This window comes from Lutra lutra, chromosome 4, assembly GCF_902655055.1.
Source record: "Lutra lutra chromosome 4, mLutLut1.2, whole genome shotgun sequence".
Lineage (NCBI taxonomy): Eukaryota > Metazoa > Chordata > Mammalia > Carnivora > Mustelidae > Lutra > Lutra lutra.
In genome coordinates, this window is record NC_062281.1 from 112,837,321 (window position 1) to 112,981,499 (window position 144,179).

The following is a 144,179-nucleotide window of genomic DNA, read 5'->3' on the forward strand; positions in this document are numbered from 1 at the left end:
ATGATGATGACTTTCACCCAAATACAACCTCATTTCCTGTAAACACAGGAAATAAGTTTCTTTCTCCCTACAATTTCAGGTCAAAATGATAGATGCCGCATTGATGCTTCTGCTCTGAAGAGCCAGTTGAGGTAAGAAGACTTTTAATTTCCCCCTAGGTAACTGGAATAAAACGGGTAGAGGGAGTGGAATCCTTAGAGGGGGAAGAAAAAAAAACAGTAATACCTGGTCACAAGCAATATTATAAGATGGACTTAAACTATTTTCAAGACATACTAAGTCTATCACCAATGCTATATAACAGCTACGGCACATCCACTTAAAATCCTTCTTTGTCTTTTTTTGAAAGATTATATGACTCAGAGAAAATTAACTGAAAGCAGGAAATCTGTGTTTTGGGAAGCAGTTATTGAAAGAGGGCATGTGTTGAGTGAAAAATGTATGTAAACTTCAGGGGAAACCCTTCTTTTAAGTAAAAATCAAATGAGTTATTTTGTTGTTGTTAAGAAGCTTTTTATGATGAGGTATCCAATAGTCATATTTCCATATTAATAACAACCATCATAGCACACATCACAACAACCAACTCAAAAGCTATACCAGGTGTCCCACCTCTAGGATGACAACATAAAGAGTTCCAGGGACTTGTTCTCCAGTCGGAAAACTGTAAGACAGCCTCTTTAGCAAGTAGTGTTGGGACAACTGTATAGCCTCATGTAAAAGGATGAAATTGGGCCTTTCCTTCACATTATATGCAAAAAATAACTCAAAATGAATCAAAGACCTAAATCTAAAATTAAAACTCTTAGATGAAAACATAGGGGTGAATCTGCATAACCTCAGATTTGAAAATGGATTCTTAAAAATGACACCGAAAGCATAAGCAACAGAAGAAAAAAACAGAAATAATGAAGTTCATCAAAATTGAAAACTTCTTTGCTTCAAAGTGCATTATCAAGAAGTGAAAAGAAGTATCTGCAAATCATAATCTGATAAAGGACTTTTATCTAGAATATATAAATAACTATTTAACTCTATAATAAAAAGACAACCTCACTTTAAAAATTGGCAAAAGACCCGAATGGTCATATCTACAAAGAATACATGCAGATAGCCAAAAAGCACATGAAAAGATGCAAAAGGAAATACAAATCAGAGGTACAATGAGATATCACTTCTCCCAATAGGGTGGTTACAATACAACAAAAACAAGCAAACAAATAAAACCAGAAACCAATAAGCATTCATGAGGATATGGAGACATCAGAACCCTCATCCACTGCTGGATGAAATGTAAAATGGTGTAGCCAGTTTGGAAAACAATCTGGGAACTCCTTATATGGTTAAGTACAGTTGTGATATGACCCAGAAATCTTACTCCTATGTAAAGGCCCAAGAGAAATGAAAATGTATGTTCTCACAAAAAATGTATACACCAATCTTATAGCATCATTATTCATAATAGTCAAAATTGAAAATAACCTAAATGTCTATCAATGAAGAATAAACAAATATAATGGATAAACAAAATGTGGTATATCCATACAATGGAATATCTTTGGCTGTTTTAAAAAAAGAATAAAATACTGACAAATGCTACAATATTTGTTGAATACATGTTAAGTGAAATAAGCCAATCATTAAGGATCACATATTATAGGATTCCACTTTTTTTTTTAAGAGTTATTAATTTATTTATTTGACAGAGAGAGAGAGAGAGATCACAAGTAGGCAGAGAGGCAGGCAGAGAGGTGGGGGAAGCAGGCTCCCCGCTGAGCAGAAAGCCTGATGTGGGGCTGGATCCCAGGATCCCGAGATCATGATCTGAGCCAAAGGCAGAGGCTCGACCCACTGAGCCACCCAGGCGCCCCTAGGATTCCACTCTTATGAAATAATGAGAATAGGCAAATTTCTAGAGACAGAAAATAGATTAGTGGCTCCTTAGGCCTGGAGATTCAGGAGGGGGTGGTGGTTAGAGTGATAGCCAAAATGTATAGGGTTTATTTATTATCTAGATGATAATCTAGAAGCAAAAGTAAATAAGTATAAACAAGAAATGTCTGCATAAATTACTACATATTCACATCATGGTATATTGTAGACCCATTTAAGAAATGTATTAGAGCTATTCTTGACTTTGAACATTTCCACAAGGTATTGTTGAGTGACGAAATGAGAGGCAAATAGCATGTATAATAGGACTTCATTTTTATAAAACAAATTTTAAAACTGTGGGAGTGTGTGTGTGTGTGTGTGTGTGTCTGTATCAAATACTGTAAGAAGATATAAGGAAAGATACATACTACTTAACAAAAGTTAACTGTGTGGGTATGCATAGTATATGTGTGGGATGGCAGTCATATGGACAGAAAGGAGGAGAGGGGGGAGGCAAGACATGTAAAACAAAAGAGGAAAAAGAGAGGTACTGTACCTAAATATAAAGCATTATTTTTAAAAAATATAAAGCATTTTATGTGATTCCCACTTAAATAATTAATGGTCTTAGTGGTGACCATTTATCTGGTAGGTATTCTTTCTTTCCCATTTTATTGAGATATAATTGAAATTTAACATTTCTAAGTTTAAGTTCTAAAATAATGATTTGATACATGTATTTACTACAGAATGATTATAACAGGAAGATTAGTTAACATTCATCACATAAACAACTTTTTTCCTTTGTGATGAGAACTTTTAAGATCTATTCCCTTAGTAACTGACAAGTATATAATACAGTATTGTTAACACACAGTCATCATGTGGCACACTACATCCCTAGGACTTAAGTTATAACTAGAAGTTTGTAGCTTTTGACCACTGCACCTAATTCCCTCACCCTCTACTTCTGTGGGCAGGTGTTCTATGTTTACTGTATCATTTTAACAACCTGTGAGTTAGAGATTATTATCTCCATTGTCTCCAGATAGGGAAAACACAGCTTGGAGTAGTAAAATAGGTTGCATAACAATATGGTTGGGGCCATCCTAATAAAAAGGAAGGATTCTCACCCCAAATTTGTGTTAGATGCCAAGTGTAGTGATGCCAAAAACACCCTGAGAGGGTATGAAAAGGTTTATTGCTACATAATGAGGCTTTCTGGGGAGAGCTGGGCCGACCTCTCAGGCTGTTCTGAAAACAGATTGAGAGAACTGAAGAAGAATGGCTTGGGGTTCTTATGGTGGGTCAGGGGGTGGGTTCCTGCAGGCAGAGAGGGGTCAGATGGTTTGAACCTCGTGTCAATGCCAAAGGAGGGAGCATTTGGGCTTTCTTACAGCTTGACCAGATGTGGTAGGAGAGGAAGAGAGAACGTGTGCTTAAAAGCTACCAGCAGCCTAACATCAAAAAATGGAGTCAGATTCTTTATCACAAATGGTTTAAAAACTATACATGCCAATATTTATGAAAAACATTTAGCTTTACATCTGCATTTGTGTATCTGTTTGTTTTGATTAAAACAAATGTCTAGGGGCGCCTGGGTGGCTCAGTGGGTTAAGCTGCTGCCTTCGGCTCAGGTCATGATCTCAGGGTCCTGGGATGGAGCCCCGCGTCGGGCTCTCTGCTCAGCAGGGAGCCTGCTTCCTCCTCTCTCTGCCTGCCTCTCTGCCTGCTTGTGATTTCTCTCTGTCAGATAAATAAATAAAATCTTTAATAAAAAAAAAAAACAAAAAAAACAAATGTCTACGTTGTTTTTGTGACACTTATTTAAGGCTAATACCCAAATGATACTTAATGTCCTGCATGTAATATAACGTGCATGGCCAAATACCTCAAACTTTAAAGTCTTAAGAAAGATCTATTTCAAAAAATTAGCAAATATTAAATAACCAACATATGTAGTTTCTAAATATAGCCATAAGATAAATATGAAATTACTTTGTATGGCCACTATTTCTTGATTACTAGGTTGCATAGGATTACTAATAACTCAAAGAATAATGTCAATGTATCTTGGTAATTTTTTTTCAATTGTGAAAAACAATTACTTTACTCTTACCAAACCAACTTGTGAACAGTTATCATTAATGTTTAATAATAGTAAATTACTTTTTATATATTTACTTCAAGATCCTAATGTCAAAGTGAATAGTATTTTAGAGAAAATTGTGATGAAATAAAGGTGAATTCATAGTATGCTTGGTAACATGCTGAATTCTTATCAGAATCTGCTTCAGAGGCTGGAGCTACTGGTACAAAAAGAACACACCACAGCCAGTCATTTCATATTAAACTTTTTATTAAAAGTTTATGAGTCTTCATAATATATTTAAAATGACATGTTCCACAAACAAACATTTGGGCAAAAAATTTCTATATGTACTTATTGGCACACAAATTTAAAATAAAAACTAAGCTAAATATATAGATAGATAGATACAGATGTCTATCTATTTATCTATCTATCTATCTATATATCTCCAAATTCATATCAATTATCTGGAATACCTGAGTTTCAAGCCGTTGGTTTTCCAGATAGTGTGAAACATTTTTCATCCAATTCATAAAGGACAAAGCCCATCCAGAAAGAGTAACTTTGGTTAATAGATGCTGTCTCCCAAAGATCACACGGAAGTCCTCAGTGGGATTCAGGTTTATCTTCAGAGGTTTCTTCCATGTGGAGGTCAGTCTGTGATGCAAGGAAGGATTCCCATGTGGCAAGGCACTGAATAATGGAAATACACCATGAGGAGATCAACAGTAGTTAACTTTCAGCGGTGAAAGGATTAATAAATCCTTATGTATTTGTTCCTAGAGCAGTCCGCCCTGCTCCTCTCTCCCACCAACAAATCAGAATGCTTGTTGTTTTCTACATATTTTAATTTATAATGAGGGATACTATTGATAATAAGAGGAAAACAAAAGGTTAAAAAAATGAGTATGAATTAGTTTGCTAAAATAATCCCGTATTACCCCACTGTCAGGAAAGGAAACTGCTCAATTATGGAGGAAAAGATGAACCATTTGGATCTGAGGAGGCAGGCGTTAAGCATCTAGACAGGGGAGTGGGGATATAAGCATGCATCTATCAGATTTGAATCCTACTACAAGTTTGAGTTTGGGCAAGCTGATGAATCTTTATTATAGTTTCTCCAGCTATAAATTACATTAATGACAATACTTAACCACTAGGGCATCTGTAAAAAATCAAAGTTCCGTAATCTGTATAAATCTCTATGCAGAATGCTTAGCACAAAGTAAGTGCTCAAAAAATTAGCAGTTACTGTATTACGATGGTCTCTTGGGACTAGGTGGTGAAACTTGGTCATTCATGTGCCACAGGAGATGAAAAAGGATCAGACGAGACTGAAGGTGGTGGGGACACGCCAACAGGAATGTGGCCACCTTTGTGATATTGCCTAGTACTGACCTGCCTAGGCCTAGTCTCAGTTATCTGTATGAAGTTTATCCACAGCATAATTTTAATAGTTTGCACAAATTTAGGGTTCTTCTAAAACCTACTCTAATATATATTCAGCATGAGCTAATATTGATTAGGAAAGAAATCATGGTTTTTTTTTTTGCAAATGTGGATAGATTGCTATATACAAATACATACATATCTTTTTTTATATAATACACTGAAGTTGGACTGATTAACACTGGTTTACTTGTCTAAACTACTTTCATATCACTTCTTTATCCTCTAATCCTTTTATAGCTTTAATATGTCCATATCTAACAAGTACTAAGTGACAACCAGCAATTTCCCAAACACAGCACAAACTCAAAATTTTAAACCTCCCAGGGGCGCCTGGGTGGCTTAGTGGGTTAAGCCGCTGCCTTCAGCTCAGGTCATGATCTCAGGGTCCTGGGATTGAGTCCCGCATCGGGCTCTCTGCTCAGCAGGAAGCCTGCTTCCCTCTCTCTCTGCCTGCCTCTCTGCCTACTTGTGATCTCTCTCTGTCAAATAAATAAATAAAATCTTAAAAAAAATTTTTTTGAAACCTCCCAAATTAAAAATGCGCTGTGTTCCAGAAAGTATGTACGTATGGACTTATGTGTGTGTGCATGCATGTATGTGTATGCACACATATATACATACATGTACACACATATGCATATAATTGTGCATATACAACAGTGTTTCAAACTGAAGATTTAGAATATGGGAAACATTTTGCCAAACAAGGTTTTTATAAAGGGTATATGCAGTGATTTGATTCTGAGATAGTTTGAAGAGGAAATGAATAATAAGGCTAGAAAATTATATATTTGCATGAGAACAGTAGAAAATACTGTTGAAGACTTAATTGCCAAATTTAAAAAAAACGGAGTAAATTACTGGGTAAAATGTTGAGTATTTATTTTGTGATATATGTATTTTGAAAGTCAGGCTTGGGATAATATAGGTCTCATAAGAATAATTAAGTCTATCAAGACTTTAAGGGATATTTTTGATTTAAAAATTTTAGTGTACTGGAAGCCAAGTATAAGCCATGAAGCATAATATCAGCTACTGTGATGAATCAGTTCTGGGATTTACCTTTATTCTTGAGTAGGTTATTAACTCTCTGATTTTCTACTTTGCATGTACAATAATAATATCTACCTCATTGGGATGAAGAAATAACAACATAAAATAGGGGTAAGGAAGGAGAGGTCAGGGAATAGAGAGAAAGCCAGGTAGCTATGACAGGGACCACCTGGCAGGCAGAGGGGCCTCCTCTGGCATGGTATCCCAGAAGAAGGAGATGTCTTTACATCTAAATGCTTATACCCATGAGAAGGCATTAAAGATAAATACCTCACATTTGATCTCTCTTTCAACTTTTAGATCTATGTCTTTTATAAACGCCCAAACTATACATAATTTGAGAGATAGGGGTTGACATAAAATATCTATTCACTCAACAAATATTTTTGAGTTCTTACTAATATCAGGCACTACAGTAGGTTCTGGGGCACAATCCTTGATCTCATGGAAATTGTGATTTAGCAAAGGGACATAAGTAAGCAAATATAATCAACTTCAGGGTCTGCGAAGTTGCAGGGTATGATGAAAATAAATATCAGTGGGATCTAAATTAGACTAGAATGAGTTAATGCATGTTTCCTAGTAGGAGTAAGCCCATAAACCTCTGTTCATGTCTGTAGAAGGGCAATGTAAGAAGTCCACTGGTTAAGTGCTTGGGCTTAGGACTTCTGTTGCTAGCCAAAATGGTGTAATAAGGCCTAGATTTACTCTTCTGCTAAAAAAATATAGATGATAGATAGGTAAAGAAAAAATATATGAAATGACAGTTTTTAAGACCCTGAACATCAGGCAACAAAGGACAGCGATCCCTGAGAGACATGATAAAAACAATCTGAGCTCTATGATTACCCTACTGTTATGGGCAGAACTGTGTCCCCAAAATTCATTTGTTGAAGCACATTTCCAAGATACTTCAAAATTCATCTGTCGAAAACAGAGGATCATAGGGGAAGAGAGAAAAAATAAAACAAGATGAAACAAGAGAGGGAGACAAAGCACAAGAGACCTTTAATCACAGGAAACAAACTGCAGGTTACTGGAGAGGAGGGGAGTGGAGGGATGGGGTAACTGGGTGATGGACCTTAAGGAGGGCATGGGATTTAATGAACACTGGGTGTTACATAAGACTGATGAATCACTGACCTCTACCTCTGAAACCAGTAATACATTGTATGTTAAAAACTGAAGTTAAATTAAAAAAAAAAATAAAATGCAATAAAAATTCATTTGTTGAAGTACTTATAGAATGTGAAAGTATTTGGATATAAGGCCTTTGAAGAGGTGATCCAGTTGAAATGAGGCTGTTAAGACAGGCCCTAATCCAATCTGAGTAGTATTCTTATAAGAGGAAACTGGTTATACAAGAAGACTACAGCAACGACAGCAGAGAGAAAAGACAATGTGGGGACACTGGGAGAGAAGGCTGCCATCTGCAAAGTCAAGACGAAAAGCCTCAGAAGAAACCAAGTCTGCCAACATCTTGATCTTGCACATTTAAATTCCAGAACTGCAAGAAAATAATTTTTTGTTGTTTAAGCCACTTAGTATTTTAAGCCACTGAGTATTGGTATTTTGTTATGGCAGTCTTCGCACACCAATACACCTATTTATTGCCTTAAGAGAATTTCCAGATCATGGTGGAAGAAGCTGAACTTAGATGTAACCAGGCAGACTGCCTGAGTTGAAGAGATGGAGCTAAGAGTCTACGGAAAAGTAATGCTGGAGAGTTCGGAAAGCAGAGTACCAGGGAAGGAGAGCAGAGAGAGCATTCTGGAGATGTGTGGTGGGTTTCCCGTGGGTATTCAGTGGAGTCCTGATCAGTACAAAATACTTGAGGCCTGGAAAAAAAGCCACCAGTGAGGAGTAGAGTGAACAGTGTCCATGTTCTCCCAAGGCCTGGAATAGTACAGGATCCCACTAAAACAGACTGGAAAATCCCATAATTCATGAGATATTGGGTAGAATATAAAGAAGGGTCTTGCCTCAATATTGGGAAATAATTTGCCCTATACTAAAAGATGCTCAAGTACCACCTAACAAATCTTAAAAGTAAGACCCTAAAGGATCAAATTCTGTCCAAGCAACTTAAAATTAAGTGCTATAGGAATAGAAAAATATTCAACATGCAACAAAATTCATATCTGGCATCTAACTAAAATTACTAGGATAAAAAGAAGGAAGGAAACATAACCCATAATGAGGAGAAAAATCAATTAAAATTTATATACAATGGAATATTACTCAGCCATAAAAAGAGTGAAATCCTGCCATTTGCAACAATGTGGATATAGCTGGACTGTATAATGTTAAGTGAAATAAGTCAATCAGAGAAAGACAAATATCATGTGATTTCACTCATATGTTGAATTTAAGGAACAAAACAAATGAACATTGAGGGGAAAGGGAAAAGACACAAACTAGAAAACAGACTCTTAACTATAGAGAATAAACTGAAGGTTACTAGCGTGGGAAGGTGGAGAGGGGATGGGAGAGATGGGTGATGGGGTTTCAGGAGGACACTTGTCATGAGTACTGGGTGTTGTCTGTTAGTGATGAATTACTAAATTCTACACCAGAAACCAATATTACACTGCATGTCAACTAACTGAAATTTAAATAAAAATTTGGGGGAAAAAAAAAAAACTGACCCAGAATTGACAAAGATGTTAGATTTAGCAGACAAGGACATTAAATGAGTTATTATAAAAGTATCCTAGCTGTTCAAAGAGTTAAGTAGAGGTATGGAATAAATGAAGAATAGACACAAACTAGCCTTCCAGAGATGAAAATTACTATGTGTGAGATGAGAAAATATAATGAATGGAATTAATAACGTGTAAGACCAATGCAGAAGACAAAACTTAAGTGTAGGTGAAGGCAGACGAATGGAAAGCATCTGAAAGCAGACACACAAAGAAAAAAGATCAATGAGAAGAAAGGAAAAGAGCATCAGTGAGCCAGAGGACAGCTTGCAGTAGGATAATATATATGTAATTAGCATTACTGAGAAGGTGGGATGCACAAACACTTTTGAAAATATAAATGGCAATTTTTTCCAAATTTGATAAATTACACACCCACAAATCCAAGTAACACAATAAACTCTAAACATGAGAAACATGAGGAAGAATGCATCAAGCTACTTTCTAACCAAATTGCTCAAAACCAGTGATAAAGACAATCTTTAAAGACAGAGAAAAATGATGTTACATACAAAAGAAGGAAAAATAGGGATAAGTATTTCTCATCTGAGATAATGTAAGTAAGAAGAGAGCAGAGTAATATTTTGAGCGTACTGGAAGAAAATATATTAAAAAAGATATAGGATTCTATGCCTAGCAAAAATATCCTTCAAAACAAAGATGGAATAAAGATATTTTCTGACATATAAAAGCTAAGAATTTGTCACCAAGAGACCATACTACAAGAAATGTTTAAAAAAAAAATTATCAGGCAAAAAGAAAATGAGACCAGATAGAAATATGAATCCATTCAAAGGAATGAAGAATACAGAAAATGACAATTATAGGGAATAAGAAAAATATATTTCTTAAATTTATTTAAAATATAATTGACTACTTGATTATAAATAATAATAGTAACAAGACCTTATGAGGCTTATAATACATGTACAAATAAAATATATGACAAAAAGAGCATAAAGGCCAGGAGAAAGAAAATGAGATATATGATTATAGGTTCTTAAATGATAGGTGAAGTGGTATAATATTACTTGAATATACTTGATGATAAGATTAAGCTATAAACAATAAACCTGAAAATAAGCACTAAAAAATAAAAAGCATATCTAAAACACCAACAAAAGAGCTAAAATGAAATCATACAAAATTGTCTACTATCCAAAAGGAGGCATAGAGAAGAATATGGGAGCAAAGAGATGGAGCAAATAAAAAACAAAGAGCACAATAATGGACTCAGATCTGGCCATATCAATAATCAATTTCAGTGTCAATAAGCTAAAATATTCCAGTAAGACACAGATTGTCCTACTAAATAAAAAACAAGACCCACCAATATTCCACTTAGAAGAAAAACATACAAATACATTTAAATTAAGAGGGCAAAAAATATATATATATACTATGAAACACATGTCAAAAGAAAGCTAGAGTGGCTATATTAGATAAAATAGATTTTAGAACAAAGACTATTATCAGAGATAAAGGTTATTTCACAAATGATAAACATCAATTTATCTAGGCATAGTTTAAATATTTATATATATATAATGGCAGAGTTTTAAAATACATGAAACAAAAACTGATAGAAATGTAGGGAGAAAGACAAATCCACAATTATAATTGATTTTGATACACCTCTCTCACAAGAACTGATAGAACATGTGGACTGAAAATCAACAGTGATACAGAAAACTGGAACACTATTATCAATCAAGCTGACCTAACCGATACCTATAGAAAGGAAAATATGTGTTTATTCTTGTGCACATACGACATTTACCAAAACAGACCATATTCTAGGCTACAAAAGAAGTCTCAGTAAATTTAAAGAATCAAGTCACATGAAGTTTGTTCCCTGGACATAATGGAATTAAATTAGAAATCAGCAATAGAGAGGGATCTGAAACATATCCAAGTATCTGAAATCTAAACAGGAAACTTACATATATAATAACCCTCTGTCAAAGAAGAATTCAGAAGGAAATATAGACAGAAAGTATTTTGAACTGAATGAAAATAAAAACACAGCATATAAAAAATTCTGTATGTCACTAAAGCAGTACATAGAAATTTATAGCACTAAATATCTATTAGAAAAGAAGAAAGGTTCACAATGAGCACTAGGTGATGCAGGGAAGGGTTGAATCACTATATTGTACACCAGAAACTAGTATTACACTGTATTTTAACCAACTGGAATTAAAATAGAAGCTAAAAAAAAAATAAATAAAAGAAGAAAGGTCTTAAGTAAATGATTTGCTTCCACACTAAAAACTAATCAATAAACAAACGAACAAGTAAAACAAATTAAACCCAAACTAGGGAGAACTAGGGAGAAAGAAGAATGAAAGAAAAAGAAAGAGAGAAAGAGAGAAGATCAGAGTGTGATTTAATGAAAAAGTAAAAATATAGAAATATCAATGAAACCAAATGTTGGCTCTTAGAGAAGATTAATAAAAGTGATAATAATTAACCAGACCTAAAAGAAGAGAGATGACATAAATTTCCAGCTGTTAGGAATGAGAAAGGTGACATCACTCCAGATTCTATTTTAGAAAATAAAAGAATATTATGAAAAACTTTATACCTATACACTAACAACTTAAATGGAATGGACCAATTCCCTGAAAGACACAAACTACACAAACTCACATCAGAAAAATAGATAACCCAATGAATTTGAATTTGTTGTTAAATATCTTCCCACAAAGAAAACTCTAGGCCCAATGGGCATCATTGGTGAATTTTATCAAACATTTAAGGAAGGAATCATTAATTCTACACAAACTCTACCAGAAAATTGAATACATAAAATGCTTTCCAATTTATTAAAACCAAAGATAGTGTAAGAGAAGAAAATTACAATATCTCTCATAAACATAGAAAAATTCTAAACAAAATTTTGGCAAATACAGCAATCTATAGAAAAGAAAATCTATGGAAAATAGATTACTTTCTATAGAAAATCTAAAGAAAGAACTATACATCAGACTGTATGGTGACTAACATAATGAAAGAAAGAAAGAATGAAAGGAAGAAAGAGAAAAAGAGAGAGAAAGAAAGAAAGGAAGAAAGAAAAAGAAAAGGAAGAATTATACATCAGGACCAAAAGGAGTTTATCCCAGGATTGCAGGACTGGATTAACATTCAAATATTGATCAATATAATTAACTGTATTAAATGTAATATCATCTCAATAGACACAGAAAAGGCACTTGTCAAATTATAATGTCCATTTCTGATTTTAAAAAATCTGTCAGCAAATTAGGAATTGAGAAGAATGTCCACAACCTGAGGAAGAACACCTACAAAAACCTTAAAGTTAACATCATAGGCAGACATGCATTAATATTAGTTGTCATTAGTATTTCATTTCTTTTCAATCACAAGGGAAAAAGGAAAGTAAAACTCAGCTTTACATTTACTCAAAAATCTCCTTCACCAAATTCTATGTCCCAAAGCAGGAAACAGAAAAATACCAAAATACAAATCACTTTAAGTCTCTAGCTACAATATATATGTAAAACAAAGGAAGGTATTAATGGGGACCGGTGGCACAATAGAGGGCAGACCATATCCTGCCTCTGGGAAAATCCCTGTTTCCCTTGTGAACGTCATTTCTACTAGAGCCCTCTGGCCTCCTCTGCAAATCCATACACAATTCTACTATCTGGTAACCCTGTGGGGCAGCCCAAAGCAATTACTGCTTTCAGGAGATATCACATCTTTCTGATAACTCCTGCCAAACTATCATTTGAATAAACTTCTCAAGTCCTCAAGGTAAAATTCAAAATGTAATTCTGAGCAGTCTGCTCTATTTAGAATTTCTGTCAAATAAGTGATCCAAATTACACCAAAGACGGCATTAATTCTCCCGTGAAGAAACTTCTATTGTCCTATTCTGCTTCAACTATCCCAGTTTAATAAATGTCTAAGGAAGATATTCAGTAGATATCCACACTGATTAGTGTTGTGAATTAACATTTTCATTTCTCAACTAAGTCCTAAATGGGACAGGGAAACTTAGTAAAAAAGACAAGTTAGCTATGGAACTCTCTCTTTACCATCTACCGTACCATAGGAAGAAAAACAATTTATGTATTTTGAAATATGAGTTCTAGAATGTTACCACATGTAGAAATAACATGACACAGTAATATGTATCAATATGAATCCTTGCTCAGGCATTGCAGTGGCTTCTTTATTGCACATTACTTTCATATTACCACCTTACAATGATTGCTACATATCTTGTTTCATAGATGAGAAAGCTGAGGCACAAAAGGTTAAGTACATCTGTGATATTACAAATCTGGTAAGTAGTACAGCCAATATTTATTCATCAACAAATGGAAAGTAACTAATCTCCTGAATGACCACCAGGATACATTCAACACATCACTGGGCCATCAAGATGAGATACCTTTCTTTTACCTAGTGGAAAAAGGGCAATTCTGGAAGGAGAGATGATTAAGAAAATACATGAATGCAGGGGGCATTAAGCCAAAAAAATTTTAGGAAAGTGTGTATATGCAGGTGGATTGTGTAGAAATTGATTCCCTACATACCTCTTGGAAATTCTTTACGTATTTCTAGGAGCACACAAACGCTTTGAAGAGGACCTAGTTAATACATGATAGGGATACATTAAGTGCTCAGTAAATGCAGATGATTAGAGAGAACGAATGTATTGAACTACATATACAAATACGCTGGTTGTCACAAAAACTGAAGTTTTCAACCTGAATGTTAATTAATTGACATCCTGGCTTCTATTGCTCTCTAAACCTGAACTAGGTAGGTTCTGATGTTACCAGACCTCTTTTGGAATTTTGATAGATTTTTTTTTTCCCTAAGTAAATATGTCAACTGTCCCCTCTGCCAATATTTAATATTACCCTGTTACCTGATATTTGTACATTTATCCAATTAATGTATGTTAATCTATTTTAAAATAATAAAAGATAATCCCTAAAACTCTAAAAAATCTCTTTTCTCTTTCTTGTTTTAAGTGTGAAAAACCAAGCAAAGTCTCAAGAAATGGATTGTTTGTATCATGTAGTTAACCACTTTAGTTCAGCATCTACTGTGTCCAGGACTGTGATCATTGGAGAAGATTAAGAGTCATCAAAACAACAGTAACATAGTATTCCATTTTATACACACACACACACACACACACATACCCTGATATGAGGAATTTGAGAGTCACAGTAGGGGGTTTGGGGGATAGAGAAGGAAAAAATGAAACAAGATGGGATCGGGAGGGAGACAAACCATAAGAGACCCTTAATTTCACAAAACAAACCGAGGGTTGCTGCGAGGAGGGGGGTAGGGAGAGGGTGGTTGGGTTATAGACATTGGGGGGGATATGCAATAAAAGTGAGTAAGCCTGATGATGATTCACAGACCTGTACCTCTTGGGCAAATAATACATTATATGTTAATGAAAATAACTTAAAAAAATACTAAAGTTCTACTGCAACAAAACAAAACAAAACAACAGCAACATAATCTCAAAACCTAGCGTGAGACTTGCTTATAATTGTAAATAGTGTTTTCTTAAAAGATATTTCTGCTATTTGGCTTCTTATTGCTTTCTAGCAAGGAATTGATTTTTTCCACTTTTAAATCATTACAATTAGTGAAGCAAGGTAATATCTATCAAAATTGGAGTAACAATCGAAAATACCCAGCATCACTGTCGGCCTGACCTTTTAGCAGGACCCAGCAGCTCATTGTAGTTTTAGATTCTCATATTATCGTCAGAGAATCAACGATAGGAATTCCACTGTCAGTTGAGTAGTGTGTCCTAATCTTCCACACATTATCATTTTATTTGATACAACAATACTTTGACAAAATAAAGGAATTGCTTCTTACAGTTAAGAAAACTGTGCCTATGGATTTCAGTACTTTTCTTCTCACTGCCTCTTATGCCTCGCTGCAGAAAAAGTGAGCCAATAAATATGCTGTACAGGCTACTGGGCAGGATGGTGGGTGACCAAAAAGTAAATGTATCACAAATCCTCATTAACTGAGCATGTCTTCCCGAAGTGGCCCCAGTTTGTAGCCACAGGCCAAAAACTGTAGCTTCTCTTTGAAGGGCAGGACTGGAAAATGAAGCTGTACAGTGAGGAAGGTAAGCCAGAGCTGGGGGAACAGACCCAATAGGTAAACAAAAGCCTTTTTGTTCCTATACACATGCTTAAAAACTTCTCAAACACATGGACAGAAATAAGGAAATAGGAAATAAGTTTTAATTTCCAACACTGGGGTGAAAGTAAATCTGTATGCTACTTCAGCAAAGGTGTTGATGAGAATCCGCCATTAGAAAAGAGAAATGTGGGGCACCTGGGTGGCTCAGTGGGTTAAAGCCTCTGCCTTCAGCTCAGGTCATGATCGCAGGGTCCTGGGATCGAGCCCCGCATCGGACTCTCTGCTCAGTGAGGAGCCTGCTTCCCCCCTCTCTCTGCCTGCCTCTCTGCCTACTTGTGATCTCTGCCTATCAAATAAATTAATAAAATCTTTAAAAAAAGAAAAAGAAAAAGAAAAATGTCTCTTCAGTTCTTGTAAATGTGTAATCATCCTACAAGTAGATGTGACCAAGTGTTCTAGAGAATGAATGATGACAAGAATGGTGTTTCTATAGATACAAGGTAGCTTCCAACGAAAGCTGGCACATTTAAGAATCCGTATTTTCTCAGGCTCGTGGGGTATGAAGGGGTTCTGTCCTGCAGTGTGACTTCAAACAAGTATCTTCATTGCTCTGGGCTTGTTTACTCCTTCATAAAATAAGGAGCCTGGACTGTATAAGTCCATTAATTGTGAGCCCAGAACTGAAAGTGAATGTTTCCAGGGGCTAACTGGAAGAAGTTGGGAAACGATATTACACACAATTCATAAAACTGTCTTGCTCTCCTTGGCTTTGACACAGTGTGGAAATGCATCGAACATAAAATTTTACCTCTTTCCTCAGTATCTGATATTTACAAGATGATTTTCATTATGTTATATATATTATTTGTATATTAGTTTTATATATTTATATTATTTATATATTATTTCATAATATTCATTATGAATAATTTCAAAAGAGATGATTCATAAACTAATGAGAAATATTTTCAATGACTACTACTGCCGCTCTATTGGTAATCTACATTTATTGAAATCTTTTTTCAATATGGCCAAGCCAAGGATATTACGTATGTTTTTATCTATCTATCTATCTATCTATCTATCATAATCTATCAGCTTTGAAACATTTCCTATATGACAATTTCAGGCTCAAGTAGAGTAAGTTTTGGCTTAAGGAATAAGCTGCAGGAGACTCCTAGAAGGATGTTTATGACTTATAAAAGCTTTAAAATTATTCCTAGTGACTTACAGGGAATACTAAATTTTGCTTCTAGGAATTTTCTTTCATTTTTCCTATTCCATTCCATACATGCATGCACACATACATACAGATATATTTTAATACCCAAACAAATCTGTGATGGATGTACTATTATTTTTAGCATTTTATAGAGAAGGACACTGATGCTCACTAAGATAAAGTCTTTGAGCTCTCTCAGCTCAAAGTTACAAGTTGTGCCTGTCCAGAGCCATGCTCTTGACCAACATGCAATGTCAATATAAAATTTGATGTCTCCACCAGTAATGCTACCACCTTGTTTGTGGAACAGCTAATAAAAAATTTAGTTTCATCCAAATTATCACATAAGTCAAAATAATAAAATACTACTTATATATCTCTATGATAATAAAGTAACTGTAAATCTGCCTAAAACAGTAACAATGAAAACTCTCATTATGAAATGTGATAAAAGCCAAACTTTAACCACTGAAGTTTCCACATTAAGCCAAAAGTTGTTGTGCTTCTAGTTTTTTCCCACTAATCTAAAAATATCTTTTAGGCAGTACCCTGATAATTGCATGTCTTTTAATAAATTAACAATGAAAAATATGACTGAAAGTCCTCTAAGTATTTTAATGCTATCTCAAATAATCTGGGGCACAAATAACATCACCTACATTTGAGGAAACATTAAAGCTCAAATCGGTAAACATCTCTGTACCAGGCCAATTTCACTGCAAAATAAATTACATTATAAAAATTGTAGATCATGCCTAAAATGAGGGTAATGGGATGTGTAACATTTCAGTAATTGGTTTTTACCAGCTAAACCTAAGATTCAGAACAGTATTGAAAACTTACAGGAACTGCATATTTTAAATTATGAATGTAATCAATCCAGAAGAAATTAGAGATGATGTTGCTAGAGGAAAGCAACTTCTATTATTTTGTAATAGCTTAAAGTTGCTCATTATATTTCATTTTTGGAAAAGTCTAAATTCAGCTTCTAAGAATCATCTGCCAATTTATAATTTTAGAACTATCAACAAGTTTGAAATAACAGAATTAGTAATTTTTAGAAAAAATATGCATTTATATATCTCTCAAGAATATAAGTAATAAGCTTGATTTATAAATCTGCAAATGGACTCATATAAAAATGCAAAAGGACTCATTAGCTACAAACGCCATCTTGTGGTCCAAGTTTTTATTATTTTGTCCTATTAGTCTGGCCTCTCTAACTCAAGATCTGGTAAAGAAAGAAAGAGCCTAACATAACATTAAAAAAAAAAAAAATTATGCTGAAAAAAAATAAATGAAAGAAGCTTGGATATAATTTATTCCCTTTCTCTCATTTTTACACATGGGAAAACTGGAGCTACAAAAGGTCTAATACATCAGAAATCTTTAGCAAAAGAATTAATACAAGAGCCAAAATTTGAAATTTAAATATTTTCAATTCATACTTTCCTATTCTTTATCATCAGTTTTTGACCAATAATATGCATGATGTCCAGTTTAGTTCCAGACGTTTCAAACACCAAGCTTATCTGCATTTGTTTAACCATACCTTGAAAGTACAGCAAACTAAAAAAGAGCACATTTACCTTTGAATTACTGAAAAATTATCAAGGCATAGCTATGATGTTTCAGTGCATTGTTTTAAAGCATTTCACACATGTGTTCTAATTTTATTCTCCTAAAGATTTATGAGTTCAGTGTGTGGATAGTGGTGGGGAAGGGGAGGATTATCAACACCTCTACTGACAGATTAGAAAACTCGGTTTAGATAAGACACAATTAAGATTTTACAATCAGCTAGTGGCAACCATCCTGATACCCAACTTTAATTTTTTTCAATCACCTTCTTTCTTCAAGATGTTATATCATGCAGTGTGTACCTGTACATGTGTGTGTGTCTTAAATCCCCTCCTTTTCTTTACAGGAATTACATATTATTGGTCTGTAGACTAGAGTCTATCATTTACAAAGCACAATAAGATGAAAGTCCTTGATTCAGAAACTAGATGTTTTTAGAAATTATAAATATGTAATCTTCTATTCAAATCCTTGATTAGCTTAACAAGAGAAAAACTCGTCTAATCCAAAGGATGGGAAAGAGGCACAGACGGTCTATGTTCCAGCATAAATGTCCATTTCACACCTAAACTTAACTTCATTTGTATATATAATTGAGAAATAATATCACAGAATATAAGAGATTAATGAGAATATTTTTTAAAATAAGTTTTTAAGAAAGCAGAAGCTTGAAATACACAAAAATCTTCAAAACTTACAGAAACCTAACAAAAGATGTCTATGGTTAGGTGAAAACCTGAGCTGTAGCTATGGCTTTTGAATGTACAATTCAGAACAGAAATTCTCACTTAACAAAACAACAGAATACAGCTGATTCTTGAACAGTACAGGTTTTAACTACATGAGTCTACTTATCTGCAGATTTTTTACAGGACAGTACTGTAAATGTATTTTCTCTTCCTCATGATTTTAATAGCATTTTTTTCTTTAGCTTACTTTAGCGTAAGAATACAGAATATAATATATATGACTTACGTAACGTGTGTTAATTAACTATTTTACTGGTAAGGCTTCTGGCCAACAGTGGGCTATTAGCAATTAAGTTTTTGGGGAGACAAAAGTTGTACACAGATTTTTAGCTGCATGAAGGATTGGCACCCCTCACCTCCTGTGTTGTTCAAGGATCAACAATAGTTACATAATTACTTTAGAATTCTAAAAATGACAACTGATTTTAAGGTTTCTTTAGAAGTAAATAAAAATTACACCCTGTTGCATTTAAACTTAATTCTATAATTGACTATTTTTAATTGACTGTTTTATATACTTTATATAATACTTGAATATTAAATAGAGTATAAACTTTTATTTATTTATTTATTTTTAAAATTTTTTAAAAAAATATTTTATTTATTTATTTGACAGAGATCACAAGTAGGCAGAGAGGCAGGCAGAGAGAGAGGAGGAAGCAGGCTCCCCGCCGAGTAGGGAGCCCGATGCGGGGCTAGATCCCAGGACCCTGGGATCAGGACCTGAGCCGAAGGCAGAGGCTTTAACCCACTGAGCCACCCAGGCGCCCCTAGAGTATAAACTTTTAAATGAGAAAGGGCACTATGCTAAGCCTAAGAAATGAGCGGACTCTAAGAAAATAGATGGAACTTCAGAGCAGTGCTTCTCAGACTATCAATGGTGAAGAACACAACTCTTTCTTTCAATCCCCAAGTTCCATTGAGCGATCCTACTAAGCATGACTAGTCTGCAGTGCATGCCACGTGAGTCACCGTATAAGCCAAATGATACTGGCCAATACTTAATTGGCCAGTACTTAATCAACATAACAAGTCTACTAATCAACTACCTGGATGTCAGGGTGATGTCTAAATGCTGTAGAAGCTTTTAATTGATTAGTTTCAACTTCTGATTGATTTTGTTATGAGTCTTTTAAATAAACAACTTATGGACTGTGCATCAGTCCACACATTAAGTAGCGTTACTTTAGAGATCAACATAATTATCCCAGGTTTCCCAGACTGTGTTCCATGACATGCTAATCCCTCAAAAAGAAATGTTGTTCTAGTCAAGGAAATTGTATCTTCAGATTCACAAACCATGTAAGCATATAAGGTATGCTAAGAACTTCTTTAGGAAATAAACCTGTTTAACTTCATTTAATCCAAATTTCTTTGATTACAGAACTTTTTCTTTCAAAAGTATCACTCATTGGGGCACCTGGCTGGCTCAGTGGGTTAAAACCTCTGCCTTCTGCTCAGGTCATGGTCCCTGGGTCGTGGGATGGAGCCCCACACCGGGCTCTCTGCTCGGCGGGGACCCTGCTTCCCCCTCTCTCTCTCTCTGCCTGCCTCTCTGCCTACTTGTGATCTCTGTCTGTCAAATAAATAAATTAAATCTTTAAAAAAAAAAGTATCACTCATTAACATTACAAAACACTAATTTTTTATAAAATGCATTGAGAGACTTGAGTATACACAGAATTACTGATTTACATTACTCAACAATTGCTTAAAAACTCCCAGTGGCAAGGAATTTATTTCTTTACAATGCAATTTAATATAATTTAGAAAATTGTAACACATAGGAAATAGGTTTGTGTGTGAGTTCAAATTATACAATTTCTAAGAGTTGGTTTTAGATATATTATCTGAAGCAACAATAAAACATGTAATCCTTCTTCCATGAGTGCCATCCAAATACCTTTTTTCTTTTCTATTTTTTTTGAATGAAGATGCACTTCTAAGACCATTATCACCATAACCTTATTCTGATTACATCTTAGTTTGTCAATGTTACTTTCAAAATGCATCATTAGGACTGAATTCAGTATTTTGAATAGCTAGTGAAAGATGTAGATAGTTTGCTCTATTTTTTTAAGTCAGAAGTGTCTTCTAGCATAACAAGACCTTAATATGGTTCTCATAAAACTTAAATTTGGAAGAGAGCAAATTTCAGTGTGAACACCAAGATGAAGACTTAGTGAATTAAATGAGTTGTCCTCCACAAAATATACTATTATTTCACATGCTGAAGATGATTTTACTACAAAATAATTTTGGCTTGAGTATAAAGACTTCTTTGGAAAAAAACTAGTTAGAGGTAGATTTACAACTTGGAATATGAAAACAGGACCCTGTCATCAACATAGGGGATAATATTTTGCAATAGTGGGGGAACATTCACCTGTATCACCAAAAACCTTTATCAAATTATTGAGGTATAAGTTCAAAAGGTAGTTGGCTACAATAGAGCAGTCTTTTAAGCCAAATAGAATTGACATTTACTCTAAGAGCTTACGGTTCAGACGGTTTTACCAGTAAAAGTTCTAATGAGCGTTAAAAGTTTCACATTTCTGTTAGTTCCCTAAGTATTTTCTAAAGAATATTTGTTTATTCCATAAATGCTTCTGTGAGCAAATAATCCGAGACATTCAACAAAGGTGAACAGGTTTTTTTCCCAAAGAGTTTCTTGGAAATGTAAATGTGCTAGGGGTGCAGTGCCAACCTCTCCAATAAAGTGACACTGTATAACCTAGATGGAAGGCACTCTGCTATTGAACTGTCATACTCAAAGATAGCCAAAGTAAAATCAATGGAAATAAATGACTGTTGATCAATTATCCCCCAAATATACAACAGTTAGAGACCCAAAGAACTATACACAGGGACTTCCTCTATTGGCAACAGTTGATTTTAAAAAGTTATTTATACACCGTCTTTAATGTAGTTTTCCCTCCGTTCAGATTCTCACCTCTTCACTTACCCAAGAATCCCAGTATAAACTGAGAAGGCAGCTTCCTGGTATCTGTGGAAGCTCATCTCCAGATACCCTTCCCCACAGACAACTAACAGACAACTGTAATAGCCTTCCATGAACATTCTAAGGTTTTCACGGATGATTTTAGTTCTGTAATCAGTGGTGAAGCCTCTCATCAAACAGTGAGAATACAAAGTTTTAAAATCTTAGGATAACATAGTTAATCATTTCTGTTCTCCTTGCTCTGATCCTTTTTACTGTACACCTTTAGATTCCATTTAAAATAGGAACCGAGTGCTCATGAAAAAAATTTTTTTCCAAGGCCTAGAGAGTAAAGATGAGGACAAGATGACTCATTAAATAATTAGTAGTGTTGGTCTCTACACTAAAAACACAAAGGGAGAGCTCCTAGGTATTCAATGGGTTGCCATTTAATGGCAGTAAGATGAAAACTTGGTGTTTTCTTTTTGATGAAGATGACCACCCCTAAATGAATTGGATGGCCCATAGAAAAGTGGTGTGATGTAGCCTGAATTAGCTAATCCAGACATTCAGGCCCCCAGTGAGTGACTTCCGGTAAGTAAGAAAGTAGTTAATGTGGACACAAGAATGTAATGTATTGAAAATTTTAACTGGTATAAAAATGGTTAGGCTAATTAAAAATCTAAGCATCTTAGCCTCTCAAGCTGGTGTATTTGCTTCCCAGGACAGCTAGTCTACACACAGTGGGAATCTACTTAATCCTGGGGTCTATATAATGTAATTCTGAAACATTCTTCAAAGAGTTTCAAAGATGTAGACTCCTCTGAAGGGCTGTTTTAGCACCATCAAGAAATCTGTCTTCTTGAGTCCTAGGGATCAGGTCAGGTACCAACTTTAGTAAATGGTATGAGGCATGAATATGTTTTTTTAAAAAAATCCCCTGACGTGGATTAAAAAAATCCCTGAGATAACTGAATTATTCCCAGCTGTAGCCACCTTCTTTGTTCTTATGATTAGGGAGCTGAGATGAGACACATTAACTTTATTATTATTATTTTTTAAAGATTTTATGTTTATTTATTTGTCAGAGAGAGAGAGAGTGAGCATGCACAGGCAGGCAGAGTGGCAGGCAGAGGCAGAGGGAGAAGCAGGCTCCCTGACAATCAAGAAGCCCAATGCGGGACTCAATCCCAGGACACTGGGATCATGACCTGAGCCGAAGGCAGCTGCTTAACTGACTGTGCCACTCAGGCATCCCGAGACACAATTTTAAAGAAAGTATCTGTTTACTTGGTTTCATCCTAAGAGACTGCCAGTATAAAAAATAATTTTTAAATGGTTCAATATAGACCATTTATTATGCCTCTGTCCCAACATGTCAAAGGAAAGCTCAAAAACTACCTGTCATTCCTTGGGGTCAAAATGATATTAAATAACTCTCTGGGAAGAGTCTCTGGCACTCCTACACTTCTCTCTACAAGAAAGGCGGTTCACAAAGACTTGAGCAGTTATTATGTGATTCTATATGGTATGTATCAGAAATTACAGAGGTTAACTACCTTGGAAAGAGGTGTCATTGTTCCAGTATTCCCCAAAACTTACTCTGAAACTAATTTTAGTATTTACCTAGGAAAGAAAAGCAGTCTGCATTTCTCTTGGGTGAGCAGAAGTCTGTTATCTTCCTGACTTGTCAGTTTAGAATTATAGGGGGTACAACTAAGGCTTGGTAAGCACTGCTTTTGGGGCTGGTAAAGGAAGGGCTTTTGCATCTCTCACTGGAAAAGAGAATATACCCAGACTTCTCTTTTTGTGGAAATACAGAGTTGTTGTTTATTATCTCTTCAAATATACTGGATTTTTGTTAGCTTTTATTTATATTTGCTTTATAAATCTTTCAATTTATACTTTCACCCTCCTTGATGGAGAAAACAGGAATGAAATAGAATAGAAGTAGTTCTGTTTTTTCAGCTTCCATAACATGGTTTCCATTAAAGATTCACTTTACTAATTTTATTACAGCTCACTAATTCCTAACTTTCTTGCACCCTCAACACCCACTTCCACGTGACTTTGATACTCTTTGGAAGTCATTCATTTTTTTTCCCCAAAGCTCACTTCTTCCTGAAATGTGCCTCCCGACACTGTTTCCTCTGTCTTCATCTTTGACTGCATTCTTTTGCGTCTTTGTCTTTCATAGTCCATGGTCCATGGTATAATCATATCTGATCCTTTAACTGCTTCACTTTTACTTTTTAGAATTGTTCATTCCTCTTATACTCTCTTTTCCAGTCTGTGACTTCATAATTACAACTAAACTTTCTGTAACTTTTTAAAACCACCTTACTAAATCCTAGGGAATAGCCTGGGTTTCTTTCCTCTGCTCTTGCCTCCCAGAATTTGAAAAGGGTAATTTTTCCCCAGGTTTCTGTCCTGTTATAGAACAATTCCTCTTTGCTGGATGAAATTAAGTCTAGGGAAGCTATACCCCTTCAGGCTTCTTTTAATTCATATAAATGAGCACAGAGGCCATCACTTACCTGATTCCCAGTTTTTAAAAGAAGAATGAAATTTTGGACAAAAATCTAAATGCCACACAGAATCCTGCTTATCTGGCAGTTTTATAATTATTATCAAGACTAACCTCCTTGAGTCACAATGCTTGGGAGCTCTCTTTACCTAGGCCAAGGTGTTTTAAATTTATAAAACTTACAACACATTCCAAGCTATGTAGTACACCCCTGAATTTAAAACAAAAAACTCTTTTACTAGAATTTATTTTACCATTCCCCAACATAACAAGGAATACATTTTTAAATAAATACAACTATACTTGAACTTCTAGGACGTTCCATGCTCATTCATTACTTACTTTGTAGGACTACTATAACATAAGTGTGTGTGTGTGTGTGTGTGTGTGTGTGTGCGCGCGCACGCACATGCGCCTTTTAAAAATTTCTCTAATTTTTAAGTGGCCCATAAATAACTGGACTTGGATTTTAGGAAAACATTAGTTGTATTATTCATTGGGCTAGATGGTATACTCTTGCAATGATGTTTTTCTTTCTTCATTTATTTTCCAGAAAATGTCTTATGCTATAATCATTTTTATTTCTAACACTTCCATGTTGACACATACATTTACATTATTCCATAGTGATAGAACCCTTTGATTAAATCTGTTCATTACAATTCAAGTAAATAAAACTAATTTAAATACTCTTCCATTAAAACAAAGTCATAGTAATCAAGTGAAAAATACATATACTTATTATTCTTCCCCAGTAAACTCTAAGGTCCTTATGGCAAGATTTAAAGTTTGAATCTGGATGCTCTGGAGTGCTTAGTACAGGATTTTGATGTTAACAGAATCTTAAATGAATGATTTCACATGAGACACCTGACACTCTTAAATAAAACTGATAGGATTTGAAATGAAATGTCCTTTGACCTGGTTATTTCTTGAAATTCTCATCCAGAGAGTTTTTAAAGTCTAATGTTCATAATTATTTGTAATAGTATTATCTGTGAGAGCAAAAATATAACCTAAAGTTTCAACTATTAGTTGTTACCTTTGCTAACGGAAGTATATAAATGTGATTGTATTATGTTAAGATTATATGTTATATAGAAAAGTAAATAAGAAATATGAATCTTAAAATAACACATATCCACTGTAATCATCATGACATAAAATAAGTAAGTCATCATGGTTTTTTTGTTTGTTTGTTTTTTGTTTTTTTTTTAAAGATTTTATTTATTTATTTGACAGAGAGAGATCACAAGTAGACAGAGAGGCAGGCAGAGAGAGAGAGAGGGAAGCAGGCTCCCCGCTGAGCAGAGAGCCCAATGCGGGCCTCGATCCCAGGACCCTGAGATCATGACCTGAGCCAAAGGCAGCGGCTTAACCCACTGAGCCACCCAGGCGCCCAGTCATCATGTTTTTATGCTGACACATTCAGAAAGAGTCATGTTGAAATCTTAAAATATTTTGACCTGAACACAGCAAATTATTTTTCTATGTATTTAGACATGCCACTCTCTCTAGGAGAAAAGGTTACAGGTAGTCTTTATTTTTAATTTATATATCAGTGTACCTAGTTTCATTGTTTTTTTGTTTGTTTTTAGTGTGCATATATATTAATTTTATGACCTCAAAAATAAGACTATGAAACAAGGACTTCCATACATTAATATTATAAAGTAAACTGTGCAAAGGAGTAAGTTGTATTACATTCACTTAAGTTTTATATTCACTTAACCATAAACTGTTTTATCTGGCAAATGTATGATCTTTTCATTATGATATTAAACTTGAACTTTCAAAGAGTGTAATCTTTCAGTTTGCAATACCTACCAAGGACCACCTCCTTTCAAATCTCTCCACCATCATCATCATCATCATCATTACCATCAGCATAAACAACCACAGAAACAGACACTTCTGTGCCTACCAGAGAACAATTAGAAAATGTCCATGCACTTAATCCAGCAGGTCATGTTTTATGGTTTTAGCATCCCTCCGTATTTTATCAGGAAGTAACTTTCCTTGTTTTTTTTGGTAACAATATACTTTGAAATTACCCATGTTCGACTGAATTTTTTTTCTTCATTTTTTGTAATTATGTTCAGTTGGCCAACATAGAGTACATCATTAGTTTTTGATGTAGTGTTCAACTGGAATTTTGTTATAAGGCTTTGTTAATTCTTGTTTTTAGAAAAAAGAAATTTATTCTTAATTATTGTCCATATAGGACAAAATGGGATGTCATTTTACTTAGTTAGAGTTCACTTGGAGATACCTGTTTTATATTTGCTGTCAACCATCTCCAAGTAAATTCACACATCTAAGTACTACATTTCAATATGTCAATAGCTGGCTTCTGATACAGACCCATGCCTCACATCTATAAGCTGATTTTCCTCTGTCACTTTGATATTTAAATTTTAAGTTAGAAACAAGCCGTGACCATTTCACTTCATAAAACAAGTCCAAAGGCAAATGTTTATATCCCAATTCATCTATCATATGAGAAACAAACCCCTTTGGGGAGTTATATTTGCAAACGTTGATGGGAAAAAAAAAAAGTGTTTCCATGAGAATGTGATTAAATTAAAAGAGGAAATGGAAAGATTCTGTAACAGTTCACTTCTCTGTATATCTAAGATATTCTGAAGTTAACAGATAACAGCAGACGGTTACTGTTTCAGGCCACACAGTCTGTGTGCTAATTAGGAAGCTTTGATTATTTAAGGGCTCCAACTTCCTGATTATGCTTGGACTGATATAGCAAATCAGTTAAAAGTTATTCACTCAGAGGAAAAAAAAACAAATAATTGAAACTGTAGGGTTCTTTTAAATTTAAAGAAAAACAATGATTCCTTCAAAGTTACATGTGTAAGATGCAGTGCACTTAATACATTTTAGTAACAAGAAGAAATACAATTCATTTGGGGGAAAGAGTTAAAAACATACTGATATAAACTGTGAAGAACAAGAATGGCAATATGGCACAATGATGCTAATTTAACTGTTTCTAAGAAAACAGTATTTTATATAAACTGAATTCAGTCTATGAGAATGACAAAAATATGAATTTATATGACAGGTATAGTCAAAACCCAAATATTTCAGTTGGAGTTCAGCAGAATTGCTATGATCATTTTCCCTTAAAAAAATAAAGTCCAAACTTAGAAAAAAACTTTTGCAGATTCTATCATTTAAAGGCAAATACAGTCTGTACATTTGTCATGTGAGCTTTATAACCTAATATGCTTACGTTTTATAATCATAATCACTTAGCGTATATTGCATTATTTTAATTTTCAAGGCATTTTCTTATAAATTATTTTGGTTGGTTGTCATAACAATTCTGTAACATCAGAATGGACAGTTCTAATGTAAAGAAGAGAGAAGGTTATTTTTGTGGATTTAAATAGTTAAGTGGTAAGAAAGTCTATGGTGGTCAATGTGCTTTATTCAACAAAATATTTTAAACCATTTCAAAATCTAAGACTTATGTGAAATCCCTTTGAGATACTTGAATTTACTTAAAGTTGTTAAAGTAGAATAAAAAGAAATTAAGGAGAAAGAGAAAATAGTCTTTTCAATCACTTGAGGCTCTAGGCCTCTGCCATGAAATCCCCGTGTCAGGTCCCATCTCTGTCTGGTGTGGCAACAGTTCCCTAACAATTAGGTCTCATCACGTCCAGTTGTGTTGCACTCTGACCCATAAAAGCCAGAGTAACCTTTCTAAAAGGCAAGTCTGATAGATACTGTCATTTCCCCGCTGAAAAGTCTTCAGTGGCCTTCCCTATTTTCCTCAGGATGAAAAATAAAAGACTTATATCATAAGGCCCTCTTCAGCCCAGTGGGGTTCAGGGCACATGGTTCAGGACACATGACACAAAATATCGCACCTGGCTGTACTGAGTCCTTTAAGCTGAAGGAGCTGGAGAACTATAGCAGAGGCAGGAAAGTCACTTGGACCTTTCTCAACCCTCACCCCCCCGATGCAGATGATAAAACACTCACATGAAAGGTGCTTTCCTTATATCCAGAGGAAAGAAAGGTCCTTATCAAAGGGAAGGAACACAAAGAAGACACCTAACAAACAGGCCTTGTTAAGTTTTCTCCGGTTTATTATACATACCTCATACTCCTTAATCTACCATATTTTTACACGACTATCCACCTTTCAACAAACCTCACATAAAATACTCAGGTCTGTTTCTTCCAGACTCTGTGTCCTTAGGAAGGCTTCTGTGTCTCAGAGAACTTACATTCAATCAATTTGTATTCTTTTCTCCTGTAAATTTATCTTTCTCCTTATAATTTTCAGACCTAGTCAGGGACCCTATGAGGGTTCAGGAAAACTTTTTCCTTCCCTACAAAAACCTCTTTCTTCAACTGAACATGAAGCCTGCACTTCACCAACCTCCAAAAAAAAGAACCTCAGTTATCTGAACATGTTCTAGGATTTTCTGCATGTATTTTCTCTGACTGGAACTCTTTCTCACATCTTTGTCTGCCTACCTTATTCATCATTCAGGTCTCAGCTTAAAAACGTCCTCTGCAGAACCTCCCCCATTCCTTCTAGATCAGGTTAGATGCCTTCACAATGCCTTTTTATGCTAGAATGTCTCATACTTTATTATAATCTTTTGTAGTAATTGTCTGTTCCCTTGGTGATTGTGCCTCCATGAGAAAGGCACTGTGTCTGTCTTGCATACTGTGGTCCCTCGAGGGCCCAGCACACTGTCTACTGGAAGTAGGGGCTTAAGAAACTTGTGTTAAATGAAAATATCATTATCAGTTAGTTCATCTTTCAAAATATACAATATTTTATGGTATTAAACTGACACACACTATAGACTCTAAAGCATAAAATATTCTTAATGTACCAATTTCATATAGTTATTAATCCAGCCAGAGATAAGGTTAAAGATGTATGTTCAAAATGAACCTTCTGGGAAGAGTATGTTTAGAATATGCTAGATTTTTTTTTTAAAAAGTGATAGTATAAAATTCATTTAAAATAAAACTACCTTAGAGAACTGTTAGTTGTAAAAAAATAATAAAAAAATAATCATTTGAAAAGCAAAATGGTGCCTAGGTTCTATCTTGAACTAAAAAAAAGACAGAGGGAGGGAGGGAGGGAGGGAGGGAGAGAGAGAGAGAGAAAAGCTGAACTAAACTGAACTGAACAACAAAAAAAATAGAAGCGCATGCTCTTTTGTAGAGGTGTTAAACAGCTACAGAAGGTGAGATGGTATCAGCAGGGACACAAGATTTGATTTTCTGCTCCTTCAAACCTCTGGTCCTTTTCTCATGCTGCAAACCCTTCCTACCATAAGAGAGGGAGAGGAAGAGGAAATAAGATAGGAGAATCAGAAGGAAGCATCACAAAGTGGTTTTGAAAAATTCAAATCTTTCCCAAACAAGCAACTGTGGAGAAAACAAATAAAGCAAAAGGGTATCCTATTTCTTTCTCACATCAGGGTTCAAATTAGGCACTCGGGGCATGCCGTGTAAGAAGACTTTCATCCTTCCTCCACATACACACATTTGTTTCAGTGGGTGGGTTCAGCATTACTCTATTGGCACCAAGCCACCAACGAGGCTTTTGAATGTGACCCTTGGTCCCTTAATAGACTCTTTCAACAAAGGACAGATAGAGAGTTAAAGAGAGGGTAACTTTCATAAAATGAAGCAGTATCACATATCACTAATTACCTGTTCATAATAGTGGATATTCTCCTCAGCCATATCTGTAAACGCTGACTTGATATCGTTTTGCATATTGTGTTTCCATCTTTCCCAGTCTGCTTTCAGGGCATTATTAGCGCATTCCACTTTATCTTCAAGTTTTCCAATCTCTTCTGTAAGCTGAATTAGATCACAACGAGAGATGCATCAATCTACGGATTCTCGTTACTGAAATGAATTCATCAGATCCAAGCCAATCATTCTATCAAAACAGCTTAAGAATAATTCTTTGTTTGGGAAGTCACCGGCATTCACCCTCTGTACTAACCAGTTACAGAAGAAGAAGACTGGGTTCAGCCAGAGATGCTGGGTAGAGTTCTAAGGTCTGCCACCAATTAGCATTTGACCTTGGCTAAGTCCCTCAAGCCTTGGGCTTGGGTTTCACTATCTATAAAACAGAGAAAATTGAACTACAAGTTATCTCGAAATTCTTTTGTATTAAGTCTCATCACCACTACTGTGTGTGGTGATAATATTTATGTTAAGAGGTACGGTGTCATTCGCCAGCTTCCCATTCCTGGTCCTCATCCTTCAGTTGTTTTTAGAAGGCTCAATTAACTGACATGGTATAACATCCACGAGGATTATGCAGTCCCACCTGGAGGCCCAGGGGATTAACCTGCCAAATATCACAGAGCTGGTAATAGAAGCAGGTTTGTATTTCAAGACGCCTGCTAGTCCATGTACCATCAGACAGGCTTAGTGTGAGATTTACCTCCCACCCACCAACTTCTGGGCATGTAATCTATCAAGTTATTATTTTATATTTGGTGTATTTACATATTAATACATATACTTATACATACTTTATTTATGTACCATATTTATTCATATATTCAGCACATGTTTATTAAGTGCCTTCTCTGTACCAGGCATTCTTCTAGGACTTGGAGGTTCAGCAGTGAGGACAACAGACAAAAATCCCTGCTTGTACCAGAGCTTATACTCAACCGCAGAGACAAACCAAAAGCAAGATAAATGAAACAGGAACTATCAATTGAGAATTAATGCTAAAGAGAAAAAAGGAAGCAGAAAGGTAGATATGGAATGGAGGATGATGCCAGCTCACATAAGATGACAGGGGCAAGCCTCAGTGGGGGTGTATCATTTGATTAAATATCTGGGCTCAGCGTGATGGTGAACCATGAGACTCTCAGGAGGAAAATCACTCCTGGCAGAGGAGACCCCAGGGCAACGGACTGGAAGTGGAAGCATGCCTGGATGGTTCAAGAACACAGAGACTAGCATGGCTGTGGCATGTAGTGGAGTGAACAACAAAGGGAAGGTTCTAGCAGATGAAGTCACAGAAGGAATGGGTGACCAGATCCTACTGAGCCACGCAGTTGGTGGTAAAGTCAATGGATTTTATGCGGCTTGATCCAAGGCCAGGAAACTTCAAGCAGAACTGATACCATCTCTCTCATATTTTCAAAGGGGCATCATACCTTACCACTGTGGCGTACTGAAAAGAATTTGAAAGGGGCCATTACTTAAGAAGATCCCCATTTCGGAGACGTTAAAATGTGAAAATGTCTTAGAATCGAAATATATTATTTTGCTTCAAATGCTCATGTGAGTTATTACTTTTATTCTTTTCATTATCATCATTATTATTTTTGCTATGGAATTTCACTTTTCTGTCCTTGTTTCATTGCAGCTATATTTGCTTTTATTTCCTAAGAATAGACATTTGGTATTATATAAATTCTTCCATTAGCAATGGGAGATCTATGTTAATAGTAAGGTTAATGTACCTGTTTTTCACGGGGGCAGGAGAAGGAGTTATTTTTTCACTCGTTTTGCTTGTGAACTCTCTTGGTGAGGCCACTTATTACTTTAGAGTATGTGTCTTCTTTGGGGTGATTATTCTATTAAATCTCAGAGAATCTGTCTAAAGAGGTGTTAATGGGCTATATTAAAAGGATGTTTGATGGTGGGCTGTGGATGCTAGGGGATAAGATAAGAGTAAAATTGCTGAAAGTCCAAATATTTCAAACAGGATCTGGGTCTGCTGGAAAAAACTCAGGGGCAGGTTAGAGAACTTCACTCCTCTGGGTTGTTGGGTGAAATTGTGCTATTTTTCATAACCAGATGGAAATTACCAGCAAAATGCCTCTCCTATGTAGAACCAGGAGGTACCTACACCAGCGGTAAGCTCACTATTATTCTCCTCTGCATAGCTTCTGCAGGCTAAAATTGCTATGCACTGGAGTGAGATCACTGGCAGACCCTCTCCTAAAATAGGCTTTAGGAAATAGAGTATCTATGTCATATATATTTTATCTTTCTCCCCTTCCTGACAGTTTAACATGATGTCCCTGCCACAAGGGGTCTACAGGAGTTTTCCCTTCATCAATCCACAACTCCCCCTCACAGAAGCCCTTGGAACTGGTGGTCTGGCTGGTTGGCGCTTCTGCTCCAGCTGAGTTACAGGAGAAGTCCTGTCCTGTTCTCTGACCTCACTCTCTCCTACAGAAAGAAGGGGTATAGACTTATCACCACGGCACTGTGATTAAGGAGACTGGTGCCGGGTTAGACAGACTTCAGTTTAAGTCCCACTTCTGTCTTTATCAACTATGTGGCATTGGGTAAGACTAGATGTTGAAGCCCTAGTTTCTTCAACTGTAAAATGGATATAAAAATAACAATACCTACACATATGGATTTTATTTTATATTTTTTAAAGATTTTATTTATTTATTTGACAGAGAGAGATCACAAGTAGGCAGAGAGGCAGGCAGAGAGAGAGAGAGGGAAGCAGGCTCCCTGCCGAACAGAGAGCCGGATGTGGGGCTCGATCCCAGGACCCTGAGATCATGACCTGAGCCGAAGGCAGAGGCTTAACCCACTGAGCCACCAGGTGACCCGGGATTTTAAATGCATAAAATAATAAGCACTAATTCTTTCACAGTGCCTGGCAATTTGCCTATTAAATGTTATGTATTACCAGGACCACCTCCACCACTATGACCACTACCATTACCATCATCATCATCATAATCGTCATCAACATCATCAACAGTGGGTGAAACTGAAATCGATTCCCTCTCCTTTTCCAGAATTTTGCTCTCTGGGAGTATTGCATTCCTGTGCCAGGGTCTTGGTCTTAAGTCAATTTCTAGTGCTATTTCTTAATCTGTTCTCACCAGGGTGGAAGGTGATGCCTATGCTTTAAATATATATGATCAACTCTTGTCATTTTTTTGTAGCTCTACATGAGTAATTTTTCTTTCTTTGATGATTTCATCATTATTTCAGTTGGAAAAGGAGAAAAGAGATATTAGGTATTTCCCCACACTACATCATCTTCCCATCATTTCAATTCTAGGAATCTCAAATTGATAATAAGCACAAAGCATCCAGTTCAAATGAAGAATGAGCTGGACTCTATGTTTCCTAATAATTAACAAAATCATAGTATGTCCTTTCCCTTAATTGACTTCAATTTTGGCAAGTTCTTTGGTATAAGGAACTGTGCATTTGGATGGTGCCATCGGGCTTAGAACATATACACTCAATAAAAGATAACCAAAGTGGGAGAGTAAGATGTGCCAGAACCTGGCAGGCCAAGGAAGCCCTTCCAGCCACACAGCAGGTTTCAATAATTCTAAAAGCAGGAAATTCAATTCATATTCAGTACTATATAATAGCACAGAAAAGACTGAATTAAAAAGGATTAAAGCTTGAATAATTGTTTTCACAAATCCTGGAAGTGATCTGGCCCTCTGTTAGTAGAAAAACAGAGGAAGCAAGCAACCCTTTTTGCCAGGAAAATGTTATCATACCAGAATAAATAGTACAAGATTGTAAGATAGTGGAAAAAAATAAGATTTATATTTAACAGCAAGGCTAATGGGTAATTTCTAGCTTCAGTTATATTCAGCTAGAAATTAGCCACACAATTAAATGAAAACCATTAATAGCAGAGCTCAGGCAAACAAAACAAAGTCTTTGTCCAATAGTGACTCCCTACTATAGTACCAGTAATAGCAACTAGAATAATAACCATTTATTGCATTTCTGCCATAGGCCATTGCATTAAGCTATATACTTTACATATATTATTTCATTTAATCTGCATAATAATGTTGCAAATTTGGTATTATTATCTTCTTTTTACACGTTAGGAAACTGGGAGAAAAAAGTGAAAGAGATCGTACAGTTTTTTATAGCATTATAGATTCAAACCACAGTCTGCCTAAGTCAAAGCCCATGTTTTTTTCATATTAACAGCACCAAGCTAGCTTGCCTGTGGCTTTCAAGGTTGAAATGATTCAGCTTTAACTCACGGAGCTTGTAATCTATTAGAATATATGAAGGCAAAAATGCAATAAAAACCAAAGACTACAATGCAAAGCAGAATGTGATATATATACCACAATTGAGGAAAAAATTAAGAGTGATATAGGACGACACAGAATGGAGGATTGATTCTGATTGGAGCAGGGGAAGTTTTAACTGTCAATTCAGTAGGCAGAGACTGGGGAAGAAACACCTGGATGAAGGTAAGGTATCAACAAAACCACAAAGATGGCATGCTCCCGTGATAACAGAATGGATAAGAGGTAGGTTTGGAGTCTGGAGGTAGACAAGAAGAAACCAGAAACGCTGCTGGATAGGCTGATTAAAGTTTCACTGCTTGAGGGTATAAATTATATTGGGCATGAAATGGATTCTTCGGGAAATGGCAAATCACTAAAAGTTTTTGACCAGCACAGAGCTGTATTTCCTAAGTCAGTGATGTACAGGGATGGTTAAAGAAAAAGGGAGGAGAGGAAAAAGGAAAACAATTAACTGCATTGGCATCATGAAGAAACAATGGTAAGGAGGACCGGCTTCATCCCACACACTCACTCATCCAGCAGTACTCACTCAGCATCCATCTAGTCTGTACTAGGAACTAAGATAAAGGGCATCCCAGACTGCAGTGTAGGAAGACCCGGAGCTCACCTCCTCCATGGGCACACCAAATCTGTATACATATATACAGAGCAATTTTTCCTGGAGAACTGAGGGCTGATTGAACAGCTAGACAAAAATGCTACAAAAATAGAAAATTAGAGGCTAATATCCCTGATGAATATAGATGTAAAAAATCTCAACAAAGTGTAAAACAAATTCAAAAGTGCATTAAAAGGATCATATACCATGATAAAGTGGGATTTATTCCAGGGATGCAAGAATGGTTCAATATCTACAAATCAATGTGGTACACCACATTAGAGACAAAAGATAAAAATCATATGATGATCTCAGTAGATGCAGAAAAAGCATTTGATAAAAGTAGGCATCCATTTATAATAAAAACTCTCAACAAAGTATATATAGAAGTAGTGTACCTCAACATAATAAAGGCCATATGTGACAAACCCACAGTTAATATAGTTAACACTATATTCAATGATTAAAAGCTGAAAGTTTTTACTTTAAGATCAGGAATAAGATAAAGCTTCCCACTATACCATTTTTATTCAAAATAGTAGTGGAAGTCTTAGCCACAGTAATTAGGCAAGAAAAAGTAATAAAAACTATCCAAATTGGACATAAGTAAAACTGTCACTATTTGTAGATGACATGATACAATATATAGAAAATTCTAAAGAATCCACCAAAAAACTATTAGAACTAATAAATAAATTCAGGAAAGTGTTAGGATACAAAATTAATATACAGAAATCAACTGTGTTTCTATATGCTAATAAAAAACTGTCAGAAAGGGAAATTTAAAAAATAATCCCATTTATAATTGCATCAAAAGAATAAAATACCTAGGAATAAATTTAACTAAGGAGGTGAAAGACCTGGACACTGAAAACTGTAAGACACTTATGAAAGAAATAAACAAATAAATATAGGGATATTCCATGCTCATGGACTGGAAGAATTAATATTATTAAAATGTCCATATCACCCAAGTCCACAATATCCCCATCAAAATACCAATGGCATTTTTCAAAGAATTAGAACAAATAGTCCTAAAATTTGTATTGAACCAGATAAGTCCCCAAATAGAGCAATCTTGAAAGAAAACAAACAAAAACAAAGCCAGAGGTGTCATGCTCCCTAATTTCAAACTATTCTACAAAGCTAGAGCAATCAAAACAGTATGATACTGGCAAAAAAAGAGACATAGATCAATGGAATAGAATAAAGAGCCCAGAAATAAACCTACACCGTAGATGGCCAATTAATATACAACAAAGGAGGCAAGAATATACAATGTAATTATATACAATATACAAGAATATACAATACTTCAATAAACAGTATTGAGGAAACTGGACAGCCACATGCAAAAGAATTACACTGGATGAGTATCTTACACCACATACAAAAATAAATTCAAAATAGATTAAAGACTTGAATGTAAACTTGAAAGTATAAAAAACTCCTAGAATAAAATAATAGGCAGTAAACTCTTTAACACTGGTCTTAAAGATATTTTTTTGGACCCGTTTCTTCAGACAAGAGCAACAAATGCTAAAATGAACACATGGGACTGCATCAGACCAGAAGCTTCTGTACAGTGAAGGAAACAATCAACGAAACAAAAAGGCAACCTACTGAATGGGAGAAGATATATAAAAATCATATACCTATCAAGGGGTTAATATACCCAAAATATATAAAGAGCATACACAATTTATATTAAAAAAGAAACCTGATTAAAAAATGGACAGAGGACTTGGATAGGTATTTTCCAAAAGAAGACATATAGATGGCAACAGGCACATGAGAAGATGCTCAACATTAGTAGTCACCAGGGAAATTCAAATTAAAACAAGAGGTATGACCTCTCTCATCTGTCAGAATAGTTATCACCAAAAAGATAAGAAATAACAAGTGCTGGCCAGGATGTAGAGGAAAGGGAACCCTTGAACACTGTTGGTGGGAATGTAAATTAGTGCACCCACTACGGATCCCTCAAAAAATTTTTAATTCCTCAAAAAATTAAGAATAGAACTATTGTATAATTCAGCAACTCCACCTCTGGGTATTTATCTGAAGAAAATGAAAATAATTCAAAGATATATATGCACCCCTATGTTCAGTGCAACAATTTTTTACAGTAGCCAAGATATGGATGCAACCCAAGTGTCCATATATAGATGAATGGATAGAGAAGATGTGGTGTAGATATACAATGGACTATTATACAGCCACAAAAAAGAATGAAATCATGACATCTGTGACAAAATAGATGGACCTAGAAAGTGTTATGCTAAGTGAGATAAGTCAGAGAATGACAAATACTGATATGTGGAATCTATAAAACAAGACAAACAGAAACAGATTGACAGAAATAGGAAGCAAACGGTTGGTTGCCATGGGTGGAGGGGTGGAGGAAATGAGGGTTGGGTGAAATAGTGAAGATGAGTAGAATGTACAAACTTGCAGCTATAAAATAAATCATAAGGAATATTGTCAATAATATTGTGATAACTCTGTGTGGTAACAGATGGTAAGTAACTAGATTTATCATGGGGCTTGCTTTGTGGTATATAAAAATACTGAATCACTATGATATACACCTGAAATAAAGAGGATATTGTATGAAGAGTGAAGAAACTGACCTTGCCCTGAGGGACTCATACCCAAAGGGAGGGATTAAACAATCAACCAGATGAAGAAATGCCAGATAAAGGCATTTCACATAAAGCAAATAGCTGTTTACAGCCCTGGAAGCGTGTTTACTTGGGAACATCTGAAAAATTATAGGTGGTTTGTGAAAGCTGGTACCTAGAGCGTGAGGAGGGGAATTTAAAAAGATGAGGAAAAGAAAGGCTGGCAGTTTTCAGGTCCCGATGGGTTTCCTTAATAGAAGACAAGTAAAATCACTGAAGGAGGCTGAGGAACCGAAAGGACCCAGGGACAGTAGTAACGACCAGATTCCTGATGCAGGGTCACTGAGAGGAGAAAACTTAAATGCTGGGAGACAGAATCAGTAGGGTTTGTCAACTGACAATATGTGGGCATTGGGAGAAAAGTCCGTTTTGCTGTGAAGATTAACTGGAAGAACAGGTGGGATGGGGGAAATAGGAAATGAAGGCCTGAACGTGACAGGTACAGTCTTGTATAAAGAGAGGGATGTACGCTTCTATGTAAACATTGAAAACCACTCAGTCGTATGTAGGGCGACAAACAAATTTTGGAGGTCAAGATCACACTTAAGCTCTGAAACTCCGAAAGTGACTTTGCTGTAGTAATTTGGGTGGTTTGGGCAACCAAGGAGGTGATAGGGAAATACTAATTATATGCAAACACAGATGAATATTTTAAATAACAAAAAATGAGAGCTGTATGTTTCTGGAAAAACACCCAGACAAGTGCTCTGCATCTCAGTGCAGCTGATGCACATTGCCTAGCTTTTGGACAAGACCAGACTTCTCTTTATTACCAAGGTCTTTAGTGTGATATGTTAATGATGCTTAATTTGCCTTAGAATTCTTCTAGAACAGAAAACAGTGATGCGGTTCATTTGAAAACTATTAAAACACTTGTTCCAATAAAATGAGTGCCTAATCCTCATCATTAAAATATATGAATATATAAGTCTGGTTCCATTCTTTGGCCATATCTCTTGATTCGATCAATTATTTTGTAGCACTATGCTTTCAAGGTCCTCAGAAAACTGTAAAACATTTTACAAGTAATTCAAATGTCATTTACACTGAAGATCCTCATTTCCAGAACATTTCTGTATGTCCAGGGATCTGCTGCAAGTGGGAAGCAGGACATGTTCCTGGAGTGTGCCTGCCTCGGTGACAAGTTCCCCACATCCTAATGACAAGATGCTTTTGTGACCCAGATTCCACATGTCCCGTCCACTGAGGCAGCTCCACTCTGCAGAAGTAACATTTACTTTTCTTCGTTGCCTTAGGGCATTAATATGTTGTTTTGGGCTCCTCCTCTTTTCCCGAGTTTTAAAAATTTCACAATCACACACATGTAGAATAGTCTCCTTAACAGTCACGTTTCCTCCTCTGTAATATGAGGAGAAAGTCCCTACTTAATAGGATTCTTTGATTAATATGTTGGTAAAAACCCTGGGACTAAGCACTTAGTGCACGTTAGGGTTAGAGCGGCACCCCAAAGTGACCATGGAAGGACTGGTGTGTCAGAAATGTCCTGAGTCTGCCCGCTCACTCATCTGTACTATCTTAGAGAATCCTTACTGAGAACCTGCATAAAAAAGGGAACAGCAGTCATAAGGGAAACAAAGAGACACTCTCTCAGTAGCTCAGAAAGCTTCCCCACAAGCCCCAATATACCCGAGAGTGTTGGTATCTAGACTGCACAATGCAGTCACGCCCAGACGTCTATGTAAGGCCATTCCATCAGAACCCCCTCCAAATCAGAAAAAGTCCAGGCATCACCTCCATTTTAAAGAATTAGGTTGCCATGTCATCTTAATAAAGTATCCCACTTTAACCAAGGAACATTCATATCTTGTTAATCACGGAATGATAAAATCCTAAAACAAAAAATGTAAATGGACCTTTTGCTCCCCTGACTCTGAAGGCACTTTAGAGTCTCCTTCTAGTACCTAACAGCACCTGATCAGCAACTTAAGAAGATCGCCATGTTTCCAAACATTTTCTTCGGCCTTTAGTTTTTCTTATTTATCAGAGATTAGTTACTAGTTCCTAGAAAATACATTAGTTCAGTCAACAGCTATTTGTTGAACTCTAACTGTGCCGAGTGACACGCTAGCACTGGTGCCCCCATGTGAAATATTTTCCTTTTCTCACTCACTTTTTGGCATATTGATTTCATAGAGATGGAACTTTACCTATGTCAGAAAACACTCTCTGTTCGGATACAATTTCATGATGAGATCAATATGGAATGCCTTAATCTATGTCTCTGAAATTGGGATTCCTATATACACATTAATACTCAGGGATGGCCTGAGTATTAAATATTTATAATTAATCAGTATTAATTATTGCTAATGTCATGAATAAACGTGGCATAATCTTTTATGATATTTTATGTGGATAGATACTTTATGGAGATCATATATAAATAGTTTTAAATTAATACAAACATAAATCTATTATGGAGTAGTGATACTCAAATGAAACTTTAAAATGGCAGAGCTTAAAAAAATGTTGAGCTTACACTGGCAATTAATGGGTCCTTCTCAGATGACCGGGGTATACTTTCCAACTTTTCTGTATCGAAGAAAGTAAACGCTTAGGGAAAAAATGTTTGAATTACACACTACATTAAAATATGTGTTAGAAGCAAATCTGCTTGACTGCTGAACTATATATTTAATAAATAATTAATATACTTTGGCATGGTAATTCTAGAGGAGTTAATTGCCATGATTACCAACAATTTTGTCAAAGTATCATTTATAAAAATTACAGACTGAGAAAGCAGTTTCCTCACAGTCTATTTCTCTAGGAATAGCTGCCAGGCTGATGGGAGAAAATACCAGTCAAACTTTTTTCAATCACTGTGGTCTATCCCTGCTAAACAGCGGTCTAGGGGGAATTTCACTGACCTCTCTAAGAATTACCCTAGCTGACCATTCAATCATCCATCTTTCATTGCTTATCTCTTACATTATAATCTAGAACTAGTGGCAAGTAAACGCACCTTTCCCTTACCCTGTCTTGTCTCCATTTGCAAGTACAGTAGTAAGACCATACAGACAGCACAATTAAAATCTAAGAGTCTCTCCAGTATCATGACTAAGCCCCTAACCTAACACTGAAACAGCTTCTTGGGGTCTGCTCCAGAAGAATTATTGGAAGAATTTTTTCTTCATTAACAAGTAATGGCAATCTCACAAAACTCAGTCCAACGTGGAACAATTTTTGAGGTTAGAAAGACCTGATATAAAAACTGATACTCCTGGCATAAGCAATATAATGACAAGTCCTTCTTTTTCTTTCCCCAGTTTCACTGAGATGTAATTGACAAATGAAATTGTGTATGTTTGAAGTGTACAAGATAATGACGAATCATTCTTACTTAGAAATATAGATATAAAAGTCCTAAAACACTGATCAAGCCAAACCCACCAATGGTAAAGTTGAATTTACCTGGGATCCAATGATGGTTAAAGTGAGAAAACCTCTCAGTGTAAATTACCACATTAAGTGCATAATGGAGAAAAACCATACACTTATATGAGTAGATGCAGACAACTATTTAATAAAATTCAGCACCCACTTATGAATCAAATTCCTATCACGGAGAATAGGAACTGTCTAAACCTGATTAAAAATGGGGGGGATAGCAATCATCATTACTAACGAAAAAAATCTTGAAAGCATTTATGGTAGAATCAGGAATAATAGAAGAATGTCCCATCACTAATAACATTATAATGCATTTTTTAGCCAGCTCAGTAAGAAATGAAATAAAAAAAGAAATAGAAAGTATAATGGTTGAATAAATATTAAATACCAAGTAAATAAACAAAACTATCAATATGCACCCATGATAGGAAGGATATTCTACATCGTAAATCTCAGAGAGTCTACAAAGTACTAAACTTAAAACTAATTTAGAAGATTGCTGGATATAAGATAAGTATGCTCAAGTGAATTACATTTCTTTACTCGAGCCAAATACAAAATTGTAAAATAAAAATTTTTTAGATTTATGATTTAAGATATACAAACAAAAAAATAAGGTTCTTAGGAATAAATTTATCACAAAATGTAGAAGAACTTTTTGGAAAAGACATTTTTGAACTTATTGAGAGATATACAAGAAGACTTAAAATGAATGGTGAGTATCTGACAAATCATTCTATTTTATATCTTCTAGCTAGTTCTCTTTTCTCTAATTTCAGCTTAAATATGTTTCTCAAATAATCTTTTCCAGAAGAATATTTATGTACAAAGTGGCTTCTTTTGCTGTTGTCTATTTCAGACCACTGTTCATTTCCTTAACATTGATTAACAATAGTTAATCTTTTTTTTAATTTCCTATGTTGAATGTAAGTTTGTACCATGAAGACCGTGTGTCTATTTTTTTTACCATTTTATATCCCCCCATGTTTACACTAGGTGGGAACTTGATAATTATTTTTAGAATGGAGGGATGATTTTAGAAAAGTGAAATATTAGTAATGAATCTAGGCTTTTTTCCCTACTGCCTTTCCAATGATTATTTCTTTACACTTCTAAATACCACACAAAATTAAAATGAGCCTGTACCTAACCCTAAAGTAATAACATCACCAAAATTTTGAACAAAACAATTTGAGAATAATAGCTATCCTTTCTTAAAAATATCTTCATTGTTTTCTTTTTTAAAATGGCTTCTCTATTATTTCCTTTTATGGAAAAAAAATCAACCATTCAATCTATTTATTCAAATGCTAAAAATTTCTCTTCATCATCAGAAAAGCTGGGAAATTATCATTTCGAAAAGTTCTTGAAAATAATATACCTAAATAAAAAGATTTAGATTGCCACTCATCAGAAGACAATAGAAAATTCAAAAATCCAATTCTAATCTGACAGCTATGTCTTCTTAACAAGTATTAATTAAATTGCAGGGGAGAGATAAGAGGGCTCTTAACAATAAAATTATATTATTTTCTGATTCATGAGAGAGGTAAGATGTGTCTGGAGAAATCAGATGCCTGATTATACAATGCTGCTCAGGCATACATATGATTACTAAGTAGTACCTTTTTTATATACTTTACAATACACACATTTCTTAAAAAGTAGAAACCGTTCTCCCTGAAACCCATTGGTAATTTTATTATCCAAATGTAACATGTTCAGGAAAACACAATGCATTTTTTTAAATGTCAATTTGAATCATAAACACCCACAAATGTAGTTGACACATCACCTTTCAATTCAGCATCTCCAGCACCACTAACATCTCTCAAATAAAGAATATGATTTCCTGTAACACTAGAGGCAACAAAGCCAATTATTTAAAGGGTCCTATTTTTTAAAAAGTAGTGATCTCCTTTGAATCTTCTGCACAACAGAGGCATAGTAAATACATATTGGACTAAAGAGGATTCATTGCTTTCTAGGTGTTTCCATGAGTCTTGTTCATAATAAACCTTTTAAAAAAGAATGATGTATCTCCTTAAATATTAAAAAGAAAGTCAAGGGGACACCTGAGTTGCTCAGTGGGTTAAGCCTCTGCCTTTAGCTCAGGTCTTGATCTCAGTGTCCTGGGATCAAGCCCCACTCAGCGGGGAGCCTGCTTCCCCCTCTCTTTGTCTATTTGTAATCTCTCTGTCAAGTAGATAAATAAAAATCTTAAAAAAAAAAAAAGTCAAGGTCTTTGACCGATGTAATAATTTCCTGTGTTTGTTTCTGAAAAGCATAATCTAAGCTTAGTAAAGCAATATGCTTTATTATCATTAGGTTGTACTGAGGTTAAAAGTTATTTCAAAGCAAAATCTAAACATGTCTTTTATAAGCCTTTACAGGCTCTACAATTTTCTGTTAAAAGAGACTTTTATTTTATTCATTGCTTAACCAAACAATATCTCACATATTATCTCATTTAATTCTCACTTATAAGGCAAACATTATTTTTCCCGTTTTACCAACAAGAAAAAAGTAAGGCTTTTGAGGTCTCAGTGACTTTTTTTGTAACTTCTTTCTCGAACCTGGGTTCTCTAACTTGTGATCCAACCCTCAAAACACTACTCAACTCCAAAATGGGCCAGTGAACTTCAGTGCACGAGAAAATAGCTCTCAGAGCTACACAAAGGAACTTCCATTTGTATGTAAATCTTTTTTTTTAACTGACATATAACATTATATTAGTTTCAGGTATACAACATAACAACTAGGTATCTGTACATATGTCAAAGTGATCACCACAGTAAGTCTGGTTAACATCCATCACCACTCATAGTTACACATTTTTTTTTCTTGTGATGAGAACTTTTAAAATCTACTCTCTCAGCAACTTTCAAATATATAATATAGTATCGTTAACTATAGTTACCATACTGAACATTACATCTCCATGACTTTTTTATTTTATAACTGGGAGTTTGTATCTCTTGACAACCTTATATTTAACTCTTATCAATGTTTTTAACTTATTTGCATAGTTTATAATACAGGAAAATACATGAATCTAGTAGTATGACTTGATAATTTGTGGATTTAAAATGTACATATAATAGGTGCTGTGCTCAGAAATATTTAAGTGATGAAGCATGTGATCAAAAAGTCTAGTGACTACATGTTATCTTTGCTAAGTATTGTTACATTACACATTTATTCAAGTGAATTCTCTTGATGTTTCCTTCAGACATTCATCTCTTTTCCATCTGAATTTCTACCAAACCTAAAACCTCCATTAGATATGACCTTCCCTCTTTGATCAAATCAACCAAATTACCATACATAAAAAACAGCTCTTGTAACATATTCTGAAACAGAGTTAGCCAATGGAACTTTCTGTGATGACAGAAATGTTCTATTCTGGAGTGCCCAGAATAGTAGCAATGGCCGTACATGATTCCTGAAATAAAGTTAGTTCAATCGAAGAACTGAGTTTTAAATTGCATTTAATTTTAATCCAAATATAATTGTGAATAGCCCCATGTGACTAGTGGGTACTATCTTGTTCAGCACAGCTCTGGAAAGCTCTAATATAACTGGAATAACAAAGATGCTCAAGTATATAAGTTAGTTGTTCTCTCCTACACAGGTATCCTTTAGTAATGCTCCTGTTTTCCTAAAAAGCCTCTCATATTATTGAATATTTCTGAATTAGTTCATTTTTCATAAAAAAATGAAAAAAAATTGGAAGAAATATTAGCCTGAAACAAACTTAGTTAATGGTACTTTTGGAAATGTATCCATCCACTAATAGGCCACTAATGGGATTAGGGTTTTTCTGAATATGACAACAGATTAATTATCTCAAGGAAATGACTCATAATTCAAGTGTTTGATTATCATTACAAATAGTATTTTTAAAGTCTACTTTTAAAAACACTGCAAATAGACAAAAAGAGCAACAAGTGGAGATAGACTAGTCCCATCACACATAAAATACGTTCTAAAACCTCCATTATTGAAACAGTACGGTTGTAGGGCTTAACCAACAGGTGGATCAAAGGAATTTATTTTACATAAATTAAAGGTAAATTTAATACAATTCAACATATAAAAATTCTTAATCCCACTCATCATAAGAGAAACGCAAATTAAAACTACCACTTTTCACTTATCAGATGGGAGAATTCTAGTTTAATACTGATAAGCCTAAAGTGGAGGGTACAGGAGTAAACAGGCAATCAAAAACATCCCGGTGAGAATGTAAACAACTCTCCCCAGGGAAAGCAATTTGGTGGTAATAATAATAGCAACAACAACAATAACAGCAACAGCTAATTCTTTTGAACCTTCCTCTGGACCAGACACTATTCTAAGAACCTCGTATATACTAACACATTTGGCCCTGTGAGCTAGGTACTGTTATTTCTATCCTACAGACTAATAAACTCAATCAAGGACAAGAAGTTAGCTCCTTTGTCCTTTGTCCAAGATTCCACATTTAGTAAGGAAATTTCAAAACTGAATAGCCTCTGATTTAGCAATTTAACCTCTAGGTATTTATTCTATAGATCTACTGGTGCATTTATAAAACATTTGTATGAGGTTATTCACAGAAAGGCTGTTTATAGCAGCAAAAGATTAGAAGTAAACAGGTGTGAGCAGGAGTTAAATTAATTTTGATACGTTCATACAATGGAATACCATGTAGCTGTAAAAGTCCAGTGACTGTAATGCTAAGACAGTGTATTATATTAATAAAGCAAAGTGCCAAAACTTTATAGCATATTACCACATTCATTAAGAAAAGGGAAATTAGGATGTATATTTGTATTTGTTGTACATCCATGAAGAAACACAGGAGGCCAGAAAAATAACTAACGACAGCATGCATTTGTAACGTGGGTGGTGGGAGTTGACGGACCAAGGATACAGGGATGGGAAGAAGACTTATCATTAAATGTGAGTTTTAAAATTTATAAATTTTGAACCGTTTGAAGGTATTACCTATTCAAAATATTTTAGTTTAGTTTTTTTTTTTTTTTTAAACAACATGCTAAGTTCTTACATTAGAGATCAATAGTATACGTGTTTGGGGAGAAACGAAATGTTGAAGTTTCTTAAGTCATCTAAATGAGTACTGATGGTTGGAAATAGTATCTGTAGGGATATATCACGTAAGGATTCAAAAGTAAGGCACAGAAATAAAGAATCTGGACTCCTTTTTCCTGATTATTGAACTGTATGAATATATAACCTTCTCCAATGAAAAGAGACTCATGACTCAAAAGAAATGTTGAAGATCCAAGTGAGTGGAAAAAGGTGATACTTCTACACTAATATATTATTTAATTCATTTAATTATTATTAATTCCAATATTATTTAATATTAGAAAACCCCATCTTCATATAACATGCGATCTTAAATGTGTATAACTAAGTTAATCTAAATGTTATAACTAAAAATTTGACATTGGACAAAAACCTTGTCTGTGAGTGATCGTCATTGGGAAACGTGTCGTGGGGGGGGCTCACATTTGCATCTCTCCATGTGATCATGATGACCATATCTGGTATGTATCCATGCCCTTTCCACAGCCTCATTTATGGACTCTCCATAATGTGTCCAGCATTTTCCTGGTGTAAGGTCTGCACCAGTTCTTTTAATACGTGAAAGATTTGTTTTGAATACATTTCTCTGTCTTCTTTCTTACTCATTTTAAATTAAAAGCTTCTAGATCAGGGGGTCTCCTGGCAGGGCAGAACCTCTGCATGTTTGTATATTTTGAAAAATGCCCTATTGATCCTGAACTCATACCCCTTCTCAGGCCATACTGCTACTGAGAACCACTGACACACATCAGGGAAGAAATTGTGCCTCTTTAATTCATTTCACACCTTCTTTTTAGTGAGAGATAAGCAAAGCAGGTCAATTTACTCTAAAATTAATGCCGTGAAAACTGCCAGTTCACTGTGACGGAAGATTTCAAAATCACCACTAATGTTCTGCAGCAGAAATGGCAAATAGAATTTATCACACATGCAAACTCTAACTGATTGATATTAGTTACTTGAAGCAATGTTGATAAGCATCTTTTCACGTGTTGCCCTAGAATACAGTTTTATATCTAACCTAATCTAATTGGAATACAGTTTATAGCACACTTTCTGGAGTCCTGCTTTGATAACACCAACACATACAACACTGTGCCAGTAACTTTATGCCTTGGTTTTCACATTTGTAAAATGAGGAAATAATAGTACCTCCCTCACTGTACTGTGTGAGACATGAGATTATACATAGACAGCACTTAGAAGCACAGAAAGTACTCAAGAAATACTAAGTGTTACCATCATCATCATCATCAGTTAGTTTTAGCATAACACACTGACCTGGTAAAATAAAATTCTATATCATAATTCCTTAAAAGAAGACAAAAAAGAATTTCAAGTTTCTGAGATCATCAACTCTATATGTTCCAAAGCATTTTCAAGTTGCAATTTCCAATGTATCATGATTTCTATATATGATTTTAAGGAGGGGATAAAAGGAGAAAGCACTAAATTCCTAAAATTCCTTTCTGTTTTGATTTAGTAGAAAATAACTGTTATTTGTCTTCAGATTCTCTTGGCTTCTGGCCCACCCATCAGGAAAAAAAAAATAGTATTTACAAGAGACCTGGGTGTGTAATGCCAGGTTATAGGTCTGGTCTGCTGGTGAACTAGCTGCATAACTGTGCAAATAGCTTAGCCTTTCATATCAAAATCTCCATGACAACTGCGTTAGTTTATGCCATCATCATCTTCCTATTGTACTGGACTCATCAGGTCTTTTTGTTTCCCAGGCAGGAAACAGAGTGGGTGTCTGAAAGCAACTGCAAGTTCTTCCATTTCCCTTTCTCTTCCTGAACAATTCAGTCCTGAAACTTACTTCGTGGGGCAGAGCAAAGCGGCTGTCCATGCTGGTGGAGAAAGAGAGGCAAGGGTGTCCCAAAGAAGGATACCAAAGCATTTGCAAGATGATGAAGTAATCCCTGCAAAAAGTGGTCTGGAATGGGAAATTAAAACCCAGCCTTATTGTGGGGGACGGGGGCGGGGGCTGGCATGCGGAAACAGAATTCTAGAGTGTAAAGATGCTCTTGGATGGATGTGGCCCAGCTTAGGATACAAAATCCCATGTGGAGTGAGATACATAGGAAAGAAGATGACAAGACTCACGTAAGACTGGTTACAAACAAAGGATTGATCAAACAGGATTTATGAAGATTTTGATAATGGGCACTGGTTCTCATTGTCAGAAAGAGAACTACAAATAAGCAAAGAAAAAATGGAGCAAGCCCTTGTAACACTGAATCTGAACTAGAGACATTGGTATGAATTCTATTTTTAATATATATAATTGGACAAATAAATACAGATATAAATACATGTGTGTGTGTGGTTACACACAGATATATTCCCTATTTCTATCCACTCAGGCCTTGGATTTAGTGACACCTCACTAGCAACAAACATACCTAATGCCATGATACTGTATTCCTTTTTTTAAAAAAATATTTATTTATTTGAGAGAGAGTGAGAGAGATCACAGAGGGGGAGAGAGAGGGAGAAGCAGACTCCCTGCTGAACAGAGAGCCTGAAGCAGGGCTTAATCCCAGGACCCCAAGATCATGAACTGAGCCCAAGGCAGATGCTTAACTGACTGAGCCACCCAAGCACCCATATGCCAAGATACTGTATTCTAAATATAATTTTTTCTACTAAAAGTAACCAGGGCTTATTAGAAAAAGGACTGAGGGCAAGAAAAGTACAACAGCCTGGAACATTTTGTTGTATGAGAAAGAATGATGGGAGCATGTCAAAAGGGAAAAAAAAAACAAACCAGCTTGAAAACTGCCTTATTAGGTAAATTGGGGGCAATTTGCATATCAAAATACATAGGGATAGTAATGGACCTACTGACTAACAGAAAACCACAACCACATACACAACACACACATACATACATGAATCAATTGGAAGTTTAGAGTATGATTAGAAATGGTGTAATTATATAGTCTCAAAGTAGTTCTGCACAAAGTGTTTATTACCTACAAAGGGAAATGAGTGATTTTTACAGCAGAGAAGCTGGGCAGACAACACCTTCGTCAGCTGATCCAAGAGGACAATGTCATTAACTGGCCAAATAAAAATCCTGTGCTACCTGACAGAGATCAATGAGAAGATCACAGCATCACTTAAGCAATATTCCTGTCCAAGATTGATAATTTAAATCTAATCATAAGGAACAAATCAAACAAGCTGGTATTGGAGGTATTCTGAACAATAACTGGCCTCTCCAGTGAAAGGGTCATGAGAGTCAAGGAAAGATGAAAGACCCGTTGCAGACTGAAGAAGACATGTAACTCAATGCTGTCAATAACACTGCAGAACCCTGGCAAAATCCGAATGGGGTCTGAGCATTAGATGAAAGTCATGTTCCAATGATGACTTACTGATACTGCTGTTTGTATTATGGCTATGTAAGAGAGTGTCCTTGTGTGTAAGAAACGTGCACCATTAAGGAGTCTTAAGTATAAGGATTGCAACTGACTTCCCAATGGTTCAAGGGGGTAAAAAAAGGATCTTTGAACTGTACTTACAATTTTCTATAAGTCAATTAAGATTTTAAAAATACCAAACTTAAAAGCACCCAACATACCACATTGTAAGTCTTCCCTGCTTGGAACTTGTCAGTAGCTCCCCACAGCAACTAGAATAAAACCCAAGACCTACGTGTTCTTATCCTGCTTGCTCGGTCCTCATCCCTAGCCTCTACCCCTTTGTCTTCTATATTCCAGCTACACTCAGTGTAACTGAACTCCCAGAACATGCAGAGCCCGTATCAATTTCAGAGCTTTGCATGGATTCTTCTTAGAACACTTGGGTCCAGATCTTTGGAATGAATTCCCCTTATCAGCCTTCAGCTGTCCTCAATGTTACCTTTTCAGAAAGGCCTTCTCTTCCCTTCCTGGCATTCTCTATCACATCACCCAGTTTTAGTCTCTTCATTATTTATTAAATTATTTAATTTAAGTTTACTATTATTGAATTTATTTAATCTGTTTATCAAATTATCATAGTCATTTATTGCTTTTTTCCTTTATTTTCAGTATCCCCCAAGTAGACTATAATCACCTTTTAGGAGAGGGGCTTTTTCGGTCCCCATCCCTGCAACTTCCCCTAGATAAGTGCTTGGACAAGGAGGAAGGAGCTAATAACTTTTGGCTGACTGACAAGCTAGGCCTCGATTTTCTCATCTACAAAATGGGAATAAACTACTACTGACCTCACAGTATTATACATTCAATAATATATGCAAATGATCAGCACAGTGCTTGGCACACAACAGGTACTAAATAGATGCAAAATATGCATATACAATGGAAAGCACTAGTTTGGGTCTAGAACCTCTTTGAAAGTTGAATGGTGCTTTGACAGGGTATCTCCCCCTAAACTTACTGCCCTATTGACTATGATTTAATAGAGGAAAAAATGTTTCCTTTCCAAAACCTAGAAATTTAACAAATCAAAACGCACTTAATTTAGTGATCCAGCACTGTTCTAGAAGAAAAACTACTGAATTTCTTTGTGGCAATACAGTGTTTTTTTTTTTTTAGAAGTCCTATTTAAATGATTCATACTTTATTTATTTATTTATTTATTTATTTATTTATTTATTTGACAGACAGAGATTACAAGTAAGCAGAGAGGCAGGCAGAGAGAGAGAGAGAAGGAAGCAGGCTCCCCACTGAGCAGAGAGCCTGATGCGGGGCTCGATCCCAGGACCCTGGGATCATGACCTGAGCCGAAGGCAGAGGCTTTAACCCACTGAGCCACCCAGGCGCCCCATGATTCATACTTTAAATAACATATTTCATGGTACCATTATATCTTCCCTAGCATATTATTCTTTTATACTTTCTTCCTCTAACTTAACCAAAATTTTTACTGACACAAGCTCTAGATTTATAAACATTAATTCATCTTCAAAAAAATTTTCTTCAAAGTAAGTATTATTTCTGCATGTTCATGGATAAAGAATAATTAATGTCTGATTAAGGTCACAAGTTAAGTAAAAGTGAATCAAAGCTCTCTCCAGGCTTCAGACTCTCAGTGTGTTATTGCTCTAAGCATAATCAAATATTTATTGAGTGCCCAGGCAGGGCCGGGAGTGAAAGAGATATGTAAGATAGACCCTTAGGACATATTTCTTATTAACAAAAAGTCCAAATTAAAAGGAAATTGAATCTATTTTGAGTTTCTATATGGGACAGCTATTCAAACTATTATATCTACAGTGCACAGAACTCCACAGACCAAACCACAAATCCACAAGGTCACCGTAAGTAGAATTTCTTAAATCCAGAGAAGAAATGGCTAGAATGTTAAACCACTTCTTTCATTTATCCATTTGTTACTTTTTCTGTTGCAGTTAAAACAGTGGGGGGGGGATGTTCCTAGAGAAAGACCAGGAGCTAACAATCTTCCTTTAGAAAATCATCTATCACAATGTTATACTGCCTCTGTTTTTTTACAGTCTTCCATTGTCTCCTCCTTCCTTCTACCCTCACCCACCACAAATATACACAAGCCTTATTCATCAAGACTGTAGGTTTATGGGGCGCCTGGGTGGCTCAGTGGGTTAAGCCGCTGCCTTCGGCTCAGGTCATGATCTCAAGGTCCTGGGATAGAGCCCCGCATCAGGCTCTCTGCTCGGCAGGGAGCCTGCTTCCTCCTCTCTCTCTGCCTGCCTCTCTGCCTGCTTCTGCTCTCTCTCTGTCAAATAAATAAATAAATAAATTTAAAAAAAAAAAAAAAGACTGTAGGTTTATGTGTTCTTTTTTTCAAAACAGTAAACATTAAAATGTAATACATTCCCTAAGAAAATTCCATAGGTAAAAATTTCTGGAAGTAATTCAAGTTTTTCACTTCACCTTCAAATATCTCCTGACTAATTTTCTTGGTAAAAGTTAACATGAGCCAGCAAGCGTTCAACAGACATGCTAGTGTTCGTGGGTTCCAAAAAAATTTGACTAAAACATGCTTCTTGTCACAAATATATTATAAAAAAATGTGTTGATCTTTTAGTTGATTTGAAATACTTTAATTCTTTTTATTGCTGTTTCTCACTTATTCCATATTAGATTTGAGATGGCCTCAAGTTATACTCTACAACTAGCTTAAACCCCTTAAGTTGATAAAGGCATTAGTGCAAAGGGAAAATAAGAATAGGGAAAAAACATGATTAAAGCCAGGGGTGAAGGTAACACACAAAGACACACTTATTTGCCACATAGAACTGGATCTGAATTGGGGTTCTTAATAGCCTAGTAAATGATGTAAAGGATGTGATAGGATCAGGCATAAAACCTGATGTGTATATACTGAAAAAAAAAAAAAGCTAATGGCTTAGGAGAAATTAGATCCTATTGCTGATGCTGAGACATAAATGAAACTTCTCTCAAGAGTCCTCATAAATGAAAAAAAAAAAAATGTAGTCAGTGATGTTGTTGCTTCTCATAAAGGGATTTATGGTTCTCCTTCTTAAAATGTCCTTCATTATAAATCAATGGCACAATACCAAGTACAGTTTAGTTAAAATAACCCTATGCAGTCCAAAACACAATTTTTTAATTGTACTAATTCAGATACATTTTAAAGTATCTAGTCAATTACCTAGAGTGACTAGGTGAGGTCACTGGGAACAGTCACTTTTCAGCCAAGCTAACTGCTGCCTCTTTTTAAAAAATACATATTTTTTGACATTGTGAAGGTTCAATAAGTGAAACTATAGCCATACTTGAACTCTGCTCCAGAATAATGAAACATCCAATATATACTTCAAAGAAAGTTCTTCTAATATTGCTCATAAACATATTACAGTCTAACACTAGTTAGGCACTGGACTAAGAGTTTTCGGATATTGATTTAACAACACTCTGGGGAAGATACTCCCCACAACTGTTACAGTTGAGGAAATTAAAGAAGGAGGATATAAGTAACTTGCCTAAAATTACAAAGGATCACAGTACTGTGCTTGAAATTACATGCAGCTGTGCAATTGGGTTGAGGCCTTGTGTGAAATACTTTGCAGGGACAGCTCTACTTAGAAGTGCCAGGAGCATAAAAATAAATGTTAGAGGGGGAAAGTAATATGGTATAATTTCAGATGGAGATCCCAGACTCAACAGACTCTTACTCATAGGGTAGACATGACGTTTACCATTGACTCAAATATCCACTAGCTTCCTTTATAGGATTATATAAATAGGAATACATGTTCCACCCTCCCCCACTCAAATCAATGATGCCCTGAATGAGAGGCCTGCCAGTGAAGGTATAGAGGGAGAGGAATTCTGGGCACTGCCAGGGACTCTGTTCTGGGAGGAGAAGCTGCTGAGGGCCATTTTGATTGTAGCCTCCCCCATTCTGCCGTCCCTAACTCCCACCCAGCTGTGGTATACTACTCCAATACGTGCTACACTGTGTATTTGTGGCACATGTCTATTAGTTGTTCACCCAGAACCCATTCTCCACTCCTCTTCTTACTACCTGAAAGAGCCCTGGTTTTCTTCTGGCATATGTATCACAGAGCATATTGTTGGCTTATCTAAGTCTATTCTGATGGCCTCATTCCCACTCTAAGTAACCGTCTCAATCACGGACTTTTCACAACTCTGGCTTGTGAAAAACAAGGAAAAGTCTGCTGGATGCCTTCTAGAATAAATGGATAAAAGGAAACATGCAAGAAAAAAGTCCCTTTTTCTTCCACTGGATAGTGTCACGTCCTTCACCACTGGATGAGTGTGGTACATGTACATGTGTGTCCCTGTGTGTATGTGAGAGACACACACAAAGATGCAAACAGACAAAAAAGCAGAGAGAGGAAAACCGATACTAAGAAATGAGGCATACAGTAATACAGGAATGAGGCATACAGGAATAAATTTGTAAAAAGGTCAGGGGAGAGAGGGAAGACAATAAATACCCGAGAAAAGGTAGAAGGGACCTCTGCCCCCTCCCCACCACAAAAAAAAAGAAGTTATGTCAATACTATCATTTCCTAGAAGCTTAGAAGAAAGCCAGTCTTGCTTTGTGCAGCATTTAGTACACTTTTAAGAATGCTTGAAGATTAATAGCCACTCTTTGAGGACAAGAATAAAATACTGGTTCAAAAATAGCAAGTCATACAGAGCAAAGACCAGCTTGAATAAATTTGGTATCTGTTTGCATCTACTGAATGTGGCCATATGCAAATCTGGATCATAATGATCTTATGAAAATGCTTTTTTTTTTTTTTTTGCTCACATAAATACACGGCTCAACAGCTATGGCATTATATCTAGATCCAACTCTCAGACTCTATGCACATATTGCTAAATGTCAAATGTATTCATATTCATTTATATTTGAATGCTGCTTTGAGTGGAAAACTATAAATCATCCATTCAAAAATAAAAACAAAAATAAAATGGATATGCAGCATTATTTAGCACAACAGATGAACCTGACTTATCTTGCAGTTAAGCAGCGAAGTGAATAAGCATTCTCCAACAGAAGCTCTGACTCTGAAAACTTAATAACGAAACTGCAAAAACCACAATTCCCTCAGATATCTGAATTTTCCTCATAATCTCAGTTACTATTGTACTTTTATCTCCATAGTCAGAAATTCTCTTACTTGGAGCAGTATCTATTTCACTGAGTATCTTCTTTATTGGGGCACATAATACAACCCTCGATTTTTCTTGAAGTACTTTATTATCTCTATTTAACTATTCTGTATCAAGCTGTTTTTATAAACGCCTCGTAATGGAGAAGTGGCTAAAAAGTTGAATGATCCTTAATAAATCTGTTGAGTTCATAGTGTTGGTCGCATCATTTACCAGCAGCCAAAGCGTATAAATTTCCTTTCTTTCTCCTCTGGCTAATCCTTCTCTGGTTTTGTTGTTGTTTTCTTTTTTTTAAGGTTTTATTTATTTATTCGACAGACAAAGATCACAAGTAGGCAGAGAGGCAGGCAGAGAGAGGAGGAAGCAGGCTCCCTGCGGAGCAGAGAGCCTGATGCAAGGCTCAATCCCAGGACCCTGGGATTATGACCTGAGCCGAAAGCAGAGGCTTTAATCCACTGAGCCACCCAGGTGCCCCCTTCTCTGGTTTTTAATATGGGAATATGCCATGGCTCAGTCCCATTAAGTCCTGCGACCTCTCTTTTTCTCATCTATTAGTGACCTCAGCAAATCTCATGGCTTTATATACTATCTGCTAATTCAATTCAGGCCAATTCCAGTTGCTCAGGCCCAAAACCTTGGGGTCATCCTTGCCCACTGACAATCCATAGATGTTCAAATAGCAAACAGCTCTACCTTCGCAAAAATCTGGAATCTGACCACTTCACACCACTTTCACCCTGGTCCGAGCTTTGATGTCTCTGTTAGAGCTAGTCTCCAGAGCTGGTGTTTTCCTATCCCATGCACCCAGCACATACGCACCATCTCTTGTCTTCCCCAGGCAGAGTAATTGTTTCATAACTTACATCTGATGGGTGTTACTCCTCAGTTCAACTGTTCTCTTCCTATTTCACGGAGACCAGAGCTCATGATCTGACCCTCTGACCTTATTTCCTGTAACTCTTCCACTTGCTCTTTCCACGCCAGCAACACTGGTCTCCAGGCTTTTTCTGAACCGTGCAGGCATATTTACCCTTTTGTACTTACTGACTCTACTTGAAATGCTCTGCTCCCAGATATTCATGTAGCTCAAGACCTCACCCCTTTCAGGTTTTACTTGATCACCTTCTTGGTAAGACCTTCCCTGACCCCCGATTTTAAACTTCACTGCTCCCCAACACTCCCTCTTCTCCACACTTATCATTATAGGACAATCGACTTAAATTTTAATTCATTAATGTTTATTCTTGTCTCCATCCACTAGAATGAGGGTCTGCTTTTCTTGACTGCCATCTCCCCACTGCTTGCAAGTGTTTCTCTTATGGTAGGTCCTCAACAACATTTGTCAGCAGGTTTCACTGAATATCTTGACCTTAAAGGTCATCTTATCATGACATAAAGTTGCACATCTCTCATTTTCTCCTCCATTTTATATGCTATAGTTCAGTCTCTAAAGCCATTCATTATCTGCCCTCCCTGCAAACTAGAGATGCAAAGAGTCACTAAAAACTTGAAACACTGGCTTCCCTTCATTCTTTAACTGCTATGGATTCTATCTTCCACTTAAAACTCTCTCAGATTTACCCCCGTCTCTCCCCTACTGCTTCTTCAGTTCAGGCTCCCACTCGATCCATGATGCCCAAAGGATCAAGTCCATTGTCCTCACCCTGCCAGACAACAAGGCTCCCTTCCTATCTGACTGTGGCTTATCCTTACAGACGCATCTCCTCATCTCCCCTATACCTGCTCTCTATACAGCAACCTAGTTTTCTAAGTTTAGCATGCTTTTTGAGCTTTTACTACTTTTCATAATACTGACTGTACATGTAACATGCTCCCTCTCTTCAAGGAACGATTCTGAAGTCATTTTACATGAGCCACCTCAAATATTACTTCTATAAAGTCATCCAAAAAACAGCTAACAACTACTGAGTGCCTACTAGGAGTCAAATAACTTACTTCCATTGTATCATTTAACCCTTAAACAAATCTATTAGAAAGATTTTAATAATTTTCCCCAAAATTATACATGATAAAACAAGGCTAAAAGAAGTGAGGAAACATGCCCTAGGTCACAGACTTAATGAGATGAGCTAGGATTGGATCCTACGTCTCCCTAATTTCAAAGCCTAAATGTCAAAACTCTAAATAGACAAACAGCTGAACTGACCTTCAACTGGGCATTCTGAAAGTATTTGCTGAGTTTAGGTCATTTTAAAACGATTGACTTTATTGTTATGAGATAAGAACTACAAACCACAAGCTCTAAGAAGCTGCCACTTTACAACCACCCAGATAATAAATCAAAGAATGCACTCCAAAGCACTGTTTTAGTTTGCAGGAAAACACATAATTTTTGTAGGCATATTTGTGTGATGAAAAAAAGTAAAAATAATACCATTATTGTCCATTTAGAGTTTACAAAATTACAGGCAAGGTAGAAGTCCAGTCCTTTTCATTTGCCACAAAGCCCACATAACGATCACCTGATATGCCCAAAAGGACCTCTGGAATATTACAACTCTGCTAATTTCTACCCAATAATTATAACTCTCCTAGTTTTTGCCCTTCTTGGTAAAGCTTCATTTCATGGACCTTTTCATTATGAGTTGCTTTGCTGGGTTTGCATATAGCATCCCACCCAAAGGTGACTTTGATGGGGCCTCTAAAGGCAGCCCCGGAAGGTCTCCATAGAAATGGCCCCAGGGTTGTCTCCAAAGTGGACCTGCTTGAGTTGCCATGGTAAACAACCAGGCTAGATTGCTATATTCAGTTCTCTGCCAGGGTCGCCATGGTGACTGCAAAGGATGGCTCCTTAGAAGGACCTCACAAGGGCGCGTTTCCATGGTGACCCTATCCTGCATATTTCTAAGCAACTTCCCTCCGGTTGTTCTGTGACCAATCATGGCGGGTTCATTTTGAGAGTCACCCTGGAAGGTTTCTCCCAAAGATACCATCATAACACACAGCGATTTGGAAGTGAGGTCTGTAAACAAATAAGCTGCTTGAAAATGTAAACGGTACCATTCATAAATCATTAAATTAGTCCTTATACATTTTAGGAAGGATCTGTTTTGATGGGTAACCAAAAAAAAAAAAAAAACCACACCACATTTGCAACGTCTGTTAAATGTGTCTGTTTCAAATCTTAATTTAAAATATCTTACAGAGTATAATGCAGATAATTAAAGTTTCAAATTTCTCCAATCTTAACAACATAGCAGATAACTAGGTAAAAAATACTTTATAGTAGATATGACACACACACATAAAATGAAATCATAAATACAGATGGATCATTAGGTTATAATGAGATATCAAGGAAATTTTTATAGAGCAAAAGACAAAATATTTGCAAGTCAAATGAAAAAAAAATGTGTTTTTTTAGTTGAGTTGGGAAAGCCTAGCCATATTTGGGCCCAAACTATTTTTTCCTATATTTTTGTGGTTGGAATAATCTCAATTACTCTTCCTTTCACTTTAAAATATGAATATAAACCATTCTGAACAGATGCTTGGTTTTTAAGCCATTTAACTATTCTCCTGAAACTTTAAAATACTGTACTTTATCTAGTAGTTAGTCAAGGGCAAATTTTATCTAATTGCTAATTTCAATATCTTTAAAAATTACTTAACAACTAAAAAGAATCCTCAGTTCAAAAGATACAATTATAATTTCTGTACATGTGCTCCCTCTTTTGTTCTTTCCAAGTGACTCTTTAAATCTACACACACACACACACACACACACACACACACACTCCTTGCTGTGAAGAAAAGGTTAACCTTGGGTTTCCTCTTTTCTCTCATCTTGAGGTAATGGCAAAATGATTCCCCACTGAGCATTGGTTCCACTGGCTTTACATTTCCCATTATTTTCTCTCTCAGATGCCATTCTCCTATTCTGTCCACTGCAGTCCTCCACTGCCCATTCGCTCTCCATCCAGGAGAAAGAACTCGAGTTTGAAAAACAAAAATAGTTTAAGGGAGATGAGGGTAATTCATGGTCACTTCTTGGTGAAGTCTCAATGTTCTACACAAAGTCTGAATTTATAGAGACTTCTTGCTTTAAATCTTCAGTATGTTTTTGTGAATCAGAGCAATCACTGCAATTTTCATTCATTCATTTACTCACTAAATATTTATTGAGTGGCTACCACATTTCCAGCACTGTTTTAGGGGCTGAGAACACTTCAAATAAAAACACTTCGAATAAAACACTTCAAATAAAAAATTCCTGCCTTTCAGGTGCTTAGATTACAGGTGGGGAGGGAGAGAAGGATTATAAAGAAAACCAGTAAGTATGAAATCATATCTCTTGTTAGATGATTAAAGTCAGGGAGGACATTAAAGCTGAGAAGAGGGAGGTTGATCCCAAACCAGGATGGGATGGGGGCTATGATACTAGTATTAATGGGGGGTTTCAAGAACTCCCCACACACCTGCCATAAGCATACTCAATATTGTACTCAATACTAAACAAAATCATTACATTAAAAAAGGATCATAGAGAATTCACTAGAAGTTAACCAAAGCAATTCTCAATTTTTCCCACTTTTATACTTGCTCTCTGGGAGGCAGCACAGTCTGATGAAGACAAGTGATACCAACACCTCTGAGCCTACTTCTGCTTTGAGAACTATATGAACTTGGGAGAGTTACTCCACCTTCAAAGCCTCTTCTTCAATTTTAAAATGCGAATAATAATTCCAGGCTCAAAATGATACTCTGAAGATATGCAAAGACAATAAAATATAAATAGTAAAATATTAGGGGGGTGAGACTATAATGTCAAATCAGCATGAGAACACTTCAGAAAAAAGGAGGTGAGGAGAGAGACAGATGAAGAAAGGCAGACAAAATGTTGGAAATTAATGAAGCCCAGTGATGGGTATACGAGTTTGTTATATCACTTTTTATGTTTGAAATTTTCCATAAAAATTTTCTGCAAGGAAAGGATGAAACTTGAAACTAAAGACACTTCCTCTCTAAAGGTTTTTACAAGAACTAAGGAAAAGTATATAGGAACACTGACTTCTTTTGTACAAACACCTTATAAAATGTGCAAAAAATGGATTTGTCAACTAACCTTCTGGAACATGCTAGGTACTTTCCATACCTTCCTCTAACACTCTAATTTAAAAAAAAATTAACTTCATACTTTACTCATCATAAGAGACAATATAAGATAGAAAAGCAGAAAAGCATCACTATGTAGCTTGCCAACTCAATGGGTACTCAACGTAGAATAGATTTTTAGAAGAAAGTTTAGTATTTGCTGAATCCTTAAAAACAAGCATGCAAGGAATTCCACACTGCTAATAAAAATTTCACCCAATGAATTCTATATGACTACTAAGAAGAAACTTCGAAACTTACCAGATCAGTATCTGCCTTTTTATACGTCAAAGCTTCTACTTTGGAATCCAGTTCTGCTTGGATTTGGTCTCTCCTTTTCATAACACCCTTCATATTAAAACACAAGGATGGAATAGGTTGCACTTAGGTTTAATAATATTTGTATGATAAAAAAATATACACTTTAGAATATAAATAGCATCTCTTCCCCAAATCATCAGTCATTTGGGGATACAATGACAAAGAAAGTTTTTTTAATCTCTAAAAGCTAAACTGAAAGCAAGCATTTAAGAGGTTTTTTTTTTTTCCATAAATCTTTTATTCATCTTTCCCAATACACATCTTACTGGGTTACGTATTTTAGGAACACTCTAGACATACACAGTTCTTCAAAAAGAGCAAAAACAAACAAACAAACAAAAAAACCAAATAATCAAACTAAGAAATCTGTGAGAGCACTGAGAGTATATGCTATGGTGTGAAGTGGCTGGGAAGTCGGGTGGGCCAGTCACCTAAAATGTCTATAATAATTGGCAGCCCACTTAACCAATTCCAAAGGCATGGTTAAATCAAATAGGTAATTATAGTGGGGAATCAGAAAACTGAAGTGTACACTCACATTTTGAGACTTTGCTTTAGTATAAAATATATCAATGAGCCAAGCTTTTGATGAGAAATCATAGTCTCTTCTCTGACTGAGAAGAGTTCCATCTTGTTTTCTTGAATAACCATGATGTCATGCTTCGGTGTCCTTACAATTTAAAACACCTTTGTGAAGGAATCTGAGTGCAAAATTCACCTTTAATGTTTTCCAGTCTTTTACAATGTCTTTCCCTGAATGACTCACTTTTCTTCCAAGACATGCTACTTAGGCATTATGGACCCAAGGACACATTTTATTTGTGTTCATCTTTCACTTGTTTTCACAGTATTAGTTTAAATAATAAAATTGTCATAATAAACACAAGTGGCCTAAACAGATTAAGGAAAAAATAAAAACAAGCTCCAGGTAAGGAAATAATTCAAACAGAAAGAGTAGAAACACATGACATACAAGAAAAGGGTTTTAATGAGGCACAGGTCTTTGAGGGGTTTTCAGAAGAGGGGAAGAACCTACCTACAATGCAGTTAAATGGAGGCCAGACAAGATGGCTATTGTATTTGGGAACTGAGAGGCATTAAGGATAAAAAGCATCCTGAAAATTACTCAGTCTAATTTTGTGCCTGGTGGAATCACACTACTTAAAACACTCAAAAGAGATTAACGTTTCTCCTATTTCAAAGAAATCAATAGAAAATTCAGCTAATTATCACATATCTTTTGTATTTATTTCAGTGTTTCATTGCTATTACTATCAGGAACCCTTTCCTTTCTCTAACCCAAATGACATGTACTGCAATTTAGTCTTATTTAGGTAAGGTCTGTTTCCATAAATATGAAGTACTGGCCTTCACATAGGTAGAAATAGTTTAAGTAAGAGTTTGCTTCAGAAGATAAATAGTAAATTTACACAAATTTAATCATTTTGTCAAGGCATGCACTTCATTATTTTAGCTCACACTGAAGAAAAACTTCCAATATAAAACAGACCAGCACTGTAATATAAGTGCTACTGATTATACCCTAGGAGTTTGCAAAATAATATAATCAAATGAGAACCCATAAAATAATTCTTTCTGGTTACTATTAAAATTTTTCCACACCTACAATGATACACGACTTAAATTACATAATTTTCATCTTGACATAATAAAGAGAAAACCACATCTAATTAAGGGAGAAGAATATACTATTTTTAATTATACAAATCAGATCTCTTTGAAGAGCCCCACAAGGGAGATATCAATAATGAAGGAAAACAATGAAATGGAGCCAAGGAGATTGATGGAGACAAGGAGGAGACTCCTTCACAGTGAAACATTAGAGGCTTCCGGGAAGCAAGAAGGGTTTGTTGATAGAAGACCCCTAATAAAGGCAAGTAACAGCAGCAACTTGAAATATCTACAGAATATTTAATACTCTGAAAGAAAGACCTAAATGTGGTAAATACGAACGGGGCAGACCTTACGATGAAAGGCTAAGAAACCTTTTCTTACTAAGACAGAGGTGAAATTAAAAACAACCACCACCACCACCACCAAACCAAGAGTACATGAAAACATGGCTCCATTCAGAAATGGCAGAAAAAATGGAATATATCTGAATGTAAGCAGACTCCCGTCCCCCATGGCCACACTGAAACACCAGAACCCTGACGCCACCAGTTTGTGCAAGGTACTGTGAGCAGAGGATAATACAGGATGAAAAACATTAGCTCTGCAGATAGCATTGCTAAATCCCAGATATCTGGAGACCTTAACTGGAATTGGGGAGGTTAAATGCAAAACTCTGATATAAGAGGAAGAAAAGCCTTTGCAACTGGTGAAAGAAAATCATTTTAACTTGAATGATTTCTTTTTAGAAGCATCCAGAAAACAGAACAAACATCAAGATCCACTCAAGTACTTTGTACATAATGATAAATAAATTGCTACATCAAATGTACCTGTAAGGGGGTAAGCAACTCTTTCATGAAAAGATATTTCTAAAACACTAAAAATTTTAAGGTAAAAATTTAAAAGCTTGGAAAAGCTAATCATATTCTCTATGTAAATTTTGACTGAGGATGTTTCAAATCTATGTGTAATCTTACACATCATTGTTCCTTTTGAGTATTCTGCTTTTTATTAACATACTCTACTCATCAATTCACTCACATAGTGAACAAATATTTATGGGGTATCTGTATATGCAAAGCATTCTGCTAAGACAGAAGGATAGTGGTGAAAAAACAGAAATAGAAACTGCCTTTGTAACGCTTATAATCAGGTCAGGGACCAAGGTAAAATTACAACGAGGCCTTCTTACCATTAACATTTCACTATAAAGCACATACTCATGTACGACAGGAAGCAGGGCCTCTGAGAGTCCAGACATCCGTTTCTCAGTGGCCTTACAGCATTTGTCAATGCAGCTGGCAACCCCTTTTAGAGTATCAGCCAGATCTTCTTCTGATGCCGACCACAGAATATGAATTGGGCCATATTCTCTCATTTCATCAGAATATTCTAAAAACAAAAAGTAAGTTCTTCAATTGATAGAAGTTTTAAAAACCCCTATATTAAAGACAGCAAGCAAGTCCTTTTTCTCATTGCGCCTATGTTCTTCTAAATGAAGAGAAAAAGATGGATATCATCTTTCACTGAGTGGAGAGGTCATTCCCATCTACTCAGGCCAGTTCTTGAATGACTACTGTCCAAGAGTAATCAGTAACAGAATCCTTCTTCATTCCCAAAAGTATCCTGGCTTGGAATATAAATTACATGATCACCATTACCTATCATGGACCTCTGTCCACTACACCTCAGTGTCTCATAGGCAACATTACCTAAACAAACTTGGCTTTTCTCCCCATCTCCCGAATACATGTCCTACTTAAAGTAATTGTTTCCAGTGAGCTAAACAAAAATTCCAGGTATCATCCTATACATATTCCTGCACAGAGCTACTCAATCACCAATTCCAATATTTCTTAATATCTATCCATCCATCCATTCATCCATCCATCTACCTATCTATTCTTGCTTCCACTGTCATCAGCTCATCAGCATCTGTAACTACACAACTGCAAGAGACTTCTAAATATTCTCCCTCTTTTAATTTTTGTCATAACATATAAACACTGAGGCTTCTTGACTGAATTGGAAAGTCCTTTATTATCAGTCCCTACGTGGCCTCCCCACGTTCAGCTCTTGAGATTCTCTCCCAAAGATATTTTAATTCAGACCAAAATAACTGCTCATTTCATGAATAGCTCATGATTTCTCCTCATTCAAACATTACGCATATCCCTTTGCCTTGCCCTTTGCCATTCCTACCTTCTGAAAAACTACTTCTAATCCTTTACATCCTAGCACAAATAAATTACTTCTGATTCTGTTCCAAAAGATTTGTAGACATTTTGTCCTCAATGAGCCGATCATAATTTTATACTTCTATTAACGCCTATCATAATTTTATGCTTGTATAATCCCATTCTATTATAATTGCTTGCATAAATCATATGGTCCTAGGCCATATGCTCCTTAGAACAGGGGCTGAGTCTCATTATTTTCTTTTATCTCAAAGCCTGAAACACAGTATATCCAATAAATATTTTCATATTAGTGAGAGAACAAGTGAACAACAAAAGATTATTTGGTACTTGACAAGCCATTAACTCAAAAATTTGGAGTTCATTTTAAAATCTGAATATTTTTACATTTTTGCTTTTATACTATCATCTTTCAATGATAGCTTTTTATGGTAGAGAATGTATAAGCAGTGAGCAATTTTTTGTCTAATATCTCTTACATACGATGAAATTCTCTATATTTTATCATCTTACTATTCATTAGGGTTAGTTGAAATAATTTATATTACTCTAAATTAAACTATTAAAATATAAAAAGTTTATATGATTGAGTAAACTGAAAAATATTTTTTAAAAAATTTAAAAACAGTGGAAATATTAGTTGTCATTGAATAAAGGCATTAGTTTCATGACCACTAAGCCTTTCCAAATTGCACCCTCCTGATCTAGGCCTACCCTTTGTTTTTTTTTTTTTTTTAAATTAAAATATTTTATTTATTTATTTGACAGAGAGAGATCACAAGTAGACAGAGAGGCAGGCAGAGAGACAGAGAGAGGGAAGCAGGCTACCCGCTGAGCAGAGAGCCCGATGCAGGACTCGATCCCAGGACCCTGAGATCATGACCTGAGCCGAAGGCAGAGGCTTAACCCACTGAGCCACCCAGGCGCCCCTAGGCCTACCCTTTGTTTTAAGTAAAAGTCATACTAAACTAATATTTCTAGCAAAGAAAAATGTTCTCCTTTATCTCTTTTTCTCAATTTTTGTATACATCAGTGTGTATCATTAAACCTTGCAATATTTATGTTTATATAGAGAGCTTTCCTAAAATTCTACACTGAGCTTACATAGCACTCAGATCACATTTGTAAGCAAACACTTAATGAGTTGCACTACAATATCTATTAATATATCTGCTTCCCCAACTAGACTCTAAGCTCAAGGACAGGTACCATCCTATTCCAACTTCAGCCTCCAGCACAGAGAAACAGCATGGTATGTGGTCAATACAAAATGGCAAATAAACTGGGGAACACAAAAGAAAATAAGATCAAAGAAAAAACTTGTGAATAAAAATATTTTTTTAAGATTTTATTTATTTCTTTGAGAGAGCGCACAAGCAGGGGTGAGGCAAAGGGCGAGGGAGAAGCAAACTCCCCACTGAGTAGGTAGACTGACCAGGCTCTATCCAGGACCCTTAGCCAAAGGTAGACACTTAACAGACTGAACCATCCAGGCGTCCCAAAACTTGAATAAAAAAAATTTTTTTTAAAAGAGAAACCACTAGTTATGATCACAAATTTTCATGATCTGAATATGAATGAAATGTCCTACATAGCTTAGGCTCCCAAGGCTACAAATGAAAACAATCCATCACTTTGAATAAAATCTGACAAGTGGGCTTCACATTGGAAAGACTAAGAAATCCCTCAAGTTTGGGCCAGTGGCAATTACTCCCTGAAAATGAGAACTGATACTTATGAAGTTCACCATAAATCCAGCTTTCCTTCTGAGCATCTCATAAATTTTAGGGTATACCAATGATCTTAAAACTATTCCCTTGCAGGAGCAAATGTGGAACAGCACATTGATAATCTACAAAATTCCTACATCATAAGTTTCCAGGGGCTTCTCTGAATTGCTATCCCACTTAACTATGCATCAAGAATGTACTTAACAGAACTGGAATCACAGAACCCAGTTGAAACAACTGGCCTCTTGACATTAAAAAAAAAGAAGAAGAAAAGAAAAAGAAAAAGACAAATGGTAAATAACAAGGGCAGAGCAAAAAGTCTCAAATTATTAAACTACATTTAGTTACCATAACGACATCATCAAGTACCAATGCATAGAGAAAAAAAAAATGATAAAGTGAAATGTACATTCAGCTATAACAACTTTTTCTATATTTCTTTTAATAACCAATCGATTCTTTTTTTTTTTTAAAGATTTTATTTATTTATTTGACAGAGAGAAATCACAAGTAAGCAGAGAGGCAGGCAGAGAGAGAGGAGGAAGCAGGCTCCCTGCTGAGCAGTAAGCCCAATGTGGGGCTCGAACCCAGGACCTGGGATCATGACCTGAGCCAAAGGCAGCGGCTTAACCCACTGAGCCACCCAGGCGCCCCAACCAATCGATTCTTGATGAAGGAAATTCTCCTACCACCAAATGATACATTAATTCATTTATTTTTTCAATCATTGAACAGGTTTTAGTTGAGCATCTACTATGTGTTAAGTACTGTCTAGATATAGAAATAAAATAAATCTTTTCCCTTTTTGGTCCTAATGGAATTTACTGTTTAATGGGGGGCCCAGAAAATAAAAAAAACATAAGCCATCAATCCAGAGATTCTCAAACCAACTGACTAGGTCCCCATAGCAGATACTGAGTAAAAACTATTCCTGCTCCTTATAGAGGAAAATGAACCATTTTTGAAATAGCCAGAGGACTCCATTCTTCTCAACAAAGGCCTGCCCTCAGAGGAAATGTGTTAACCAGAAAAAGGGAAATACTCAACTCCAGCCCACTCTGGCTGTTCTGTCCCAGCTAAGCAGGGAGGGAAAAACTGAAAAACTCTTGTGAAATTCACAGTTCAGAGGCATAGGCTCCGTAAAAGACTGAGACCTGATCACAAAACTATAGAACCATTCAAGTATAACATCTTTTTCTATAGTGAGAACTACAGAACTCTACTCTATTTAAAACTACAGGAGCTTTCTCCTTCCCCATGCCTTAGTGCATTACTAAAGGCCTATTTATTGCAATTCCTTTTACCCAGTGTCATATCTGGCTATTAAGAAAAAAAAAAAAAATGGGGCGCCTGGGTGGCTCAGTGGGTTGGGCCTCTGCCTTCAGCTTGGGTCGTGGTCTTGGCATCCTGGGGTCAAGTCCCGTGTCGGGCTCTCTGCTCAGCAGGGAGCCTGCTTCCCTTTCTCTCTCTGCCTGCCTCTCTGCCTGCTTGTGACTTCTCTCTCTGTCAAATAAATAAAATTTAAAAGAAAAGAAAAAAAAATGGCAAGGCATGTAAAAGGTGAAAAAGATAATTTAAAGAGAAAGAACAAGCATCAGAATCAGACATGGCAGGGACCTTGAAAAGATCAGACCAGGAATTTAATGAACAATGATTAGTATGTGAAGGACCCTAATGGAGAAAACAAAGGGCATGCAAGAACAGATGAGGGCTGTAAGCAGAGAGATTGAAATCTCAAGAGAGAACCAAAAAGAAATGCTAATATCACGTAGCTTTACCACACCAGCATGGGAAGATCCACTGGAAATTAAACAACTTTGTGATCACATCCCAGGGATGCTACATACCCCTTTCTTCCTTGTAAATTCTCTGAGATATTTTATCTATCAAATTTATTTTCTGGCTAAATATTTCAATAAAGTTATTCATTTCCATGAATTCCTCTGGACGGCTTTTCACTCCCCTCATCGACAGCGCAACGGCTCTGACCGTCTGCCCCATTCTGCTGAGTAATCCAGGCCCTTGCTTCTTATGAGAAGAGAGTTCCTAGAAATAGACAGACAGACAGACAAACAAATGAAATATCTGTGGTGAGGCGAATAGGCGAATATTCCGATATTCCCAACCAAAGGAAATCTCATTGGAAGAATAGAGAATAAAAATGTTTCATATACTTTTTTTTTAATGTAGTTTGAAGCAGCTGAGTTTTATTGGGGTACACTTCTTCCTCTAAGTCTATTCTTCTTGATAATATTCCTTTTCAAAGTATGCAAGCAAAACGTGTACATGTTTCCTCTCAGCATGGATCTTTAAAAGAACAAGGTTTAACAGAGGGAATTGTGCTTAAAGAGATACTGAAGGAGATAAGGGGATGATAGGAGATGCAATCTATATTTTATAACAGGAATTTAATGGAAAAATGATTGAGAGAAGATTTCTTAGGGTCTAAACTACTCCCTGGGGGGGAAAAATGGAAATTTCATTAATTCTTTGGTTATAATCATAGCTAACATATACTGAGAGCTTAGGATGTTCCAGGCACTATATTCACATTTTTAAATCTATAACTCACAATAACACGATGAGGTAGGTTCTATTATTATCCTCATTTTACAGAAGAATATACAAGCACAGGAAGGTTAAGGAGCTTGCTTTAAGTCCAAGTTAAGTGCTGGACAAGGCTCAGTCTGATTCCAGAGGCTTCACTGCTAAGCACTGACTAGCTTTGTCTTTGTAATGTTTCTACAGTAGTTTGTAAATAGATACTCTCTGACCATAGCTCTTCAATCAACTGAAGTTGGGTAAACTGTGACACTATCTCTACTATCTGGCAGGCTGTAGAGAAAGATTTTTAAGAATATATGTAGCTAGCTGTTTCTCAGTTAATCTGGAAGAGAGGGCTACAGACTTGCGAAAAGAAGAAATGCAACAAAAGGAGACACCACACAAAAGTAACCCTTTAGAAGTACAACACATTAAAAAAGAACACCAGGAAGAAGACGAAGGGATTCTCGTGATGGTTATACCACTTGTAAATGCAGATTGGGGATCAAATAAAAGGTTACCCACAAGAAAAAAAAATCTATAAATAATAATGCTGACCAGCAAATCCACAGATAAAAATACTGCTATTTATCCAAATGTTGAATAATATATTATCTTTATCCAGATTTTCCTTCCTGAAGGTCTTATACAGAAGAATACATAAAAGGTAAAACTGTTTGCTTCCAAGTCAGTATGATTTTCCATGCATATGACGACAGATGCCACCCTTGACCAGGTAACACATCTCTCAGGAGTGCTACAGTGTTACTCGATAGAGTCAACATTGTCGGAGATGGTGCAAGTCACAACTGGCAAACTATTACTGTGAATGGTGACTACAGAGACTGTTTCTAGCAGCTTCTAAGGTTCTGGAGTCAGGCCACAAATTCATTTCACAGAAGTCTCAAAGGACTTCCAAATAAGTACTATCTGTCAAGACTGAGACGAACCACCTTCTAGCCTCTATCACTTTGGCAACAACTGAGAGATATAAGACTCAATATTGGTCAGCAGTCATTTAATACTGACCAATTTCTCTAGCCATTATTCTTATTTGTGAGTTATATTTCCATAGGTGAAAAGAAAAAAGAGGAGGAATATATAAATTTCTGCATTAGAAACAGATACAGTCCCCTTCATTAGGTAATTGAAAGAAAAACAGGAAAAAATAAGAAAATCATATTTTCTATATGGCTATCCATCCAACCATCTATCCACTTAATAAAGACTTTTAGCCTAAGTTGAAAAGTCCTAACCAGTTACAAAAGAAACCTATTTGTATGTGTTCAGTATTAGCTATATATGCAAGGAGTACCCTGACATTAAAAAAATCAGCTACCAAGAGAAATATGAATATGTATATGTGAGGAAGATAGAAGATGTCTGTGATGTTTACATGTAAATTTGACACAGGGTTGAATCTGAAGGATATCTCTCTAATGTCTGATAATCCATCTCAATTCAAGGATGCTGCTGCCTGATTTATAAAAGTAAACAAGAGGAAGCGTACAACCTACTATACATAAAGACACAAAAGGATTATATGAGTATAAATCAAAATTCTTTACCCAAGCTTGTGCAGTAAGAAACACTTTGAAGTCTTCATTAAATGTTAAAGTTGGATGATCAGCAATTCGGTTCAGGAATTTCTGTAGTGCCTTCCTGCGTGTCTCAATGAAGTCATCATTAAAGCGTTCCACCATTCCTTTCACGATAAACTTCTCAGGCAATGGCTGAGGCAAAAAATTTTTAAGATGTATCTAAGCATTATGTGGCATGGGATTATAAGGAATTCTATACTCTTCCTTTCTGGAAGACTATTTGAGCATGTGATGATTCCAAGATTCACAATGCCAGAACCCAAACCTGCAAAATCTTAACATATTTAGAACAGTTTAGAAAAACAAATCTGTACATAGATTGAATGTTTAAGAGCAAACGTTTCTAAGATCAATGACTTTCAGTGAATTCAGAGGTCTGACATTAGCCTGTCGGCATTCTAATAATTCACAAGACAAAATGGTAGCCACCGTATGGGAAAAAAAAATGCAGACTTACAGGAATAATCAGAGTGGGGTGTGCTTCTTCAAGTTTTCCTTTCAACCAAAGGAAATCTTGATAACGTCTCCTAACTTCAAATTCACTGGAGTCAAATTCCCCTCGAGATGTCTGAACAAAGAAGGAGAAAATAACAGCACACGCAATATAAGACAGGAGACATTTGCCTAATGTTATTTTAGACATTCTGAAATAAATGGGTCTCTAAGAAAAATTAACAAATTCTAATTATTCAGTGTTTGTCAGCCTGTACTTTTTTTGTAATCATCAATTCATGTAGCAGATGAAACAAAGCAAACTTTCCAGTATTTCCAGAAAGAAAGCAAACATCATGCTCAAATTTAAAATCCAAACTGAAAAATCTGTCTTAGAGCAGCCATCTGCCTTCCACAAGATTTTAACTATGATTATATTTGGCATGACTTTCTTGCTAACAAGAAAGTGTGTTCTGAATTTAGGTTTCAAATATATTTTTCTCAAGATGATTAGAATTCAGAATTTGAGGAAAGTTCTATTTTTGTAATTTGGAAAATAATAACTGAGAAAAAATGTTTTCCTGGAATTTTCTCAAATGAATTGCTTTGGTAAAATTTGCTTTTAGTATATGAAAATTCTAACATTTTACAGAGTGATTTTACCACTGTTTAAAAAATGTTATTAATGAAGATTTGATGTGAAAAGAAAATCTTCCTGTCATTTCTCAAGGGATTTTGAGTTATATGCCTAAAATCCTGAAAATTAAGCAAATAAAATATCTGTTCTCAACAAACCAAAAAACTATGCCAACATATATGACAAGAAGAACATGGGTACAATATCAACCACAATTCCACTGCATGAATCCCAAGACAAATAAAAAATGATTATCTAATGCACACTCACTCACACAATATTGCATTAACTAAACTTTTTGCATATTAAAAATTATATATATTATTACTAAGATTGAAATTTTTCTGGAGGAATGATGATGGAGTAACACATTGAATGCATATTTCACACTCACCAGAAATATCAGTCACCCATATAGATGAATGCGATGGTAGGATTAAGTAGTTCAAGTCATTGATGCGATCTTAATTGTCATGAAATAAGGTTCACAAAAGTTAAACTTTCCAAAGTTTACTCCTTTAAAATGAATGTTTAGAATATCATACAATATATTTTATCAAAACATTTCCTTGGGAAAAAGTGGAGGTAAATGAGATGCAGAAGTCTAAGGAACTAAATGTTCACAAAGCACTATGAAATCTTAACTATGGGTACAAGTTATGGAAATGGTAAAAATAGGAAAACTAAATCTAGTAGAAACACAGTTTAACAACATATATACGAGTTGGTATGTGTACATATATATGCAAATACACACATATGCATACATATATACACACACAAAACATGGTTTATAGTCACTCATTAAAAAATACTTATTGAACACCTTCTTGTGCGTGGCACATATGTATAGGTTCACTACCAATTTCCAAAAATATAAATTGGCATAACCAACACTAAAATACTCAAAAATTGGGCAGTTAAGAGCTTTATATGTCCTCAAGAATTTTCAACACTTTAAGTAAACATAGAACAATCTGACATAAATTCTGGCAAGAGGAAGATGCAAAATCAAGTCAAATAATTGGTTGATTCTGTCCCCATCACTCAGTCATTGACTTAGAAGAGTTTTCTAACATACTGCAAAAGCAGAAGAAGAAAACAGAAGATAAGTACAGTGTGTTCTTTCATGCTACTTTAAGAATTTATCCTATTCCCAAAGAGTTATAAGACTAAGATATGGAAGGGAAAATAAGTATTCTCAGCTGGGCTCAGATCATGGTTTATTTCCCAACAGCAGGTACAAAATCGTTGTTCTATCTAAAGTGGTCAATTTTGGCCACTAGAAGATAGAAAGAAGCTTCCCAACTGTAGGAATAACAGGGTTTGATGACAGATCTCCAATTCAGAAAGAGCATGTGTTCCAAAAAGTTAATCTGAAGCACAAATAATGCTTCTAATATAGGATACAGTTTTCCATGGAAGCGATATTGTAAATGGTGTTTAATTTTTTTATATCTGACCTTAAAAGCTTAGGTACTTGAAGATTAGGAATAATGGACTCATGTGATGTATACCCCAAAACACACTCATTCAACAAACACTGACCTTTGGTCAAGGGCAGTTACTCTAGGCTCTGAGGATACAGAAAATTGTTTTTGCGAGAAAATGAATCTTAGGATCAGGGATATACTTTAACACCTACTCCACACTGGTGGACATTTAGGAGTCTGTCTTCATGATGAAGATGTGAGGGAGAAACCCTTGTTAAATATCTTCACTTTTGTTTCTATATGTATTAAAGGAAGGCACGTCTCTTGATCTCCAAAAGAAAAAGTACGTTACAGCAGTCACTTTAGATAGTCTAATCTGGAGAATAAAGGGTAATTTCCCACAAGGAGAACAGATGCCAGGAACGTGGGCTTCCTAAGACTCATCATTATTTATAGCCAGATCATTCTTAAGTACTCCTAAGTGGATATTGTCAGTGTACACAGGTGCCCATGTATATGTGTTTCACCCTTATAATCTTAATGTCATAAATATAAATTTTCGTGAAACCAAAACTTTCTCAGGGAAGCCACCTCTGAACCTCCAAACTAGACAGGGTCCCTGTGCCCATAAAATCCTGTATTTTTCTCTCACAGCATTTATGACTATATTAATTAAGCATGTAATTGTTAAATATCCATCACCCCCTAGGTTGAAAGCTCCATGAAGCCATGGGGTATGTCTGCCTTGATTGCTGGTGTTGTCTCAATACACAAGCACAGTACCTGGGACATAACTGGCCCTCCATAAAACTTCACTGAATATATGAGAAAGTGAATAAATGATAATAAGTGAATAACAAAGAAAAGACTATATTTGATAACATGATATTCATCTACTAAATGTTTAGGTATTTGTATCTATAAGGCATATTTTAGCATATATAGATTTAGTCTAAATACTAGGATATAGTAAAAACAATCAGAAGTAGAACAATGGGATGTATTGTATAAAAGTCTATGTCATAAAAGTGAAATGAAAGATAGTTTGCCATAACAGTGCAGAGATGCACAAAAACAGAACAGAAAACCCATATAGCGTGAAAGTAAATGGTCTGGAATTAAAATCCCAGCTCAGGTAATCATTATGGTGTGTAACCTTTGGCAAGTTACTGAGTTTCAGTGTCCTCATGCACAAAATGGGGGTAGCTCACAACATCTAGGTCCTAGGATCGTTGTTAAGCTTTAAATAAGTTAATATGTATAAAGTGGTTAAAACATTGCCCAGCACAAAGTAATCACACAATAAATGTTAGTTAAACGCACTGTGATATTATCAGTATTACTACTACTATAAGAGCAGTACATTTAAAGTACGATGTAATTTTGGATAACTCATCAGAATTATATGTCTCTGATTAGAGTAAAATTCACAGGGTGGCTTATAAAAAAAGTGTCTAAGAGAAACCAATAATGATGGGAAAATAATTCAGCTGCACAAATTCTTTGCTAGGATGGAGGATAACAATGGGTGCTTATAATTAAAATAGTAATACCAGTAGAAATCTGGTTCTATTCTTAACAGTATGTCTGTATAAACACATTAAATATTCACAAAGACCCTACAAGGTAAGTACCGTTATCTTATTTACAACTGAGGACACTAAGCATAGAGAGGTTAATTAAATAGCCCAAGACACATAGCAAGAAAGGGGAGTCATCAAGATTCAATTCCGTGCTGTCTTGCTCTGTATCCTCTTGATACAAGTATGATACCATAAATTTCTTCACTCATCCATGCACCAAAAAGTTAAATTGCTTAGTTACTATATCCTAAGGATTGTGTTTGGAAATATGGAGAACTTAAGATAGAATTACCTTCTTTAGAAGCTCACAGACTTGCCTGGAATAAATACAAGTAACACATAGTGATCTACCCACATACAGATAGGAGAGTAATGAACATTTATTATGTGTCAGGCATTTTGCTAAGTGTTTTACATTGATTACCAATCCTAAATCAATTCTTACAGCAACTCTACAGAACCAGGTTCGATTATCATTTCTGTTTTATAGACTTCACAAAAACCTGAGGCTTAGCAGGATTAAATATAGACCTTTAATTTCTTTACTATAATGACTCCAATGTTTTACTTTCTCTAAGAATTCAATTAGAACAACATGGGAAAACAGGATAAAGAAAGAGGACTTCTTGCCTGCAGGTACAGGGGGTGGGGGAGTGGAGCAGGCACCTCTTTGAGTTGCTGAAAAATAAACAGTAGTTCATTCTTCCTCTAGAAGAGGAAGGACATAGCAAACAAGGAAAAGTATATACAAAGTCATGAGAGTAAGAAATACCCTAGAAATACCCTGGGCGGCTCAGTCAGTTAAGCATCTGCCTTAGGTCATAATCCCAGGACCCTAGGTTTGAGTCCCCAGTAGGGCTTCCTGTTTAGTGTGGAGTCAGCTTCGGCCTCTGCTCCTCCCCTCCACTCCTGCTCTCTCTCTCAAAGAAATAAATAAAATCTTAAAAAAGAAAATACTCTATAGTATTCAGATAACAAAAATAGCTCTAGATGAGTAGAGAGCAGGAGTATTAAACATGGGGAGTTAGGAGATGAGTCTTTATATAGTAAGCTGGCATCGGACTAAAAAGCTCTTTATATGTCATTCAAAGGAATTTGTACTTTGTTGTACAGGAAATGAGGAACCAAGGAAGGTTTTTAAGAATCTGAGTGAAGAGATCAAATATATACACTTTAATGAAATGCTAACTGGCAGCAAGGTGGAGTTTGCATTGGAAGAAGTGATTACAGGAAGATGGCCCAAACCCTTTTCAGCTACAAAAGAGATTAGGGTGAGGTTTCATAAAGAAAATATTATAGAGGCACCTGGGTGGCTCAGTTGGTGAGGTGTCTGCTTTGGGCTCAGGTCATGATCCCAGGGTGCTGGGATCGAGCCCCGCATCAGGCTCCCTACTTGGCAGGAAGCCTGCTTCTGACTCTTTCTCTGTCCCCCACCCCTCCGGCTCTCTCTCTCTCTCGAAAATAAATAAAATCTTAAAAAAAAAAAAAAAAAAGAAAAGAAAATGTTACAACTTAAGAATAAAATTCTCAAAGGCTGCTATTACATAAAGGATTTTTTTTTTAATTAAACTGTTTGGTTGTTTAATTCTGTCAGAAGTAAACTGTCTTTTCCACAGCCTTCTCTTAGGATTAAGGAGATTTGGGTTCTAGATTTACTCTGCCTTTTAATTACTAGACAACTAACAGTATCTTATAAAGCAGCCACTTGCTCTTATTTGGAAAACAAATGAAACTGTATTTTGTAATCTTCAAAAGAAATGCTACAACAAAATATTGTATCATGTTTTCAAAATGTTGTTTATTAGCAAACTGAGGCTCTTCTTTTCCAAAGATATTTCTTTATTATTTTTGAAACTAAAAACTAAATGTTCTTATTTCAAGATGCTCAACTGCTAAAAAGATGAATGACTGCTGTAATTTGAATTTCACCATTTTCATATAGAACAAGTAAAGGATAGATTAGATGCAATGTCTTACCTAAAATGGTTGAAAAAAATAAGTCAATTCAGCTAAGATTCTGTACTGTTGAGAGTCATAGTGAACAAAAAGCACTTCCAAAGTTCAGAGAGCAAGTGTATTCAAGAAAGTGTTCATTAAAAGTTTACCTTAGTAATAATCCTGTAAGTAATGAAAGTTTCAATCGTAGTAACATGGCTTTCAGGTTCATCAACTGTTATGAAGAGATCTTTCAAATCTGGCTCATCTTCAAACTTTACTTGGTTTATCATCGACAGAGGGGATGTTGGCATCATAGGGCTGAAGGAATTCATGTCCATCAGTGAGGCATCCTGAAGAATAAAACACATTCAAAAATTAACATCTACAGAAGAAATAGTTTAAAATCCTCTTTTTCCTCAGAAACCATGAATACTAATGAAATATATCAAGAACAAAAAGGATGACTGAACTCCTGGTTAGATCTACTATATTGAACATGTATTTTTATCTCATTTCCTATTAAAATCCCACTTCAAGTTTACTTTCTGGGGTGTCTCTGAACTCAAGGTTGCCAAGCAGAATGGAGGAAGAGATAGCAAGGGAAAGTCCTGTAGACTAGATGGGAAGATGGCCAGCCCTCTTCCCTCAGCTGGCCGCCAGGATGCTGGCAGCAATGTGTAAAATTCCACACAGCGATCGGAGGGTTCCTCTTCCTTCACCATTCCGAGAAAAGACTAACTGTTGCAGTCCCTGAAGCATTAGCCAGGTCTCTGCCTAATTACCCTGCAGTGAAGCCCCTACCGTACATGCTGAAAATCTCCTCCACTTTTTATTACCTGATGTAGAGACTACAAAATTATCTAAATACGCAGAAAGCCTCTGATGTGGAAGACTCACAAACAAACATGGGACAGGAAGCAGTTAGAGAACAGAATGCTTACAAAAAATAGATGAAATCATCAGAGATAAGAATGATATTTAATTCATGAATAAAAACAGGAGCTATATTCTTAAAAAATTCAGAGAACAGCAGCAAGACAATAAAAAAGGAGGCTCATGAAAATTGAAATATGATAATAAGATAACAACTCAACAGGAAGTTTGAAAGCTAGAAGTCAAGAACTAAGCTGAATTACAAGAACAAGAGATGGAAAAGGAGAAGGAAGTGTTTTTAAAAATTAAAGGATCCAGGCAGGCAGTGCCTTAATAAAACTAACTCCATAAAATGAAGAAGGAAAAAATGGGCTTCGAACTGAAGTGTTTCCAGGCTGATAGGGCCTCTCATACCTCCTCAAAATGAATGGGGCCTTGGTGGGGTGGGATGTGTTCCTGTAACCATCCACTACTGTGACACTTCATAGTAGATCTTAGCTTCCAGAGGGAATATAAATAGGTAAAATACAACAGGACTCTCAGGAATAAGAATGGCTCCAGATTTCTCAATGGTATACAGGAAATTAAATGACAATAAAACATCTTCCTAATTTTGAGAGAATATTTTCTACCTAGAACTCTATATAGCCAGGCAAATTGTCATTCAAGTATACACATAGATTAAAACCATCTCAGATATAAAGGATACCCAAAACTGACTTCCATGCACCCATTCTTTGGAAGCTTCTTTAACTTTCCAAAATAAGGGCACAGAGCAAGAAGAAATAGGATTTAGGGGGTGCCTGGGTGGCTCAGTCAGTTGAGCATCCGACTCGGTTTTGGCTCAGGTCATGATGTCAGGGTTGTGAGATCAAGCCCAGCATAGGGCTCTGTGCTCAGCAGAGAGTCTGCTTGAGATTCTCTCTCTCCCTCTCCCTTTGCTCCTCCCCTATCCTTCAAATAAATAAATAAATCTTAAAAAAAAAAAAAAGAAGAAGAAGAAGAAACAATCTAAAAGCAGCAGACTCAACAGAAAAGAGAACCAGAAGAAATTCCTCAAATGAGTGTGAAGGAATGTTCCAGATTGATAGCTTTGCAGCAGAACTAGAGAAATCGTATATAAACCTGGTCAGAAAGACACCTCCTTGTCACCAGGGAGGCAAGGAGATGAAGAATGGAAAAAGAATGAAGGAAGAGAGGGAAGAAGGAAGGAGGGACAGAAGGAAAGACCAGAGGAGTGAGCAAAGGAAGGAAGAAAAAAAAAAAAAAAAAAGATGGAAGGAAGAAAAAGGAAGGGAGAGGAGAGGGAGGGGAAAAAAAGAAAAGAGAAAGAGAGGGAGGGAGGAAGAAGGAGAGAAGGAGATGACAGAATATGTGATATGTTTAAACATAATGAGAGGAAGCATGTCATGTTAGATTCTGTAAATGAACTGAGATGGGTGCAGAGAAGCCAAGATGGGCAAAAAGCAAGAGTGAGGGATAAAGAAGGAGAGGAAGTGAATGAATGAAGGAATAAATGAATGATGAACTCTCAAGAAAGCAAAAGATGTACAAGAATGAAAATGTAATCCTAGTTCACTATATGGCTTGACTGTGAACACCCACAAATTATTCTTAATCCTGAATTTAACTAAAAATGGTGATATAATTATACTGATCAGAAGAAAAATACAGGTACTGTGTATGTTTGAGAGGAAGAGACATTGCTTATAAAATAGCTTCAAAAATTCAACTCCTCTGATGGAAAAAAGGAAGATGAGCAACTGTTCCAGACTGAAGAAGACAGAAGAAACATAATAGCTAAATACAACATGTGATTTTGAATTGGATTCCATACTAAAGAAGGAGAACCTTTGCTTTTTTCTCTCTGAACTATGTTAATGGGACAAATGGGAGAAATATGAAAGGGTCTGTGGATTAGAATGTAGTATTGCGTCAATATCAGTTTCCTGATTTGGGTATGTATACTGTACTTTGGTAGGAGAGTGTCCCTGTTTTCAAAAAATATATGCAGGCCAATTCAGGAGTAATAAAATATCAGGTCTTCAATGTATTCAACTAACTCAGAGAGAGAGAGAAAGGAAAATTGTGCAAAGGCAGTCATTGGGAAATCTAGGTTCTTTGTGGTATTCTTGCAACTTTTCTCCCAGTTTGAAATTATTTCAAAATAAAAGTATATTTATAGTTTTAAAAAGTCAAATAATTCTACAAAGCTTAAAATAAGACAAAGCAAATTAAAATTTAAAAGCAGCTTCCCATGCTCCAGAATTGCTATTCCCAGTTCACACTCTTCAGAAGCAAATGCAGAACTCTATTAGCTGTTTTTGTTCCTTGTTACATTCCTTATTTCAAAATAGCACATATATTCCTCTTTTTTTTTTTTTTAATTTTGACATTATCACTAGGTTTCCTCCTAAGGAGAATAAAGAGTATTTATTTACTCGATTAACTATGTAAGTATAGACTCACAGATTCCTATGTTATTCAATAGGCTATAATCCATTAATGTCATAATTTATTTTGATGGTAAGTGTCCATGACCTGCCTAGTGGGACCCCCTAGTGGCATCTGTGTGTTTTTGATTTGTCTTCATTATTCCTTGAGCACTGTACATAATATAACTTCGCAGAACAATATGTTTCAGGTTTATCTTTTATTTTCCCTGACCCAGCTATGGAATCAGACATTTCTCCAAGAAACTCTAGTTCCTTCTAGAGGAAACTAGAATTTGGAAACCAAGATGTGAATGATAGGAAATATATGTATAACACACATACACATACACACACATGCAATACACATCTGGATCTAGAGATATACAGATAGAAAGTAAATACTATGAGTTCACACCAATACCTCCAGTTACAATTTGACACCATTTGACTGTTCCGGCCTTACCTCTTTCCATGTTTGTAACTCTTTTCTCCAGCAGAGACAAGCCTGGATCCCAGTATCCTGAAGATATTTATTAATGCTCAATCCCCCTACATGTAACCAATCTTCCAACCAGGCCAACTGTCTCCTCAGCCCTGACCCCATGAACCAAGGCAGTCTTGTTCTTATTCACAACCACACTGGTTCCCTCCTCAGCCCCAAAGCCACTGGCTACTTCCTTGGACATACTGCCTCCTCAGGCACTATCAATAGTTTGTTTTTAAAGAAAGGGCTGCATGTTATTTTTTAATAAAATGAAACAAAAGGATAACATGCAGTAAATTCTACAAGTAATGTTTTACTCATATGCAAACATAAAACTAAACAGTATCAATATGACATTTGAGTTATTTCTTCAGTAGTAAAAATGACATGTTTCCAACTCTCTGCTTTCTCTTTTAGATACTACTTTTTTCCTCCAAAATTAAGAATATGTATAGATGTTAGAATAAAAAATTTTGTCTGTTATTATGAACAGATTAAATTTAACCAACACACTTAAAAATGAATTCAGCAACAAAGTCTATCATAACTTAGCAACAGAGTTAGCCAGTCCTAAATGGAAAAATAAATAAATAAATAATTACAAAGGAGGCTCAAACGTGGCTTCTAGTCCTTTCTCTACCACTGACTGAGCAAATAACTTTGAACAATTAATTCAGCCTTTCAAGGTTAAATTGAGGACCTGGAGTTGAAAATTTGCAAAATCTCTCTCACCTCAAAGGCTAAAACAGTACAACTTCTAAATTTATTAATATATAAAAATGTAGCAAAACCCCAATATTTTAAGACAAGGAATGCTTTTGTAGTACTAGGAATGAAAAAAAGACTGAAATCATAATACTGACTTATTTTTCCCCTGAAAACAAATCAACTTAAATCCTTTTGAAGCATCAGTAATATCCACAGCACTATTCTTAAGGCTTTTCCCACACAAAAAGTTAGTTCTGTGAACTATAATACAGCATTTGGGTAACCCCTCAATGCAATAATACAAGAGATATTATGGTAAGACACACCAGTTGAAGAGGTAAGAACAATAAGGTTTGTTTATTTTTTTTTAAAGATTTTATTTATTTATTTGACCGAGAGAAATCACAAGTAGGCAGAGAGGCAGGCAGAGAGAGAGGAGGAAGCAGGCTCCCTGCTGAGCAGAAAGCCCGATGCGGGGCTCGAACCCAGGACCTGGGATCATGACCTGAGCCGAAGGCAGCAGCTTAACCCACTGAGCCACCCAGGCGCCCCAATAAGGTTTGTTTAAATTAAGAAGGTTCAGGTTGCTGTGATTACAAAATGATTTGTGAAAGGAAAACCACTTGGGCATGATTTAGACCAAGGAATAGACATGTAACAGTTGTATTAATGAGACACAAAATAAGAGACAATAAATAACTTGCCATAAAGTTTAGCAAAATAAATTATGGTATATCCCTATTAATAGACTAGAATAAAGTCTATCCATGTGATAGAACACAATAAAGTGATTAAAAGTAATATTCTAGAAGTAATTTAGAATACAGTATGTTGGAAAAAGGGTCACAGTATATTATTAAAAGAAAATAACAGGATATAAAATTTGTGTACAATTAGATTCTTGGGTGTGTATGTGTGTTTATGTGTGTTTAAGACAGAGAGGGTAGGAGCGAAAAAGTGTGAGAGACAGAGGATACAAACTTATAAGCTATACCAAAAAAGTTAACAGAATTTATTTCAGGTATTGGGATGGTTGTTGAGTTTAATATTTTTCTATGAGTTTCTGCATTTCCAGATTCTAAAATAAACATTTACTGAGAAAAATATTAAAATTGTTAATGTCAACACTGTGTATATGTTCAAAGGCAGTAAGAACTACTGTAATAAGTTAAAACAACTGTCTAGAGCCATTTGGGCAAATGACCCTGGATGACATTTGATTTTTTTTTCTTAATTGATCAAAGTTGCTTAATTAAATAGGAAATTTTAAAATGCCTGGGATCACATGGAAATTGGATTGTCAAGATAAATTATGGAATGCTAACACAATGGAACACTAAGGAGTCATTAAAAATGTAATTTAGAGGTTCCAAATAAATATGCAGTCAGCAGGTACAAAAATATCTCTGTATAGTATATATTGTATATAATACAGCCACTTCACTACATTAAGTATCTGTTTTTGCAATCCAAAGATTTTCATTCTTCTGGAAAATGGTGAAAAGCAAAAATAGTGCTTCGCGAAGGCTCTGCAGCCAGCCCTGAGAAAGGCAGGGTGCACACCATGCAGTAAGAGTGGCGCCACCAAGCTCCTTCCCCAGGAACTACACTCAGCATGGCGGCATCAAACTCCACAGCTTGAACTGTGTCTGTGAACATCTGTGCTTTATCCCCATTTATTTTGTGCATCCATTAGCAAAATGCGTCCTAAGGTGCCAGAAAAGCCTAAGAGAGGTTGTGTTTTGGGTCTGGGAAGGCTTAAAAAATTTTTCCTTATAGATTAATGGTAACTGCTTCTTCGCTTTAATCCATTTCAGCTTACAAAAGATTTCGTAGGAATGCTCTACTTTCAGATGGGGGAGGGGTCCTGTAGTAGCTTTTTAAGCTGACAAATTTTAATTTGACAGGCACACGTACTTTAAATTTCCCTGACACTGCACACAACCATGTGCTTTGGTATTCTTTGTAGTCACCCTCTTAACTCACCACAACCCACTTCTTATACCTACTACATAATTTAGCATTCTATTTCTTCTGCTTAAAATGCATCCTTTTGTAGAGCGGGAAAGATCTGCATGAATTTACAAAGGCTCACAATTCCAATGAGCATAGTGTGGTGTCAAAAATATGCTTCGATATCGAGCAAAGGAAGAAAATTACAGGCTGAAATTTAGCAACATCCAAGATTCAGTAGAAGGATTTAAATTACTATGAGTCACTCAAAAACATTCTTAAAACCTCAATAAAACTGACTATCCAAAGAGTTTTATATTCACTTCAGAAAAGGGGAAAGAAAATATAATGACAATGTTTAAAAGATTTACATTTGGACATGAATGAGAGAAGAAAATAAGTGTTTGAGAAGATCCAAAGAAGCAATTAACCAAAAAAGCCCTCCATTTAACCTTTTGTGGTGGATGCTTTTTAGGAGAAATGGATCATTAAAATTTGTTCTTTCCAAACAAAGGTCTCACCTCCACAATAATGTCTGCTTCTTTCTCTCATTAGTTATCTCTCTTTCTCTTTTTTCTCTCCCTGCCCCCCTCCTTGAACTTTATTTATATGTCCATTCATTCTTAGCATTTGGATAGATATCCATTATCTACTGGTCTTCTAGACAATGAAACGACACCATTTAATTCTCTTTCTTCAAGAGATTAAAGCAGAAGGGAAATGATCTGTGTGGTAGATCTCGACTTCTTAAGTAACATTGAATACCCTTCTTATAGCTAGCATAGTGAAGACACACAGGCACACACACACCAAAATCCTAGGATGGTTTCAAGCCCAGATGTGAACATGATATATAATGTGTAACAGTGAAGCCGGATTATTGTAAGAAGTCATTGTCCTCTACCTTTATTCCAAACCAACACATCCATCATGAGAGAAACCACTTAAATGACTTTACTTAGTTAAATGGACATTAGAATTGTGTTAGCATGACACTGAAATTTATTGACACAACCAATTACAAATTAAGTGTAAATCTTCCTTGTTGCTACATTTGGTTTAGAATAAGCATTTGTTATGGGTTAAATTCTGTCCTTCCAAAATTCATAGGTTGAAGAGACCTAACACCTCATATCTCAGAGTGTGATCTTATTTGGAGATAGGGTCTTTACAGAGGTTTATTAAGCCAAAATGTGGCCACTGGGGCGGGCTCTTATGCAACATGACCCACCCGTGTCTTTATAAAAAGAACAAAGTTAGACACAGAGACATGTATAGAGGAAAGACAGTGTTGAGAAACATGAGGAAAAGACAGCCATCTACAAGCCAGGTGGAGAGGGCTGGAACAGATTCCTTCCTCGCTGCTCTCGGAAAGAACCAACCCCACTGATACATGCACTTCAGACTTCCAGCTTCCAGAACTGAAAAAGATAAATTAATGTCTCTTGTTTCAGACCGCTTGTCTACGGTCCTTTGTTACAGTAGCCCTGGCAAACTGACAGCATTTCTTTCATTTTTCTTTTTTTAAATTTATTTGACAGATAGAAATCACAAGTAAGCCGAGAGACAGGAGAGAGGAGGAAGCAGGCCCCCCGCTGAGCAGAGCCCAATGCAGGGGCTCCCTCCCAGGACGCTGGGATCCGGAACTGAGCTGAAGGCAGAGGCTTTAACCCACTGAGCCACCCAGGCGCCCCACCCAGGCATCCACTGACCCACCCAGGCGCCCACTGACAGCATTTCTATACACAGAGTTGCATACAATAAAAATTTAAGGAAGGAAGCAAGGGTGGAATGGTAGGAAGTGGGGAATGGTATGATTACTGCATTTCATCCTTGCTCCATTCCTTCATTTTCTTACAGGTTAACAATCAGCTCCAGGAGTTTCTGAGAAATGCTTTTGCCTCCCTCCTTCAATGATCTTGGATGGTTCCAAGGTTCTACCATGGATATAAATAAAAAACAACCCTGAATTTTAAAACAAACAATGGCCTGCCAATATTTGAGTACTCAGGAGATAAACACCAAAAGAAACAGGTTAAAAGGTGAGAGATGACTTTTCTAAAAGGTGTCCTTCCTGAATATTTCCCACTAAAAGGCTACTTGGAAACATCTCATAAATATAACATGAATTACTCTTATAATACTAAATCATATCCACCATCTGTGCACAAACAGCTATTTTCTTTTTACAAGTAGAGGGGAAAAAAATCAATGTGAGAAGTGTGATAAATCAGAAGAGTGGCATGAAAAGGCCACGCAAATAAAATTTGCTGATGCGCAAGAAACACACACACCAAGAGACATCTGGTAAAAAAAAAAGCAACTTAAAGTGGAAGGAGTTTGAGAAACTGTGTTATGAGGGACACTCATCCTGATGGGCCTAAATTTAGACTTACCAGCTGTGTTTTGGTTTACAGCTCCTTCCAATATGCCTGCTTATAATAATAATAAAAAATCAGAAAGGCCTTCTGCGGAACACTGTTGAAAATGTGATTGGGGGAAAAGCCAGCCCATGTCATGTTCTATAAAGGGGCATACAACACTCTAATCTTATTTGACATAATTTCCAGGGCTATGTAGGATATATCCCCTTGTATGCATATACGATAATTGATTTATCCATTTTTCTGTTTCTAGCATTTCTATTTTCTAACATTGTTGCCTTGAATGTACTTGGACTTCCTCAGGTTTTGTGAACTATAAAGCTATGTACTGATCATGTAATTTTTCACATCATTCTATCTGACATAACATTTCCCTCTGTCCACCCCTCCCCAAAACATGGTATATTAAAAGTATCTGTAGTCAGGCAGAGAGGTCATATCTCACCTTGGATCACAGAGGATTAAGGAGAGGATAAAAAAAAAAGAGGAATAATTGTGATATATACATCATCTGCTTGAAGACTTTGTATGAATATTTTAGGTAAACCTTACTACAACCCTGTTGAGTATGTTCTAATCCCCCCTCCACTTTCTTTTTTTAAACCAGATAGCAATACTCATGATTTTTGACTTCACAATAGTGAGAAAGTGACACACTATCAGTAGAAACCATACTTTGATTTTGAATTTTTATTTTTTCTTGGGCCAGCGATACACACACAGCACACTACTCTTTCATACTGCTGGACAGTAGTGTTCCAGTTAGCCACGAGATCATGAGGGTAAACAGCCAAGACACTTAACACCATGCTATACACATAAAATCAATCTATTTTTCACTTTCAGGACAGTATTCAGTAAATTCAGTATCTCAGGTGAATGAGATATTCACCACTTTATTATAAAATAGGCTTTGTGTTAGATGATTTTGTCCAACTGTAGGCTAATGTAAATATTCTGATCATGTTTAAGGTAGGCTAGGCTAGTTATGGTGTTTGGTAGGTCAGTTGTATTCAATGTATTTCAACTCACAATATTTTCAATTTACCCCATCATATGATATAACCCCATCATAAGTGAAGGAAGATCTGTATATTTTTTTGTACGTATGAAAATACTCTATAGTAAAAAATCACTTAAAAACTTATGGAGGGGGAGCACCTGGGTGGCTCAGTCTGTTAAGTGTTTCTCTTCAGCTCTGGTCATGATCCCAGGGTCCTGGAATGGAGCCTTGTGTCAGGCTCCCTGCTCAGCAAGAAGTATGCTTCTTGCCCAGGCCTCACCCCCTTCACTTGTGCTAGCTTCCTCGCTCACTCTCTCAAATAAATAAATAAAATCTTAACAAAAAAAGGTATAAAAGGTGTACTCATATAGGATAAGGTTATATTTTTGGATTACTGAAAACTATCTAGTAATTTTCTTTTAAAGTCTTCTCATAAAACTTAGAAATAAAAATAAAGTTCCGTTGACAGTTTGTAGGTAGGCAAAAGTAAGTAAGTTCCAGATTTTTAGCATATGTATTCTTTTAAGGGCTTTTGAATACTCAGGCACATACACACACACACACATACACACAAATTAATGTTTTTATTCACCTCAGTAAATATCACTGCATACGTAAGCTACGACAGGTAAATAAAAAGTAAAATGTTAAGGTTAAAAGACAGGCAAGGCTCCCACATGGTGTGTCCTCCAAACCACTGGTACGGTTCTACGTATGCTTCACGAATATGTCATGTTACTGCAGGCCAAAGATATTTAAAGCCCTTAATGTTAAATCCACAAATGACAAGTCTACTAAACTTGCCTCAAAATGAGTTTGGGGTACTGGATACACATATTAAACATTGATATTTAATTAAGGGATTGAGTATCAGCCAGTTAGAATCAGACCAGAATAGGTAGAATATCAACCAGAATAGGTAGAATAACTACCTATTCTAGATTCAGTGATGACTAAGTAGGAGAGGGGCAAACCAGGAAAAAGAATTACTCTGACCAGAACTGAAGAAGTTGAAAATAAGTTCTATGGGCAGACAACACTGCAGACCCAACTTAGGAATGTAATAAAATTAAAAATAAATAAATAAATAAATAAATTTTAAAAAATGGTCCCTCAGGTGCACAGCCAACTGACTGTATACTTTAATGGGCATGACTAAAATGGATTCTGACATACAGTAAATTTTAACTACCCTCCTTAACCAAAGTTTCATCTTTGTAGATGGTTTCTAGGGAAAAGGTTGAGTTGTCCTGGTATCAGTCACACCAACAACATTAAAAGCATTCCTAAGAGCCTTAATATATACTTATAATATATCAAGAAAACTAGTAGATAGTTAAAACAGCTGTACCAGGAATATTCTTTTCCTCTAACACTTTCAAATAACATGACAAATACTACATACCATGAGTCATTCAACTGGGGAGCTATATCCACACACAAGGCACACTTTAGAGATATTGAGGGTTTGGTTCCAGACAGCTCAAACAAAGGGAATATTGCAATAAAGAGATTCAAATGAATTTTTTAGTTTCCCAATACATAGAAAAGTCATGTTTACACTAAACAGTAGTCTATTGAGTGTGCAATAGCATTATGTCTAGAAAATGTACAGTCCATATAGCTTAATTACCAAACACTTCTTTGCTAAAAAATGCTGACCATCATCAGAGCTTTTAGTGAGTTGTAATGTTTTCGCGGGCAGAGGGTTTTGCCTCAATGTTGATGGCTGCTGACTGACCAGGGTGGTGGCTGCTGGAGGCTGGAGTGGCTGTGACAATTTCTTAAAATAAGACAATACTGAAATTTACTGCAAATATTGACTCTTCCTTTAACAAATGATTTCTCTGCGGAGTGTGATGCTGTTTGAAGCATTTTACCTAGAGCAGAACTTCTTTCACAATTGGTCAGTCCTCTCAAGCCTGCTGCTACTTTTATCAACTAAGTGTGTGTCATATTCTAAATCCTCTGTTGTCATTTCAACCACCTTCACAGCATCTTCACGAGGAGTAGAGTCCAGCTCAGGAAACCACTGTCTTTGCTCATCCGTAAGAAGCAGCCCCTGAGCTATGAACATTCGATCAGGAGATCACAGCCATCCAGTCACATGTTCAGGCTCCCCTGCTGCTTCTAGTCCTCTCACTGTTTCCACCACATCTGCTGTTCTGCCTCCACTGGAGTCCTGAGACCGCCAAGTCACCCATGAGGGCTGGGGTCAACTTCTTGCAGACTACTGTTCATGATGACATTGTGACCTCACCATGGCAGCTACAGTCTTATGAAATGTATTTCCTAAATAATAAGGCTTAAGGAGTAGAAATCACTCGTTGATCCACAGGTTGCAAGATGGATGTTGTGTTAGCAGGCGTGAGAACAACAGTAATCCCATTATCCATCTCCATCAGAGCTCCCAGGTGACCAGGTGCATTGTCAGTGAGCAGTCAGATTTTGAAAAGAATCTTTCTTCTGAGAAGGAGGCCTCAATAGTGGGCTTAAAATATTGGGTAAACCATGTTGTAAACAGATGTCTCGTCATCCGGGCTCCTTTGTTCCATTTATGGAGCACAGGCAGAGTAGATTTGTAATTCTTAAAGGCTCTCAGATTTTCAGAATGGTAAATGAGCATTGGCTTCGACTTATAAAGTCACCAGCTGCACAAGCCCCTAACAGCAGAGTCAGCCCATCTTTTGGATCTTTGAAGCCAGGCGTTGACTTCGGTCTAGCTATGAAAGTCGTAGCGGGATCTTCTTCCAATAGAAAACTGTTGCTTCTGGGGATGCCTGGGTGGCTCAGTTGGTTAAGCGACTGCCTTCAGCTCAGGTCATGATCCTGGAGTCCCGGGATCGAGTCCTACATCAGGCTCCCAGCTCCACGGGGAGTCTGCTTCTCCCTCTGACCTTCTCTTCTCTCATGCTCTCTCTCACTCTCTCAAATAAATAAATAAAATCTTAAAAAAAAAAACAACCTGTTTCTTCTACATTGAAAATACGTTGTTTAGTGTAGCCACCTTCATTAATGAGCTGAGCTAGACCCTGCAGATACCTTGTTGCGGCATCTCCATCAGCACCTGTGGCTTCACATTGCACGTTTGTATGATGGAGATGGTTTCTTTCCTTAAACCTCACTAACCAACCTCTGCTAGGTTCTAACTTTTCTTCTGCAGCTTCCTCTTCCTCACGTCTCTCAGCCTTCACAGAACTGAAGAGTCAGGGCCTGGCTCTGGCTTAGGCTTGGGGTTAAGGGAATATTGTGGCTGGTTTCTAGGCCACCAAAATTCTCTCCATATCAGTAATAAGACTGTTTCATTTTTTATCATTCACGTGTTTACTGGAGTAGGACTTTAAATTTCCTTTAAGAACTTCTCCGTTGCATTCAGAGCTTGGCTGTTTGGTGCAAGAGGCATAGGTTTTGGAATATCTTGACTTTCTACATGCTTCTTTGTTAAGCTTAATCATTTCTAGCTTTTCATTTAAAGTGAGAGACATGTGCCTCTTCCTTTCACTTTAACACTTAGAGGCTTCTGTAGGGTTATTCATTGGCCTAATTTCGATATTGATGTGTCTCAGGAAATAGGGGGGCTCAAGGAAAAGGAAAGTGATAGGGGAATGACCAGTCAGTGGAATAGCCAGAACACGCACAACATTTATGTATTCATTTCCCCATCTCATATGGGTGTCGTTCCTGGAACCCCAAAACAAATTACAATAATAACATCAAAAAAAATCACTGCTAACAGGTTAGTAACAAATATAATAATGCTTAAAAGGTTTGAAATATTGCAAGAATTTTCAAAATGTGACACAGAGGCACAAAGTAAGCAAATACTGTTAGGAAAATGGTGCCAAGAGAGTTGCTTGACACAGGGCTACTACAAATTTTCAATTGGTAAAAAATACAGTATTTGCAAATCCTGCAGTAGAGGAAAGAACAATAAAATGAGCAAGCCTATAATATAGCATTTAAGAGACAATACCCCAATTCTGGTAGCACTCTCAATAATAACTAAAAACCATATAGTAACAAATATATTTGTGAGTCTCTGAACATCTCATTACAAATTGCAAAACGGATGAACCTACAACTTAAAAACATTAATCTTAAAAGTAGCAAATACTGAAATTTTCTAAGGGACAGGGACTGTGCCTTAGTACCATACACTTACATTACTTCATTTAATCCTGCCAACAACATGATGGGAAATAAGTGCAATTATCATCATCTGTATCTTATAAACTTGTAGCATACGGACCATAATAATTCTCCCCAAATCACTTATCTCAACTGGTAGAGCCATGACTCAATCACCACTACCATCACCACCAGCCAAATGCACACACAAAAAGCACCCAGTGTAGAAGATTTACTTCATTTTGCAAATGTTCACTGAATGTCAACCATGTGTCAGGCACTGGTGGGGCTACAACAGCAGCCAAGATGGCATGCTTCCTGGCTCTTATGAAGCTTATACTTTAGTTAAGTGGGAGGATTGGAGATAATAAACAAGTAAGCATAGAGAATGAAACAGGAAAATCCCAGATTTGAGTAAGTATTAATAAACAAGTTTACAAATTCCAAAATAAAAGTGTGTGTGTTGCGGGGGGGGGGGGGGGGGTCCTGGGATTAAAGGTTAAGGAAGGGAGAAAGAGGAATGTTCCTGATAAAGCTGTCAGGGAACGTGTATTTCAGGATGTAATATTGAAAAGGAGCCAGGAGCACCTGGGTGGCTCAGTGGTTAAGCCTCTGCCTTCAGCTCAGGTGATGATGTTAGGGTCCTAGGATTGAGCCCCACATTGGGCTTGCTGCTTAACAGGAAGCCTGCTTCTCCATCTCCCACTCCCCCTGCTTGGGTTCCCTTTCTCGCTGTGCCTCTCTCTGTTAAATAAATTTTTAAAAATCTTACCAAAAAAAAAAAAAAATAGGAGCCAGTCATGAAAAGACACTCAGGGAAAAGGATTCCAATCTGGAGAATCAATGAGGCCTATGACAGGAAAGGACTCGGAATGTTGGAGTGACCAGAAAGGTGGTAAATGGTGGGAACACAGGCTTTGGTGAAGGTATAAACAACAAAAAACTCACTTTAACATTTACTGTGTCAGAATTGTAACTATTCACATTTTTTATTTATAGGTTTTGAAAAAAGGGAGGGGAGCACTCCATGATAAATGCCTGTTCCACCAAAAAATCCCAAAGTGACACATCTGTTGTACAACTAGAGGTTTTTAAGGATCTGTATGGTCTTACTCAGAATATCATGAGCAGTAGCCAATTGGAGATTATTAATCATGACTAATGCTTTTCTATTTGTCTCAGTTATGCTCCTTACCTAGTGAAAACGTTTCTTTTTTGTATTCAATACCCTGTGGGGAAGAAAAAACGTTTTTCCTTATTCAGAGAGGTCCACCCTGCCATTTGCCTCTAGCTTTGCCGCAAGACCACTGTAGGAGATGGTATGATTATTCCCAGTGGCCCTCTGTCTCCCTAGGAGAGGATTATATCTCTTGGTTAACTGCCAGGTAACTCTCAGTGCCTCCTTATGGAAGGAAAATAGCTTCCCACCGCAATGGATTTGCTCAGTGACTTAGTTTAGATAATGGCATGTGTCTGGGCAGATTTGGGAGCCATTACCTGTTTTCACCAGTGCTCCTATTTTTTTCCCTCTGCCAGAGGAATCACACGTCCCAGTTAGGGGTCTTTCCTTCTGTCTTGATCCCAGAATGAAGAAGACATGTGAAAGACACTCAAAACGTGGAATACACTCATAGCTCAGTTACAGTTGACAGATTCATGAAAAAGAAACAAGACTTTATTGTAGGTAAGTCACTGAGATCTTGTTGCTTATATTACAGCATAATTAGTGAAAGCTGATGAAAATATTATTCAATGTTCAATTAGATTAAATATATATTTATATATGTGTGTAGTAACACACACACACACACAACTTTCTCAAAGTTAGTGCAGAAGAACAAATTAGGGATTTTTTTCCCCAATTTTGAAGATTCTTATCCAAAGAGTTTATCATTTGTTTTTGATCACACGTAATAATATTTTCATTTCAATATTAAACAGGATTTCTATTCCTAACATTTCATTTCAAATGATTAAGCTCTGTTTTTCATTTTAAAATAAAAACTTTATTTCTTATAGCAAAAAATTAGAGCCATGACTAAAAAATAATAAAATTACAGGAAAAATGAACCTAAAAATATTATGTTAATTAAACGGAAGAAACCAGACACAAAGACCACATATTGTCTGATTCCATTTATATGAAATTTCCTGAAAAGGCAAATTTGTAGAGACAGAAATAATAGATTAGAGGTTGTCCATGGCTGAGAGTGAAAACAGAGATTAATTATAAATGACGTGATGGATTTGGGGGGGGATATAAAAGTGTTCCCAAACTTGTTTACCGGGATGGTTATGCCACTCAGTAAATTTAATTTAAAAAAAAAAATCACTTCTGGGTGAAGTTTATAGTATATAAATTATACCTCAGTGAAGTTACTTTAAAAAGTAAAAAAGAGTATTCCATACCATAGCATTTTCAAAATAAAAAACATATATATAAGCATACATATAATTATTTTAGTTTTAATTTTAAAAACTATTGGCTTAACCCTCTGTTCTGTGCATTTTACTGATTTTTATGTCAGTATTTGTTAATAAATTTGATTTCCTGACTATCCTTTTTTTTATTAGTACTATAGGTAACAACACTGTGTTGTCCAGCATGATTGGTATATGCAGTGTCAGTTAATAAAATATTCCATTTAAAACAGAAAATCCTTCAAGTATATAACTTTTTACTTGTTTATTGAGAAAACTTTAATATACATTCCTAAAATGAGTAACTATGAAAGTTTACTTTAGCTTTTAGTCTTATATCCTGTTTGGAAAGTGTGGGATACAAATAAATATTAAAATAAAATAAATTTTGAACACTACAACCACATAGCTATTGAATCTGTGTTTCTTTTTGATCACACTAGCCATTTGTAAAAATGGAGGAGGTTACCAGTTAAGAGTTAATACTAGAGCATCCTATCAGAACCTCAAGGATGCAGAAATAAAATTGCACCTTTAAAACTCAATAAAACATTTTTTAGAGTATATTATGTTCAAATCTGGTGCCCTTTGACATCATTTTCCCAAAATATTTTAATAATATTCCCCATTGTCACAGATCAATAAATAAATACTGTTGCCTGCATAAAAAACTTTCGTAAAGGTTCTCATGGATTTTATTTTTCTTTTCACTATACAACATCCAATCCCCTTTCCAAATATAACATTGGCTATAGTTTCTGCTTGTGTTTATCCCTTTCTGCCCCTGCCATGTCCAGCCTGCACATCTACTCTGCGAGTACCTAATATGCACTATTTCATTCCTTTCCTGCCGTAATTAGTTTCCATTGCTTGCAACCAAGCTTTTTGATTGAGATAGGTGCTATTAGCTCTAAAAGTTATTTTTTCCTAGTAAAAAAAGGTTCTTAAGTGATTCCCTTGGGGTTTTGAGGGGGTTTTGTTGTTGTTTTGTTTTGTTTTGTTCTTGCTTTGTTTTGGTTTGCTTTGCATTTATTTCTTCTAGTAAAATTCAAAAAGGAGATTTTGTCCAGGGTTGACATTCAACATAGCTCTGTGTCATCTAGCAATAACATTTACTCACCATTTATTAAGACCAATTTGTTTTAATTCTATTTGGTTTAGTATCCTGATAGGAAGGACCAACACAATACAAATTGAATTTACTGAAAACAGATCATTAGCAAATTACCGTAATAACTGGGTCTATACACAAGAAAAAAGTCATAGGCCATATCATTCGATAACACATTTATCCTATAAATAAAGTTCCTACTCCCCTACCATGAAGAAGTTTAATCTATTGGAAATAGACAAGCAATCAAGATTTTACAGATGAGAAATAAATACCTATTCATAAGGTAATGTAGTATTACAAGATTCAGAACAGCATTATGGGAAGCACAGAGTGGAGAAATTAATTCTAGCTGAAGAATGAAGACGCTCTTAGGTAAGAGGTAGTTTTACATTAGGCCATAAGGAATAAAAAGGAATTTGCTTTGTCAACCCAACAATAACTACCCAGAGGTAGAAAAATTCGAAGCAAGCTCATGTAGTGGCAAGTGAACCAACCTAGATCAGTACTTCTAGAACAGTACTTCCAAACTGTAAGGTGCATACAAATCAATGCAGACTCCTGGTAACATATAATACAGATTGATTCATTTGGTCTGGGAAGTGGGTTCTGAGACTGCAAAGCTAATGAGCTCCCAGGTGATACAACAGACTCACAGACTCGGACTCAGATGACCTAGGTTGCAGACGACAGAGTGGTGAGGTAGGAGAGCTGCAGGCAGCCTGATCACGTGTCTTGAATGCAAAATGCGACCGTATGATTAGAACTGTGTGCTCTGGAAACGTCAGTGTGGTTGTGAGCATATGGGATAGACTAGAGGCAGAAGATAAGAAGACTGAGACTTTATGAGACTATTATGAGACTATTTTAATGGTTCTCAGAAGTAACTGTGTAACAACTTTCTGTTCTGGGAACAGAAAGAAGGCATGGATACTGAAGATACCAAGAAGATAAACTGATGGGGACTTCTTAGGTATGTCGGACACATGGAGAGTGAGTGGAAGGGATAAACAGAAAGTAACACTAAGCATTTTATCCTGGCTTTCTAAGGAGTTGTCGCATCATTAGCAGAGATTTAAATGGAAACCATAACCAATGTGGGAAGAGAAGTATAAAAACTAGGGAATGGAAGAAGATAATGTGATTTGGGAATTAAGTTGAAGAGACAAGTAGGACCATCTAATTAAGACTTCCCACTACTATTGTAGTTAAATTTAGCATAAGTTAAAATTCTGCATGTAACAGCCTCTTAATAGTGCAAAGGGACAGTCCGATCACCACACCCTCTTCTCCTCTAGGACAGTCAGTCATCCAGCTTGTGCTCAAACATTTTTAGTGACAGAATTCATGACCATGCTGAGTAATCCTTTTCCTTTTGGAACCTTCACTTAGAAAATTCTTCCATAAACGGACCCAAAACTTGTCTCCTCATATTTTTGACCTAGCAATTCTAGTTCCATTCTTCAAAACTACAACCATCTAATCAACCTAGATCATAACAGCTCTTCATAAAGAATTAACCCAAGTCTTTTCTGAGCCAAACTACTTTTTGCGTTTCCCCAGCCTTTCTTCATAGGCCATGGTTGCCAAAACATATCATCAGTGAAATCCCTTTGTTTATTCTCCCTCACAAGGGCAAATGTGTGGCAAGACTGTTTCCAGGGCAGCCCTCCCCACTGCTCACACAAGTGGAAAACAGTGTAGATGGATCCAAGCCCTCTTTTTGCTGAGCCCAGACAAGATCTCAGGCTCAATCTCAACACAGCATTCCAAAGAACCAATAACAAGGGACTGGCATCTGCAGATAAGACAACATCCCTTTGACATTTTCATATAATTGATTCCCCTTTAAAATACAGTGGACGCAGGGCACCTGGGTGGCACAGTGGGTTGGGTTCTGACTCTTGGTTTTGGCTCAGGTCATGGTCTAGGGGGTCATGGGATTGAGCCCCACATCTGGCTCTTTGTTCCCCTCTCCCTCTGCCCCTCCTGCTTGTGCGTATATGCTTGCTCTTTCTCTCTCTCTAAAATAAATAAACACATTTGGGGCGCCTGAGTGGCTCAGTGGGTTAAGCCGCTGCCTTCGGCTCAGGTCATGATCTCAGGGTCCTGGGATCGAGTCCCGCGTCGGGCTCTCTGCTCGGCAGGGAGCCTGCTTCCCTCTCTCTCTCTCTCTCTGCCTGCCTCTCTGTCTACTTGTGATCTCTCTCTGTCAAATAAATAAATAAAAATCTTTAAAAAAAAATAAAATAAAAAAATAAAATAAATAAACACATTTTAAAAATAAAATACAGAGAGTTTCATACTGGGATGAAACTTTGGGAGTGGCATGGACAATTCAGAGTACAGTACAATTAATATTTCACACTTGAAAATATGGTGCTTATTTAGATTCAGTATCACGTCATTTGTGTACATTGATCTTTCAGTGCCTGAAAACCGTTAGGAATGTTTATGCATAGAATGGTCCCATACAAGGTCTCCCTAACTTATTTTGAAATTTCATTATTTATTTAAATTCTATTGTCGACCATCTATGCTCTCTCATAAGGAGAACCTGAGGATTTTTTATCTTCTTTCTACTTCACTCCACCTCCTCCTCTGGAAGGAATGTAAGAGTACTTAACATATAAGAGGGCTATGATGGTCAATGGTGGAACCTCTAGTGGAAAGAATATAAACTTCCTAGATCAGGCCTACTTTCCTTTGCTTTATGGGTTCCTCTTTTTTTTAACCATCAAAATAAGACCCACGGAGGCAGAATCAGGATACGGATGGGGAAAGGAGAACACATGACCTGACTGCTGGAATCCCACATTCTAGATTTTAAGTGAGCTGGACAGTTGGGCATATACACACAAATATTCACACACATTCATAGATGCTGGCATACTGTATACTCACACACAACATATACATACATACATGTTCATGCATGCACACATTAGACACATATGTATACACATGTGTGTGCCTATGTTGTGTACAATGCAAGTGTGTATTTTATATACTTCAGTGTAGATCACCAAGGGAACTATTCATTCATTCAAGAATACTTCTTAAGTAACCATAAGTCAAGCTTGTAATGAAATAGAGATTTGTTTAGACTTCTACTGCTCAAACTGATAGCCACTAGCCACAGACAGCTACTTATATTTCAATGGAAATTAATTCAACACAATGAAAAGATCAATTCCTCAGATGTACTAGCCACATTTCACACACTCAAAAGCCACATGTGGCTAGTGGCTGCTGCAGTAGGCACCTGTGTACAGCTATCAACAGTCAAGAGTGTTTACTAAAGGCCACCAACTATTCGCAAGCTCTTTACATACAGTAACTCATTTAATTCTCATATTTATTATCTGCCCTCGTTTTACAGATGAAGAATCTGAGGCATTGAGAGGTTAAGTAATTTGCCCAAGGAAACAAAGCCACGAAGCGGCGGAGCCAGGATTTCAAACAGATATTTCTTACCTATCAGCTCCGAACAGTACAGTGTCCCACTGGGCAAAGCACAGCCTGCACGGCGGCCTTTGATCATCCGGCCCTGAAGCTGCACTTCCACCAGACTTACTGGTTAGGCAGTCACAACCTCAGCCAGATTCAAGGAGGGGGCAGAGATCCCACCTCTTGTTAGGAAGGCGGCAGGTCACTGTATAGAAGAGCATATGCGACAGGAGATAGAGATGTGGCTATCTTTATCCAAAGCTACTTGCCACACTTTTGTACTATGTATTGTGCTAGTTAGTCTTTTTACCCCCAATCTCCCAGCTCCCACCATCTCTTCTCACTGTGGATGACATCACCTGAGCCGCTTTGGGTGGGTAGGTGGGAGTGGGTAACGAGCAGGAGATCCAAGAGCAGCAGAAGAGGAGCTCAGGGAATACACGATTTCCTTCTTGCTCTGGCGCCACGTTTCTGGCAGGGGTACTCCTCTACAGACACGTCTCTGTACTTACAGCTCCCGTGGAGTGCTGGCCCCTTCTCTACAGGTCCATTCTCCCTGGATTCCAGCAACACTGTAATACAGTAACACTCTCTTCCCACTAAACTCTGGGTGCCGATGGCTTTTCTGCCTCTGCAAGTTTCTCAGTAGTTCAGTATACGTTGTTTGTTCCTGAACCCTGTCCCAAATCCTGTTAAGAAGTTCTTCATTAAACACTCTTCATTTAAGTCATCAGAGAGAATTATGATTCTTAACAGGCCATGACTGATACAGACACACAATAGGAACTCAACAGAGACTGTGAAGGGAACAAATATGAAAAATTAATAACTAAACTTCCAATATCTTCTACTAAGTATCTGACATAATTGTTGAATAGTACAATTATGTCCCTCTATCATAATGTCAAGATTGACAGAGATCAATATATATAGGAGCTGGCTGTCTCAACAACTACATTCTATTATTCTTTTGAAAATAACCTTTTTTACAAAAATGATTCAAAAGCATTGTTCAAATAAACATACTTGTTGTTATATTTCTGACTGATCACCATACTATTTTCTATCATTGTTACAAAACCAGATCACCTCTTTCTTTTCATAGTGTTTATAAACAAAATACTAAATAGTTTATAGGTTTGATAGTTTTGCTGAAGATTGAAATTAAGCTTGCCTATATCTTCCAGAACTTCTTTTTTGTCCATTATATTAAAAAAAGAATTTTTTTTCTTAGTTTTGTTGCACCATGCCTACAATCCCTATCCCTTCAAACATGACTAGTGGTGATGAGGTTAATTATATCTGTAAATCACTTGTTTATGCTAGATGATACAGATCTCATTTTATGGTCTCGAATACCTTTTAAAAAGACCAATAACAGGATCTATCATTTACCCAATACCAGATAGGTACTGTACTGCTTCACTGTGACCTAGTTACCTTTGCTACGTTTCAGTTGCTCCTCCTTCTACACATTACAGTATTTTATAAAAATAAAGACTAGGGGCGCCTGGGTGGCTCAGTGGGTTAAGCCTCTGTCTTCAGCTCAGGTCATGATCTCAGGGTCCTGGGATCGACCCCCACATCTCGCTCTCTGCTCAGCGGGGAGCCTGCTTCCCCCTCTCTCTCGCCTGCCTCTCTGCCTACTTGTGATCTCTGTCTGTCAAATAAATAAATAAAATCTTTAAAAAATAAAGACTATTTATTCTATTTTAACATATTATTTTCAAAAAAGAACTTTTTTCCCTTTTTTTTTTAAATAGAAACCAGACTCTCTTCTCTAAATTTTTTGCAAGCCACACGTCATTTTGGCCCAGTCTTAACACTATTCTTACACTACTGTTATAATTTTTTTCCTTTTTCTTTTTTCTGTTTTTGAATCATTGGTCATGTTTCCCTACCTTCTAACATCTATATTTACTCTTTTAAGTCAATATCCTCTGCATTCCCTACAGTCTCCTGAGATTTGGTATCATTTTCCTCCTACTGGATTACCTGAAAACTCCAAACAATACTTTGTTTTGTTTTGCATCTCTCCTGATTTATATTGCCATTTAGAGTTTCTGTCACATCTTCCACCTGGACTCCAAGACTGACAGCAAGAATTGAATCATGTCTTTCTTTTTTCCAGACACTCAGCACAGTATCTTACATAAAAGTATTTCACATGTATTTGCCATGCACTTATAAAGTACTGTAAGAAGAAAAGAATTAATAATAAGCCAAAGATTCTACTCTTTAAGAAGCTTCTGGAGGGGATTATGATGATAGACATTCAGAAATAATCTAAGGGAATAAGACAAATGTAGCCTGAATATTAAAGTAGTTGATCTGAAAGTACTAGAGGGTAGCAATAAATAAGCAATACTTATAAAGGATAAGTAATTGTTTCAGGTACCCCTGGGTAAACTGTGGATCAGTGGGAGAGTTCTACAGAGTAGCAGGCTAGAAAGGGCGTGGTAGAGAGAGCAGGCCAAATGGAGAGGACTTTCTTAAATCTGCTTGTCTAACTAACTGTGGTTGATAGTTGTAAAATCCAACTTATAAGCAGGCAGCTAACTTAAAATTTTTCCAAGTACTCTTTTCCAGACTTAATCAAAATTACATATATACCTTAATCTACATGGCCAGTCTCTATAAACGTGGTTCTTAACTTTCTTCCAAGTGTCTAACACAGGTAGTTATAAAGCACGAACAGGTGGGGTAGATCCAGATGTATGGAGCTGAAGCTGAAATACTTTTAAAAAGAATCCAAACTTACAAAACAAAATTAAATAGAAAAACAAATGCCAATTTAGAATGAGAAAAGAAATCTCAACAACTCTTCTGAGACTTGGAGATCTAGATGCCTTTCTTCTGAGAGAGCTTTAGGCAATTTATCAGAAATGCTAACTTAGAAATGCTTCTGGTAGCGATCTGCCATTCCCTTCCCACCTAGAACATCCACAATTCCCAGTAACTCTCAACATTTCCAGAGGCCTAAGCCCATAAACATCTGAAGCTCCCATTCCATAAGCTTCATCTTAGATCTGCCTCTGGGCAAGGAGCTCATTAAGACAATGTTTCTTAAGAGGGGACTGGGACACTTAGAATCTGGGGAAAGACAAAGAGCCGGACTGGATTGAAACAATCCTAGATGATTCTGATACACAACTGCCACTCCCAACCAACCATCTCCCTCCCCCATACTGCAAGTTTCACAATGCAGAACCCTGCACTAATATGCAAAGACTAATGGTATCTTAGAAGGCAAGGGCAAAGATAGGCCAATTGTCCCGGATCTGAACATAAAGTATGTGTGGAATATAAAACGGCAGTGTTAATTTTTTTACAAGTGAACATAAAATAATTCCATTGTTTAACAATGTAAACACATTGAAAGGTCAAATAACTTTCTCAAGAGCACAAAACTGTTACTCTGTCTGAACATCGAGAATCTGATAGCGCCTACCATTTCATTTAACCCTAAAGGGAGAAAGGAGTTTTACACACTCCTCCCCGGGGTCACAGTATGCTTGTTCACTTTGTAACTTCAGTTTGCTCTCCCAGAAAATAGCACTAGTTAGGAAGGTCGCTTTCCCTAACACCTCAAGGTAACATTTAACTACTGCACAGGCTTCTTAGTAATTAATACATTGTTCTCATCTGGAGTGTTCTACCAGCAGCAATGTTAAAAAAAAAACTGGGTTGACACTTTAACAGCCCTCTAAGAAAGGTGTTTTTCTTTTCCAAAAAGAAATCACAACCACCAGTCTACAGGCACCACAAGTCTACCACTAAACCCGAGTGAATTTCTCTCCAACTCTACTGCAAGTTAGGAGGGTCCTTTGGTCCTGGATTTTCCCGAGGAAAGGAAAACGAAAGCGGCTGGCGGTGCGTTGGGGGGCAATAGATCACTGAAAAATCCTCAACTCCGCGGCCGAGGAGCTTCCTGACGGACACAGCACCCGTCTGCTCTTGAAGAGGGGGCTCCCTTGCCACCTGGTCTCACTGGGCGAAAGGCTCACCTCCGGTGTCAATCAGTTCAGTCTTAAACCCACAATCAGTACCACTAAATCAGGAATAATTTCTCTAGACTAATCTCTCTCCCCGAATTCTGGGCTGGCTGCGTTCGAAAAGAAGCGGCTAGGGAGGGGCACTCTCGGGCCACCGCCTCCCGCGCTTGGAAACTGTCTGGATGAGGTGTCCGCGTCAGACAAGGAAGGAGAAAGAGAAAAAAGCGGACAAAATCACAACTTTGCCGACTCCACAAAGCCACGGCCGTGCGGAATGGAAGGTCAAAGTGCAGAGGAGGGCGCGCCTGCGGTTCGGGGCCCGGCCGGGACGCAGACCCGAGTGCGGCGAGCTGCCTGCCCGGGTTGGGTGGCCGGGTAGACCCCACCCACCTCCAGCTCGGAGCCTCCAGCCCGGGGCCGGGCGAGCGCGCTGGGGGCGGCTGCCGCACCACGGTGCCAACTCCCGGAGTTGACTTGGAACTTTCCCGGGACGCGCCGCCGCCGCCGCCGCCCTCACCTTACTGAACACCTCCAGGTCGTCCTCGTCCTCGTCCAGATCCAGCACTTCGGCCTGCAGCAGGGCGGAAGAGCCGCTGCCGCCCAGGAGGGGGGCGTCGACCCCCGGGCTCTCCCCGGTAGCGCCCCCAGCCGGGAGGCCGGAGGAGCGCGCCTGAGATGCCAGGCGGTCGCCCTCCATCCCGACAGTGCGCGCCCGGCCCGCCGCGGCTGCCAGCCCCGCTCCCCCGAGCGTGCCCATTGGCTCCCGCGCATCCTGCACCTCCCCGGCCGGCCCCGCTCCAGCCCCTCGCCCGCTGCGCAGACGCGGAACTGGCGGGGCCAGCGCGGGGCCGCCTCGTCCCCACCTGGCTCGCGGCCTGCTGGAGACGCGGGAGTGGGGCTCGTGGGCCCTGGCGAGGGTGGGGAAAGGGCCGCTGTCCGCCGGAGGAAAGCCGAGCGCACGAAGGTAGGAGGAGGGCGTCCTCTCCTGCCCTGGCTCGGGGACGGCCGAGCGTGGGTTTCCGCGGGGGCGGGGGGTCTGGGCAGAAGCGACAGAGCGAACCGTCAACTTCGGGGGATCCACAAGGAGGCTGGAAGGCAGCCGACCCATCCCGCCGAGAGAAAAAGCCAGTACTGTATTTCCCGTATTTTAAATGGTTGTCTTTCTTCTTGGTTGTGGTTTTGGAGTCCGTCTTTTACTAAGGCTAATGCAAAAATAAAAGACTTGAAAAGCTCCCTTCTGTTTTTGTAATTGATTTTTGACCCAGTGACCGGACTGTGTGGTCATCTCACTGTCAAGCCAGGGAAGTTGTATTTAAAAACTATTTTCAGCCACTTTCAAATGTGCCTTTACTTCTGGACGTCTTCCTCAAGTTAATGAGCAGAAACGTGTCTAAGAGCCGAGGACAGCGAGCAGGACGGGACTTGGCCACCAAGAAATACTCTTCAAACTTTGCGCTGTCAATGCCAAGCTATAATTAGTTTTTCACTGCTTATTATTTTTTTTTTCAAAAAAAAGTTTAAAAAAAAAGGAAAATCGAACACAAATTGATATATTTTGGGACTATCTTCATGTTTTATTATTTACCTCCTCTCAGTCCCAGCCAGCTCATTTCTCCATCGGTCCTGGAAAGAATGTCTAATAAGTTTGCCCGTAGGCAGGGAGGAGGCTAAGTCAGACTTGACTCCTGGCCAAATATTTAACCCAATGTTTAGAGTTCTTAATAAAATTGAAAGATAGATTTAATATTTGGGGAAATAGAGCTTTTCTCTACTTCTGATTAGAGGACATGGCCTTAATATTATGTTCCTTCTTAACCATTCAGATGTACCTCCCATTGCTTTCAGTTCACATATGCACTTCATAAGTCAGGCTGGTCAGCTGCCCTGTGAATATATAGTCTTCCTACACTTTTTGGTTCCCAGAATACCATCTCCTACTCATCCTTCAGGAATTAACAAATAAAGAGTTCCATCTCTTTCTGGAAGACTTTCCAAGTTAACACTGCCTGTTCCCAATTTAGCATTTAATTTTATGCCATTTTATAGATTGTATTTATTTCATGTAAATGCCTTATATTTCTTAGCAAACTCCCACATTTTAAGGTTGGGGATCACATTATTTATTAATAAGCCACAGTATCAGATATACTTGCTTAAAAAGGCTCTGTGCTAATGTCTAAAAGGAATACAAGTTATTAAAAGACCTTTTATTTCCTCTCTAAGCTCATTCTGGCCAGTGAGAGATTCAAGGTTTTCTAACTGCAGTCTGAACCAGGAAATGCTTAAGGATACCATGACTCACACAACTGCCAGAAAGCATAGAGACAGGCTCAGAAAATGGGCAGAACAAACTGGGACTACACAGGTTGAATCACAGCCGAAATTATGCCACAGAACTCATGTGCAGACCCTGCTGCCACCGTTGCTGATCCCTGGATGCCACAGAGAAGTACCCCTGCTATTACTTCCACAAAAATGCCCCACAGTCCTCTCTCCAGTGTTAATAGTTCTAGTATCAAAAGCCCGGAGGAAAGATCTGCTTGGCCCACCTGGCCAAATCCCCAGAGATTTCTAAGGCAAAGAATTTTCTAAATATAGAAAGGCCATATTGATGCTGGTCAGAAGGAAAAAAAGAACAAGGGACGCCTGGGTGGCTCAGTTGGTTAAGCGGCTGCCTTTGGCTCAGGTCATGATCCCAGCGTTCTGGGATCGAGTCCCACATCGGGCTCCTTGCTCAGCGGGGAGCCTGCTTCTCCCTCTGCCTCTGCCTACCACTCTGTCTGCCTGTGCTCATGCTCGTTCCCTCTCTCTCTCTCTAAAACAAATAAATAAATAAATCTTTAAAAAAAAAAAAAGAACAAAAAAATCCCTACCACCAGAATTCATTCCTTTGACTGCCTAACATTAATATCATATTTCTTCACGTACTTTCTCCCCCCCCACCCATATCTATTCCTGCAGAATATAGTTCAGCTATGTCTCAAGCACTTGGGAGAATAGTCCTTAACTCCCCAAAGGAAGAAAACCCAAACCTATCCATGACTGGTACAGCTCCAAGTGTAATATGTCTATTCCTCCTCCAGTTCTACAATCCTGTTGATATTTTGCAACTTACAGACTAAAACTTTGAATTTAATTACCAGCGTGCCATGCCTGCTTATTCAATGGCATGGAAAAATCCTAAACTGCCACACAACAGTCTATACTTCCCATTAAATAGGATCATCACTGGGTTCTTTAATGGAAGAATTCTTATTTGGGTACCAAAGCCTATAAACCAGCATGCTTCAAAATTTTAAGTACAAGTGTAATATTAAGAGGAAGTCTACCCAGTCCTTACCTTGGTTCCTAGACTCTTTTTCTGATTATAGGATAAAGAGTATCATATATTAAATTTTGTTTCTTAGAACATACACCTTGTCAAAAACCTTCCTCTCTCTCATCCTTTCCAGTTGGGATCTCCTGAGGCCATAATCAAGTCTTTAATATTACATTCAGCCATCCATAAAGTTAGCCGTTTCTGGTAATGGGATTCATGATACGACAGGTCACCCCTTGGATATTACCCAATGGCTTTGCTTTTTTTGCTGGAAGATAATTTAATTGATTAGAAAAAAATGTTACGTGTAAAATCTGAGGGGAAAGCAACCAGTTAGTGAGTTCATGGATGATCTTGTTGGGAAAAATTGAGCAGGAAAAGCAAACCCAATGTGTCTTTGTCACTAACGACAAATCATGGCATCCTCCAGATGGGTGGCAGGGGGTGGACCAGAAGTATTTGCAGCTGTGGTGAGATGAACACTTAGCCATGGAAGTAGCCAGTTGTCCTTTAGTGTGTGGGAAAACCATGTTGTTAAGCTGGTGCATAGTATACATCATCCCCACCACACTGGCCGTGGAAGAAGCATAGGAATGCCTGGGAACACAATAGTATTAGCTTTCACAGAACAAGAATTCTTATCAAACATACGATCTGATCAGATAAATACATCAAATGGAGTTTTGGGAAAACACTGCCAGGGCTGCAAATATGCTTTTATTCTGGGACCATTCCAAGAAGCCACATACATTTTCTCCAATCTCCTTGACTTCTAGAGTCTACCTGTTCCCTCTAAGTCCCATCCAACAACCTTTAGCCTCTGTCCTTGGAGCAATGGAGAATCTTAATCCCAGCCTCCCTCCTTTGTAGCATAGCGGGCATTGTTACATACCATGGGGCAGGATGTCTCCATTCCATTGCCCTTTTTCACAGAAGTACACTGATTCCAGAATATGATAAAGGACCATCTGTAACCCAGATTTGAAATTTTTACCCCTAGTTAACTGCTCAAATGGAACTCCCTGTGAGAAACCAACAGTGTGCCTGTTGTCGGTAGCAAGAGCCAAATGCTCATGCAATGTATGCTTTTGGGACTAATTTTTATATGTACCATTTCCACATGAGGATGGTTTGCTGAAGATTTATCTAATTTTATGATTTTTTGTTAATATTTTATAGTGCCTATTTCATGATGAGCTGCTCAGGTCACATACTCACATAATGTCCCATGCTTAGGTATTTAGTATTTGTCAAACCCCCATAGCAAGCCAAGGGCTCGTTTCCTAAATGAAAGAAGGACATGTTTTGCCTTAAAACTTGATGGTTTTGGGGCGCCTGGGTGGTTCAGTAGGTTAAGCCTCTGCCTTCGGCTCAGGTCATGATCCCAGATTCCTGGGATCGAGCCCCGCATCAGGCTCTCTGCCCAGCAGGGAACCTGCTTCTCCCTCTCTGCCTGCCTCTCTGACTACTTCTGCCTACTTGTGATTTCTCTCTCTGTCAAATAAATAAATAAATCTTTAAAAAAAAAAAAAAACCTTGATGGTTTTGATTCTCTTTCAGAGCTCGTCACAGGTTCCAGAGCGTCCCGTTTCCACAAGTTCATTGATAATAGTATCAATATTAGCTAATTTGTACCTCCTTTGAGTCAGACAATGTTACCTCTAACATTACCTCTCTGTAAACAGAGAGCTTCAGTGACTTATCCAAGGTAAGTAGTAAGTGGTAAATAATTTGTAGCTCACTGAAAGACAGTGTTGTGTATGTTGCCTTAAAAAAATAGAAAAGAAGGGGCACCTGGGTGGCTCAGTCAGTTGAGCATCTGCCTTTGGCTCAGGTCATGATCCCAGAATCCTGGGATTGAGCCCCGCATCCGTCTCTCTGTTCTGGCAGGAAGCCAGCTTCTCCCTCTCCCACTACCCCTGCTTGTGTTCCCTCTCTCACTGTGTTTCTCTCTGTCAAATAAATTTTAAAAATCTTAAAAAAATAAAACAAAACAGAAAAGAGGAATTATAAGGACATTTGGGGATTCTTGGTTCTTGAGAGAATGAGACTGAAATCAGCTGATGCTCTGTCTGTCCCAGGGAGGACTGGCCTCTATAATCTGAAAGTTTGCATTATCATGAAAGAATAAAGGAAGTGAAACTTTGTAAAATATGCACTCAATAACAAAACGTGGGCCTCCTGTGGGAAAGCTATCTACCCCTCCCCCAAAATTCTAACCAAGGTCCAGGAAGTCACACTTCAGAAAATTCCTAGTGTCTCTGAGTTAATGATATATCTCTGAAAATTCTGGCACAACTGAACACAAACTCTCTCTTCAAAATACTTCTGACAGAGTTTCTACAGATAAACTCTACTGGAGAGGAGATCACAATGCAAGTTAAAATCATTCAAGGAAACCACCTATCATGTGCCAGAATCACTATATAAAACTATGAAGAGGATTACAGCCTAAAGAACTTTAAGCAGTACACAAAAATACGAATTATTTAATAAATAAAGGGTGAAAATAACTACAAGATGCTATAAAAATAACTAAAAATTGAGAAATGAAAAATAAAGTTATTGTGCTGATGGCTAATATTTTGGCTCTTCACTCCAGACCAACTCTTGTTGCCTGCTCTAGAATGATGGTGGTAGGCATGGTCAATATTTCCATTTTGCCACCTAGCATGATGTCAAGCCTCATCAGTAGAGGGCCTGGAGGGGCACTGGAGGAGGGCTTCTCCTCTTCCTACTTCTGGTATGCTGTCTTACCAGTGTCCTGTGGAGAGCTGATTTTCCTCCTTTACTCAGACCCTACACAGTTTCTCTAGCGTAAGGTTCCTGCAGGGCATAGCTTTGATGGTGTTTTACCCACTATCAAACTCATACAGCTGTGGTAGCATGGTCTAGAGACCCAGACATTGTGAGCCTGCCCCCAGCCTAGGTTGCCACACCCCATACCCTCTCCTCAGTCCCAGACATGGACATACACCAGGAGCACTAGAGGTCTGCCATCCCCTGACCTTTGTCCTGTACCCAGCCCAGAGCTGACCCAGTCTGAACTAAATATGGAAATGCTCTAGCCTCCTAAAGAGGGGAATCTCTCAAGTTCCTGACTCCAACAGTATCCAGCAGTCTTTCTTGGTGCCTAACAAGTTCTGAGGCTTAGTACTTCCCAGAGAGTGGATTTCCAGCAGGTTCCATTAATAAAGCACTTTGCTGACTTCACTATTCAGGAAGCCATTGTGGTATTCTTTCCATTGATATCTGAATCTTAGCCCTAACAGTGGAGGACATTTTCTTGGGTACTTACCTCAACCCTAAAGGTAGCGGTCACATCTTTATCTGCTATTCTTTAGAATTCTTTGAAACACTCCTTACACCAATCTCTTTCTAATAAAGCTTTATATTAAACTTTCCCTTTTTATTTATTTTTTTTAAAGATTTTATTTATTTATTTGAGAGAGAGAGAGATCACAAGTAGGCAGAGAGGCAGGCAGAGAGAGAGGAAGGGAAGCAGGCTCCCTGCTGAGCAGAGAGCCCGATGTGGGACTCGATCCCAGGACCCTGAGATCATAACCTGAGCCGAAGGCAGCGGCTTAACCCACTGAGCCACCCAGGCACCCAAAACTTTCCCTTTTTAAATGATCATGGGGTCCTGTCACCTGACTGGACCTTGAACAATACAGAATTTGTACTCAGAATGGTTCTAGGAGATAGACCTACAAAAATGGCATTCTGGGAATCTCCTTACAACCAGTTGACTGAGGAAAAACAATCCTGAGTCTGGTCTACAGATGAATCTTTGTGATGTGCTAGTATCTAGTAGTACCTCAAAGTAGCAGCTACAATACTATAGCCCCACTCAAGGGTGACCCAAAGAGCACTGGTAAAGGAAAATCCTCCTAGGGGTCAGAACTTCAGGTATGAAATGTGGTCATCTGTCATCTACTACATCTGGAATGAGAAATGTCCAGAAATACAAGTCTGTATTAATTCATGGGTAGTTGTAAATGGTTTGGTCAGATGGTTAAGGACTTGGAAAGAATATTGGAAAACTGATGTAAAGGGAGCTTAGGGAATAAATATGTCCATGGACTTTCCAAAGGGGCACAGACTATGACAATATTGGTGAATGTGAAATGTGTACCAAAGGACTTCTATTGCAGAGGAGGTTCTTAATGATCAGGTGGAAAAACTATAGACTCTAGGAACGTCAGTAATCCTTTCTTCCTAGCCATCTTACTTAATGGGCCTCTGAACTTAAGTGGCAATGGTGGCAGGAAGGGAATCTATGCACAGTTTGATAACATGGATATACCTTTACCAAAGCTGACCTGACCAGTGTTGCTGATCTGACTAGTGTCTAATCTGCCAAAAGCACAAACCAACAGTGAATCCTTAACATGGTACCATTTTGGGGATATGCAACAGCAAGCGAATCATCTGGTGGTAAGCTGATTACACTGGCTATATGCCTTCACAGAGTAGGTGGAGATTCATTCTCACTGAAACAGAAATTCTGGATGAGTTTTCCTTTCCTGCCATTGTTTTTGCCAATACCACCATTGAGGAGTTCACAGAGTATCTTATTCATCATCATGGCATTCCATATAGCATTTCATCTGATCAAAATGAAAAGACGTATTTTCACAACAAAGGAAATTATAAGCTCATGCACATGGCATCAAGTGTTCTTACCACGTACCCCGTAAGCTGTATGCTTTCCATCCCATCTCTTCTGGTACAAAAGTGACTCATATTTCTTTCATTCACAACAAATTGGCCAGAACTGGTCACATGGTTTCATCTAACCCCAGGGGGGTCATGAAGTACAATCATGTGTTCAATAGGCAGAGGGTCAAAAATACTTGATGAATAGCACAAATGACAGTTACACCTATATGTGGTTAATTCTAGGTAATTAACATGAGGCAAGGACAAGATGATGGAAAGCAATAACCTAAGTCTGTGATTAATACGCATTTATTCTGCAAGTGTACAGTTCTTTAAAGAAAATTCCTTACTGGCTTAAAAAATTCAAGCAAGTATTTTAAATTATTAGCTTCAATTTTCTCATCTACAAAGTGGGGGTAATTAGTATATACTTCAAAGGCTATGAGGATCAAAGAAACTAATATATGTGAAATAATTTGTGAAATAAAGACATATACAAATCTTAATTGTTTCATTACTATTAATATTATTAATGTAAGCAGTAGCATCTGATTGCCATATTTTCTTCATAATTTCATTTAGGCATCCAAGTAGTAATGTATGGATTAGTTCCCATAATGTAACATAATGCTTTGCAGTTTGATTAGAATATATGGGTTTGGTTTTTGATTTTAAGGTTTCCCTTACTTTTAAGGAACACTGGCAATTTCAAGTCCTCTGTCATTTATTGTGGCAAAGAAACAAATAAATATGTTAGAATAGTAAGGCACCATGATATTAAACATATTTAACTCGTCAAAACATAAAGGACGTGGAATATACATATAATTCCATGACCGATAATGGCCTGCTTTTCTGTTGAATGTAAAGCAATGATCTTCCTATCCGGAAACGTAGGAATTATTTACATTGAAAACAAGAAGCAAATTTACTAACTAACATAACTAGAATACAGAGGTAAGAGGCATAAGAAGTCAGGCATTGTGAGATAATTGTTCAATAATTATTACCTAATTAATTGGATGAATGAACTGATTTAGAAAGTAAACTATTGCCAAACTTTTTTTTTTTTAAAGTTGGTGTTTTGAGGAGCCTGGGGGGTCTCAGTTGGTTAAGTGTCTGACTTTGGCTCAGGTCATGATCTCAAGGTCTAGGATTGAGCCCTATGTGGGGCTCCCTGCTCCATCTCTCTCACCATCTCCATCTGCACCCCACCCCGTCACCACTCCCGCTCACCTCTCTCTCAAATAATTATATAAAATCTTAAAAATAAATAAATAAAATGTAGATGTTTTAACAAATGTTCAGTTCTCAGATCTACCATACTCCTTTTCTATGGACAGACCCATTAGACAGATCATTACTATCTTGGAATTTCATTTAAGGGGTACCTAGTATAATGGGAATTTATCTTCAGTTCATTTCAATTCTAGAAGAAAAGTTCATTTGAAGATTTTCTTTAAGAAAACTTTAGAAAAAAATTTCCAATAGGTCATATGTCCTTGGTAATATGTTTTTTTAATTTAAAAAAAATTTTTTTTTCTTTATTAATACATAATGTATTATTTGCCCCAGGGGTACAGGTCTGGGAATCATCAGGCAGTAATACTTTTTTTTAAAGATTTATTTATTTATTCTAGAAAGAGAGAGAAAGAGATCTTCCTGATAGGAAGATAAGAAGAGAGAGAACGAGAGAGGAAGATTAAGTTGGGGGAGAGGCAGAGGGAGAATCTCAAGCAGACTCCCCACTGTGTGCACAGCCCGAGGCAGGGCTTAATCTCAGAGCCCTGAGATCATGACCTCAGTCAAAATCAAGAGTCAGATGCTTAACTGACTGAGCCACCCAGGTACTCCCTGTGCTTGGTAACTCTTTTAAATGAAGGAGTTATGGAACATAGAGATGCCATATTGTAAGTGAGACTCAGATATTTTTTCTTTTTAAAAAATTAATAGCTTTATTGAGATATAATTCATATACCATATAATGTACCCATCTAAATTATAACAATCATTTGCTTTTATATATTCACGTTTTGACCATTTCCATCACCCCCAAAAAGACACCTGTACACCCATTAGCAAGCACTTCCAATTATCTCCAGCCCCCAGTCCATGACAACTAATGTACTTTTTGTCTCTATAAATTTGCCTAGTTGTGTGCATTGCATATAAGTGGAATCATATAATAGTATTAAATAGTATTAAATCTATTCATGAACATGGAGTATCCTCCCATTTATTTATTTATTTATTTTTAATTTATTTATTTGATAGAGATCACAAGTAGGCAGAGAGGCAGACAGAGAGAGAGGGGGGGAAGCAGGCTCCCCGCTGAGCAGACAGCCCAATGTGGGGGTCGATCCCAGGACGATGGGATCATGACCTGAGCTGAAGGCAGAGGCTTTAACCCACTGAGCCACCCAGGCGCCCCTCTTTCCATTTATTTAAGCCTTCTTTAATTTCTTTGAAAATATTTAATAGTTTTTAGCAATAATTTTTGCATTTCTCTTATTAAATTTACTTGTAGATATTTTATTCTTTATTATACTACTATAAATGGAATTATGTTCCTAATTTTATTTACATATTTTTCATTGCTATTGTATAGAATTATGATTGAGTTTTTAAATTTATTTTAATTTTCATTTATTTACTTACTTATTTTGGGAGGAAGAGAAAAAATCTTAAGCAGGCTCCATGCTCAGAACAGAACCTAAAGCAGGGCTTGATCTCACAACCTTGAGATCATGACCTGAGCCGAAATCAAGAGTCAGATGCTTAACTAACTACCCAGGCATCCTGAGTTTTGTTTTGTTTTTTAATCTTGTGCCTTATAACCTTGATTGACTTGATTATTCAGTTTAATATTTTTTAGTGAATTCTTCAAGATCTCCAATATGCACAATCAAGTAACCTTCAAATTGAGAGAGTTTTACCTTTGTTTCCAATATAGTTCCTTTTATTTCATTTGCTTACTATATTAGTCAGGGTTCTCCAGAGAAACAGGACCAATGATATAATGAGTAATTGCCTCACACAGTTATGGAAGCTGACAAGTCTTGAGATCTGTTATCAGCATGGTGGAGTTTCAGAAGAGCCCATGGTATAGTTCCAGTCTGAGGATCAGCAGGCTCAAGACACAGAAAGAACCAGTGTTCCAGTTCAAGTTCAAAAGCAGGAAAAAGCCAGTGTCCCAGCTTGAAGGTGGTCAGGCAGGAGTTCCAGCTTACTCAACCTTTTTTTCTTTAAGTCCTTCAACTGATTGGGTAAGACCCACTCACATTAGGGAGAGCAATCTGCTTTACTCAGTATAGCAATTCAAATGTAATCTCATCCAGAAACACCCTCACAGAAACATCCAGAATAATGTTAAAGTTAATATCTGAATACCTCATAGCCCAGTCAATAGGACACATAAAATTAACTATCACACATTCATTCCTTGCCAATTTAACACCCACCCATTCACATCTCTCTTTTTTTTTAAGATTTTATTTATTTGTTTATTTGAGAGACAGGGAGAGAGCATGCACAAGTTGGGGGAGAGAGAGAAAAGGAGAGGGAGAAGCAGGCCGACTCAGCAGGGAGCTCGATATGGGCTCAATCCCAGAACCCTGGGATCATGACCAAGCCGAAGGCAGATGCTTAACTGACTGAGTCACTCAGACATGCCCCCATTCACATCTCTTTAAGGCATACTTCATATCCAAATCAAGAAATAACAAGGTCGTGGGGCGCCTGGGTGGCTCAGTGGGTTAAGCCTCTGCTTTCGGCTCAGGTCATGATCTCAGGGTCCTGGGATCAAGCCCCGCATTGGGCTCTCTGCTCAGCAGGGAGCCTGCTTCCTCCTCCCTCTCTCTGCCTGCCTCTCTGACTACTGGTGATCTCTGTCTGTCAAATAAATAAATAAAAATCTTTAAAAAAAAATAACAAGGTCGTAATTCCACCCACCATGATACAACTGTCTTGCATACAACCAAAAATGTCCCTCTCACAGAAGAAGAGGTGAAGTCTTTGGGTGATTTTTACTCTTTTTTGTGATATTCCATGATGTAAATACTATGATGTAAAATTAATAATGCTTAACTACTATGATATAAAGTCAATACATCTTATGTTATATGATAAGGAAATAAGAGAGGAAAGAAATGGCAAACATCTTTATTCTTTTATATATGTATATACATGCACACACATACACACACATACACATATATATCCAAAACAGAACAAGGAATAAGGATGAAATACTCATGTCAATTAGAATCTTCATTTTTGTAACAGATCGTGTGAGCATAGCTGATACTTATAACCTCTGTCTTCTGTAACTCATTCTGTATTCCTTTTGCCTTTAGCAAGCACCCCAGCTGATCATAGTTCTTTACATGATGGAGTGACCCAAATCTTCATTCCTGAAGAGTTTGGGCCATTACTATTCCTGCCTCATTTAGGTTGCTGTAGTTGGCCATTAGTCTTAACCACAGAGCACGGCAATGCTGAGAAGTCCTCAGGGATCTTCTGTATTCCACTTACATTCTTCCTTACCTCCATTGTCAGTCCAATTTCTCCTTGGTGACAAGGGTGACTAAAGAAAGAGGCTGCCTGGTAACTACAGAATGGTCATTCTTGTCCATTTGATTGTTAAAACTTCCTCTGCTAAGTCACCATTTGGTTAGCATTTAGATGGGACACAAATATCTTTACCTAGTTTGCCCATTCAGAGAGGTCTGGCTACGTATCTTCTCTCCAAATTTCTTTGTCATCAATATTCTAATCAACTTCATTCTAAGTCTCTGACCATTTAAACCACTAGCCAGAGGAAACAAATTGGAATATAATCACATCCCTGGCCATTGCTCCTTCCAGGCAAAATGAATGACCAGCTTCACTGCTTGAAGTTCTGCCCACTGGGAGGATTTCCCTCTTACTTAATATTTTGTTCTATTCAAGCCTTCAACTGATCAGATGAGGCCCATCCACATTACAGAGGGCAATCTACTTTACTCAGTCTACCAATTTGAATGTGAATCTCATCCAGAAACAACCTCACAGACACACACAGAATAATTTTTGACCAAATACCTGGACACTTCATGGCCCAGCAAGCTGACACATAAAATCATCCATCACACCTAACGGACCTGGCTAGAAACTGTAGTGTGTTGACTAGAAGCAAGATGGCAGACATCCTTGTTGTGTTTCTGATTTTAGAGAGAAGGAATTCAAAATTTACCAGTAAGTATGATGTTAGCTGTGCGGTCTTAATACATGTCCTTTATCAGGCTAAGGTAATACCCTTCTGTTTCTAGTTGGTTGAATTTTTTTTTTTTTTAAATCATGAATGTGTTTTGGATTTTCTCAAATGCTGTTTCTTATGGATTGAGAGAATAATGGGGCTTTTGTCTTCTGGGGGTGAAACTTCTGTCCTATGACTGAGCCACAGGAGGATTATCACAGTCCAATATTATTGACCAGCAGAGCCTCCACCCTATGTGTGGGAGCTGGGTGGAAGGAAGGATCCCCATACATTGACTGTACTCACCTCAGATTTAACCTCTGGAACATGAGCAAGGGGAAGGGAGGAATGGAAATGCTGGTGGCCTGTCCCTCACAGGGAGATACTCAAGATCTTAACTGTAGCTGGGGGAAGAGGGATCCTTGTCTTCTGAGGTACACACTCATGTAGAATAGAGCTTCCATCACCATGAGGTGGGAGGGAGAAAAGAGAGAGAGGAGGTTGTGTCCCAAGTGCAACAGACTCTCACTGTTCTGACAGATTTTAGATTTTCTTGAATAAATGTTTCTGCATTTCCTACATGCCCTTAGGTGAGTTACCATTTAAAGTTGTCTCTCAGGAGAGGGGCAGCAGGTCTGCAGAGCTCATGCAGCTATTCTGGAAGTTGTCTCAAATGCTCACTTTCTGTGAATAACAAAAAGTAAAAAAAAAAAACTGCTCAGAGCAAGAGTAGCTTTCACCCCTTTTCATTATGATGCAGACTTTGGAAGATATGAGTTTTGTAATGTGGCATGATCCGAGGGTAAGCTTCTATTTCTTTGATTTTTCTTAATTAAGATTGTGTTTTTATTTCAAAAAGGAACTTGCCAAGCAATTTCCTGAGTATCAGAACTTAGGATCAACACTTTGGCCCGGAGAAATATTTTAAAAGATCTGCATTAGATACTTTAAAAATTTTAAAGTGTTCTTATTTAAAAAATCAACTCTTTAAAATTCCTACTGGGTTGTAATTAATGATGATGAAAAATAAGTATATAAAAGAAAAGAAGTGCATTTAAACTCCCATATTTAATATCTTCAGGAAAAAGAAAATGTGCAGTGAGTATTTAATATACTTTGAGAACAGAGGTAACAGTTTTCAAGGTTCTTAAGTATGAAACACCAATTTTAACCTCAGCCATCTCCTCTTGAAAACACTGCAGTTGTCATTACAAGACAGAATATTGCTTCCAACATGTTTTATAGAAGTTTGATCTTACGGAGTAAAACTGTCTTGTTTTGTTTTGTTTTAAAAAGATAATGAGAATTTTATATGTAGAAATCTAAAGTGAAAATATTTCTCTCTCTTTCCAATGGCTACATCCAAAGAATGACAATATGGGTGAACCACCTGACCATATAGCCTTTGAAGGTAGAAACCCTGGCATACCATCTTTCCTAAGAATCTAAAGAGTATTTGTTCACTATGTGATCTTGCATATCAAACTCCATTAAGGTGTTTGCCATTTGGATACAGCATACTCTCCCCCATTCTTGGTAACACCATCTACTTACTTCTCTATTGCTCCTTTTAATATATAATATTTTTGGCATCAGGTCCCCTGCCTTTCTTTATACTCAGAATCCTACACTCATCCTGAGTAAATCTATACCACATGATGACATATAAGTCCTTTTTCTTCTTCAACTTTAAAGGTTTTCTTGGCCATTTTGACTTAGTCGTTTCTAGTGTCACACACACACACACAAATATACATATGTGTATATATATTTACACACACACATATACACACATATATATAACTTGATTTATATATATATAATATATATATAAAACTTGATTTTAAGCCTATAAAAAGATACTCAAATTCAAAGATAAAAGATATAGATAAAATTTACAGTAAGTTCCAGTTTTTTATTTATATGATTGTGCAGGATCTCAAAGTTTACTTTTTCAAATTTTATTGCTTGGAGGATTTGATAAATTTGGTAAAACTTCTTTGGAGAGAAATTTGGTGATATTTCTCAAATAAAAATTGTACATAGATGTTATGGCTAAAGTGTGTCCCCTCTACCATCCCCTCACCACATGACTATATTTGAAGATAGGGTCTATCAAGATGTAATAAAGGTTAAATGAGGTGACAAGTATGGGGCCCTAATCTGATAAGACTGTTGTCCTTATAACAGGAGGAAAACATCCCAGAGCATTCTCTGTCTCCACATGGGTACAGAGGAAAAACCACTTAGGAAATGAGAAAGATGCACTCTGCAAGCCAGGACGAGAAGTCTCACAAGAAACCAAAACCCTGACAGTACCTTAATCTTGGACTCTTGGCCTCAGGAACTGTGAGAAAATACACTTCTGTTAGGTCACTCAGTCTGCGGTAACATTTTGGCAGCCTGAGCTAACTAACATGATACATTTGACTTTTTGACTCAGAAATTCCAGTTATAAGTCTTCTCTAGATAGAGACATGGGGACACAATCAGGAATGCTCATTATAGCATTTTTGCAATTGCAAAGAATTGGAAATAATCCCAGTGCCCTTCTTCTGTGTTAGAAACTGTGAATTTGCTCATTCTGGTTTCACTTTACCTCCTCTTCTTCAAGTTTGGAACACTAAGAACTTTATTTTCCAGACTCTCTTGCAGCTAGGGCTCTGGGTACAAATTGGGTCAGCCACTTAGATTCACATGTGTGGCATTTGCAAGTGAGGTGGACGCCATCTTCTCACTTTTACTTGGTAATTTCCAAAGGTCGGCAAGGTGGCAGAAATGCAGTCTTGTTGCTCTTGCTCTGATTGGTTGGTTGACCTTTCACAGAGCAGCAGCATTCCAGGATCCATTCCCCAGCTTCCTGGGCATCAACAGGAGGTTGTGGCAGAAGAAGCAGAAGCAGGGTTGGCATCCTGATTTTGGTACAACTTCAGAGGAGGTCTCAGAGGTAATAGCTACATTAGTTGGTCAATTTTTTTTTTTAAGATTTTATTTGTTTATGTGAGAGAAAGAGAACAAGGAAGCACGAGCAGAAGGGGATGCAAAGGGAGAGGGAGAAGCAGGCTCCACCCTGAGCAGGGAGCCTGATGCAGAACTCGTTCCTCAGACCCTGGGATCATGACCTGAGCCGAAGGCAGATGCTGAAATGACTAAGCCACCCAGGCATCCCTAGTCGGTCAATTCTGTACTGTTTTGGAAGGTGTTCCTGAAGCATCCACTGAAAAACCTCTCTTTTTAGTCTTTCTAATGCTTTGTGTAAGCCCCAATTCCCTATATGTCATCTCTACCTACTTAATTTATATACAGCTATTTTTTTTCCCAAACTGAACCCTGACCCATGGACCTCCAATAAGGAAATGACAAAATTAAGTCTAATATATGCATACATATTACATGCATATAATGAAATGATATATGCATACAATGAAATGATCTGTGTTAGTTAGAGGAATGAACAGCAGCTCCATGTATCAATAAGCCAGATGTGGTTGTTAAATAAAACATGATTACCTGAAAAAAAAGGAAGCAGCAGAATGATGTGTATATACAACAAATACATAGCCACACAGCTCTATACATACACGCAAACGAAAAACATACATTCTTTGTGGCTAGGTACGTTTATACATAAAATAGACATCAAAATGTTATTGCAGTTTACCTTTGCAGAAAGGGAGAGAGGATGTGGGTAGCCAAAATGCTTTAGGTTTTACTCAAATGCATCAAAGAACTTTGGTTTTTCTCTAACATTTAAAGGGGAATGCATTCATGTTTTCATGCTGTATAAAGAATTAATTTTTAAAAAGCCCCTCTGCCACCAAAACACTAATTCAAGCATTGTGTTTCCCAAGCACAATCTTTTATTATTCTAGTTTATTCTTTCCACCGCTCCCTCTGTGATCATTCTTGTGTCTCAGTGGGCCCTCAGGTCATTGCTCTCGCTACTTCTATCTAAGACATCACCGTTCAGCTCAGATTTCTTGCTCCTTCATTTCACTCATTCTAGTACTCAGTCCCCTCACCCTTTTTCCTCCTTTGCACTTGCCTCTAATACCCTCAATCTGGATAGTTACAACTATTCATTTTCTCAATATTCACACATGAATAGTTGAGTGAGAATTACTGAAGGTGACAGATTGTTCTCAGTGTAACTTCATAATCACCTACCTTAACTAGGTCCTCACCGATACCCAGTTATTTTACTGTTTCTTTGTTCAGCTTCTATACTTACTCCCCGTGATGACTATTTCAAAATTTGGATAGAATTCAAAAGTTCAGAGAAGACTCTGAACCTTGCTTGCATAACTTTCCTCCTTACTCTCAGCAGGTGATGCTATCTCCTGCTTTAGAAAGAAAATAGAAGTGTGAAACATACAGACTCACTCACTTCTGCCTACATGCAATCCTCCTTCCCTCTCCGTTGGAACACTTGCTCCACTTCTGAAGACCTGGAAGTTGTTGATTCTGGATTTGACATCTGGAAATGCTGAGCCCATTTGGGGACTACAGGAGGATTTATCCTGAAAACAAAACCAACACTAAACAGTTAACAGGCAGAAAGGAGAAAATATTTGGATCTGTAAAGACAGTATTAAGTGTTTATCAAGCAAATCCAGCAGTGTCCTTAGCAAAGATTCCATGGTTATGCATGCAGATTGAAATGATAGATGTCTTAACTGTTGAAGTTATTAGAGTCACTCTTTTTCTCTACGTTCTGAAAAAATACCAACTTCGAGTTGACTTGAAAATGGCTACGTAGGGATTCCACTTCCTGTCTACTCTTACCCACACAATTATTACAGAATGTAAGAGGAGTGAGATGGGGGCTCTTGTTAAACCTACCATATTATATAAGATGTGACATTTCTTATCTACTCCTATGAGACTAGAAAGACTAAAATTCTATACTTCTGGATTGCCAAATGTCTTCAAGACAAAAGCACATTTCACGTTTTGAATATTTACTTCAGTATTTTTTTCTGGTAGAGAACCTGAAATACCTAATCTAGTATTACTGGATATACATGCTACCACAGCTTTTAAAATTTGGATCAGTTTTACTGAGGTATAATTTATAGTCAGCAAATTTCACCAAATTTAAATGTACAACTTGATAAAATTTGACAATTATATATAATAACAGTGTAACTACAACCATAATCATGATACGGAATATTTCCATCTATTAAAAGAGTTTGTTGGTCGGGGTGCCTGGGTGGCTCAGTGGGTTAAGCCTCTGCCTTCGGCTCAGGTCATGATCCCAGGGTCCTGGGATTAAGCTTTGCATCGGGCTCTCTGCTCAGCGGGGAGCCTGTTTCCCCCTCTCTCTCTCTGCCTACTTGTGATCTCTGTCAAATAAATAAATAAAATCTTAAATATATATATATATATATATATATTAAAAAAAGAGGCTATTTGTCATATATAAAACCTAGATCTACCAAGTTTGACTTAAAACCATAATACATTCTTCATATGTACCTATTCTTTAAATTTATCATATTTGTGAATAATTTTAAACAAATAATAGATAACAGAAGATTAGACAGGAACCCTGGTGACACTGAAAGGGAGATGGGTGTGCAGTACCTGACTTAACATACCAAAGAAAGCAAGTTTTCAGGACTTGGGGAAAAGTAACCTAATTTCCACTTCATAAACATTTGAGAATTAAAGGACCCAAGGATCTGTGACAGAAAATGTGTGGGCTGAGGAACGGTCAGATATGCAGATCCCCTTCCTCTGCCCTGGAGCCAGGTGACCACAAAAGAAGACTGGAAATTAATCAGACCTAGTGCTGCTGCAGGCACAGGTAGAAACTACTCTTTTAAATACCAATGGAGGGGCGCCTGGGTGGCTCAGTGGGTTAAGCCGCTGCCTTCGGCTCAGGTCATGATCCCAGGTCCTGGGTTCGAGCCCCGCATTGGGCTTTCTGCTCAGCAGGGAGCCTGCTTCCTCCTCTCTCTCTCTGCCTGCCTCTCTGCCTACTTGTGATTTCTCTCTGTCAAATAAATAAATAAAATCTTTAAAAAAAAATAAATAAATACCAATGGATAGGTAAATTATTGCACCATTTTGTGAAAGCAATCTCATGATATATTCTAAAAATATGAAACATATCTATTGAAATGTGTATTAAAATTTAAAGACTGACTTTGGGTCCTCAAAAGCAAGGGAACCAGTCTGCAATAATTTTTAATTTTAGCAGTTTATATAGTGGCTGAAACTAGAAAGGATTTGAATACCTATCTATAAATGATTAGATAAATAAGTTGTGAGATGTATTTTGGAATATTATGCAGCCAGTATAAGAAATGAATTCCAGCCACACATGTTGACTTGGCAGGGTTTTCCAAAGTACTGTTGTGCCTATATTTAAAAATATGACTACAGACAAAATTATACTTTATTTTATAAAATGATGATTTTTAAAATCTATATTTGTATACCATATGTATTTATATTTAATATTAATGTTTGGATATGATCATGTGATCTTAAAATGAAACTGAATTTAGGGAACTAAAGGAACAAAGTGGTCTGCAGAGAAGTGTTTGGGAGTCAGTGGAAACAGCTTTGCAGATACGAATAGAGATTTTAAGTGTGTTAGTTACAGTTACAATATTCTGTCAAGATAGAATATGAAGGAAAGAAAAAGCAAAACTTAGTACGCAGGAAATGAAGTGGATAGCTGGAGGCTGAGGGAGCTCCTACAGTCCTGGGAGAGTTGGCAAAATGAGACATCTCAGGGACCCCAACAAAAAAAAATCCAGCGAGACAGCCCAGCTGTGCTGCAGGAGTTTTGTTGGGAAACTGCCTGACTTAGGTCTTAAGCTTTAGACTTTAGATCAGAAAGAGTGATGACAATTTCCAAACTTCGCTATTATTGAGCTGAACAGCTACATTGTCACTGTCCTTAGAAGAAGAAAAGGGAGCTGAAAGTCGCTTGATATGGTTTGATTTAAAGGTCAACATCCGGGGTGCCTGGGTGGCTCAGTGGGTTAAAGCCGCTGCCTTCAGCTCAGGTCATGATCCCAGGGTCCTGGGATCGAGCCCCACATCGGGCTCTCTGCTCAGCGGGGAGCCTGCTTCCCTTCCTTTCTCTCTGCCTGCCTCTCTGTCTACTTGTGATCTGTCTGTCAAATAAATAAATAAAATCTTAAAAAAAAAAAAATAAAGGTCAACATCCTGGACAGATAAAGTGAGCTAATTTTATTCTCATGCCCTTTAAAACCAATTTTAAAGTTTTTCATATCAACACATTCTAAATATGACAGTTTACATTATGACTGTTAAAAAATCATTATCAAAAACATTTTCAGGACTTACATTGTTATTTAATGCAATTATTAGTTTCAAAAAGAAATTTTCTATAAATGTTTTATTAATTTTTTAAATAAATCAATTTAGACTACAAAAGCAGTGACATATTTTATCTTGATTTTATATGCCAGTTCAGTTGACAACTGAATAGCTTTTAAAAAGTAATTAATGTTAGTTCTTTAGGAATTGAAATACTGTGGACAGATCACGTGAGAGAAAGTGCAGTGGCTTTTCCCTTTCAATAGTATCTATAAATGGGGGGAAAAGCAGAATATGAAAGTGGTATAAACTAAATTATAAATATATAACAATATAGATGCCTGAAAAATAGTAGCAGTCTTTTAAACAAATTTACTTTTAACTAACTATGGTATCATATTTTAAATTCACAAAAGAAAGAAGTTATTTAGAAAATTATGAAAGTTTATGAATCTATCAGTTATTAATATGTAGGCAATTTCAATTTTCCAGTGTAAGTTTGATAATATTTCAGTAAAAGTAGTTTCAGTTTAGTGTTAGAATCCAATTGTTACCTCCAAATGTAAAATGCTCTAACAAATTCACTTTGCTTCAAACTTACAGTGACATGCAAATTACTTCATTCTCTCCATTTTAACTCATAATGTAAAAATGTTATTTATCCATTCAGACATTTAGGATGAAAATATCCTTCCCTACAAGATAGTTTAAGAATACCTTTTGTTTTCTTTTTTAATGTTTCAAATTTTTATTTAAATTCTCGTTAGTTAATGTATAGTGTTATATCAGTATCAAGAGTAGAATTTAGTGATTCATCATTTACTTATAACACCCAGCGCTCATCAGAACAAGCGCTCTCCTTCATACCCATCACCCATTCAGCCCATCCCCCAACCCATCTCTCCTCCAGCAATGCTCAGTTTGTTTTCTATAGTTACGAGTCTGTTTTATGGCTTGCCTTGCTCTCTCTTTTTCTTTTCTCTTCTTTCCCCTGCGTTCACTCATATGTTCCCCTATGTTCACTCAATTTAAGAAACAAGAATACTTTTTTTACAGGAGACACCAGAGTATAGTGATTAAGCACGTGGGCTCTGGATTCAGAATGCCTGCTATGAAATTCTGACTTTGTCCTGTACCAACTATGAGATAATTATTTAACACCTTCAAGCCCTAGTTTTCTCATCTCTAAAGTGGAGGGATAGTTGTGACAACTGAATGGCATTACCCATAAGAAAAACTTTGTAAAATGCCTTGCAAATTGTAAGTGCCAAAGAAGTATTAGTTCTTACTATGAAAAAGGATGCCATGCCCATGTTTAGAGGGCCCTTGGGAGCATGCTATGATCTGACAGGGCTATAAACTCTTTTTGCCCCCCAACAGCTTTTGTCTGCAATTAAAGGCCACATGGTGCATGAAGAATACATTGGATTTTACATTAGAATTCAGACCCTAATGGAATCTGTCTCTTATAAGCTATATGACTTCGGGAAACCTATTTAAACTATCTACACAGGTAAATTTACAATGCTATTGAAAAGATTAAAGAGGATCATATATGAAAATCACAATGGATTTTATTATTAATAGGACTGAATATAATGGTCACAGACATATTCCCAATCAGGTTCATTCAGATCTTCAGATTAGGGCATTACTTCTCGAACTTTATTTTTTTAGGATAAAGAATTCCTAGTTCCAATGAAGTCTTACAGAACGGCAGTTAGAAGTAGATCACTGTAAGTCATTAGCCATTTGATTCACTGGTTTAGTTCATTTTTGCTTTTTAAGGTCCATAAAGTTTTCTCTAGCTTTCCTACATATCCTTTAAAAATTATGGGCGCCTGGGTGGTGCCCATAAAAGCCTCTGTCTTTGGCTCAGGTCATGATCTCAGAGTCCTGGGATCGAGTCCCTCATCGGGCTCCCTGCTCAGCAGGAGCCTGCTTCCCCCCCTCTCTCTGCCTGTCTCTCTGCCTGCTTGTGATCTTTCTGTCATATGGATGAATATAATCTTATAAATAAATAAATAAATAAATAAATAAATAAATCAATCAAAATTAGCTCCAACACCACTTCTTCTGTAAGGTCTTTTCTATACCATCTCCAGGTAGTACATGTTAGTCATGGGGGCCAATCAATAAAAATAAACCCTTTCTAAATCACCCAACGAAGGTATCTCATAAAGAAGACTTAGCCCAAAGAACTAGTTACATTGATGTTAGGGGGCTGGCAGATCAAAACACAGGCCATGGGTGAGGAAGAAATAACAACTGTGGGAAGCAGTTACCACACAAAGGCTGGGGAACAATGGGAAGAGGTTAGGGTTATCAGAACTAGAAGCTCAGAAATGAAGTCCTATGAAGCTGAGCTTGAGTCCTTCTAAGGAAGGAAGTCATGGCTGCTAGTAATGGCTCCTATGAAGGACTAGGATAAGGATGGTTCTAGGAGTCTTGAAAGAAGCTGGTAGAAGGAACCCAACGACTCCTGGCTGTGGGGTGACTCCATGGCTGAGAAACACTGTCAAGATCAGCAAGCAGAACACAAAGGAGGAAGCCCCTCATTTACCCTCCTCTTGCCTTCCAATCTTTTCTTTCGTTTGGCAAAACATAGTCCCAGTTCCGGAGTCACAGAAAAAAATATAAAAGATTGACTCTGGATCTGAGAGATAATAGCTAAAAAACTTGCACACAGAATTAGTTCTTTTTTCCTTCTTTATGTGCTAGTACTGCTACACCTTGTTCCTGTCTTATTAATATCTCTATTTTGCCATATTGTATCTCTGGATATGTTACTCACCTACTAGACTCAGTTTTGTATAGTTTACATGAGTTCAATCAACACTTGCAGAGTGGCTATTATGTTATACACAGACAGATGAGAGAGATAGAAAGATGAATATGGATACAATTCTGTTTTTATAATCTTGGTTTATAACCTGGTATTTTCAGTATGATGAAGCAAACACAATGATTACTTAGACACCAGGAAACCCTGAAGAGGAGCAATTCGTGAAGCCTCCAATAGGAAGGAATCATTAAAAGGTAAGAGAAAGGGATGCTTGAATGGGACTTGAGCTTAATCTTGAAAGATGAAGAGAGATGTAACTGTGAATAGTCTGAACAATGAGATTTTCATAGAGTAAAAGACATGACCTAAGAAAGACTGAAGAGATAGGCAAAGGATTATGCCTTATTTCCACATGTAACCCCAGTAATTACTGTAACATCAGGCACACAGTGAACACTCAATAAACACTTGATGCACAATGGAATTAATAAAGGACCGTTTATATGATTGTTGCTCACCACTAAATATTTAGGGAAGCAGACAGCTAAAGAAGTATAGTGGAACCCAAACATAAACTTCAGATATTCTTCTTATAATGAAATTGCATAAGAGATAGCTATGACTAATTTCCAGAGAAGTCAACTAACATCTGGATGGTGATTTAACATTAAACCTATGTGTTCAGAACAGAAAGAATAAATGAGAGAACAAACCGGAAAAGAATGTGAGGAAATGCTCTTTGGCATTGGCTCCAAGCTTGGTTGAGGCTGCAGGCAGAGCCTGGGACAATACCTTAGACTGATGCCCACTAAAGAAGATGAGAGAGGGGTCCCCTGGGTGGCTCAGTGGGTTAAGCCTCTGCCTTCAGCTCAGGTCATGACCTCAGGGTCCTGGGATGGAGCCCCACATGAGGCTCTCTGCTCAGCAGGGAGCCTGCTTCCCCCTCTCTCTCTGCCTGCCTCTCTGCCTACTTGTGATCTCTCTCTCTGTCAAATAAATAAAATCTTAAAAAAAAAAAGAAGAAGAAGAAGATGAGAGAATAGAGAAGTTAAACTGACCTGCTGCCCCATGAAACCTTGTATTTGAGAACGAAAATTATTTTAGGAATGTTTCTTTAAAAATTACACACATTTTGAAAATTGCTTGATAATTACGCAGAGATCATGACCTGAGCCAAAGTCAAGAGTTGGTCACTTAAGTACAATTCTCTGGCGAACCATTTGTAACGTTTAAATAAAAGACATAGATAAAGGGGCCCCTGGGTGGCGCCATTGGGTAAGCATCCAATTTTCAGCTCAGGTCATGCTCTCAGGGTGCTAAGATCAAGCCCCACATCAGGCTCTGAGCTCAGCGAGGAATTTGCTAAAGTTTCTCTTTCTCTCTGCCCCTCCCCATGCTCTCTCCCTTTCTCTAAAATAAACAAATAAATCTTAAAAAAAAAAAAAGATGTGGACAAAGACTGGAAAAAAATGAGAATGTAGTAAATATCTCACATCTCATAAAGGCTCCCCTAATATTTTTATCATGAATGAATAAAAATGGGTAATATTTTGTATTCAACTTGTTTTAGTAACTTTTTCTTTTGGTTCCAGTGCATTTCCTTGTTAATTAAAATTTTATCTCCTGATCAAGTTGTTTAACCTGGTTAGCTGATCAAATGGAATTAAATTTCTCCGACGACTAAAGACAGAAATTTCCTGAAATACATAGTTAGGACATATTCAGGCTAAGAATAAAATCAATATATGAAAGTGAGAAAATTTAATTGCTTGTTTTGAAGAGTCAAAAAAAAAATACAAAGATGATAGTATCTTACTATGAAGCCCAGGAATATTTTTAAAGTCAAAGTGGATTGAATCATCAAAGATAGTGCATTTTAATAGAAGTTAAATACAGAGTAATTTTTATGAAGAATTTCTCTAATGCTTATTCCTTTTCCATTTCCAGAAAAGACAATAAGCTTAGGTAAGAAGGAGAGAAATCTTTAATTGTTATCAGGAAGGAAACAGTTATAACATCCTAAATATAAAGAAGATTTGAGTTGTTGGTTTTTCTGAAAAAAATACTAAGTTAAGAAAACACATTTTCTGATTTTATATTAATGGCATTAACCCATTTTTCTATCAGATGAATTGAAGTATTTTTCCAGAATGCAGGTAACTTTTCACTTTTGCTTTTGGTGGTCTCTGGTGTAAGATCTTCACTGTTTATAAAGCAAATCTCTATTTTACTCAAAATAGATTATAGTTTCTTTGTTGTTTCACTATAATGGTTAAGACACTTCCTAGCTTAGTTCTTCCACTTACTTTCTGTATAAAGTAAATTTCTTTAAAAGCAGAGCAATAACTTACTTTCTAGTGTTGAAATGATTAATTGAAATAAATACCCAATAAATGGAAGAAACTATTAAAATACTCTTAAATATGATTTCAACATTGGGAAGAGTTTCCTTATGTTAACGATATATGCTTTAGTACATACTTCCCAAAAGCACTTTTTTTTTTAAGATTTATTTATTTACTTGAGGGGGTGGATGAGGGATAGAGGAAGAGGGAGAGAAAGAATCTCAAGCAGACTCCCCAGTGAGCAGAAGCCCCAGGCAGGCTCAACTCTTGACCCGGAGATCACGACCTGAGCCCAAATCAAGAGCTGGTTGCTTAACTGACTGAGCTACCCAGGCTTCCCTCAAAAGCATTTTAAAAATAAGCAACGGCTGCTGAGTAGTATTGGATATTTGTTTAAGCACAATCAATTGGTTATAGAAATTTTTATAACAAACTGCTAAATATATTTTTTAAATAATTTAAAATGTGTAAATCTTTATGTAAATGAAGTTGTGTGTATGATTCTTTTCTGCAATCTTTTATTGATTTGGGTTTAGAATTTTCCTACATCTGTCAAACTAACTGGGCAGCTCTTTATCATTTTCCTTAGCTTGGAATAAATTATACTAGAATCAGAAAATTTTATTCTTCAAAATATTAAAAACTCATGTTCACAAAACCACATAGCCCAAAATATTCTGGACAGTGACAATTATAATAATTTAATACTTTTCCCTCAAATTTTCCTTAAATAGTATGTTTAATTAGTAATGATTTTTCTTTGTCAATTATGATACTTCTTAAATTTCTACAAAAATATATATTTCATTGAGATGCACTAGCTTGGATTTGTATATAACATTCTTTTAAATTAAAACAACAATTAACTATTGTTAACTTGCTTTTTTTATATTACTTCTAAATTTCTCATTTTTTACAAGTAGATTTATTTTTTGAGTTCTTTTCCAATATCCTTGTTTTACAGAGTAGTAATTCCAATGTTTTCATGATTTCTAAAATAAATCTTTATTTTTTAAAATTATTTTCCCCAGAGCCTTTTACATCTTAAGAATAAATATGTCTTCCTGAATATTTATGAATAAATTTTTTCTTTTTTTTTAAGATTTCATTTATTTATTTGAGAGAAAGAGAGAGCATAAGCAAGGGGTAGGGCAGAGGGAGAGGGAGAAGCAGACACCCCACTGAGCAGGGAGCCTGATTGGTGGGGCTCCAACCCAGGATGCCAGGATCAGGACCTGAGCCGAAGGCAGACAACCAACTGAGCCACCCAGGTTCCCAATTTTTTCCTTTGTTAAAAAAGAAAAAGAAAAGAACTGACCCTTATATTTATATCCCTATTTCTATATGGTATTTTACAAGGTTTCTGTCTTTGATCTCTTTAGAATTTATTTTGATAGAAGGTATGAATTAAGGATTTTTTTTTTCCTATTAAGTGCCCAACGGGTTGCAATGCTATTTATTTAATTACTAATTTTCTTCATTGACTTGAAACACCACCTTTATAATAAAATAGTGACATTTACAGTTGTGTAGATTTTTGTGTCTGTTTATAGGCTTTTTATTTTATCGATATATCTGACACCTATACCACACTTGTAATATTTGTACCTTAACATCAATATTTGGAATCAATATTGATATCCTTACACATTTCCCTTTTTTCTTATCTTATTTAACTTCCCAGGATCAGTCAACAAATTATTCTTAAAAAGAATAATCTTCTTCTTTGACTTTCATTATTTCATGTTCTCTTGGTTTTTTACTTCTGTCCTATGTACTCATTTTTAGTCATCTGCAAATGAAGTCCTCCTATGTCTAACAATTAAATGTATTTTCTATAACAGACATATGTGAAAAAAAACTTTTTGTAATGACAATAGTAAATAAAAAGTTATTCAGAATGGCCACACCTCAGAAGTACCTAATTTAGACTTCCACTTTTGGCTATTAGGAGTTAACTTGTATTAGACCAATAGTCCCACAATGGACAACAGTGAATCCTTTTTAAATAAAAAAAATAAAGACTGTTCATAATCATTAGGGAACAGCTGCAGATGGCATTCAGAACCTGAGAGACCAGCATCGCAGAAAGAAGGAAAATGCATTGAGCTTAGCCTAACATTTGGTGTCACTATTCCCCTTGAAGTGTTTTTGTTTTTAAGTTGTAGCTAAGAATGAGAAGTCAAGCAGAAAGCAGTAACTAAAAAGTTGAGAAACCTAGCAGAATTTTCAGCGCTTATGGTATAAGGAAGACAAAGGACCTACCAAGGATGAATCCTCTGGAAGTTACCTTAGATACTCACTTGGGATTCCTGAATGGTTACATCCTATAAATACACTGGATAAACAGAAAATCCTACAAAGGATAAACAGAAAACAGATTATCCCTCACAAAGATTGAAATTTAGTTTTTCAACAGCTCAGTCCACACTGGATTAAGGTGGTCCACTGCCATATCAGGCTGACAGCCAGAAACAAATGTAAATCTCTGAAGAAAGAGGACAGCATCTAGCGCTTTACTGTGCATACACATCATCTGGCATTAAAAGCAAAATAAAACAAAACTCCTGGAAGATGGGATAGTGTATTAAATAACTGAAAACAAGAGAGAAATAGGCAATAAAAATAGACCCACAGGCGATACATATTTTGGAATTACTAGACTTAGACTTTAAAATAACGTTAATATATTTTGTAAATATATCACAATACATACTTTCAGTAGATAGCTGAAACCCATAAGTGAGCAAAACGGATACCCTAGAATGCACAAATAGGATAACTGAAATTAAGAAAATAATGCACTGATTGACAGCAGATTAAAGACAGCTGAGGAGATCATTAGTGAACTGGGAGAAAAGTCAATATAAGATATCTGGACTAAAGCACGGAGAGAGCAAATAAGATGACAAATTCAGAAAAGAGCCTAAAAGATACATGGAAATGATTTAAAAATAAAAAACTAAAATACTTGTACTAAAGTCTCCAGGTAGAGGAGAGAATGATAAAGAGCCAATATTTGAAAGAGATAATGGCTAAGGATTTAACAAATTGGAAATTGGAGTCTTCACTGATAGATTTGAGAATTGTTATAAACACAAGCAAGAAAATGCAAAGGAAATGGCATCGAGGTGTATCAGACAAAGAGAACATTGTAAACTGTCAAAAAGAAATGGAGTCATTACTTTAAAATAGAAAAATAAGAGCTTCAAGATAAGCAAGCCAAAACTGAAGCAGAGTTTTAAAATGCTGCAAGGAACCCACTGCTAAACAATGAAATTATTTTTCAAAAATGAAGGTGAATTTAAGATTTTTGAACAAACAAAAACAGGAAATTCTTTCCTCATAGATTCACACAAAACTATTAAAGTAAATTCTGTAAGCCAAGGAAAATGCTGCATAAAAAATGTTGAAAAAATTTCTCATTACTACGAACTGTGTCATTACATGGATGAACCATAATTTGTTTGACCATTGCTATGAACTCCATTTTTATGTGTTCCCTTCCCCTACCCAGTTCACATGTTGAAGCCCTACCCTGCAATATGATGGTGTTTGGAGGTAGAGCCTTTGCGAAGTAATTAAGTTTGGATGAGGTCATGGAGGTGGAGGTAGAGCCACCATGGTGGGACTGGTGTCCTTACAAGGGGATGAAGAAACCCAAACTCTTACTCTCTCTTCCATACATGAGTAAATCTGGAAGAAGGCCCTCACCAAAACCTGACCACAGGGACACCCTGATCTGACTCCCTGGCCTCCAGAACAGTGAAAAACAAAAGTTTGTTATGTAAGCCATCTAGTCTATGGTATTCCACTTAGAGCAGCCTCAATTGACTAAGGAACCATTGATGGACATTTATATAATCCAGCCTTTTGCTGTTAAAAACAAAAATTCAAAAAACCTGTACACATGTCATTTGGCAATTTTGCCAGTTTATCTGTAAGATACTGCTTAAAGTTGAACTACTAGGTAAAAGAGTGTGTATATTTCTAATTTGGTAGACATTACAAAGTTGATCTCCAAAAAGTTTATGCAATTTATACTCCTATTGGTCATGTCTGAGGATGCATTTTCTCCTATCTGCTCTCCAACAGTGTTTTCAAATATCTTTTCATTTCTTAAAATAATAGGTTAAGAAGTGATTATCATCACTTTCATCTAGTATATCTTTATAAGATACAGCGACTTTTAAAAAGTATTTAAATGCTTAATGTTTTTCAGTTTCTGAGAACTGTCTTCTGCCCATATTTCTTTTTTTTTTTTTTTTTTTTTTTTTGACAGAGAGATCACAAGCAGGCAGAGAGAGAGGAGGAAGCAGGCTCCCCGAGAGAGCAGAGAGCCCGATGCGGGGCTCGATCCCAGAACTCCGAGATCATGACCTGAGCCAAAGGCAGCGGCCTAACCCACTGAGCCACCCAGGCGCCCTGCCCATATTTCTTTATTGCTGCTCTTTTTCTTATCGATTTGAAGTGTCTCTACAAAGATGAAAGAAATTAGCCATTTGTCAAATGTGTTGCACTTTTTCTTACTTTTTGTCTTAAGACTTTATATGTTCTTATGCAGATATTTTGATTTTTATTTGGTCAAATTAATCATTCTTACCCTATGGTGTCTGGGGTTTATGCCTTATAAAGCATTCCTAATTCTAAGATTATTGTGGAAAAATACTCCCATATTTCATTTTAGATCTTTTATGACTTTACTAAATCACTGCTATTTCAAACCTAATTTTATAAAAGGAATGTGGTAGTGCTTATTTTAATCCATCCATCTTTTTTCCACCTTTATTGCATATATTTTTATATAAGCAGAGTTTTAATTGCTGTGACATTATAATGTCGGGTAGGATTAGTCTTTCTTTATTTCCTTTTTCAAAGTTGCCGGCTGTTCTCAGTAACTGGTTTCTTCTCTATAAACTTTAGGATTAGCTTGCCTGATTTCAAAATTCAAAGAACTGCTATATTTACAATATTGTCTCCTCATATCCAAGAATATAATAAATCTTGGCATTTATTCAGATCTTTTTTAATGTCCCTTAGTAGCATTTAAAATTTTTTGTTATATAAATATACTACCCTTCTCATTAATTTTTTTCTGTATTGTCTCACATGGGATGTTCCTCTTAAATTTAACTTTTATTTCCATTATATTTTCTAACAGGTTGCTGTTTATATACAGAAATGTAATACATTTTTATATATTTAGCATACTTACTGGTTTCTTTGTGTCTAATAACTTGGCAGATTATTCTTTTGTTCTTTTTAGCATAGAATAATATACCTGCATTAATGAAAATACTGCATTCTCCCTCTAAATGTTATGTTTCATACTCTTTCTCTTGCTATTTACCTTGGCTAGATCTGCCAAGATAATTAATGATAGTAGCATTTTTGGTTTTAATATGAATGCTTCTGTTGTGGAAACATTCAGTCTGATTTTAGCTTTTGGACTGATGTATATACAAACACACACACATCCATGTTAGTGTTTTACATTTTATATATATATATATATATATATATATATATATACACACACACACACACACACACATTATATAATGTATACACACATACACACAATATACATGGGGATATATATCTCCATGTATATTTATTCATCATAATAAGTAGATATCTCTGTGTTCCTATTTAATGGGAATCTCTTAAATGGATGTTTTAAATCTTATTTAATACTTTTAGTCTATGAAGATCATAACTTTCCTCCCCTGGACATACTAAATGGTGGATCCTAATAGATTGCTTTATATTAAATCATCTTTCCACTCCCAGCAAGAGCATATTTAATCACGGCAAATACATACTTTCAATTCTACTTGCTAATATTTTATTTAGAATTTTTCTTGCATTGCTACCCCATGGTACTATCAGTCCACACACTTACTGTGTCAAACAAACAAACAAGCTTGTTTGGACGATAACAAAAGGAAGCATTTTCCCTCCTAATTTGCTGTGAATGGAGCAATACCACTCAGATCAATTTGATATAACTGTTTTCACGTGAGGAAATCTGGTCATCAACCTACTTTTAAAAAGAGGAGGGTAGACAGGGAAGGCCATCTTGCCTCACATAATTTCACCTCCAGTCTCCATTCCACTAGCTTATTTTTGATGGAAATGGTGCCTCCTTGCATTTTTTCAATTATGTTAGTCTCTCTCACCTCCCTTGATATCAGTTATTTATTTTTGTCATGTGTCTATGATCTTACTTTCTTTTTTTTTTTTAAGATTTATTTATTTATTTGACAGAGAGAGAAATCACAAGTAGGCAGAAGTAGGCAGAGAGGCAGACAGAGAGGGAGAAGCAGGCTCCCTGCTGGGCAGAGAGCCCGATGTGGGGCTCGATCCCAGGATCCTGGGATCATGACCTGAGCCGAAGGCAGAGGCTTAACCCACTGAGCCACCCAGGCGCCCCTGATCTTACTTTCTTAAGTGCAGACCTAGCTCTGTTAACCCCTTCTCATTCCCTTGTATTATTTCTCTTTCAGCCATATGCCTTTGCACTCCTGCTTTGACTTTCAACTGCTCCTTGATTACACAGTACATTGTGAAGATGCCTGTTTGAGTTTCAGAAGATATGAAGTATAATTATAACATCTTCTTCTGTTTCCAGTGTTTCACTTTTCTCTTCACTGATTCTTTTCCCTTGGCAGCAAAATGTTTTTCAAAGGTTCCATATTGTTATTCTTGTTTCTATTTCTTTATTACTTCATTTTCAAGTAGAAGAGATCTATTCAGGTTTTACATTTGTTGTCATATAAGGTAGATGCAATTTTCTTATAGCCCCTTACATTCCACTTGTTCAGTGACATACTTCACCTTCTTAGATCTAGACCCAGAAACTAGGCTGATTTTCATATACAGTCAGTATTTAGCTGAACTTCTAATGTCAAAAAAGTAGGGGACAGGGATTATTTGAATAGCAGACTTTGAGACCCGTAAAACTTTCCATTGGAATGTCCTTAAAGACACACACACACACACACACACACACACACACAGAGACACAGACACACACACACACAGACACACACACATCCCTATCTTGCATGTGTGTTTGAAAAGAAAGAATAAAAATAGACCTTCCGTGAAAAATTTCTAGTAGCATCATTTTCATTGGGGACCTTTTTTTGTAAGAATAAACTAGCAGTCCATATGCTCTTCATTATGACCCAGAAAAGAATTATTGGTCAAAAGGAGACACATAAAACTTTGAATCATCTCTGGAGATAGCATCTAACATTTGGTTGCCCAAATCATTCTATCAGGACATGAGGTGAAACTTCATGCATAAACATCAGTGTGCTTTGCTTGCCTTTATTCCTTTGCCACACCAACATCTGGTCTCTTCCCTTGCCTTTCTTTCCTTACCACACCAGCATCTACTCTCTTTCTACAACTATCAGGAGATTATAATTTCCAGGAAGCAAATGCTGGAAATAGTGGATAATGGGTTGTGTATTGTGTTCTAGAAAATGTAGTCATATTAGGAAAAGTGCTATTGATGGTACAGCAAGAGAGAGAATCCCTGTATCCTCAAGAGATGAGTGGTTAATGTATACACACACACAAACATACACAAACCGAAGTTTAGAACTAGGCTTTCATTTATTAATATGTCCTTACAAAAGTGAGTATTTTTTTTTCCTATTTGAGTACATATTGTGCCAATGTTAGGAACATCCAGAGTTGAATAGAAAGAGCACATTATACTTCATTAAATTATAATTCAGAAAAAGAAGTTGTTAGCTTAGTCTATGAAATCTACAAATAATAAACTTATCACATCTCTTAATTTTGTGTGAAAAGCTAGACTACTTCATTCGATCTCCAACTTCACATTTTCTTCCAATTAGATGGAGATGATAATATTGAGCTAGATCACTGGCAAGTGAGGAGCCAAAATTTAGAAATAATTGCAAAGCACCTCAAATATATAACTTTATATAAATGCCATGAGAAGCTGAAAACAATGAATAATCCATAAAGACTATTGGGTTTATACTTCCATTAAAGACTATGTTCCCTCAAGCCTTGAATATTCCATGAACAATTCAATTAATCTTTAATACACAGCAGACACAATAAAAGTCACTGACACATCGTATACAAAGCACTTCATAAAATAAAATTTTAAAAAATTACCCAATTATATCTTAGCTCAATTTTTCATTTTCAAAAATCAGATTTTGGCCTACCTTTTCATTTTCAAAAAGTGGTAAGTGCAAAAAATGGATTATTTTTCCATATGTTGTAATCTAGTTTTAGTTTTATGTATTTTTAAGGCTTAGTGACAGATGAACTCACTCTAATCTAATATACATCATACTTTTCTGTCTTTTATATTGTCATCCAAAAGTACAACAGGTAAGTATAAACTTTTATTTTATAAATTGCACGGGTCATGTCAACAATTTCAGTCACTCTCCTTTCACCTCTTCCTCTTTACTCCAAGTTCTTAATGATCTTCAATCGTAACTTATGGGTGCGTTTACTCATTGTCAGGGTTCTTTTAGCATATGGAAAGAAAAATTCTGTGGTCTGATTTTATGATGAATCTATATTATAAATATTATTATCCATTTAATTACATATGGCTACATATTGGGGCAGTGATGCCTAGAGAATCACGAGTCAGTGTGCTTTGATTTAAATGATAAATGATGGCATAAAATAAAGAAACACACACACAAATTAAATTCTACAGAGATGTATTTTATTGCTTTCTATAGAAAAAATAAGTAAAGGTACTGAGGACATTTTAATCAACATTTCATGCTAAAAGGAAAATCTATATCACAACAATTTTTCTTAGATGGCTGAAAGATTGAAAATCGAAATATAAAACTTTTAAACCCTTATAGGATTGATTTAGAGTGATCTTCTGATAACATTTTGGAAAAGAAAAGCATAGTTAGATAAATACCATTGGTCAAAGAGAGTCTCTGAAGCAGGTTATATTTAAATCTCATCTACTGCTATAAACTTGAGTACTTTAAGTTCTCTTTGCTTCAGTCTCCTCATCTGTAAAATAAAGGCAATAACATTACCTACCTCACAGGTTGTTACGAGGATAGAATTTGTTCAACTATGTAAAGCAATGAGGACATTTGTAACACACCAACATGCAAGTTAACTGGGACCCAGGCTGAGGGGGGCAGTTTTCACTGACATGGTCTTATTATGGTCAAAAAAGGAAGTACACAGAAGGACAAGTGGAAACATTGGGATGCCTCTAAAGGCCTAGATACATCATATATTCCACTGGCCAAAACAAGTGCCGTGGCTAAGCACATCTTGAATATGTCAGAGAAATAGACGATTCCCATGTAATTGTTAGGGTAAAGAAAAATTATTTTGGAAATCAAACATACTATACTTGGTGAAACCACCATTTATAAGATTGGTTCTTTGGGGTTTGGTGTGGCTGTTTGAATAATAAATTCAAGATTTTTGCACATAGGCTTGGTTTGGGATAGTTTAAACGAAAGAATCATGAAATTGTTTGCCTTTGAGGAAGTGAAGCATACAAGATTTTAAGAAGTCTGACTTTGAACTACGTGTGCCCTTCAGTTTTCAAGAAAGGCAAATAAAAAAAAGTTATTTTGAAAGTATTTTTTGCTTACCATTTCTTTAATTATGCCATTAATCTGGGCCTGGAATGTATGAACAGTAGCAACCAAGTCACTATAATGCCATAAGCTTTTTAAAAGAATTTACAAAGTAATAATTTTAATATCATATTCATTTTGTGATACATATTCATCACATATATGTAACTGCTGGTGACGATTTGACCTATAACCTTGTTAACTTTTCTCTAATATATACATATAGAGCAAAATATACATAATTTTATACGAGAAATGTGTATACATTTTTATATATAAGAATGTTATATTTACATATAAATATATTTTGATGTATATATATAAAGTATTCATTTAACTTAATATGTCATATTTGTTTTTATAGGTCATTATGTGTAGACCTACTTAATTCTTTATAAGAACTGAATACTATTCCATAAAATAAATGTTCCATAAAATATGTGTGAACTTCCCCTCAGTGGAATTGCTTACATTTTTTGATATCATGCACAATGTTGCAATAAACACTCATGATTCTTTATATACTATTTCTATAGTTTTTGAAGGGAGAACTCCTCAGAATAGAATTACTAGATTAAATAAATAATTTAATAAATAATTTAATTAGATTGTTACAAGTTTGTTTTCACAGTATTCTACAAAACAATTTTTACAAATTTGCTCTCTTATTAATTGTGTTTCAGATTATATGCTAGCACTGCACATATTCAACTTTTAAAATGTTTTCCAATCTGATAAAAAAAATAGTATCTGGTTTATTTTGCATTCATAATGTTTTCAGATGAAATGATTGTGGCGTTTACTACCATTTTTCCCCCTTCTCTTTTATCCTTTACAAACTTAGACTGGAATTGTGAGAATTATCTTTTCAGAATCCCTTGCCAGAAGCATTCCAGTTAAAATTCTGCCAGTTAGAATTGTCTTGCAATACTAGGAGGGTGTAAGGTAAACAGAAGTTGCTCTTCCTCTGTCAATGGTAGGCAAATGAATAAGCTTAAATCAAAGTGAGGGGTGGAGTAGTAGGAGGACTCCAGGCTTGTCTCATTCCTTGAACACAGCTAGATAAGTATCAAATCATTCTGAATACCCAAGAAATCAATGCGAGGACTGACAGAATAAACTGCACCACTAGAGGGAGAAAAAGAGGTCACATCATGGAAGGTAGGAGGGCAGAGATGGGGATAAGGGAGAAACAGATCTCTGGTGTTGCAGAGACAAGGGAGCCCTTGACTCAGACAGAAGCCACAGAGAGAAAGGAATGCACAGGGGATTATACAAGGAAAACGTGAGGGATCTAATCAAAACAGAGATAAGTAATATGCCTGAACAGGTTTTAGAGCAATGATCGCAAAGATACAAACTGGGCTTGAGAAAAGCATAGTAGATACCAGGGAGTCCTTAACTGCAGAGATGAAAGAGCTAAAGACTAGTCAGACCAAAGTGAAAAATGAAATAACTGAGATTTAAAACCAATGGATATAAAGACCACAAGGATGGAAGGAGCAGAGGAATGAATAAGTGATATAGAAGATAAAATTATGGAAAATAATGAAGTGGAAAAGAAGAGGGAAAGAAAAATACTGGATCACAAATGTAGACTTAGTGAACTTGGTGACTCCATAAAGCATAATAACATTCATATCACAGGAGTTCCAGAAGAAGAGAGAGAAAAGGGGGCAGGAAATTAAGGCTGAAAACTTCCCTAATCTGGGGAAGGAAACAGACATCCAAATCTAGGAGTCACAGAGAGCTTCCAACAAAATCACACTGTGGTTAAATTTGCAAATTATAGAGATAAAGAAAAAAATCCTAAAAGCAGCAAGACAAAAGAAGTCCCTATCTTATAAGGAAAGACAAATAAATTTAGCAGCTGATCTCTCCACAGAAACTTGGCAGGCCAGAAAAGAGTGATATTCAATGTGCTGAATGGGAAAAATTTGCAGCCAAGAATACTCTTTCCAGCAAGGCTATCATTAAGAATAAAAGGAGAGACAAAGAGATTCTTAGACAAACAAAAACTAAAGGGTTTGGTGACCACTAAACCAGCCCTGCAAAAAATATTAAAGGGGACTTTTTGAGTGGGAAAGACCAAAAGGGAGAAAGACAAGAAAGGAACAGAGAAAATCTCCAGGAACAATGACAAAAACATGTAATAAAATAGCACTAAATTAATGTCTATCAATAATTACTCTGGATTTAAATTGCCTAAATGCTCCAATCAAAAGACAAAGGGTGTCAAAATGGGTTAAAAAAAACAAACAAACAAGATCCATCTATATACTGCCCACAAGGGACTCATTTTATTTTATTTTTTATTTTTTAAAGATTTTATTTATTTATTTGACAGGCAGAGATCACAAGCAGGGAGAGAGGCAGGCAGATAGAGAGAGAGGTAGAAGCAGGCTCCCTACTGAGCGGAGAGCCCCATGCAGGGCTTGATCCCAGGACTCTGGGATCATGACCTGAGCTGAAAGCAGAGGCTTTAACCCACTGAGCCACCCAGGTGCCCCAAGGGAACTCATTTTAGATCTAAAGACAACTCCAGGTTGAAAGCAAAGGGATGGAGAAATATTTACCATGCAAATGGATGTCAAAAGAAAACCAGAGTAGTAATACTTGTATCAGAAAAACTAGATTTTAAACCAAAAACTGTAACAAGAGATGAAGAAGGGTACTATATAATAACAAAGAAGTCTATCCAACAAGAAGATCTAACAATTGTAAATATTTATGGCCCCAACATGGGAACACCCATATATATATAAGACAATTAATAACAAATATAAAGGAACTCACAGATAATAATACAATAATAGTAGGGGACTTTAACACTCCACTTAAATCAATGTATGGGTCATTTAAGCAGAAAATCAACAAGGAAAACAAGGGCTTTGAAGGACACACTGGACCAGATGGACTTAATAGATATATTCATAATATTTCATCCTAGAGCTGCAGAATACACATTCTTTTCAAGTGCATATGGGACATTCTTTAGAACAGATCACACACTAGGTCACAAATCAGGCCTCTATGAGTACAAAAAGATTGAGTTCATAGCATGCATATATTCTGACCACACTATGAAACTTGAAGTCAACCACAAGAAAAAATCTGGGAAGACCAAAAATATCATGGAAGTTCACAAATATGCTACTAAACAATGAATGGGCCAAAAAAATTAAAGAAGAAATAAAAAATACATAGAAACAAATGAAAATGAAAACACAACAGTCCCAAACCATTGGAATGCAGCAAAAACAGTATATAGCCATACAGGGCTACCTCAGGAACAAAGAAAAATGTCACATATGCAACCTACCCCTACACCTAAAGGAGATAGAAAAAGAACAAATGAAGTCTAAAGCCAGCAGAAGGAGGGAAATAATAAAGGTTAGAGGAGAATAAATGAAATAGAAACCAAAACCAAAAAAACAAAAACAAAAACAAAAAACAAAAAACAAACAAAAAAAAACACAAAACACAAAACCAGTAAAACAAATTGATCAAACCAGGATCTGGCTCTTTAAAAATTAATAAAATTGATAACTCCCTAGCCAGGCTTATCAAAAGGAAAAGAGAATGCCCTCAAATAAATAAATCACAAATGAGAGAGGAGAAATCACAAGTTACACCACAGAAATACAAATAATTATAAGAGAATCTTATGAAAAATTATATGCCAACAAACTGGGCAATTTGGAAGAAATGGCTAAATTCTTTGAAACATATAAACTACCAAAAGTAAAGCAGGAAGAAATAGAAAACTTGAAAAAACTGATAATCAGCAAAGAAATTGAATCAGCAATAAAAAAAGACTCCCGGGACACCTGGGTGGCTCAGTTGGTTAAGCGGCTGCCTTCGGCTCAGGTCATGATCCCAGCATCCTGGGATCAAGTCCCACATTGGGCTCCTTGCTCAGCAGGGAGCCTGCTTCTCCCTCTGCCTCTGCCTGCCACTCTATCTGCCTGTGCTCACTCTTGCTCTCTCTCTCTCTGACAAAAAAAAAAAAAAAAAAAAAAAAAAAAAAAAAAAAAAAAAAAAAGACTCCCAACAAACAAAAGTCCAGCAACAAATGGCTTCCCAGGGGCATTCTATGAAACATTTAAAGAAGAGTTAGTACCCATTCTTCTCAAACTATTTCAAAAAATAGAAATAGAAGGAAAACTGTCAAACTCATTCTATGAGGCCAGCATTACCCTGATTCCAAAAACCAAAGTCCTCACTAAAGAGAACTACAGGCCAATATCCCTGATGAATATGGTTGCAAAAATTCTCAATAAAATTGTAACAAATTGAATCCAACAGTACATTAAAAGAATCATTCATCATGGTCAAGTGGAATTTATTCCTGGGTTACAAGGGTGGTTCAATATTCACAAATCAAGCAATGTGATACACCACATTAATAAAAGAAAGGGTAAAAATCATCTGATCCTCTCAATAGATGCAGGGAAAAAAAATTTGACAAAGTACAGCAGCCATTCTTGATAAAAACCCTCAACAGAGTAGGGATAAAAGGTACATCCTCAACATCACAAAGACTATATATGAGACCCTCAGCTAATATTCTCAATGGGGAAAAACTGAGAGCTTTTCCTCTGTGGTCAGGAACAAGACAGAGATGTCCACTCTCACCACTGTTATTTAACATAGTACTGGAAATCTTAGTCTCAGCAATCAGAAACCCCCAAAATAAATAAATAAATAAATAAATAAATAAATAAATAAATAAATGGCATCCAAGTTGACAAGGAAAAAGTCAAACTTTGATTATTTGCAGATGACATGGTAACCCGTATCAAAAACCTGAAATACTCCACCAAAAAATTGCTAGAATTGATAGACAAATTCAAGAAAGTTGCAGGATACAAAATCAACATATGAGGCAGCAGAAAGAGAAACCAAGGAATCTATCATTTACAATTGCACCAAAAATCATAAATACTTGGCAATAAGTCTAAACAAAGAGGTAAAAGATCTATACTCCAGAAACTATAGAACACTTATGAAAAAAATTGAAGATGACCCAGAGAAATGCAAAAACATTCCATGCTCATGGATTGGTAGAACAAATATTGTTAAAATGTCTATATTCCCCAAAGCAATCTACACATTTAATGTATCAAATACAAATGTATCAAAATACTGTCAGCAATTTTCATAGAGCTAGGACAAACAATCCTAAAATTTGCATGGAACCACAAAAGGCCCTGAATACCCAAAGCAATCATGAAAAAGAATAGTAAATCTGGAGGCATCACAATTCTAGACTTCAAACATATTACAAAGCTGTGATCAAGACAGTATGATACTGGCACAAAAACAGACACATAGGTCAATGAAACAGAGTAGAACACCAAGAAATGGACCCACAACTATATGGTCAACTTATCTTCAAAAAAGTAGGAAAGACTATACAATGGGAGAAAGATAGTCTCTTCAACAAATGGTGTTGGGAAAACTGGACAGCAACATGCATAAGAATGAAACTGTACCATTTCCTTACAGCATACACAAAAATAAATTCAGAATGGATGGAAGGCCTAAATGTGAGACAGGAAACCATCAAAATCTCAGAGGAGAACACAAGCAGTAACCTCTTTGACACCAACCATAGCAACTTCTTACCAGATACATCTCCTGAGACAAGGGAAATGAAAGGAAAAATAAACTATTGGACTTCATCAAGATAAAAAGCTTCTGCACAGTGAAGGAAACAACCAATAAAATTAAAAGGCAACCTACGGAATGGGAGAAGAAATTTGCAAATGACATATCTATGAAGGGTTAGTATCTAAAATATATAAAGAGAGGCGCGTGGGTGGCTCAGTGGGTTAAAGCCTCTGCCTTCGGCTAGGGTCATGATCCCAGGGTCCTGGGATCGAGCCCCGCATCGGGCTCTCTGCTCGGCAGGGAGCCTGCTTCCTCCTCTCTCTCTGCCTGCCTCTCTGCTGCTTGTGATCTCTGTCTGTCAAATAAATGAATAAAATCTTTTAAAAAAATTAAAACAAATTTAAAATATATAAAGAACTTATGGAACTTAATACCCTAAGAACAAGTAATTTAGTTAAAAAATGGGCAGAAGACATGAATAGACATTTTTCCAAAGACAACATATAGATGGCTAACAGACATGAAAGGATGCTCAGCATCATTCATTCTCAGGGAAATATAAATAAAAACTACAATGGGATAACACCTCACACCTGTCAATATGGCTAAATTAACAACACAGGAAACAATGGGTGTTGGCAAGGATGTGGAGAAAAGGGAACCCTCTTATACTGCTGGTGAGAATACAGACTGGTGCAGCCACTCTGGAAAACGGTACGGAGGTTTCTCAAAAAAGTTAAAAATAGAGCTACCCTGTGACCCAGCAATTGCACTATTAGGTATTTACCCAAAGGATCCAAAAATATTGATTCAAAGGGATACATGCACCCTGATGTTTATTGCAGCATACCAACAATAGCCAAATTATAGGAAGAACCCAACTGTCCATCCACTGATAAATGGAAAAGAAGATGTGGTATATATAGATACAATGGAATATTACTCAGCCATAAAAATAGGTTGAAATCTTGCCATTTCCAATGATATGGATGAAGCTAGAGTATTATGCTAAGTGAAATAAGTCAGTCAGAGAAAGACAAGTACCATATCATTTCACTCATATGTGGAACTTAAGAAATGTAACAGATGAACATAGAGGGGAAGAAAAGAGAGGCAAACCATAAAACAGACTCTTAACTACAGAGAACAAACTGAAGGTTGCTGGAGGGGAGATGGGCAGGGGGATGGGTTAAATGGGTGATGGATTAAGGAGGGCACTTGTTTTGATGAGCACTGGGTGCTGTATGTAAATAATGAATCAATTCTATACCAGAAACTAATATTATATTGTATGTTAGTTAACTGGAATTTAGATAAAAAATTGAAATATAAATAATTTTTTAAAAACCGCACCCCCAAAACACACACACACACACACACACACACACACACACACACACACCCCAAAGTGAGGCTTTGCAGCAACCTCTGCAAATCTCTCACCTCTGCCTGTGGCAGCTGTGACTATCGGAGATTACCACAGTGCCTGGCTTTGGCAACAGAAACAACTTTCTGGTTCCCTGAAGCCTAGTGGTGAACCTTAGAGCCTTAGTGGCCTTTTCTGACTTGTTCTCAGCTATTTCAATGAGTGTGTGAACACTTGATTTCCTGGAATAAACTCCTTCCTGTTAGAAATGCTTGTAGTGATTTCTGTTTTCACTACCTCATAGATTATTTTCATATGGTGATTGGCCATTTATATTTTAGTGTTCATCAAATGCCTATTCATAATCATTGCCCACTTTTATCTATTGCTCTTTAAAATTAATTTTAGGAATATTAATTCTTCATCTCTTTTGTGTTACTCCTTTTTCCTGTGTTTTTTTTTTTAACTTTAGTGATGTTCTTTTATCATACAGAAATTTTCATTTTTATATACTCAAATCAAGCACCGTTTCTCTTTATGACTCCCAGTTTCCTCTAATGCTTGGGAAGGCCTTCCTTACGTCAAGTTATAAATATATTTGGCCATATTATTTTTCATTCTTTGTTAATTTATTCTTTATGTTTTATTTTTACTAAATTTGGAATTTATTTTTAAGTGTAGTATAAAAATTAGGTTATATGTTCATTTTCTTCTGAATTAAGAGCCACTTCCTAAAATATTAATTAAATAACATTTTCTTTTCCCCTTTCACATGTAAACTTTTAAAACATATTCTTAAATCCATTATCAGGACTTCCATTATCGTTCACCGATATTTCTGTTTTTTTTTTTTCACTACTATATTTTTTCATCACCATTGCTTTTTAATAAGATACACCAAAATGGTGTATTACAAGGGCAAAATACACCTCAACAAAGTTATTTCAAAAAAGAATATGGTTTATTGAAGGCA

The 144,179-nt window shown here is 36.6% G+C and overlaps 1 protein-coding gene and 1 long non-coding RNA gene across 3 annotated transcripts; one reads left to right on the top strand and one right to left on the bottom strand.

Moving 5' to 3' along the window:
• Window positions 1-4,216: 4,216 nt before the first annotated feature.
• SNX7 (sorting nexin 7) lies at window positions 4,217-101,685 on the bottom strand. Of its 2 annotated transcripts, XM_047727590.1 has the most exons (9): window positions 101,461-101,682; window positions 76,166-76,348; window positions 70,433-70,543; window positions 69,943-70,107; window positions 67,678-67,876; window positions 63,095-63,294; window positions 60,208-60,294; window positions 30,060-30,212; window positions 4,217-4,660 (listed from the first exon to the last, which is right to left on the bottom strand). In XM_047727590.1, exons 1-9 carry the CDS (start codon window positions 101,638-101,640, stop codon window positions 4,574-4,576), a joined length of 1,365 nt encoding a protein of 454 aa, XP_047583546.1. In that variant the 5' UTR covers window positions 101,641-101,682; the 3' UTR covers window positions 4,217-4,573. The 2 variants fall into 2 exon arrangements, with proteins under 2 accessions (XP_047583546.1, XP_047583547.1); XM_047727591.1 differs by lacking the exon at window positions 30,060-30,212 and having other exon boundaries at window positions 101,461-101,685.
• Window positions 31,212-39,426, top strand: LOC125098619 (uncharacterized). The gene is made up of 4 exons (XR_007126897.1): window positions 31,212-31,664; window positions 32,184-32,242; window positions 34,326-34,597; window positions 38,784-39,426. It is a non-coding gene; the product is annotated as an uncharacterized LOC125098619 (long non-coding RNA).
• Window positions 101,686-144,179: the final 42,494 nt, after the last annotated feature.

What these genes read in the sequence shown, in the direction of transcription:
- SNX7 (XM_047727590.1), bottom strand. Translation starts at nt 101,640, where the DNA reads ATGGAGGGCGACCGCCTGGCATCTCAGGCGCGCTCCTCCGGCCTCCCG. An exon ending in CTTACAGGATTATTACTAAG is followed by an intron (nt 70,544 to 76,165) that starts GTAAACTTTTAA and finishes TTCTTTGTTCAG; the next exon opens with ACATCTCGAGGGGAATTTGA. An exon ending in AAAAGGCAGATACTGATCTG is followed by an intron (nt 30,213 to 60,207) that starts GTAAGTTTCGAA and finishes GATCTAATTCAG; the next exon opens with CTTACAGAAGAGATTGGAAA.